This window comes from Zootoca vivipara, chromosome 2, assembly GCF_963506605.1.
Source record: "Zootoca vivipara chromosome 2, rZooViv1.1, whole genome shotgun sequence".
In the NCBI taxonomy this organism is placed as follows: domain Eukaryota; kingdom Metazoa; phylum Chordata; class Lepidosauria; order Squamata; family Lacertidae; genus Zootoca; species Zootoca vivipara.
Window position 1 is genome coordinate 53,036,233 of NC_083277.1, and position 144,179 is coordinate 53,180,411.

The 144,179-nt window shown below is 42.2% G+C and overlaps 2 protein-coding genes and 1 long non-coding RNA gene across 4 annotated transcripts in view; 1 reads left to right on the plus strand and 2 right to left on the minus strand.

The window, feature by feature from the left end:
• Nucleotides 1–44,144: 44,144 nt before the first annotated feature.
• MAPKAPK3 (MAPK activated protein kinase 3) lies at nucleotides 44,145–115,128 on the minus strand. Of its 2 annotated transcripts, none has more exons than XM_035106063.2 (11): nucleotides 114,947–115,128; nucleotides 110,504–110,880; nucleotides 64,777–64,916; nucleotides 61,289–61,353; nucleotides 59,982–60,061; nucleotides 59,439–59,565; nucleotides 58,673–58,748; nucleotides 58,239–58,363; nucleotides 55,358–55,443; nucleotides 49,412–49,492; nucleotides 44,145–46,579 (listed from the first exon to the last, which is right to left on the minus strand). In XM_035106063.2, the coding sequence occupies exons 2-11, from the start codon at nucleotides 110,726–110,728 to the stop codon at nucleotides 46,421–46,423; spliced, it is 1,164 nt and encodes a 387-aa protein (XP_034961954.1). In that variant the 5' UTR covers nucleotides 110,729–110,880; nucleotides 114,947–115,128; the 3' UTR covers nucleotides 44,145–46,420. The 2 variants fall into 2 exon arrangements, with proteins under 2 accessions (XP_034961954.1, XP_034961955.1); XM_035106064.2 differs by lacking the exon at nucleotides 114,947–115,128 and adding an exon at nucleotides 114,462–114,902.
• LOC132591712 (uncharacterized) lies at nucleotides 51,295–53,361 on the minus strand. The gene is made up of 2 exons (XR_009557114.1): nucleotides 52,694–53,361; nucleotides 51,295–52,248 (listed from the first exon to the last, which is right to left on the minus strand). It is a non-coding gene; the product is annotated as an uncharacterized LOC132591712 (long non-coding RNA).
• A 19,260-nt stretch (nucleotides 115,129–134,388) lies between the features above and the next one.
• The window catches only part of CISH (cytokine inducible SH2 containing protein), a 10,021-nt gene continuing 230 nt past the window's right edge, over nucleotides 134,389–144,179 (plus strand). Inside the window, exons 1-3 of the mRNA XM_035106062.2 lie at nucleotides 134,389–135,284; nucleotides 140,951–141,177; nucleotides 141,959–144,179. The exon at nucleotides 141,959–144,179 is cut by the window's right edge and continues 230 nt beyond it. Of these exons, the coding sequence (XP_034961953.1) occupies nucleotides 135,238–135,284; nucleotides 140,951–141,177; nucleotides 141,959–142,455 (771 nt within the window). The 5' untranslated portion in view covers nucleotides 134,389–135,237 and the 3' untranslated portion in view covers nucleotides 142,456–144,179. The remainder of the gene's footprint in view (nucleotides 135,285–140,950; nucleotides 141,178–141,958) is intronic.

Consider the following 144,179-nt stretch of genomic DNA (forward strand, 5'->3'; position numbering starts at 1 on the left):
CAATTTCACCAGCTCTCACAGAAATTATAGAAAAGAAAAGCAGCATAGAGCTCTTTGCAATCATTATTTTCAGGGCGAAAAGATAAGCCACAAGGAGCTGTCCCTGGTGCTGGCATGAACTAAGTTACGTACTAGTGACTTCACCAAATATGTAACAAACCAATGCTGCGTATTGTAATTCTGCTACTTTGATGGAAATGGAACAAACAAATAAATAAGAGCAACACATCATCTAATTGGGCAGAACCTTTAGGAAATTCTTATGTATTCCTGGGATCAGATATAGGCCTTCTGTCTTGCTCCATACAAATATTGATAAGACATTTTAAATGAGCAAAAACATATTTTCCTGCAATAGTAAAAAACCATGTTATTGTTATTTGAAAAAGGCATGTCTTTATATTATATGAAATGTGGCTGATTTTTTTTAAAGAAGCTTACCACTATCTTGATACAATAATTGGCTCCTTCAAAATTTATTGATTGGCTTGATTGGTCAAGAGCACTGATTTAAGCAGCATGTGGCCACCACTGAATCCAACCTTCCTTTTTGAATCCTGCACATAGTGATTAATAGGAATTAAAATATGTTTAAAGCATCCAAGGCCAAGATAAAGCCCATTCTGATTTCATGGAATATAATTAATGGCATTCAATTAACCCACCTACTTAGTCATGACTAACTTTAGTATTGATTTCTACTTTGATTAGGCCAGATGTGGAGGTTAAATGATTATGTCCATTTTAAAAAAATGGTAGTATTGTATTTAGTGGATGATGAAGAAAATGAGGTGGGGTTGTTGTTGTTTTTACATATTTTGTAAAATTCAAAATTAAGGGTTGTCCTGTTCCTGCAAGAAAGTTTGCTTGCACAACAGAACTTCCACTGCCTCTCTCCTCTTTCCCCATGCATCTGAAGTTTTTACTGGTGGATGCCAACCCCTTGGTTTCACGTGACGTAGCTATCTATATTTTACAGGCCCTTAAACTCAGGGCCGCTTTCCTGACCAACCAGCCAGGCCCTAGTCCTATGTAAATTCCTGTTATATTTTTAGCCAACACGCATTGCTTTTGCCTTTACCTAACCAGTTGCATTTACCTGGATTTTATATTTAATGTTCTAATTGTATTTGTTGTAGTTTTATTGCTGTGCGACAGTTGCCTGTCTGTTTGTACTTGTGCTATGGCCATACGGCTAATGCAATAAATGTTGTTGTCCCCATGCATCCCTTGAGCCCCCTCCCTAAACATGTTTTAGAAGGTTAGAGGAAACCCCAGAACAGATTTGGGGTGTGCCTGGGGGAGGAAAGGGAAGTTCAATTTCATCAGAGCAAATTATTGTGTGAAAAACAAAACCCAAAACTTCCACTGCTGCAGTAGTTTGTATTTGAGTGAAATCTTTATTATCAAAAATATCTACAATTTGATTCAGATGCATCAACAGAAGGAGATAGTATGTCACAACAGTGCAGCCTCAGCAGTAATTAGGCATCAAAACATTTAGATGACCCCTGAACTAAAAACTGGAAATTTGATATAGACCTATAATCAACTAATCTGTAGTCTTGAAATAAGAAAGTTCTGTAAGAATTGAAAACATTTCTGCTATAGAATAGCAAGAATTCCCAAACATTCTGAATCACTTGATGATGCTATTGAGGGAAAACAACCTGGATTGAAAATGACTACTACAGAATAATAATTCTGCACTTTGAAGTTGAAACAGATGTTGTGAATGAATGTAACAATACCTCCTGCAGGGCCATTTTACACTTACCGGTAGATCCCCCTATCTGAATGCAATGCGTTCTCTTATTTGTCCAATCTCTCCCCCTTCCCCCCTCCTCCTGCCATGGTTTCTGGACCAGCAAAATGCTAAAAGGTAATGCTTGTTTAAAGTTGCTTGTTTACAGTATTACACACAGGTCCAGCTGTTTGGATATTTCAATCTGCAGAGTGTGCAGATTCCTTGTGTTTAAATATGTGAATTTTCTTATAATGAGTGTTTAGATAGTGGGATCCACGCATATGAATTTCTCTTACTCAGGGATGGCCCACTCAAGGACATTTTCAGTAGAGGTAATGCTGGGTGAGAGTTCCTTTGGGATAGGCAAATAAAGTAAATTGCACTGGGATAATTGGGAGGGTTGTGGAATAGATAGGAAAGAAGAAATGGGCACTAGAGCTTCTGGGGAGTCCACAAAGGCCTGTCGTCATACTCACAGGGGACCCCCCCCCAACACCTTTACTGAAATTAAGCTTGAAAGAAGCATTCTATTATAGTCAATAGAATGGGTTGTGTTTGGCTGTAGGATGTGTGTGGTGCCCACAACAGTTTATCGGGTTTGCAGGTGTGCCTATGGGTCCAAAAAGAATTCCAACCCCAGGTCTAGGATGTTGAAAGAAATTCAAATAAGGAAAGGATGCATTCATTTTTTGCATGGTAATTCAAGATGGTAGAATTAGTTTGATAATTTTTGAGCACCATTGTTTTACCTCTAGTGTTAAAACTTGGCAGAAAACTATAACACTGGAAGCTGACTTACAGAAGGTCAGACTATTTGGACATCTAGCCCAGTACTGTCTACTCTAACTAACAGTAACTAATTTATAGATTGGGTGAGGAACCATAGGTGTGAAATAATTGAATTTAAGAACTTATTAATGTATCATATCATGTAATTATATCATGCCCTTATGCCAGTGAGTGCAATGTAGTATACATAGTTCCACACATGCTATTTTGACCTTATAACAAGCTGTGAGGTAGGTTAGGCTGAAAGATAGTGACAAGCCCAAAGTAACCAAGAGTGCTTTTTGGCCAAATGGGGATTTTGGAGAAAGGTGTAACTGGAGGGCACCAAACACAAAGGAAGAAAGGAGCAGACCTCCAGTTACACTCAAGTGAGTTTGACTGAGCCCAGATCATTTCAAATAGAACTCTCATTTGAAGGCCTTCTTAGACCCACTTAGTTGTATTCTCCAAATTTTGTTGCACAAGAAACAGATGACAACACTAGATTTAAATCTAAATTCAAAGCTATATACACCATGTAGCCCCAGACTAATGGTAATTTCCAAAGCAATTGGTGATATTTTAAGTGGAATGTAACAAAATTCCACTGAGCTGTGCAAGCTTCCCGTGTGAGCCTAAGTAGTTATTTGGATTCTGGCCAAAATTTCTAGTAATAATTCCCTGCACATTTATTAAAACCTTTAAGTACAAATTAATTCCAATATTCAACACTTCTTGGGACACAAGAACAATGTTTTAAGTCTTATGCAGAGTAGCTCTCTCAATATGATTTCCTTGATTATTCACAACTGTCATTGATAGCTCTTTTAGCTATCGATTATTCCCAGTATGTGAAATGGAAGTCACACCTATCTAGCAGGATGGAATCCGAAAGGAATATTCTGTTTCAGAGTGCAAGGTAACTTGAACTGAGCCAGGGTGGTGGAAGTGGATAGTTCTCTGTTTCTGAAACTGATGATAGAGCCAGGTTCAGGGAAACTCCTGTTGGCTTGGGCTGGTGGTACTTCTTTGCCTACACTGCCTGCCTGTGTGCCTTCTTGCTTTCTTCTTGCTTAACCAGTGTCATATATATAAACGTGTGGGGTGGATTTAAATTTAAACAGTTATAACAAAAGTGACAAACGTTTTGCATACTCTCTGCTCCAAATGAAAATCCCCCTTAAATGCATATGCAGAAGTCATGCTGCTTTCAACTGTGAATTATTTTTGCATAACTGTATATTGGATTGCAGTCTAGAAATACTATATAAATTGTTGATTACAACAAAAGGAACAAGAACAAAACTGAAAATAAACAGTTCTCTTTTACACTTTTGACCCTTTCAATTTGTATTACATCTGAGAAACATCATAAAGAATTTAGAGAAACATGACATACCAGCACATATTTATTGCTTAGAAAGATTTTCTTGTTAATGTATGGGTTTTATTTCCATCTAAAGTTGATTTTCCCTTGGAGCAAGGTCAATATGTCAATTTGCTGTGAGATTGCTTGACCTTATTAGCTTGAGTTCACTCATAACAGCTGTTCCTTGTTACCTTCTAGAGAATACCATCTACAATTACAGTGGTACCTCTGGTTAAGAACTTAATTCGTTCTGAAGGTCCGTTCTTAACCTGAAACTGTTCTTAACCTGAAGCACCACTCTAGCTAATGGGCCTCCTGCTGCTGCTGTGCCACCGGAGCACGATTTCTGTTCTCATCCTGAAGCAAAGTTCTTAACCTGAGGTACTATTTCTGGGTTAGCGGCGTTTGTAACCTGAAGCGTTTGTAACCCGAGGTACCACTGTACAGCATTAAAGGAAAATATAAGGATTGAAACTCATGTAGGGGCTGATTGGGAGCAGTTGCAAAGAGTATTTTAGTTAATAGGTAATCTTTTACTATCCTTAACCATATTTCAACCTGTCAAACTCTTAATTTCCTTCAAGAGAATCTGCTTGTCCTTAGGGAATAGTTTAGCATATGTGCCACTTGTCATATTTGCAGGTAATAGTGGCTGTGCACTTTTTCTGCAGTGAAGAAACAGAGTGTAGTAAATAGTTCCTTTGAAGATGGAGTAATTGGCCTTTGCAAAACTGAGACAAATAAACCTATAGTAATTCCATTATTTAAATCTGGTCATCACTTATGGACTTGAATGACTTCTTTATATGGGAAGTTATCCTAAGGTAGCAGTTCCTTAATTTTTTTTAGGTATAAAGGCAATTATAGCTAGTGGCTAGAGAATTCAACCTGAGGAACCTGAGTTCACATTATGCCTCTGCTGTCGAAATTGGTGAAACGAGCTGTAGCTCAGTGATAGAACATCTGCATTGCATGCAGAGGGTCCCAGCTTCAACCCCAGACATCTCCAAGTAGGGCTAAGAGAAAGCGCCTGTCTGAAACCCTGATGATAAGTGTAGACAGTTTTGAGCTAGATAGGCCAATGGTCTGACTTGGTATAAGGCAGCTTCTTATGTTCCAGTGTATGGTTTCAGGTCTATTACTATTTCACTGCCTCAGTGGTTCTCCATCTGTAAAATGGGAATAAAAGCCACCTGAAATGTATTTGCTTTTTTCATGGGAGAATAAAGTGAATTACAGGATAAAGCTAGCTGGAATTAAGAACCAGGGCCCTTTATTCATTAGGCAAAGCAAAGTGTCACCAAATGTCCAAAAGTACATGGCAGAAATGGAAGCTGATGGCATTTTAAGCCCACAGTGGCCTTCTGACTACTGGAGTTCTGGCTTGACTACTAAAATAGAGAAATAGTAGGTTTGTTTTCTGGATGAAATGCCATCTATTCCCTTCCACTCACACAGCACTATGAGTTGTACGGTATTCATGGAAGGGCACTCCATATGAAGTGCACTGAGCTCTTTCCCTTAACCCTCAGGTGGGTACATGGGTGTCAGGTTAAATGTAATCCACTTTGCCATCACCATGAAGGGATGTGTCCTAGAGGCCTGGAAAGGAGCGGAACCCCTGAATATGTCTATGTGAGGCCTGGAAAGGGCTTGCATTGCATACACCGCAATGGGTGCACAGTGGAGGGAAGTGGAAAGGGAAGTAAATAATTGTACACAAAGTTTGAAGTGGAATGAACAGAGATATTAAATTGATTTTTGTGTGAGTGTAGATATATGAAATATGTCTAAGAGGTTGACAGCATTAGAGTGACATACTTTACTACTAAATTACGACTTTATGTTTGAGAAGGCATACATTGGATTGGTCTCTTAGAGATTTGTGTTCATTTCTGAGGGAAACTTTCTGTGGCACAACTCTCCAGTCAAATATGGGGTGGGGAAATACTTAATTAAACTATTTCACTGTTGCTCATTTGCCTATGTCTGTGTGTGTGTGTGTGTGTGTGTGTGTGTGTGTGTGTGTGTGTTTTCACCACTTTTTGGCCCATAGGTCCCCAAAGCAGGAAGTGACAGATTATTGCATTTAGTGATGTTAAATTCTCGAGAATAATCTTTTGCAGAATATTCTTGAGAATATTCTTGATTAATGAGAATATTAGAGAATTTTCATTTAAAATAGGAGAATATTCATTTTTAATGCATTGAAAATGATATAATTAGTTAATATACATGTTTATTCATGGGTAAACGTGTTCGGATGGCAAGCAAAAACTGTACAGATGCTTTTATTCAATGGAGCAATGCAGTTATTCACATTCTTTGATTTTTTGCACCAAACATGAAATTGAAAATTCTACGTCAGTAAGCCTGCCACTAACCATATATTTACCATCAACTTTGAATTATAATTATGTTGTGTATGCATGAAATGTAGCTTTAAAAGTAAAAGGAATATTAAAAAAACCTCAGGTCCGCTACATGAGTACGTTCTTTAATAAGCATATCTACATGGTACAGTATTTTCAGTGCAACACTAATAAAATCAATATAAAGTTTAAAATAAATGCTATTATTTCCAGAAAATAAAACTCAAATAATCAGTAATGACAAGTTCCATAACATCGGAAATGCAAATTACTATCTGCTTAGACAAGTAAGGCAACACACAACATATTTATCATTATAACTGATAAATTGTCACAGAAAAGAAATTTATTAAAATAAAATAGGCTTTAAGGCCACTTCACATGATGTTACACATAACTGTATAGGCCTAGGCACTTTAAGTGTATAAAGCATTAAAGCAATTTTCTGTATTAAAAAAAATCACACTGTATGGCCAAGGGTATAGAATTGCTAAGAATAAGGTCACACCAAAATAGAAAAAAAGGCTATTACATATAGTTGAAATACATACAAATTCAAATGTTCATCAAATTAAATGAATAGCATTATAAAATAATAATAATAATAATAATAATAATAATAATAATAATCCCAAGAATGTGAATGTGAAATTATTTATCTGCATTAGGTTGTGGCATAATACTAATTGACTGGTGTATTTAGCACACAACACAAAACAGATAGGTAATTTGTAATTAGATCAAAATCAGGTTAGAGATAAAAATATCATGCTAATTGGCATGCTGAATGGCGCATAGCAGGAGGGCCCTGTAGGATACCTAGAGCACTGTCTTCCTGTGGATTTGCTGGTTGACAGTGAGCAAGTCATTTATATGAAATATAGCACTTGGGATTCTGATACAAAATAGGGAGTAGAGATAAAGAAAGCAATCAAGAAAAGAAAGCAATTTGATCTTTACAGCAAATGGCAATATAAGAATTACTCTCCTTTTTGATTTTTTTTAAAAAAGAATCCTCCACAAATAATAAACAATACTTTTTAAACTAAGAAACAATTGAACAATGCGGACACATGTTTTCAGTTATATATAGACTGAAATCAAAAGACTAATAATTAAGTGCTCACTTGCCTCTAGCTACTTATTATTCTTTTTTAAAAAAATTATTAAATATATTTTTAATTTCAAGTAACAAAATACCTATACAAGGAAAACAGAGCTTAGTAGTTGTATAGAAAAGAAAGAAAAATAGCGGCTGATAGTACATTCCGAGATAGGCATTCAATTTAAAGTGCCTCTTCATAAGGTGCAATGAATTGGTGGAGAGTGAAAGCCATGTACCAAGTTTACCACTGCACATCAATATTCCTTTTGTGAAATGGTTAGTTTGTCCATAAGCACAATGTCCCATACTTGTGAAATCTAGGCTTCAAAAAGATTTGCATTTAAAATTTCCTAATTTTTGCAATCACTAATCTAGTTGCAGTTAATAAATGAGGATGAGGTTATGTTCTTAATCTGAAGAGTAAAATAAGATAGTAGGGCTAATTTTGGGTCTGGTTGTGGTGAGTGTTCCATCATTAAGTGCTTGAAAACTTTTTCTGAAAAGGGTATAATTTGGGGGCAAAACTAGCACATGTGTACTAGATAGCTAGGTAAACTGCATTCCCACCAGCAAAGGTTGGATGTGTTATGATGAATTATATGTACCGTAGTCTGGCTGGGCACATGTACCAGCAAAGTGCTATCTTTAAAGTATTCAGCACAAAATAAAGATGCTCTGAATTCCAAAAGGGGTTAACTTCAACATTCAAACTCCCTGCTCCCTTATCCCTCCCCCCAACCTTCCCAGCGGATAGCTTACACCTATGGTTGAGAGCGGAATAGTCTGTATTTTCCTTTATGAGCCAAATGCTCATGAGCTAAGGTTAAATTGGGGGACATTAACCCCCCACCCCCCCAGAAACAGAAAATGTTCTACATGATTATATTGCAAACAAAAATAATAGAATAATAGCCTGATTCCTGTCCGTTTTGGTTATAGAGCTCATTGTTCTTGGTCAAATTTAGTGTTGGTAATTTCAGTAGGACCCCAGGCAGAGAAAAAAAGCTATCTGTGTGTTGTTTTTGCTGTTGTTGGGTTTTTTGCAGGTGTCTTTGTCGCCTTATTTTTCTTTTGTTTGCTGCCAGTTTCCTTCTTCGAGTTCTGTCTCTTCCTCTCTCCCATGCCTACCTGTACTTCTCTCAGATATTTGTCTTCATTTGGTTGCAGTCTGTTGATTTAATAATTTTTTAGCATCCAATTGTGTGGAGGCAGCTTTAGTTACTCCTTCATAAGTTATTAGGATTTTGAATGGGTAACCCCATTGGTAAATTTTGCCTGTTTCATAGTGTGCTGCTGTGTAATTTAAAGTTCACATCTGCATTGCAGCCTTCCTACACAGAGATCCTGGTGGATTGAATTTTCCATTATTATTTTTTCCAGTGTTCTGAACTTGTGAAATAAGTCATGTTTAATTATGAAGGAGCTAAAACTCACAGTTTATTTGCTTTGGTCAGAGTGCATCCTGTTGATACAGCCTTCTTGTGTAATGGCACCATGAAGTATTTCCTTTATCCAGGACATAAAAGCTTCAGATGTCTCCAAAGCTCTCTGGAGCCTCTCAAGAGCATAGATTCTGGCAGCGGTCCCAATTTTGCACATTCTTGATCTGCAATCTGATGTCAGATTGTGTTTTATAACAATTAGTCTTATGACTAGAAAGTAGTGGGAATTACTTGAGCAATGGTTTGCATTTCTATATACCACCTTCATGGCGCACACACCAAAGTACTGGGAAGAAGTTCCTACAAAACAAATCATTTCTGTAGACTTTAGCTTTGTGCTAAGTTAAGATATAGAAGGTTATAGAAAAGTAAGAGCCCAAATAGAAAAGCAAGGGCACTAGAATTTTCTTCACATCTAGAGATGGATGCGCCTGGCTGAGTATTTGAATGTTTTGACATCTAACCTCAACTGCATTAAAATGTCAAAATTGCTCTCTTTTTCATATGTTAAAACTATTTAAAATCGCATTGTTTTGCTGCTGTTGAATTTTAAATTGTGGTTGTGAACACATTGCAGGCAGATATTTCAGGCATCATTCTCTCCTAATGATGTATATGTGGTGTAGTGATTAAAGACCTGGGAGACCAGAGTTCAAATCCCCACTCAGCCACAAGGCTCTCTGTGTGACGTTGGACCAGTCAGTGCCTCTCAGCCTAAACTACCTCATAGAGTCCTTGTGAGGATTAAATGACGAAGGGGAGAACCATATACGCCACCTTGAGCGCCTTGGAGAAAAGGTGGAATATAAATGCAATGCAATAAATAAGAATTATAAGAATTTTCCAAGCATGATTGTGCATGTGCACATCATGTAGTTTCCTTTTTCCAGTAACTTTGAAGGGGGAGTGCCATGCACCTAGGGATAATAGAGCCTTATTAACTGTATTTCAATCTGCCGCAGTTGGGGCAGATTTTTTTTTAAAAAAAAGAATGAACCATAGTAAATAACAACTGTCCAATACTCAGTTTTGCAGTGCTAGGAGTCCGAATGCTTTGAAATATTAGGCAATCACCCAAGCATTATTAATGTGCATCCTTGATTCATCCTCAGTGGGCTTGTGCAGGAGCAGCACTTGATGGATTGCACCTATAATATACTGAACTCATGGAATAGTTGTATGGAACTGTTAAAATGGAAATGATATTTAACCAACTTGGTGAGGGTAAAAGAAGGAAGACAGCAATTCGACACGTCTGTCAGCTCTTAGTCTCTTTTCATTAGAAACTGAGAAAATATAGTATTTGACACTAATTAATTTATGTTTATATTTTTAAGACTTATATACTTGTAAATTGTTGATAAAAATTTTTTGCTAGAAAAATGAAATAAATTATAATAGAAATATTAACTATGGGAAATATGTTCCAGATGAAGGAATAATTTTCCACCCATTGAACTTAAAAGGACTTCTGTATAGACACACACAGAATTGCTCTGTAGGAAGGGACAGGAGGTTATCAAATCTGCCAGTTGCATAGAAAGTAGATAAAAAGAAATGATTATTTAGGGTTCAAAAAGTAATTCACACAATACATAACTACTATATGGGATTCAGTTCAACAGACAAATACCCTGTTTCTCATATTTTAAGACATACCCATAAAATAAGCCATAGCAGGATTTTTAAGCATTCAAGGAATATAAGCCATACCCCGAAAATAAGACATAGTGATAGGCGCAGCAGCAATGCCGGCCGCGGCAGGAGGAGGAGGGAAAAAATAAGACATCCCTTGAAAATAAGCCATAGTGTGTTTTTTTGAGGAAAAAATAAATATAAGACGTGTCTTATAATATGAGAAACACGGTAGAACAAGTTTTGATATTGCATACCATAGGAAAAAGTGCTTGTGTTAAACATGTATATTGTTGCCTGTACCCTAATACCCAGCAGTAAGACATTCCGGGGTGCCAGCTGCCTATTTCAGTTCACACTAAAACAAAACCTAGCTCTGTGGCGTCTTGAGCTCCTTCCTACAATATTACAGGAAACCTTCTGATGGAGACTTAAAATGTTTTGTAATATTTGAATTTATTTACAAGTATCACCTGTAGAACACAGGTGGAAGCAAGGAAGATAACACTTCTACAAGCAGCAGATCCACATACCCTAATCAGATGACCTAATCTGCACTCCCAAAGGTGCCTTCCAGAGCTCAAAATGCACCCATCCACTCTCTGTCTCATACTGCAGTTCCTTTTTGTGTCTCTACTAAAAACCTTCTCATTGTTCACTTTATACAAATATCTATCTTGCATTATCAGTAGCTGGGAGAGGGGGAAGTATGAGACACTTTCTCCAAAAGTATCTCACATTCCAGGGGAATCTCCATTTATTTTCTAGTCTATTTCCCCACTAAAAAATATGGCTGAAACAATTTGGCCACAGACTACTGTATTAAGGAATACCTTGAAGTCATTGCCAAACAGTTTGCCTGACCAAAGGTATGGTCAGGCCAACATCCATAACAGTATGGCAGACCCGGAAATGCTGCAGACAAGATTATAAGATGTCAGAACACCTTTTCTTTTGACAAGGAAAGGAAAGGTTTTGGGAACTTTTAGTTAAAAAAAAGTCTAAAGTTGCACACTTTATTTATTTCCTCGGGACATAGCATAGAATTGTAGAGTTGGAAGGAATCCTAAGGATCATCTAGTCCTAACCACTGGGTGGGCTTGAACCAAGGTTCACAGCCAAACACAGCGACCCATTATGCTGCCTGAAGTGCTTTCTAGCCCACTTTTCCTTAAAAAATAATTCCAGAGTGGATTCATGGTATCTTTGACATTCCTTCACATGCAGAATTTTCTGGCATTAAAAACTGGACACACAATTAAAATGTATAGGTCACCGTTTCTCAGTGCAACCTGGTAGTAATAAAGCAGACTTCTATTACTAGATATGATTATGCAGCAGGATCTTGTGTTATAGCTTCCTTCCTTTCTCTTTCCTTAATAGCTCTGGACAGAAGCCTCACTATACTAGACACAACTAAACCTTGACAAATTACTCCCTTGAACTGCCAGCTACTCTGGATTCATCTTCACAGGCTGCAAGTGCACAGAGATTACTGAGCTGCTGCAGTACAAAAATGTGTTCCATTGGCCTTTTAGTGATCTAATTTAATCTGTCTGAAGCTTCAATTGAAATGAGGATAATCTTTGCAAATAGCCCAGAGACCCCAGAATACCCTACAGTGTTTGAAAACAAACTGTCTGTCATCTTCCCCTTGAAACTATAACTTCAGTGTTCCAGATTAGCACTCCTTTTAGAGCCTCTCGTTTATTTCAGTTGCTGACACCTTGTAAAAATGACTAAATGCACAGCAGAACGACAATGTTTCATTTTATTTCCTCTTCCCTGTGAAAGCCAGAGGAATATTTTCTATCCCTTGCGTACGTTGTCCCTATACCATAGAGATGTCATGCAGTCCACTCAAGGGCTTCTCAAATTGCATGTTCCTGTATCAGAACAAAGCTTGGTTTAGGTTCAAAAGCAGAAGCAGGAGGATTATTCCCTCCTCATAGCTGATATAGCAGGGACAGAATATTTCAGTTGCTGCTGGAGTTTGGAATAGTGCAATCAGATACTAGCTCTGATAACAGCAAATTAAATCCACTTTTTATTTATTGATACTTGAGTAATTTATTAGTTGCTGTTTAGTAAGGTTCTCAAAGCAGCATATAAAATGAAACAATAAGACAATAAAGTAGTACACAATAAAATCAAAGTTAACAAGCAGAATAAAATGCATGCATAAAACAACCCATAGATTAAAAACAACAACTAAAAGGCTGGACAAATAAATAGATTTTCAAGAAAATGAAAACAAAAATAGTACCAGACAAGCACCCTGGGAGGTGAATTCCAGAGCTCACAACTGTGAAGACTTGTCTTTGGCCACTATCTACCTTACTTCAGAAAGCTGAGGGATCAGAGCAGGGCTGCAAAAACTTATCCCAATATTTGAGCAGTGTCAATGTGGGAAAAGGTGGCTCTTCAGATTCACTGGTCCCAAGCTATTTAGGGCTTTATAAACCAATTCTGCATTTTGAATTGTGCTTAGGAATGGACCAGAAGCCAGTGTAGCTGGCAATGTATTCTCCATAGATTATTTACCTTTTAATTAGTGTACTGCTATACTTTGCAATAGTTGTCATTTCTGAACAGTCTTCTACAAGAGTCAAATGTGCTGCCCTTCATATCTCCAGCAATAGATACATGTACCCGCAGAGGGAATTCAGGGTCTCAAAACTTTCTCATCTCTGTGTCAAACTCCCAAATAAATCCAGAACAGGTTGATCACCACCCCCTGGTCCAGACAAACCACCAGCCTACAGCACCTCCATCTTATCTGGACTAAGCTTCTATTTGCTGGCTGCTATCCAGTCCATTACTGATTGAATAATTCAGTACCTCCACAGCTTCACCTCAGTTTAATGAAAAAGAGAAACAAAGCTGTGCAATGACAGCTCACTCCAGTTGACATAACTCATTGAATTCATGTAGATGTTAAATGGCGAGGGGCACAAAATAGCCAGGGCAGAAGGTTATAGCATAATTGCTGTGGAGCAGAGTAATAGTCCTCCAGCACAACTCTCAGAAACAGATATCTAGGTAGGACAGCTCCAGATAGTCCAGAAGGATACCATGCTCGATAGTATCAAAGACCACTGAAAGATTTAGGTGACTCAACAGGATTGCGTTCCTTCAGGATACAATCCATGCCAAATCCCAGCCAGAAAGTGGATAGAAGTCAATGTCAGAGTAAACCAGTGTCATCCAAGGGTCTCTGAAGTTGTCCAGCCATGACCTTGCCCCCAAAGTGCATCTGGATGACTGGCAATTAAGTTGTAAATCCAGAGTGTTCAATGTGGATTTCTTCAAATTAAAGAAAATGTTGAAATGCAAGATTATAAAAAAACCAGAAATGTTCCTATTAAATATAATACCAGAAGAAATAAAAAGTGCAAATAGAATATTACTTATGTATGGTATTGTAGCTGCGAGGGTCCTAATCGCTAGAAACTGGAAAAACAAGAACACACCCAACATATCAGATTGGCAAATTTTAATGAAGGAGTATTCACAGCTAGCCAGGGTCACTGGGAGAATTAGAGGACAATCAAAACAAAAAATAAAGGAGGAATGGAGGATTTTTGATGATTATATATCAATGAGTAAAGTAACATGATCATGAAAGCAGATTGGAACTGAACCTATTGGAAAATAAAAGGAAAAGTAGAGGTGAACCTTTTGTATATAATAAGATGGATTAATGTAAATTGTATAGGACATGATTGGAAGACCGCTGTTTTTTTGTTGTTGTTTTTTTCTATTTATGTATTTCTTATTCATTTTTTGTGTATGTTTTTTGTTTTTCCATATTCAGGTTGTTTAGAGAAGATAACTTGTGTATAGACTAGGACATGGTATGCTCAATACAACCACTTTTTCTTTTTCTTAATTTCTTAATTTCTCCTCCTTTTTCTTTTTCTTTTCTTTTCTTCATTGTTTGATAAACGAAGATTCATTCTTTTGTATGGTTTTAAAGATTGAAATAAATAAATAAAAAACAAACAAAAACAAAAAAACAATGTGGATTTCTTCAGAGTGGCTTGACAACTTCAGAGTGGCTTGACAGAGTGGCTTGACAATCTGAGTTGAGCCAGGATCACTACTACCCCATGTCACTTACACTTTGGAACTCCCTGCCTATTGATATCAAGCAGATGCCTTCACTTTACTATTTTCGGCACCTGCTTAAAGTATTCTTGAAAGTGCTCTGGCTACTACAAAGGAGTAAAGAAAAACTTCCCCACCTCTGAATCACCATTCTTCTGCCCAACTGTAAATACTAAGTTAAGAGTGTGGCCTGCCACTTGACTTTGAGACACCCCCATGTTTGACGTGGTGGTCATGAGGTCCCAAACCCTGTTGAGGCAACCTAGCCAAGCATGTTGACGTTTCCCAGGATTAGTTCAGTTTGTTTTGGAGGAAGCTAAAGAGGTGTTGTTGCACAAATGAAAACCTGCGTAAAGATTGTTGGGCCTTTTATGTAAGTAAGTTCATTAAGCACAGTGGGCTTTCTGGTGATTATTTATTCCCACAGGTAAATCAAACAAGACAACTGAGTATGGAGAAAATGAATACATTTAAGAAATAAATCTTGGCAAAAAATTTACCCTGTATTCATTCTCTTCCATCTGTCAAAACTGTTTTAGTGCCTTTTCTCATTTCTATGCTTTGATTATCCCTGCAAAACCTACAGTTCCATCAATATCTACATTTAATTCTTCTTCATGAATGCTGTTTGCCCTGCTTCCAAGGGATCTGTGGCTGCTACATCAAAGTATTATCCAACATGCTGTATAAGCCAATCACATTCAAGTGGGTGAGCTGATGAATAATATAATAATAATGCATAGTGACATCATTGCTTAATGATGGCACACCATCTCTTTCGAATACTGTAAAATAACCATCAAATAGAATGATGAATAGAATATGAAACAAACAAAAAACAATTACAGTTTTGGTATGGTGGCAAACCTAAAGCAAAGTGTTGGGGACAATTTCTAAGATGGGATCTGATTAAATCCACAGGCATTGAGCAAGCTCTAGCCAATCTCTTTTGTATTACTAACTTAACAGGTGAACCAAGATTTCCAGGATGCCCAAAAGAATTACGTTTTTAATCCAACAGAAATACACAAAACATGCCTACCGGTAAATTATAGAAATCCACAGAAGTCTCACCCTTAATTAAAGAAAGCTTATGTGAACAGAAGCATGAACTAACCTTCTGTTTTGAAGAACTCCCCTTTTGATTTTGGTCTGCATTTGCTAGTTGAATACAAGATAGAACTAAACCACAAAGGGAAGAATATTGAACAAAATATACCTGGTAGGCCAAAACCAGCCCCAATGATCACTATATGGAAATCCTCAATTGAAAAGTTAATCAATGTAACTTTTCCATTAGATATTGAAATTTGGTATTGATGTACATCAGAAACAGGCTTGCTTGGAACGTTAGCATTGGAATGTTTTTGGAATCACTCTGTTTATTCAAAAGTGTTTCTGGAATTATATTTGTTCCATTACTATAGTCTACAAACCTGAGATTGCACAGTGATTGAAATTTATCCATATTTGACCATTATGGGGATGCCATATAATAAATGCACAACTGACAGGAAGAGGATAGAAAAGTACGAAGAACAAGCACTTTAAAGCCCAGAACAGAGAGATCAATGTTCCTTAAGAGCAGGATTAGGTATTTAATGCAGCAGCATAAAAGGCAAAATGGCATATTACTGAATCTGATTCTGAATATTTAATGGCAATTATTTCAGCTAATTCTTTTTATAGACCTGCATCTTTTATGGTCCTGACTAATGAATAACATTTAGTTATTACTTACATTTGTTATCACCATTTAAAAAAACCAGCTATTGAGTTTTTATAAGATACCCTCAGTGTTTGTTAAAATATTTATAGTTTTGTAATTTTAAACAGATTCCCAATATAGATATTGAAAAACTGTATCTGATGCTCATTTATGAAAAATCAGAGAAATTGTTCATTAAATTACATTAATGGAAGAAAGTTTTTTTTAATAAACAAGAAACTAAAGCACACATACATATTAAATGACACTAATATAATTAAGGCAATAAGTTTCATTTTATTATAAAAGCTCATTGCAACCGTATAGAGAAAACCATAAATACATAGTGGGAGTTGGTTTATACACAGGCAGTTTATCTATCACATTTAACTTCTGTGTTCCCTGCGAATGTATAGCAGAATTGCAGGAATGCCAGATTCGGGGGTGGGGAATGTTTTAATTGGGATGCATGCACACCTGAAAAATGAAGAGGCCAGTAAGGAAGGAAGCAAATCTCATATTGATTGAATGTTGTTGTTGTTGTTGTTGTTGCTGCTGCTGCTGCTGTTCATTTCACTTCTATACCGCATTATATTTTTAAGAAAAATTGTTTGGCACACGTTTAGATGGGTGCAAGCCTCAGTTGGTAGAATAAAATTTAATTAGGTTTCAACTGTTGCAACTTAATCCTAAAAATGTAAATATGCTTTATATTCTATTTCAAAGTGATGGAGCTGAGCCCTTCTCTTTGTGTTCAATTCCCTCCATGCTTAAACCCTACCCTGCTGAACTGCAAACATCAGCACCAAGCTGCTGGGTTTTTACTGATCCTTCGATGGGGGGCTGAAACACTTATTAGGGAAAACATGCATTGTTTAATGTCTCACTGTGACCACTTTTTATTGTTACAGTTTATAATTTGAGAATGCAATTAGCAAGTGATAAACTGTCACTTTTACACTATGACCGTAACTATTTAGGCTGGTGTACCATCTTGTCACATCATCACAACATGTTTTCCATGCTAACATAGAGCAATGACAGGTGGCACTGCACTCAAGCACCACTTTATATGCTTTTGTTTATTTTCTGGCATAACAAGTATTAATACTACACTGCTAGTCCCCCCCCCCAAAAAAAACCCATGTACAGTGGTGCCTCCGCTTAACGAAATTTTCGCTTAAGGAAAGGATTTTTCTAGCGGAGGTTGCCTCGCTAGACGAATTCATTTTACGAAAAATTCATCTAGCGAATCACGGTTTCCCATAGGAATGCATTGAAGTTCAATTAATGGGTTCCTATGGGCAAAAAAAATTCAAAAAAATCCAATGCATTCCTATGGGATTCGCTAGACGAATTTTCCGTTATAAGAATAGACCCGTGGAATGAATTAAATTCGTCTAGCGAGGCACCACTGTACTAGATATAGCACCCCAACATTTTCCACAAAGAAAACAGAAACATAGAATTCATTCTGCTTCACATGAGTCTCCTTATCCCAATGACTCAACTGTCTCCATAGCTCGTTTACTTGCTCTGTTGCATTTAAATAATTGTTTTATTATTTGTCTTAATGTTTTAAGCAACATGTTCCTCATTTTTGCATCCCTCATTGTTCTCTTGCATTTTTCTTGTGTGTTCCTGATATGAGCAAGAGTTCTACTTTCTGAATGAATACTGCTTCCCTCTGACAGTTTCCTTGATTCTTCTAATTACCCATGTTCAAATCCTCTTGGACAAGATGGCACATTTCCTATTCCGTATACATTCTAGCTGAATTTTCACTATTGTGGCTTTGAATAACTCCCAAAAGTTCAACAGAAATGTGGTGCTCTTAATTTTTCCTTTCCTTTTTACCAGTCCCTTCATTGTTAAGGAATTTCTTCTTTTGAAGTCAAATGTTGGTGGAATCAGGGTGTTTTTACATGAGTAGAATGTGTGCTTTTATTTAAAATGTATCTCTGGGTTATTTGTGGGGCATAGGAATTCGTTCATCCCCCCCCCCAAAAAAATTATAGTCTGGCCCCTGACATGGTCTGAGGGACAGTGGACCCAGACCCCTGCTGAAAAAGTTTGCTGACCCCTGGTGTAGAAGATGTGGTGTAACAAAATGACCACTAGAGTATTTGCATATACATAGTACCATTCACATGTTCAATAGCATAAGGAATGATGGAAAGTCTAGACTTAACACATTATGTGGCAGGTCCCTGGCATAGTGGGTAGGAGCAGACGGGCTGCCTCATTGGTCATTGCTGCACAGTGGGCTTGGTTGGCTCCCTGGGGGATAGACCTGCAGCACAGACAAGATGGTAAACTCGCTCCTGTGGTCCATACCTGGGTTATACATTCAAGCCAGGTCCATGGCTTTGACATTCAATATATAAAAGCCATTAAGTATATAAAATCCATCTGTCTCCTGAGAAATCTCTATGTGGGACAAGAAGCTACAGTACAGTTAGAACTGGATATGGAATCATTGATTGGTTCAAAATTGGGAAAGGAGTATGACAAGGCTGTATATTTTCTCCCTACTTATTTAATTTATATGCAGAATTCATCATGCGAAAGGCTGGACTGGATGAATCCCAAACCGGAATTAAGATTGCCGGAAGAAATATCAACAACCTCAGATATGCTGATGACAACCTTGATGGCAGAAAGTGAGGAGGAATTAAAGAACATTTTAATGAGAGTGAAAGAGGAGAGCACAAAATATGGCCTGACGCTCAACATCAAAAAACCTAAGATCATGGCCGCTGGTTCCATCCCTCCTGACAAATAGAAGGGGAAGAAATGGAGGCAGTGAGAGATTTTACTTTCTTGGGTTACATGATCACTGCAGATGGTGACAGCAGTCACAAAATTAAAAGACGCCTGCTTCTTGGGAGAAAAGCAATGACAAACCTAGACAGCATCTAAAAAAGCAGAGACATCACCTTTCCGACAAAGGTCCGTATAGTTAAAGCTATGGTTTTCCCAGTAGTGATGTATGGAAGTGGGAGCTGGACCATAAAGAAGGCTGATCGCCGAATAATTTGTGCTTTTGAATTATGGTGCTGGAGGAGACTCTTGAGAGTCCCATGGACTGCAAGAAGATCAAACCTATCAATTCTGAAGGAAATCAGTCCTGAGTGCTCACTGGAAGGACAGATCCTGAAGCTGAGGCTCCAATACTTTGGCCACCTCATGAAAAGAGAAGACTCCCTGGAAAAGACCCTGATGTTGGGAAAGATTGAGGGCACAAGGAGAAGGGGATGACAGAGGACAAGATGGTTGGACAGTGTTCTTGAAGCTACGAACATGAGTTTGACCAAACTGCGGGAGGCAGTGGAAGACAGGAGTGCCTGGCGTGCTCTGGTCCATAGGGTCACAAAGACTAAACAACAACAACAAGTATTGGAAATTGGTAGAGGAATTAAACAGCCTATGGGGAGTATCCTGGCTCACCGTGCCTCTCTCATTTTATTATTACATTTACATCCCATCTTTCCTCCAAGGAGTTAAAGTTCTCTTCTCTCCATTTTATCCTCACAACAACTCTGTGAATTAGCTCAGCTAAGAGACTATGACTGACCCCAGTGAACTTGATGCCTGAATGGGGAAAACTTAGTCTAATGCACCACACTGGTTCTCTTTCAGATCTTCATTTGGACCTGCTGCCATCTAGAATAAATAGTGCAGCTGAGTCAGCCCTTAAGAAGCCCACTGCCATGCTAAGGAATTTTTGGGAGAGCAGGAGTCAGGCCTCATATATTCTCCAAGGTGTGCCCCCCATCTAATTGGCAGCTACAAGTTCCAAGCTGTGTGTGTGTACTTCACCTCACACTGAGATTGGGCTAGCCTTGTCCCATGTAAAAACTGGTTCCTTGTCCTTGTAACTAGAGAAATTAAAACCTAGGCATTCTTTTCCCTCCAGAAGAAGAGGGAAGTAGTTTCACAATACTTTTAAGTCTGTTATAGATGTACCGGTAGTTCTCAAAAATTGGCAAGAGCATGGCATGTCATTATTAATCTTAAACTATTCCCTAGTGGTCCTTGACCTGAAGATGCATGTCCCTACTAACTTTAATAGGGACATGTAGCATATGAACAAGGTTCGTTTTTGTTTTGTTTTGGATTTTTTTGTAAAATGCAGGTGTTTGTAATAAAACAGAGATAGGAAAATTAATTTTAAAATGTGCATTTCTTCTTTTTTTCATTTCACCCCTCTCTGGATATGTCTTTTGAGTTTGTTTTTCCTTTACATAACTATTCCATAACTATTCCAAAAGGCTGGTTAAAGGACCATGAATCTTTCATTTCCTTCTTGGCTGCTGCTACTAGACCTTTATCCAATTGGTTTTCTAGATTCACAATGCAGCTTCATTTTTCAGAGGAATCTTCAACCCTTTTATCTCTGCTGGATAAGAGCTAATGATACCTAACTATTTTGGTTTCAACAGTGACTTAAACAGACTCAGAATATATTTGTACTTCTGCTTTTACTTTGATTAGGATTTTCCGAAAGAATGAAAACCATTCAGAGAAAAGAGGGAGATATTTAACTCAATATATACGTTGGGAAGTATCACTTTTCTTTGATCAATTTCCGTAGATAAGAGTTAAGAAGATTTTACACCTCAAATGTCTTTAAGGAAAATGAGAAACTAAAATAGTTCCTCATTTCACATACAGTATAGCAAGATTGGTTAGCTATGCTTGTTATATAGTATTTATAACCTGTTCTTGCCCTGAAGAGGTCATAAAAGCCTTAATATGATTTCCAGGTGGTCTCCCACCTCTCTGCTACTGCTTCTGGCTATTTAGGCATTGCAAATACCATCAGTATGCTGGGTATTTATTTAAAGGCATTTGTATACCACCCTATAACCAAGTTCTCAGGTTTTCTTAAAACAATATAAATGGCATCAGCTAAATGGTATCCTAAGGGACAGTCAATGACACTGCACACTTATTTCAAGTTAATTAACCTAGAATATTAACACAAGTCTTTTCCTCTCTCACACTAACTTAAATTTATCACACTATTCCACAAACAAATATGCACTTAATATGAGAAACATCTATCTTTCTGTCATACTGGTTATGCAGTATTAAGTATTTTAACTCCAGCAGAGTTATACATTTTAGTCCCAAGTAAGTATTTTCGATAAACTGACAGATGAAATAGTCATATTGCACTCACTTGCTAGTGATTGATTATTCTCATCAACAATGATTCCTCCTTGCAGTTCAATTCACAGTACTGTACTTTAGATATTGTTATGAGGGTCATTATATGGCAGTTATAGAATACTAATCTATCTCTCAATATTCTTTTCCAGCATTTGTATACTTAGGGAACTGTTCTGAATGTGCTATATGGTTTTACCACTGATAGCCTTATTAATATGAGAAAACATGGTCAATAGCCAAAAGCTACCAATCGGCATTTCGCTATTTCCCAAGAGAATTTCCCAGTCCTAAGAAGTACTTAATAGCATCATTAATGCTGCAGTGCTATGCACCCTTACCTGGAAGTAAGTCCTGTTGAACTTGCTGAAATTTACTTCCAGTTTGACAGGTTTCAGCTGCACCTCTGTGGGCACATCCAGACAGCACTTACAGAATACATCTAATTTCCTGCACTTATTTCCTGACAACCCATATAAGACAAGCAAGTGAACATGATTTAGCAGTGAACACAAACTGGATAGACCAACAATAGGGAAAGGAAGAGATAGGACATACAGCCTGATTCTGTGCATCTCAGGCATTTAAGACACATCCACTCCAAGAATCCTGGAAACTGTATTTTCCTGTTTCCAGTCCAGGAAACTTCACAAACTACAGTTCCCAGGATTTCTTGGGAGAGGGAGCAAAGGCATGCAATTGGGGCATGACAGGTGTGCCCAGGTACACCTTGGTGTTTTGTTGTTGTTGTTGTTGTTGTTGTTGTTGTTGAAAAACAGGGATCATAGAGAGAAGGTGAGAGTGTGGAGTGGGAACCTGGTTCCTTCAGTTGTCACAACATGTGGAGAAGTAGCGGTGGGGGAGAGACAAAGGTGGAAAGGAGAAGGAGGACGGAAGCAGACAGAGAGAGGTACAGGCAAAAGAAAAAGGCTGGAATGGATTTGCTCTGCAGCCTCTGCCTCTGCCTGTGTCTATCTCTGGAAGCGATGGTTGCGTGATGGACTCCCATAGAGGCAGTGAGGGTTCCCTGGGACATTCCCTGGGAAGAGGAATTGACTGTTAAGCCACTCAGAGAATTTTATTTCCATGAGGGGAATAAGGGTCTTCCAACAACTCTCTGTACCCTTAACAAAATACAGTTCATAGGATTCCCAGTTTTGTGACTTTCTTCAGAGGGAGCAGCAAGTCAAATTACCATATTTGAGCAATGGAGGCAATGCTAGGTTTAGGGACCTTATCCTGACAAGGGAATTCTGCCAGTTTGAGGTTTCCTCTTCTTCTCAAAAATATAAACTTTAAACATGTTTAACATACTTGGTAAATTAATTTAAGCCTATAATACATTTAATACAATTAGGCTAGAAAATTACATTTAGAAAAGAGAACATTAGAGGTATACTTTACAAAAATGAAGACACAGTAAACATAATTAAAACCTCTTTAAAACATTACTCATCATTCTACAGAAAGCCTTAAAGCAAACATGGAAGGCATTTGTGGCTTCTGCTGGTGGCTCTGGTAGCATGGTGACCTGGCAGTTCTACAGGGGCCAAGAAGCTGTGTGGCGGAACTCAATTTGATATACTGGTTTGAATTAAACAATTAATTTACTGGTTGTAGGCTTGTACTTCAGCAACAAAGGAAGATGAAGGGGGAGAGATCCTAAGAAAGATTATATGGATGATATTTTATCATTATTAATGAAAATGGGAGATGGTAGAAGAAGAGTGGGAAGCAAAAGAGGAAGCAGTGTTTTATTTCAAAGTCTGAAGATCAGATATATTTGATTTCAGTTCTAATCCGTGGCTCTCACATCAGTTTTTCTGCTGAGGCAAACACTTTGATTTCCTCTTACATATTATTTTCTATGGGCCTGTTAAACACTGAGCTTTTGTGAAGGACTTTGGAAGGAAGATGTTTTTGTAAAGTGCTCTATCAATATAAATGGAAGACTAATGCTCTGCCTTCGCGGTCAGAGGCAGCAATGCTTCTGAATACCAGTTGCTCAAAACTACTGGAGGGGGATGTATTTTTCTAATCATATCCTGCTTGCAGGTTTCCCACAGGCATATATGGTTGGCCACTTTAAGAACAGGATTCTGGCTGAGATGAGCCTGCTGGATCAGGCCAATGACCCATCTTAAATTCTCACATTCATAAGAAAAGGAAAAGACTTAGTAACTGAACAGATTTGTGAGTTATGAAGCAATAAGAATAATAAACTGCCAGGGAGTTGTAATCCACATCTGGAGGGCACCATGTTAACTCCTCCTCTAGTTGTTGGTGCAGCTATCACCAGAAGTGTGATTCATGCAGCATGGGCTCTTACTTTGCTGAGATGAGTTCATATAGTATTGATTTGTCTTATACAAAATCCTTCCACAGATTTTAGTGGGTACAGTATACTTGCTGAACAAATTCCAGAATTTGATTAAGCCCTCTAAAAGCTCAATAAATAGTTCTGTGTAAAAAGTATTTTTAAAATTACACTCCTGGTTGTCTCACTAAACAGTGAAAGACTGTGCCTTGAGGGTGGTGGGGAGTCAAAGCATTGGAGAGCATCTGCTGTGGCTGTAGAGACTGACATGGGAGAGACATGTTTTGTTGCAGCTGGGGCAGATGAAGGGGTCCAGTGTGCTGATGCAGGTGCACCATGACATTTCTTCTTTCTGTGCTCTTCCCAGAAGTCATTCCTCCTCTGGTCACTGATGTTGATACATGACCTGACTGATTGTCTCTAAGCACTGCAGTCGTCTGCAAGGGATTCCCACACAGTGGAGTGTCATGTTTACAGATGTCTTTGTAACCCAGAGTTGGTCTACCAGCAGGCCTGGTGACTGAAGTCAGCTCCCAGTGGATCACATCCTTGAGATTCTGCCATTTCCGTAGACAGGACCAAGCTGGTATAGACATCACTGAGGGAGGACTGCAAACATGCTGGGGATGTGGGCTTGGAAGAGCACATCTTTGTTTGAGACTCTGCCTGCCATGTGATGCTCAAAATCTTCCTGACGCAGAACCTGTGGAAGGTGTTGAGGCATCACTCCTGGCAGGTGTAAGTTGCCCACAACTCACTTCAATGCAAGCCTGGTGGGCTTTCATCTTGGTATTCATCAAAAGTATTTTAAAAATTGCACTTCAGTATCCTAGAATTTCAGTGATGTTACTACCAAACAAATTTATATATATAAAGATAGTGGCTTTGTTTCAGAGTAAAGGAAATCAAGTATCAGTGTTTAGAATGGCCTTCCTCAAGGGGGTTTATAATCATTATATATAAACCATTAATTTTGGTTGAAAGCTCTCTGGATATGGTTGATGCTCAATACGGCAGAACTGTACTATTTCTAATCAAGCACTTACAAACAAGTGTCAAGACACAGGAGGAAAAAGGTATTAGGTGTACATGAGCAAAACATCACTTCCTTTCTTGAGTGAATTCATATTGAAGATTAATTATTGTGATTGTTTCGGAGATCCATGTTAACACACAAGTAATGGTTCTTGACTACTTCAAATCTTTTGCATCATTAACTAAACGTACCATTAGCAAAGGATTTACAGCTTGCCTTACAGAAAAAAGGAGTGTCAGTGTATTCATAAAAATTTATTGTGTATTTTATTAGTATCACCTCTAAAAACAAATCTGTAACAAGTGCGTGACATTAGTAACCTGAGAGACTGCAGAACCACTACATACTGTGAGCAGTTTATTTCTGAACTGACCCAACTGTGATAAATGCTAACTTGACAGTAATTGGTGTTCTTTCCCCTTGTGCAATTGGATTGCAGTGTTGATACCAGAACAGATTCTTAAGTATGTTTATGTTGGATACTGACTTCATGTGCTTTTTAGGACCATGGTTTACGAAGAAACATCTTACTTACTTACTTACTTACTTACTTACAGAAGCAATGCTTTTTATTTATTGTGTTTTATTTTTCTGTTGGAAGCCGCCCAGAGTGGCTGGGGAGACCCGGCCAGATGGGTGGGGTATAAATAATAAATTATTATTATTATTATTATTTTCAAAGAAGTAAATTTATACTTTCAGGTTCAAGTCATATTGTGTCAATAATGGATGACATGGGTCTTCTCCTGTGCCCCTGGTTTAGATAAACCTTAGGGATTTGAGACACCTGTCTCAAAATGGGAGCCAAATCTTCTAGCCTTGTGTTTCCTTTTCATATTTGAATTAAAATAGTAGCACTTTGAAAGTAAATTCTGCACCGCTGCCTATTTGTGCCACCCTTCTGCCCCTCCACCCAAAAATCAGCTGCACTATTCCAGTTCCCTAAACCATTCCCCCTCCCTTTCCCTTGTTTCTGCAGGGGGACAGGAGCAACAAACAGCATTAGTGTTGGAAGGGAGGAAGGTTTTTTTTTATCCCCTTCTACTGCTCTTTCCCCCTACAATCCATCATCCTAAGTGAAAGAACATGGTAAAAATGTGTTTCAAATATGTGTAAACTCTACTCAAATTTATTTTTAGCACATCAGGGTCTCTCTGGTTACATACTCCGCTAACCTGGAAGAGTTACCTCGAGTTGAGAACTTTGCCCCAGGATGAGAACAGAAATTGTGTGCCAGCAGTGCAGCAGCAGCAAGAGGCCCCATTAGCGAAAGCACGCCTTTAGTTAAGAACGGTTTCAGATTAAGAACAGACCTCCGGAACGAATTAAGTTTGTAACTAGAGGTATCACTGTACAAAGAGACAGAAAGAGAGAGAGAAAACAGGTGGGCACTGACCATAGTGTATTCTTCAGATCTGTATCTGCCTGTTCAAGAAGCAGTCCAATCTGTTCTGAGTTGTTGCATCTGATTCAACTTGTCTTTTGGTTCTGAAGCACCTTTGTTAAAACCAAAGCTCTGTTTCATATCGTTCACTTTTATGGGGAATCGAAAAGATCTGTTTTCTTTTTTGATCAACGTGGATGAAATTTGCAGGCATAAAGTGGATTAAGCTTGCCAACTCACAGAAAATACATCAAGGGATTTGGGAGCTCGATATGTTGACTTTTTAGAGGGCAGAATCATCTCTAACTTTTTAAATCTTTATTTTGGGGAAGAAATGGAACTGAAACCCACAGCCATAGACTCCTCTTCTGAGGGCAAGAACACTACCAAGTTTCAGAAAGATAGCTGCATTGGCTTCCTGCCTCAAGGGCAGCCATTACAGTTTTGGACATGTAAAAAATGAATAATTTAACCTTCCATTGTGTTTTATGGGCTATTGGTCTGAAAATTGCTGATATGGGAGAAATACGACTGGGTAACTTGTTGGTATCCATCTGTCTTGAGAGACAATGGAATGTACCTCAGGGTATGTCAACCCACTGCATTAGGAGCACCAAAATGAGCTGCCTGGGACACAAGACCCCACTCTTGGCAGTTGGAGACAGAGGAACACATCTGCTTTATGCTGGACCCAAGGCTGTGAGCTTGGGGCTTCCCTGGAAACCTATTGGAGAAGCAAAATTTGCTGGTGTGTTAATGCTGTGAGTTTCCCCATCCTACACTTAAGCTGTATATATGTGTAAACAAACCCATATATCCTAAAGACACCGCAGTATCCATTGACCTTCATTCCAAGAAAGCTGAACCCTGAGTAAATGCAGGAACCCCCGGAACTCACTACTCGGAGGCTGGGGTTGTGCAACAACATAGTTATTAATACACTTAGAGGTTCTTCATCATTTGCTATCATAGGCATCAGGTTCTGCCCAACTTTGGGAGTTCCTGGTGTGTGGGTGTGTGATGTCATGTGCTCGATACACACGTGATGCCACATGGCGGGAGTAGGTCATGGAGCCCACCGCAGCTGCAGGGAGGCCTAACGGGGCACATCACAGCCGCAGGGAGGCCCAATTGAGCCCGCTACAATTGCAGAGAGGCCTGAGGGGTTCACTACAGCTGCAGAAAGGCCCAGTGCAGGCAAAAGAATATTGAGGGGTCCCCTCCTTAAATTTTTAGGGGATCCCTCAGCCCCCTCCCGCTGATGCCTCTGCTTACTGTGTAAACTCGGGATACCACAAATACTCTCATGTTGGGCCTGTGTCTGCTGCTGTAAATATGTAAAGTATGAAGGGGCACCATGCATTTTCAAACACTCATAGACACAACAGACATGTTCCAGAGGTGTTTTGAGATGTTTCTCTTTCATACATGTCAAATTGTGCCTGCTATGTCACACGAACTTGCCCTTAGTTTAGGGTTTCATCGTTTTATCAGTTTTTCTCTGCTATCCAGCAGAAATGCACCTTGTACTTAAGTATTAGGAAGATGTAAGGAAATTACCTTTTGTGTACTGCTGTCTAGTGGGAAATGGAAGGGGAGATTTTTCAGGAAGAGGAAACAAGCACCTATCCTTAACAGGAAAAAGATGGTCTTGTATTATTCATATGCAGTCATAAACATGATACACAGGGGTATGCAATATTTTTTTCCTCTGTAGGGTTTGCTATTTGTTTTGTTTGAGCTTATTGGTGCTATCACAGTGTAATTACTTAACTCAGGGGTAGGCAACCTAAGGCCCAGGAGCCGGATGCAGCCCAATCGCCTTCTCAATCCGGCCCATAGATGGTCTGGGAATCAGCGTGTTTTTACATGAGTAGAATGTGTCCTTTTACTTGAAATGCATTTCTGGGTTATTTGTGGGTCACAGGAATTTGTTCATATATTTTTTTCAAAATATAGTCCGGCTCACCACATGGTCTGAGGGACGGTGGACTGGCCCACGGCTGAAAAAGGTTACTGACCCCTGACTTAGATGGTTCCCAGACCGAACCAGAAGACATCATGAGCATCAAAGAAAAGGCTGCTGAATTCCATAATAATCACCTTGAGGAAAAGTTGCCATGGGCTGATTTCCTGCATCAAGTTAGGCTGCTTCAGTCTCATTTAAGACAACTAAGGGAGCCCAACTAAATGTGACATTTGTCACGTAGTTTTCCCTTTCATGTTGGATTTTTCTTTAATAAGTAGCTGACACAGGAAAGCCCAAGCTGGACTGGACCTATGGCATGGTAGTGGGGGTTTAACCCTTTGTCCCCAGTTTAGTCCCAGTTGGAATTTGCCCCACCTACATCTTCTGTTCACAATGAGATGAATGCTCCCAAGGGAAACTTCTCACTGGAACCAATGGGGTTTTTCCTCATAGCTATTAACAGGTACTGGGGGTGATTCCAATTGGAACTGCAGTGGGGGCCAGAGGGTTATAGCCCCCCCCACTGCACTACAGTCTTGATTCAGCTCCCTGCACAAGTTATTTTTTTATTTTAAAAATCAAACACGTGAGAGCAAATTGACAAATGGCGCATTTACTTTGCTCTTGAACCCACATATTAACTGTGTGCAGGTTTGCCGTTTAAGTAATCATTGGACTCTGCTGTCTGTTTAAGATGGATATTTGTGTCCTACACTCATTATTTCATTCATTATTTCAATTATTTGTTTAATTTAGTTTGAGGTTTTAATAACCTGATCTCTTTTACTTAGGCTTATTTTTCTGTTCCTAGAAATGCATTTAGATTAAAAATATTGCATTCACAAAAGCTCAGGGTTGGTAATGACCTTATAAAACAAGAACCAATTGACATTCACAAATATTGATGGTAAAACAAAGAGATTTGGAAGACTAAATATGTAAGTAAAGCCTATTACTTTTCTCAATAAAATAATCACTTGGTTATCTGGCAATTTAATGTTTGCCGAAATAAAAATGAAATAAAATTCTACATCTCCTCTGCAAGATGATTTTTGAAACTGTCCTGAAAATATTACCTACCTAGTGAATTAAAATTCAATAAGTCTCTGTCAGGAGAATGAAAAGTAATTTAAAACCTGCTGGATTTGCATTTAGACTGACAGTTCAAATACAGTACTGTTAGAAATTGGTCATTATGTGATATTGTCTGATAACAGTGATGCATGTGGGAAATAGTTTGTCTTTGTTCACTACCCAGCATCAGCCATCAACCCCATTAGCACCTTTTGGGAAAGATGGTAAAAGATTTAATGGAGTACTGAGACTGTACTTTATTCTTGGCTTTCCCCCTTCGTTATTTTGATTATTAACAATGCAATCCTGTGTCTGCCTGCTCAAGAGTAAACTCCACTGAATTAGATGGGACTTCCAGGAAAGTATGTATAGGAATGCAGCCTAATTTATCAACATAGCCACCCTGAGCTAGTGCTTATTTGCTTGTGTGGCAGGAGCCAAAACAGATCTTTTGCACATTCAGACAATGTAATGTTGAATAAAGATGGGGAGAGGGGGGATTCATTCTCATTTTATGCAGATAATGTTGTGGTTACCATGGTGGGTCCTTTATATTCTATGAGAAGGTTGTTTCAATTAATTGCTGAAGTAGTGAGTGGTGCATCTTATGGTTGGCACACAATCAGCTTTGACAGCACACATGGCCCTGTATGCATTTTGCATATACTGTAGAGCCAGGACTCCTGGGGCCACAGACAACTAGTGGTGTTAATAAAGGCCTGTGCAAAAAGCATGCATAGCAGAATGAAACACATATTCATGTAATTGCTTTGCCAGTCTATATGGTCAGTGTCTCTTGTAAATTGAGCTTTAGGTGTTACATTGTAGGTTTCTTGAGTGACAACAAAACATCTAGTTCTAAACATCTTATTTTCTAACTGTATCAGTTTTTGGACTCTGTACCCCTTGACCTCTTCTGTTATTACTTTTACCAAACAGGAAATGACTGACTAGGGTGGAACCAACACACATATAAAAACGTTCTGGAAATACTTTTTTTTTTAAAGCATTTTAAAAAATACATTGAATTTTCCATAAGGTTCACCATCACCATCTACTTAAAACACACTTAAAACATTTTATTTGCAGCTGTATAGCTGAGTCCCAGGTGCTATACAATACCAATTTTGTTATTGCCAGTTATTGCAACTACTCTTAAAAAGAAACATCAGTTAAAAAACCAGCAGTTAAAAAACCAGCAGCTTCCTGTCTTTTCCACTACAGTGTTTGTAGGGCAGTACTAACAAATGCTCCACTCCGTAAGCTTCTGGGATCCTGGTTTATTATTTGCAGCATTTTATTTCAGATCTTACTTTGTGATTGGGATACATCCGTGGCTAATTTTAGAATCTGTCATTTGGTCTATTGATTTGAAAAGATAACATTGCATTATTCAGGCCCATACCTCTATAATGTCAAATTTTGATATGTCTGTTTATACTTCTGAATAACTTATGAATCAGCCCCAATGTTTTTCTGGCAGCATTTTAGATCACCGTTGTTTCCTGTAATTTTCCTGTTCGTTTACCATTTCACCATTAATTTAACTCCTCCTTCTCTTTCTGGGCACTTCTGTTCTCCAAATACCCTCAAAATCGATGTGTATCCACAAGTCATTAATTTTGTTTTGTGCAGTCAAAATAGTAAACACACTCAGGTAAATAGTAAAGCACACGCTCAAATCTTATAGGGTTTCAAAATCACTGCACTGGTAGAATGGTTTCTATGAATGCAACAGATCTCCTGCCTGTTCTCTCCTTTTGTGCCTCCCCTCAGGAAGGAGGAGAGGGAGGGGAACTTTAGTTGTGATTCCTGCATTGCTGGGAGTTGGACTAGATCAGGCATCCCCAAACCCGGCCCTCCAGATGTTTTGGGACAACAATTCCCATCATCCCTGACCACTGGTCCCCTTAGCTAGGGATGATGGGAGTTGTAGTCCCAAAACATCTGGAGGGCCGAGTTTGGGGGTGCCTGGACTAGATGATCCTTGAGGTCCCTTCCAGCTCTACAATTCTATTATTCTTTTGTGCTCACAGAAGTCATTCCACATGCACAATTTAGGTGGATACAACTGGTGGGTTTTTGTGATAATACATGCCAGAATGGAGTACCGTCACCTCTTCTTTTTGTTGCCGATATCAGACATTTTGCATTGTTCATTAAAAACCTCCTTATAATTGCAAAAACCCCGTATTTTTGGCCACAATCCTACAGAACAGGAAAGTATGCCTCCCCTCCACCAAATAAATCTGTGTGTATCTGAATACACCACTGATTACACAGAGCTCCCAAGAACAGCTCTTACAGAAATCCTCCAGGTTGAATAGAGCCTGATTTTGAAGTAAAAAAGCACAGAAACAAGAACACTCTGGAATCCAGGAATAGTCTACTATGCCACGGGACATAGAAAATGAGAAAAACATCACTTGTTGTCACTTACAGTTGCCAACTAAAACCAGTAAAATGTATCATATCATCACTGAGCCTGGACAGTTACTCTTCCCTCTCACAGTATCATGCAAGTATAAAGAATTTTTAAATGAACACTACATTTCTTCCAGTATTCTAAGTCACACAGGGAGCTTCCATGAGTATGGGAGACTCCCTACTTCAGGAGATTTCCCCCCAACTCATGTTCTTGCTTACAAATAGGCCCAAACTAAAGCAACTACTCACCAGGTAGGATTGCCATACTTTGAGGAGCAAAAAGGAGAACAGATTTGCCAACTTCTACTTCTATGGATCGCTATGACAACTCTACCCATGAAAAAGAGGACGTGCCCTGGAAAAAGAGGACATATTGGCAACCCTACCATAGCAAGCCACATAACAGAGATTACACAGGGACCAGAAGAGAGTCAGATTTAGGGCAGCACAACCAGGTTGCAGGGGCCAAGGGGACACTTCCCTCCACCTTCCCAAAGCCTAATTTCTGCTTGCCCAGCTTTGAGAAGGAGGTAGGAGGGCTCTAGGACCTTGCCAAAGCCTCACACGTCCTTCCCTATGCCCTGTGCTTCCCTTACCCAGCTTTGGGAAGGCAGCTTTGGGCGGGGGGGGGGGGGCATCCACCACCAGATGCCAACTTTGTCATCTTATCTACTTGGGCAAGAAGGACCCATCAGAGGACCCAATGACATCATTCATATTATGTGTTTATTCACCTGCTCACTTTTCAATGACATATATGCCATTGTATGCCAGCAAAGCCCTTCTGCATTTTGCACTGACTAAATCATTCAGTATCTGGGCAGGAGGGCGGGAATAAATGGGCAAAAATATAATATTAGAAATTAGAATATCCAGAAACCATCAGGGGAACTTTTCAGCCTACCAGGCCTTGGCGAAAATGATCTTAAGGTTGCCATTCTTGAACAAAGGAACTTCATAGGGAGACTGCAGTGGGAACCTGCTGAAGTGCATTTTTCTCAAGAAATTCAAATCTATGATCTGTGACTTGAATCCAGATTGCAAATTTTTATCATGCTCCATATGTTAGTATTGCCAGAATGTTTGTGTTGTCGCCAGCTAGCTGCCACCCTAGTTTGCTTTTACATAATTATCACTTCTGATCTTTTTGCATTTTGTTTTCCTCTGACCTCATGCTTCATCCACCTCCCCCTCAGCCATGTGTGTATGTAATGCCTGCCAATTTGGGATTATACTTCATGGATCTGATGAAGTGGACTGTAGCCCACAAAAGCTTATACTATAATAAACTCTGTTGTTTTACTGCAATAGACTAACACAGCTAGCACTCTGAAAATCTAACCTCCTGCATTTACTGTTACAAGTAACAGTCACATCATGTGTGGATGTGATTGGAAGCAGAGAGGGAGGTTATTTTGGCAAAAACAATGCCTTCAATATGTGTCCCACCTCCAGCTTTTTGCATCTCATAATTATGCAGATGAGTCATTTCATTAATCCAGAAAGGAGAAAAAAGAACTCCCTATTTCACAGCATTCTGTCTGCAGCAAAGTTGTCCCCACTGCCAGTTCCCCTGCTAATTTTTTAAAACAAACCAACCAGATGGAATTTATCAACCACCACTGCCTCAAATGGACTTCAATAACTGACTCAAAGGTCATCAAGTTCAACCTGCTGCCAATGCAGGAAGCCCGCTACTACAGAACCCCTGACAGGTGTCCAGCCTCTCCTTAAAAGCAGGGCTAGAGAGTCAGATGTTGTTGGACTCCAATTTCTGTCAGCCTTAGCCAGCATGGCCAATGGACAGTGATAATGGGAGCTGTCATTCAGCAGCATCTGGAGGGTCCCAGATCCCCTAGGCCTGCTTAAAAACTTCTAGCAAAGTCCTTGAGGCAAAAGGTAAAGTAAAGGAGCCCTGGACGGCTAAGTCCAGTCAAAGAGACTGATCCATTGTCAAGCACCTTGCACTTCCCTAATTTTTAGCCTAATTCTTCTTTCTTGTAATTCAAATCCATTGACTTGCCTTCTACCCTCTGGAGCAAAAGAAAATAAATTTGGGCCACCACCTAGGTGACAGCTCTTCGAATGTTTGAAGATGACCATCAAATTGTCAATATTCACTATTGCCAGTAATACACTAAAAAGGCAATGGAAAGGAGAAAGTACTAGGAGAGAAATCATCCTCATCAGGAGAACAATGCAACTATGGAACATCTTCCTCCAGTAATAATAACTGCAGGACTGGAAATGATTACAAAAGTCACCCTAATCCTTTGCCCAGAAAGCTGCTAACATTTTAAAATGGGACACTCACATGGGTCACTCCCTGGGTCTGAAATTATCTTCTCAGAATAGTTAAGTAAATTAATCGGCTTAGCAAACAGGAATGCATATGGGTTTACAAACTGAATAGTGACATAGATATGATTCCTAGGTTGTTTTTAGCACCTTTAATGATGACTATTGTCATAATAAACATTTGTACAGTATAGCGCTTTCAGTTGTTCAAAGTTATTCACATGTAATCCTTGTAATCTTTACCAAAACCCTCATAATGCAGAATTAAGTCTGAAGCTCAGAGAGAGAGGGCAGCTTGTCTAAGGCCAACCAGTAAGTTCATGGCAGAGGTGAAATTTGAACTTCCTGATCCCAGCTCAGTCTCTTAGACTTCCCATTCCCATCCAGATGAAGTATATTGCACACATCTATCATTTCATATAAGAAAAAGACACAATCCCTCTGCTAGCCCGGTACTGAACTGTGGTAATCAAACTACACAGTAAGTGGAACTTACTGTGGGAAAAGCATGGAAAATATTGCAGTAGTCTAAAACCAGCTGTAATATATAAATAACGCAATGATATGTAAGAGAGCATTTCAGCTTTGGAATCTATTGATGTCTTTTTTTAAAAAGTAATGAGTTTCTTTGCTAAAAGTGTCTGAAAGAAAAATAAAAGATTAAGCACTAAAATATGTAAGAAGGGCTCACATTTTAAATGCTTTTTGCTTATAACTTAATTAAAAGATTTACTTGAAATTTCATTCTGCACTCAGAGAAAATGCTTTAAGCCTGGATAGCAGACAGACACTATACATAACAAGTGGTTTAATCCCTGCTTAAAGTGCAAATCTTGCCATTAGCTTTGGAGCTGCTATGGCACCTCTAGAATGCATGCAGAGCTGACTAAATCTACTTCTCCAATGAAGTTGGGTTCAGTACAGCTTTAGCAGCAATGCAGTACCTGAACCCTGGTTATCAGGGCAGCTCTTGTAGAAGCCACCCTGTCCAACAACTGAGAGTTTTGTATTGGCTCTGTTTGCAGTATTAATATCCCACCTTTCTATTAAAACTCTGATTACCGTGGCTGATAAAGACCTCATTGGTTAATATTTATATGATAAAATCACGGCTTTTTTCAGCTGGAACTCACCAGAACTTAGTTCCGGCACCTCTCAGGTGGATGCCATTGTCATTATAAGAGTACAAGAGTACAAGAGTTCATGGTTAGTTCCAGCGTCTCTTTTTCTAGAAAAATAGCACTGGGTAAAATGATAAAACATACTGCAGACACCAAGGGATGAACATGCACATGTGACATACTCCACAGCATTGGTTACCTCTAGCCAATTCTTTTTGTGTTCTGTATCTGTCAGTTACATTTGCCTAGTAACCAATCACAATGTACTGCTAGGAAAATCAACTCCTTTCCGAAATAAATTAAGCAACAAATGATTCAAAGCATGTGAAGACAAATATCATTTAGTTTACTGCAGCCTTTGTTCAATAGCAAATAGATGAATGAATCCATTTGTCATTCAAGAGTGCTTCACATCCAGTGAAAATGATGATAATGGTGATGATTATACACTAATAAAGCATCTAATATTTTAAAGTGCTGAACAGATATTAAAGTATAAGGCCCACAGGCTCACAATCTACTAGACACAATATGAAAGGGAAAAAGAAGGGGGAAGGAAGAGAAAAGTAAGCATTGGAGCAGCTGTTCCTTATTTAGCCAATGGATGGAGTCAGACTCGTCTTTACCATGCCATTACATTCTTTCTGGGTCTGTTTGTACTTGTTTCATTTGTGTGCACAACTCTGTGACAGCAAGGTGAAAGGTATATAATATATAAATATTTCTGGGAGGTGTGGCTGCCCAGTGGTCTTGATCCCCTGACCAATGGATGGGTCTGTGGTGTGCCTTACCATGTGGTTGGCTGCACTGCAAAGCACAGTGCCATCTTAATTTGCCCAGAGGCAAATTCGCGTCATGGGTATGTGCCCCAGTACTCTTAAGAATGACCTCTCAGAAGGGAGAAGCAAATATGTGTCAGCTTTTGCTTTTATGTGTGTCATTATGAGATTCTCTCTCGCTATTTTCAGTCACTTCTAAAAATATTCTGAAATCAGAATTTTTACATATTGCAGGACACAGAAATTAAAATAAGAACAGACTGTAAGGCAATTGATATAATAGCCTGTGCCCAGTTCCCGTTATATGTAATAAGGGGAAAGCCTGAATGATGGAAATCAGGACACATTTATGGAATGGTGCATGGGAACCTTTAAAACTAAGCATATTTTTATCTCATAAGTGTGCATATTTACACTTCCTGAGGAATTCATTCCAAGTCACCACATTGTAACCTTGATATGGTAAAAAATAAATTAAAAAAAAGCAGCACAGTGGCTTCAGTTATCCTGGCGTCATTCTGTCAGAGCCACTGTGCAGGCCAGAAGCACATTGGAAATCTGCCTCAGCACTGAACAGCACATGTTTGCACAAGAGGCTGTTTAGCATGCCAAAACAAAGCCTGCAATTCAGCTGCCTGGATGGAGTAACAGATTTTGCCACATTTCTTTTCCATCATGTTTAATCAAGTGTTGCGTGCAAATCAAATTTCTACGTAACCACAAGGAGGGGAATTTTCTTTTATCATATGGCTGAAGAAATGCTGTTATAAATGCTTTCAGCAAGAGAGCTGCACAAACAGGGGAAGTGGGGGTGGGTGGGTTAGTTGTGTTGTTACAGAGGATTTGCTTCGTAATCGTCAGTAACAACTTGGTCCTCCAGGAATTTATTTGAATGTGGGAAGAAGAGTCCAAATCAATGAAATGCCATGCCGTGCAGTACTGCAACAGCTTCCTATGATTACCCTGACACTCCTGTCAGTTTAACACATATTTGTTCCACAATGTGAGAGGCGGCAGGTCTCCAGATGCCTCGTGACATGAAGGCATTTGCCTAGAGTGCATCAGCTCTGTGAGGTAGTTGTGTCCTCTTGAGAGGGAGGTTTAGGAATTGAGAGTGAGCAAGAATGACAAATTAATGACAGTGGGTCTCTGAAGAAGAGCCAGCTAAGGGTGCACGGAGGGGGGGGGTGGAGAGTGTGTATTATATAACAAGGGTATAGGTGCAGCTGTGACTATTTAAATCCAGAAATCAAAGTCCCTGACTCCTATTTCCAATGTACATAAATATTTTAGGTCAGCCTTTCTCCCTCTCTTCTTAAAAACCTTCTTTTTTCTTAAAAAAAAACATGAGCCCTGAAAGAGAAAACAAGTGTAATTATTTCTGACGTACAGATCTTTATTTAGTAAAGTAATGCTTAGGGGCTTCATTCAAACTGGGATACATTTTAAACACACACACACACACACACACACACACACACACACACACACACACAATCTCTGCCTGTATGCTGGTCTAAAAATTGGTGGTTTAATGTCTTGATTCTTCCTCAGATGCAATGCAGCAAATGTGAAGATCTAATTAGGTAAAAGCATAGCAGGGTTAGATGAAATGGGCCCAAGAGGATGATGAGAAACTAAGAGGAAAAATGAAAAAACCTAGTGAGAAAAATAAATGCATTTCCTTTCTATTGCACCAACCGTTCTCCTATTATGGAATGGGGTCAAGATGCAGATTCATCATACAGCCTTCTTGCTCTGCTTTCAGTTGCCTCTTCTTCCACAGGAAATCTGTGATGGTGAAAGAAATGGGTTCTGTGCATGTCATAGGTAGGACATAAAATTTAGAGTGTTAACAGTGCTGATTTTCAATTCGCCTTTCAATTTATTTTATTTTTTAGGTAAGTCATCATCTAACAGTCATAATCAAACAAGGCAGCAAATGATCACCTAAAGATTGTTTCCAAATAAAAGGTTGTCTTTTAAATCAAAATTAGAGTTACTATCAGATTTTACCTGAAGCTATTTGGTTGATGTGAATTTGAACAGTCACACAAGGCATTCATAGGAATTTTCAGCAACACATTTTTTTTGATGAGATTAGTAATATTTCTCGCACGTGTGTTCACATACCTCACCTTAGAATTCATGTTTATTTTGTACTAGAATGATGAAGTCCCCTTAGGACCAGTACATTAGCTTGAAAAAGTGAGCTTTCTTCAGCTTTATTTTCCCACCAACACATTCTGGTCTAATTTTAGCCTCAGAAGAAGCTTCTCTCCCAGGTCTACCCACCCCTTTTCACATTTAAATTATGTTCCAGGTTTTAAGAATGCAGGCATTTTGGTCGCTAAGCAATAAAGAGCAATACCCCCTCCGAGAACAGTCTCCCAAGCCTCCCAGAGGCGTAAGAAAGGGAATTTCAGGAGAGCTGTTGTGAACTAAATACTCATTGCATTTAATTGCATGGACCTGAATAAAACTGATCAGCCAGAGAAACAACTGGGGAGCACTGATGACCTGTATTAAGATATATAAAGAGATGGCTTCCACGTAGTTTGTGATGGAAATTATTTTAACAGAAATAACTTTTTAGAACTCTCATTAGTCTTAACATAGTGAAATTCAGCAGAAATCCATTTCACAGCCACTCAGGTTACAAGATAGCTTTTTGAGCTGCTATTGATTTTTACTTTTTCCCCCAACTCCGGCTGCTCCCCCTCTGATTTTCAGTCCTTGGACAAGTTCCACAAGAGAAGAGTGAAAAGGAGATGCCTTGACTCCACCAAATACATTACCAAACATTAAGCAGAGTTCAGCTGGACTTGGCTGCCAGCCTAGGGAGAGAAAGGCCCTGCTTGTTATGCTATAATTTAATTTTCCTTCCCACATGGGATCAATTAGGTGCAATTCTTGGCCCTTAGAGTGTTTTGCAGCCATTCACAATTGTACCTAAAGCTCTAGGGGACCCCTGAAAGAGAAAGTGAAGGTGTCCTTCTTCGACATCATCAGTACTATTTCAATGTGAGGTACCTCAGAAGGCAAATACTGTACCACCAATGCAGCCCTCTTGTCATGCAGGGATCCCACATTTTGAGGGCAAAAGGCCTAGCCAGCTGCTTAAACTGGGTTTATGGCATCTTTGTACCAGGTGAGCGATCAAATCAGATTAATATGCAAGACTGCAGCCTGGATGCTTTTCTTCTGTTTGCCCCCTTTCCAATGCCTAGCCCAAATATTTTGTCATGAAAATGCTGCTTCTCTTGGTCATTTTGGGCAACTGCTAGTCAATATTTCCATGGAATTTAAAGTGCTTGATACTGTAATCCTTTCTTATTTTGTAACTACTTTACTTAAGGGCTGGAAACAGATCTAGGTAATAGCATCTGCTCCTTTTTATATTTAAAGTTACACAGGGCAGAATTCCTGAAGGGGCAGAAAAGCTCTCTCTCTCTCTCTCTCTCTCTCTCTCTCTCTCTCTCTCTCTCTCACACACACACACACACACACACACACACACACACACAGAGAGAGAGAGAGAGAGAGAGAGAGAGAGAGAGAGAGAGAGAGAGAGAGAGAGAGAAAGAGAGAGAATCCTCCCCTTTTCAAAAGGTAACATATGGAGTTCAAATTTCCTTTGGGACTCTTAGCCAAAAAGGTGTGGGAACCGGGATTTAGTGTCAACTGCAAAACTGGAACTAACCAAACTGGCCTTCCAGTGTGTCGTCAGTGATTAAAAGGCAAATGATGCAGAACAAGATTGTCTATGTAGGTGATTTGCAGCAGAGCTACAAGGGTTTCCAACTCCCCATTGTTTAATAATAGCCATTTCAGGGTCTAAATCGGACGGTTAGAATCTCTGATCTGTAGTAACTCAGATGCAGATTTGTATTTGTGTCTGCAGGTCATCCCAGTGTAATGCTCATGGAGAAATGTAGGTAATTGGTTCCATTCCCCGCACAGCCATTTTGCAGCCAGCTTCAGCTGGCGGACCTCAGGCTTCTACTTGAATACAAAGTAAATATCGCATGCCTAAAGTTTGCCCACACCTCCCTCAAGATTACCATTAAGCTATAACTTATATTTCCAGAAAAAAAGCATATCGTGATTTAAGGCACAGTGGATGTGAGACAGCTCTCAGGCAAGTCAGGCCACTGGTGTTTCCTATAAGGTGACTCATCTGCCTAGTCTCATGGAAATGTCAGGTCTATTTTGTTTTTTATTTAAAGATATCCAAGGTCTGACAGTGTAACCACAAGGGGGGTCTTTTCATCACAGCATATGGAAATTTGATAAAAGAGCTTGCTCAACTTACAAATGACAAGTTTCTTCCCAGATATATAAAAGTAGGTCCCACAAAGGCTAACATTATTATTGGTAAATCACTAATGGGCAAAATCTAAATAGGCTACCTACCCACCCTCCATGAACTTGACACATTCCATAGATATGTTTCAATCAAAGGTCAGTTGTATCTCTAGATTTAAAAAGAAAGGGAAAATTGTTCTGAAATGAGGACAGGATGTTAACCTAACAGAGAACAGGCAGGATGATCATCCTATTATTTCAGTCTCTGGGCAAATCAGGAGCTGCTCTTTAATTGGACAGCCGACCCTGGGGCAATAAGGAGTTAAGAGAAATCCAGTCCCAGGACTGCATGCTGTGCTTCCTCAATTAGGAAATGAAGCAGCAAGACAGAGGTTTATAATTAAAAGTAGGTTTGAAGTGTAGCATGTCAAGAGAAAGGTTTGTCACACTGTATTTTTCACAGAAGTGAGGTATGGAAAGAAAATTGGGGAAGGAACTGTGACCATGCTAGAGGCCTCACATAAGTGCGATGGGTGTGTGTGTGTGTGTGTGCAGAGCAGCTTAGGAGGGGCATAAGTTGCCTCTAAGCAACAATTAAATAAGACAGTAGAAAGAGAGGCATGTAAGCAGTTGTACTTTCCTGCTGCTAAGAAAAATAAGAATCCCAATGGAATGCTTACATGTTTTGATACTGAGTCATTGACCACAAAATTGCTCTTCAACTGTGGGAATTTTGAACCCGAAACAGATGACAGGGTAGACATACCTGGCGTTAACGTGCTAAGGGCCAACTACAAGGTGACATGATTCAAGGCATTTGGTGTAACTAAACTGGCACTCTGAAGCAGGGGTGGCCAACATGGGGTGCTCCAGCTGTTGCTGGACCACAACTCCCATCAACTTTCATCATTGTAGGCAAATGCTTTCCATTTAAAAGGTAGTGCCTTACGTACCTTGGATAGAAGAACGTTCAAGGAAAGGGTAGACACGACATGGCAGTTCCCAGTGTTCAGACGCTAGAAATAATCCCACGTAGCCTATCTTTACAGAATCAAGATGAAAGGAACAAACCTCATTCAGTTAATTATGGTGTATGTTGCTGCTTACTCATTCCGAGATCCTTTACCACTTTCTTTAGTTGATATCCCCTGTGATCACCCAAGATGCATGCGTACATCAAGCAGTCTTAGCTTTCCCAAGCATTCTGTGCTTTGCATATTCAGTCCTTTCTAGGGTGGTTACATTCTGCTCTACTGTGTTAACAGTTAACTTTTGTCATAATATCTTCAAACCACTGTAGATTTAAATAAAGAGCAGTGAGATCTCCTGGTTTTGCTGCTGTTATTTCCAATTTACAATCTTTATTGTATTCAGTGAAGATTTCCCAATTCAAAGCAGGGGAATAGAGATCAGGGACTGCGTGTCTCGAGTCCTGGGACTAGGATGAGCGGTTGGAGGAGTTGTCCATTGACAACCCCAGGGAGGAGCCCAGAGGATTGGGACGGGAGGTGTCCAGGCTTCAAGAGATAGAGGATTCGCTTTGGATTCACAGATGAGGAGTCAGGTATTGGGAAGGGTTCCAGCAGTGTTTCACCCCAGCATTCTGTCTCATCCCCTCTCACTTCAGCCAAACACTCTGTGTCCCCAGCGCTCTCAGTTCTCATGCCAGCCTCGCCTCCAATCCTGGTACCACCTCCAGCACTAACTGAGATCGCCCCAAGCCATTCTCTCAGGAGTCTACTGCTCAGCCTGCTTCGGAGCTGATGCTTATGCCTCTTCCATTGCCTAGGTCACAGAGGCACCAGTGTAGCTGAGAGCATATAGCATATAATGGGACACAAAGTAGTGTGTTGCTCGTTGGATCAACTTCTTAGCTTACTCAGCCGTGCATAGCACTTGTACCTTTGAACTCTACTTTGCCTATGCACAGAGCATTAAAGATTTTGGCAGAAATCATACAATTGAGTTCTTCATTCTCTAGTGGGACCTAGTACATAGAGGCCACATATAATGATCTGATAACAGAAACTAGGTCTTCCAAGAGCAAATCTTTGTCCACTATACACAGAATTTCCCTTTTGTAATTAATTCCTCCAACACAGCTAATTTTAGGCTTGAAGAAATATAATATGTCCCCTTCTTTCTCAAAGGCGGTAGTTGTACAATTTCTCCCAACTGTTTAATTTCTTCCTGTCCTTTAATAAAATCGTTGGGTGCTTCATTAGATGTTCCCAGATGTCTCTGTATAGTGTATGACAGTTCAACATGATTTGCATAGCATCAGTTCTGTAGTCTAATGTCTACAGATGCAGCTTCTAACAAAAAAGATTAATGCACATGTGTGTCCTTCAGACTAAATTGCTCAGGCTTTTAGTTTTAATGCAGAGGGTGGCATAATCTGATCCAGAAGAGTTCTAGTGTTTCTGTTGCATAAGGCATCAGCAGACTATTGCAATGACATCATGCAAATTATGGCACATATTGCTCAACCAGTGAATTCCAAAGACTTTCAGTGGAAAAGGATATTCATTTATTTGCAGAATTGTCTGAATGGCAACAACCATCAAAAGCTCAGAAAAAATGTGGAATTTCGGCGGCAGAGAGGAGCAAACATGTATCTTTGCATGGGGAAAAAACACAGCTCAAAAGTAGGGAAGAGGAGAAAGCAAGAAAAGGAGAAGTGAGTGGTAAGCTTTGTATGGCCAGAGCTACAGTGGTGTAATGTAGTGCAGTGTTGCATTTGGCTTTTAGGGACCTGGTTTCAAATCCCTGCTCAGTCATGAACATCACTGGCTGACCATGGCATTACCTACCTGCAGGATTTGGGGAGGATAAAATGAGCTAACCACACACAGATTGCCCTGAGCTCCTTGGAAGTGGGAAGGCATACCAATGGGATAAATAAACAGGTTCTCTTACCACCCTGGTTTTACATCATCTCTCTGACCCTTATGGCAATGTGCGAAGAGAGAGCCTGGCAGTGATAGGAAAATACAAATACAGGTAAATTAGACATTTCCCTTTCCAATCTGACCTCACACCCCAGGCTTAAGGAAAACTGAATCAATGCCAAAAACAATGCCGTAATTGTTTTGCTGCAGCTGGATGCTTTGAGAGGGACACGTTGGGCACTGCGATAAAAAACTGAACAGGACATGTTCTCCCTCCTTCCCTAGCATGTCCAGCATTTGTGCTGCTCAAGGGTAAAAGCCTTTTTACTTTGTGGCAGGATTTATCCATTGGTGACTATGTCCCAGAGGACTGAAAAATTCTACCAGTAATCAGGATTGACCCAATAAACCCCCAATCCGATTGGGAACTTCTGAATACCAAATAAGAGGCATAAGTGATTCTGAATACCAATTGCTTGGAAGCACAAGTAGGGAGACTGTTGTATTTGGGTCCTTTCAGGCTTCCCATGGGCATCTGGTTGGCCACTGTGAGAATAGGATGTTGAACTAGATGGGCTTTTGGCCTGGCCCAGCAGGTTCTTCTTGTTTTCAGATCTTTTTTCTGCGTAGCTTAATAGTGTTTTTACTGGCAGTGACTCTCCTGGGGTTTTCATATCGTACCTGGAGATACGGAGTTGTTCCTTGAACATTCTGCATGCAAAATACATCTTCTACCACTAAGCTATTGCCCTTCCACAAATCTTGGGAAATTTGTACCTTCACATTTATGGAGTCTGTCTGACATACAAACCAGTTAGAAAGTAATTATTTTATGCCTTTTGGTTTGGGCTCATTCTTGTTCAGTTACTACTACTAACATGCTGCTTCTAAAGTTTAGTTAATTAGTAGATGGAAATAGCATGCTTATCTATATAGAAGTCCTACTGGGCAGAAACAATTCCTTCAGAAGTCAAATTACATTTCTGTTCTCTTCTTAAATGCAGCTTCTTTTATGGCGTGGCAGAGGTGAACATTTACTTCCTATGGCTGAAGCTGGTGCAGGGAGGGCCCCAATAGAAATATAGATTAATCACAGTGAGGAAGCAGCATCCACTTAAAAAAAATGGTAAAGCACCATTTATTAACATATGCAAAATGTTAATATTTCACAAAGCGTCAAGAGTTCATAAGTTTATCCAGTGTGTCTTAATAACAGTTTAATGTCTACCTGTACATCAAAGAGAGGCACAGAGTGAGGAATAGAGAGGTTGTGCACTGCAGATTCACAAAACCAGTAATCCTTGTAATTCTGGAATGAAATCATTATATGGAGATCTACAAATATTGGCCTGGCTTGCCTTAATAGCCACAAATCCTCTCCTCTCAAGTCTTCTAGCATGCGGAGAGGGCTTAGGGGAGATGGTAGGTTTTATCTCATTTGTGCTGCAGTTTGCAAAAGGAACAGTAGGAGTCACCTGCCACTGTTTTTACCTTTCCCAAATTGCATTAGAAGCGGAAGAAAACTCTGCTTCTGTCAATGGGCTCAAGGAAGAGGTAGAGGCCTTGAGGCAGATAGGGGATCTCCCTCCCCTGTGCTAAGGTTTGGAAAAGTTAACAGCAACATGTGAAAATCCTTTATATTTATTACCCTCTCCAAACCACATAGCACATCTGAGAGTTCAAGCAAAGGGCTGGAGGTGGAGATAGATGGGCTTGCATTTGTAGGCATCTGCACCCTGTTTTTTGGAAATAGCAGATGAATGATGGAATGGTTGAATAAGGATAGATGGCATGTGACCAGCATATTATATGACCAGTCTATCATGAGATATTGTATGAAACCAATATTCCTTGGTTTGAGACACTGAGGAGTGTTTTGCACAACTGCTATTCCAGATGGATTTTGCTACCATCTTGTAATAAGTGTTTACTCAAATAACTTGAGTGGCTTTAAAAAAAAGAAGAAGAACACATTTCACCATGTCCACTCTAACCCAAAACATACTGAAAAAGAAAGTGGTTGATCATAAATTCATCAGTCAAGTAAACCTCATACAGTATATACGTTGAAAATTTGTGATAATGTGCAGTGATTATGAGTAGTTATTTGTAGTTTGGAGCATTCTTACCAACTTTGTTAACTTTTACACTGCTTACAGGATGCTCGTAAGGTCTAACATGTGGTTGCTATTAATTCAATGCGTAGAATGGTAGAAGTTAGAAATCAGCACTCTACATTAAGCTTAAAGCCCCACCTGTAACAATGGAACTGGAAGGCTTCTTTCTGGACTATGTAGGATCCTCTTTGAACTGAAATCTTGTCTGTTATTCATGCAAGTGTGTGCACTTTGGATTTCAACCCTGCAGAAGTTTCAATAATGACTGCTGCAGTCTAATATTTGATCCTTAATTTTTTTTAATCAGTCTTATTAAACACTGATTGAGAGAATTATGTACCCAGAACAATTGTAGCATACAGACAAAATAAGAAAAGGGAGCAACTGAGTGATACAGTGTAACAACTGCACATGTACAGTCCCCGAAGGAAGCGATGGTCAGTTGCAGCTTCCCAGTGTACATGGCTCTAGTGAAACAGAAATGGATGTTTACCAACACCTATGAAACCCCCATGTTTCAGTGATAGTGGAAACACGACTAAAGAAATTATTAAGATGTAAACATTTTTCTCTTAAAGTCAAGAGCATTGCTTCCTTGCTCAGGTGGGCATTGTGCGAGTTGACAGCATGAACCCTAGAAGTAAAATAAAATACAGCAAAAGTATCAAGACCAAGCAGGAATACACACATGAAAAGCTTACATGCCTAATTCCTTTCCGTGTGCTTCCTAACCGGACTCTTGAACTTTTTGTCCATGAGGCTTATGCCACAGGAGATGGCACAAATTCATTTCTCTTAGAAACGCTAGACATACGGTAATCCAGCCAAATTTAAGCAGCTTTATGTCCCATTGAATCCAACTGGAGAAAATTGAGCACAGGTTTAAATATATTTTTGGCTGAAATCAAGGGGACTTAAACATCCTTAAATTTGGCTGGATTGTGCTCATTGTGAATAAGTATGGAACCTGCACTGCCTCTAGTCGGTAGACTATACATCTTAAGCTTCCACTGGAATTCTAGGGTTTTCTGGAACTCTAGGGGGGGGGGGGACAATGCTAAAAACAAAACAAAAAATCCCTTAGAAAAACCCTCAGAGCTCGCATAAAAAGTTCCAGAACGTTGCATTTTGGATGCCACAGTGCAGCTTCTCTGTAGGTCAACTCACTTAAAGCTTCAGTGATGACACCTTTTGTTCTTGGTGTAAAAGCTGAGCTGAACCCATTTGAATTAATAGTTCCTTTTGATATTTATCTTCCTCTCTTCTCTTTATTGGTTGTTACATCCTGGAGATGCTGAAGAGGTGCCTCCTTGCTTTAGTTTCTTGCGCCTTTTGTTGAGGAGACGGTTGTTGGATGTTTTCAAATCTTTAATCTTTACCTGGTCGTAGTCCACCCTCATGGTCGCTAAAGCACTAGTCATCTCCTCCTAAAAACCACATGAGGCAATAGTCAGGTCTTAAGAAGTGGAGGCCACTTTCCTACCATGTTCAGATGAAAACAGAGCCCTCTGGTCACAGATCTCCATTGATCTCCCCCAGCCAAGACTAAGAGTTGTGCCCTTCCCCACAAGAGAGCTCATATTCTACCCATGTGGACTGTGCAGCTGAATGACAAGGAACACATATGCAGAATTATACTGAACATTTCTTACAAAGAGATTAGAAGGACCAAGGTGAAATAAGTAACACAACACTACATGAATCCTTCCTGAAAGCACTATATTTTAATGCTAACAATATTTTAATAGTTTAGAACAGGGTTTCCGAACTGGGGGCCATATTCCATCCCTGGGGGCAGGATATTCCAAAGGGGTCACAGATGAAAAATGTATAAATGGGGAGCCAGAGCATGAGGCTAGGGGGCCGTATAGGGAAGTGAGAAGTCAAGGGAAAAAGTCATTTTAAAAAAAACCCTGATTGGCCAATTGCAAGCGGATCAGGGGGCGGCCCACCAGGGCCTAGTGCTCCTTTTTGCCATGTGCATTTTCTTGGAGCAGTCTTAGTTTGTTTCCGGCAGGAGGGGGCAATCACTGAGGCTCCTGTTTTGACCAGTAGAGCCCGCAATCCAGAACCCCCCAGGTCAGGTAAGCATGATGGTGGGATGGCAATGGATAGGGCTGGATGAGCAGGAGCTGCTTTGTTCCCGTCGCCAGTGTTGGGCCTGGTGGCAGCCTGGGCCTGACTCTGCAAGGTGCAGGTTGCAATCCACCCCAGCACCTAGTGGATCAGGGCCTTTGGATGTTGCTGAGGGGCACAGGGCCAGTCAGCAGCACTGGCCCAGCTCTGCAAGGTGTAGGGTGAAATCCACCCCAGTGCCTAGCTGAGCAGGGGCGTCTGGTGCTGTTGACTTGCATCTAGTAAATAACTAAGTGTCTACTCAGAAGAAAGGATCACTGAGTTCAGTGGGCTTTACTCCCAGGTAAGCGTGTGTTTTATCCAGGCAGCCAGGGCTCCTCCTGATGACAATCTTTTTGCACAGGGTCAGTGAGGACCACTTGCTTTTTAAAATTCTCCCATATATACAGAACTCCCTGTGCGCCTTTGGGACTATATTTGAAGGTTTCTCACTCTCTGTCAAATAACTTGGGTCAAATAAGTGTTTACTTTTTATAATACATGGAAGATGGATCTCCCTCGGGTGGTTCTGGACTCTCCTTCCTTGGAGGTTTCTAAGCAGAAGTTGGATGGCTTTCTATCATGGATGCTTAGCTGAGTTTCCTATGTTGCAGGGGATTGACTAGAAAGATGACCCTCGGGATCCCTTCCAGCTCCATGATTCTATGTTTTCCTGCTTTAACAATATTTCATTATGCTCCTATCATTTTGTGTAATTGTATTTTGGATAAATTATATTAAAAAATTATGAATGAAACATGTTCTGTTTGAAAACAAAACATTTAAATAGCTACCTATCTACTGATTGGAGTGGGGGGGGCATGGACATAGCCAGAATTTTTGTTGGGGGGTGTAGTGGAAAATGCACAAGAAAAATAGAGGAGGTGTAGGTTTGGCCTTACGCAGCCAACCCTTCCTGTGAGTCCTTTCGACTACTGCCCTTGGGGGTGGCCCAACTGGGGCTTGATTGCCCTGATTAGGAGCCCTCATTGCCACAGGTGGTGGCTGTGGAGATATCTAGCCCCACCTGGTTGAGGCAGGTACAAATAGTGCAGGGCGATGTGGTCAGGAGGAAGAGGATGATGGACCAAAAACTACTGAAACTTCCCACAGTTGGATCTGGTGTATGTGGGTAAAGGTCTGGTGGGGGGAATTGTTAACTTTGAAATGGTTCCTTGGGGTTATTTATTGGTAGTAGAGAGTTTTGTATTGCTGTATAAGGAGGTTTAAGGAGGTTTATTGCTGTGTAAGAAGGTTTAAGGATATTTACTGTTTGAGGTTTTGGTTTTGTTATTGTCTAAGGACTTTGTCCTATTCTGTTGAAATAAAAAATATCTTTCCCCTCATATCTTGATGACCTACAAAGTTAATTATCAAATCAAGGGGGCAGGTTTTTGTTAGTGGGGGCAGAACCTCAAATTTGTATTTATTTTTACTTATTGGGGGTGGCTGCCCCCCCACCCCTAGGCTACACCTATTGGGGGCCACAGGAAGGAAGCAATGTCAGAAGGGGGCTATGGTTGGGAAAAGGTTGGGAAACGCTGCTTTAGAACATACTGTTTTGATATGCACAGGGCTGGAAACTGTTTTGCCTCTGGGGCTGAATGCCAATAAAGCATAGTCAGGCTAAAAGTGGCATGGCCTGTGTGTGCATGTGCATTACACTCAATGGCTCTCCCTACGGATCAGAAAAGGACAGACTGCTGTCCACCCCACCAGGCAGAGATGATGCTTCTAACTTGCCTGCCAAATAGTTGTTTGGTAAGTTGGAGAACCACTGTGCTCCCCAAGACCAGCAAACAGCTATTGGCATGTTGGAAGGAGTGTGGTTTGCATGGAAGTTGCACAGAGATTGCTCTTTCTGTGCACCTTCCTCCCCATCACTGTGCAAAATTCAGTATTGAGAAGGTAGACTGGGCATCCATGTGGAGGGGATGGGCAACATGCAACCCGCTGACATGTGTGCTAGAGTCTGCCCTTGATTGAATATAGACAACATCTTAATCAGTTAATTATGTATAGTTGGGCAATCATCATGAAAATGCTGGTAATGAACTGGTAAAAGATATTCAGAAAGAAAAGCAAGCAAACTATCTCTGACTGGATTTGCCAATGCCCAGCCTACTAACATATGTGATCATTACCTTCACTTCATCCCAGTGATCTTTATCCTCTTGCAGAACCCGGGCAGTATGAAGAGGGGTAGGTGGCACCACCATGGATTGCTAAGGAAACCAAAGAAGCAGCTATTCAGAAAAAGTAATTCTGACAATAACACACACACACACAACCACTCATCGTCCTTGCTGATGAGGTAATTACAAGTCTTGAGAAAATTGTATAAATATGTCTCCTAAGCAACAGGAGGGAGAGAGAAAAATGTACTTAGCTGCATTGCTAAGCACAGTTGCGTTTTCAGTATGACTGAAATATGTATTATTTCCATAGGATTGCAGCTATGGAATAAGACTGAGGGGAGAAAACACATTTGAAACCCCAGAGTGAAAAGCTGCCAGGGAAGAGTAAATATGGAGCAGGAAAATAGCAGGAGGGGAAAGGGTCCTTCCAGTCCTTCTCAAATTGCACTCCTCTCCAACTCAGTAATTGGGCTCTAATAAATGTATTTCTACATAATGTGAAAATGATTAACCCCGTGCTTCAGCACATAAGCATGGAGGTCATGACTTCTAGGCCCCCTTGCTTTCATATCAGCTTGTGCCAGTGACAGCCAATACACATTGCTGAATAATAATATTTTTCTAAAGAATGATGCAAAAATGGCTTGCACGGGAAGAAAAATAAGAAAATGGCAGGGGAGGGGGAGAGGGGGTGGGAGAGCAGGAAAACTATTAAAGTCATAAAGCACACAAATGATCTGATTGGAGAGTTTGACCCCGCCATGCAACACAGCCTCAAGACCATCGGTGGGATTACAGACACTTTGAGACTTTACAAGGAAATGTTTGATGAGCTCAAGAAACAGCTGCAGCTGCCAATCACAATGTTTCTGACAAATAAACCATCGCCATCAGCGGATGTGCACAGGCAACCCTCCTCTGGATCTTAACCCTCACTGTCAATCTGGCTACCTGTCAATCCCCACCTCCCACCCTGGGAGCAAGTATCCAGTGAGGGAGAGAAGGAAGAAAACTAAGAGGAAGACTGAGGGCTGCATTTGCCCCTCACTGGTAAGTGCAGCGGTTTTTAAAAATGGTTTTTTTTCCTGCTTTAGTAGGGGGTGTTCTGGCTTTAAGCGATTTTGCTTATACACACGATGGCCAGGAACCTATACTGTACTGCCTCTTTGTTTATTAGTATCACTGCCACAAAGTGCTTTCAAATCAGATTCTGCTGCCATGGATTCTACTCTGCAGCCAGAACACTGGGAACCGCAGCTTAATGTGGCTGCTGAGAACAGTATGTTCAGCAATCCCTAGCTCCTTTGCAGTTCCCAGCTTCCCTTGAGGGAAGGACTAACAGGTAAACCACTGGACATACTTCTGCAGTAAGTTGTACCCTTGGCATCCTACTTATGGATCCTTCCAGGAAATCCACAAAGATGGCCCATTTTGACTCCGTTTCTTCATGAGATACCTCATGAGAATCCTTCCACAAGCAGAGACCTGGAGGGAAATGTTACATCCAGTGGCCCCTATACCGGAGATGCGCCAACAAAGTGAATGGGCAATATATAAAGGTAATTAGTTAGGTAACACAAATGTGTCTAAATGAATGTGGTTGGGAATTATCAGCAAGAAACATGAGACAATCCCTTTTGTGTTTTATCCTGAGCCTTGCCAACTGTATGGAATGTTGGTCAAATCAGTATTCTACTTTCTTCCTAGGTTATTTAAGTATAGAAAAAGAAAGAAATGTTTCAGGGAGGACTGCAAAGATAAATTAGTGTTTATAAAGTGCTTTTAAAAAATAATGACAGATGGATCGTATGCATGTACATTGATTGCCCCTGCAACTTCATTCGTTCTTTCCATTGCAAGATAGCTCCTAATAGCAGTGCCTGCTTAACTACTGTTGCATTTGTTATCTGCCAAGGGAAAAGGGAAAGGAGAGAGACTAAAACTTCATTGGTGGGATGGAAAGAGCCCCTGCCAGGCACTGTGCTGCTAAGTGTTCCCTTTATGTTTTGCCATTCCTTTCTATGTAAACTTTAACAAAGGGGCATGCTCTGCCACTTCTTTGATATTAAGTTCTGGATGCAATCTAGCTCATCTGAGATTTGGAAGCACCAGGTCTCTGAGCTGAACAATATTTAGGGCTGAATTGTTTATTTTATTAGATTGTATGGTGGGGGAACCTGACTTCTCCCAACAGCTTACCAGAATCTGTTAACCTCATTTGCAATGTGTTCAGCCTTGTTTGCAGCCATAACACATGATTGTCATGCAAGGAAGGTGGTGAATAATACACTTCAATATTGTTGTATTATATTTAACAGCCTCACCTGTGTTCTATATTGTGATGGCTTATGGTTATAAGCAATAAATCTGAATTGATTAAAGACCAACAGATGGATAATCTTTTGGTTTAAGCGGAGCCCATCCCTTTATACGGATCTGGCTTTGTTCTGCAGAATGCTCCGTAACAAATCTATGTCCTCTTCCTGATAGCACCATTTCATCTATGCATGGAAACCCTTCAGCTCTGCCTATTTAGGTAGCCCTGAACATGGGATGAATAGCATTTCAGGTAAAGCTACTTTGGATGACCAGGATTTCAACTTCTTATTGTGCTCATTCACAACTTCACTTATTTATACTCCTGGCTAATTTTCTCCAACTTCAACCAATTAGTTAACTGGCATCCCCAAACTTCGGCCCTCCAGATGTTTTGGACTACAATTCCCATCATCCCTGACCACTGGTCCTGTTAGCTAGGGATCATGGGAGTTGTAGGCCAAAACATCTGGAGGGCCGCAGTTTGGGGATGCCTGGTTTAGAAGAACATTTTTGCCAGATGGTACCTGTAAGGGGGAAAGAGTATAGAGAACCTCCCCCTCTCATCAGGAGTAGCTCCTCCCCAAGCAGTGATGGAAGCACGGGCTCTGAAGAGGCTAGTCAGGAAGCAGAGAGAGAGTGCCAGATCTCTGGCAGCATGGGAGAGCCCCGGCTCCACAGGCGGGGAGAGAGAGAGGAGGAAAGGGGGGAAAGGGAAAGCACGGAGTGTAGACCTTTTCCTCTGGTTCCGGAATTACGCAGTAGGAGAAAGGGGAGGAGATTCACTGTCCCGAGGCTATTATGTTGGAGGAAATTGCACAAGGGGGCAGTGCCGCATTCTGGATCGGAATGAGCAGACATGTTTCCAACACCCTGTTACACTGTAAATGGAGTGCACCAATAAAGACTGTTAAAAGACAAGCATGTGGAGAGTCGTTACTCTGGAGTAGTTGCAACAACCCCTGACAGTACCTAACACAAGAAAACTAGCGCTAATATGCCCAGGATCCTCACCAAAATGCTGGAGAGGGTGCTCGTCCACAGGCACATACCTCCACATGTGGTGGGAGTGCCCCAAAATTCAACTATTCTGGACAACAGCCATACGAGAAATATGTAAAATAACTAAGCAAGTATTAGAAATCAACCGAGAATTGGCCCTACTAAACATCTTCCAAGACAATGCCCATTTATAACCCAAAGAACTCATAACCCACCTACTTTCAGCAGCCAGAAACATCAAAACTGAGTCCTGTCAGGAGTAAGCATGGACCAATGGTACCAAATAGTATGGGAAACAAACTAGAAAAAACTAACCAATAAACTGAAACGGGGACAAATAGAAGAAGATGCCTTCACCCCGGTATGGCTCCCCTTTATCACATACTGTACACAGCCCAACAAGACAATGACAAAAATCTACCAACAGCATACAAATCAATATGGCTAACCTGATCAAAAACACCCACCCACCCCACTCACACAGGAAAACAAAGATCAACACAGCCAATCACAAAACAAACAACCACACCCTAGCCTGGGCCAACCCCTACCTCTCTCACCACCAAAGGAACACAAGTAAATAGCAGAGAACCTGCTCAAGCGACCCTGACCCAAAACCCCACATATATTAAGTAAAATAGAAACATCGCCACCTGACCCCACCCCCACTCACCTTTCCCCCCTCCACCTCTTTCCACTTTTCTTCCTAATGTCTCAACAAATGAAACTGATCTGTAAAAAAATGTTACTTGAAAAAAGAGACAATGCACATACTTTTGTAAACCAAGAAAATCTTTAATTTAAAGAACATTTTTGCATGTATACTTAACTTGTCCTCCTGCTTAACTATTTACCTTGACACATTGTCACTGAGGCTGAGATGATGCATCAACTGGGACTTTACTTGTTCTCATAGAGATGGCATCTAGATGTCTATTTAACCACTGTCTCTATGTAGCACACAATCCCAGGAGCTTTCAAGGCATTTCTCTTTTCAACCACATTTTTGTTTAGATGTCAGCACATGGTAGAGTTGATTCTCACTTACTTTAAACACCTCCTTTTCACTTTAGATTTGCATCAAGTAAAGCATCCAATCTGTGTGACCCAATCAAGCTATTTACATTTATTACTGCTTCATTTTCCAGACCAGTTACGAATGACTTTTTGTAAGGCCAACATCTTTCGCATTTAATAAATTTTGGGATCTATGAATGAAGGCAAGTGCAGTGTAGGTTAATTAACTCTTCTGACTTTAGCATAGTCATGCATGAAGTAAAAGCAGTCCGTACAACAGCAGCAACGAGTTTGCCTTGAATTTGGGGCTGGGGGCAGTGTCATGAGAGGAATTACTTTAGTGTGGAGGTTTGCCTGGTCCACTAAGTGGCCAAATGACCAACAGCTGGTAGGAGGTTGCACGCTATCGCTTAGAGCAGCGGTTGCCAGTGTGGCACTGCGGGTGAAGTGGTACCCTTGAGGTCTTCCCCTGGCACCCTCAAACTCTTTCGGCACATCCAGTCACTGTGCCTCGGTCAAATTTGAAGGAGGGAGAGTGATGCTCTTCCTCACTTCCTCTTGCACCTCTATGCTTTTCCCTGCACAGATTAATAATCTTTTTCCTAGAACCCTGAGAAAAGTGGTGTGTGTGTGCATGCATGTGTGCTTCCTCTCTTTCTGCCCCTCTGTGGTGGAAATGGATGATCTGGGGAATGAGAAGGGATCAGAGCAGGTGGTGCCCACATCAAAAATCCAAATCTCCCCACAGGCCTAAAAATGTTAGCCACCCCCAACAACAGCATGCCAGCTGCCCTTTGGGGCGATACATGGATTATTTAGGAACATTTAATTTCTTTGTGTTCTTTCTCTTCCTTTTTATTGGTTTTTTAATTTTTATATAGACACATATATAGAGGGATATAACCTTAATGGCAGAAGGGAATAGAAATCTAATAAAGAAACAATAAATGCACAAAACTCCAGTAAGTCCTGCATAGCAATAGACAAAACAGCTGCCCCGAAACTGCTCAGATTTGTAGCCCTAGAAGCAGTTTGTTTCTTGCCGGAGGCAAAGAATTCTGTGTATGACATGAGAGCCTGCCATGGCCTTTTAGTTAGCATCACCCATTAAAAGCAGCTTCTGGTGTTGCTTTCTTAGAGTGCTGCACATAAACCTCCACTATCGCCCCACTCAATAACCCCAACATTTCCAGATCTGTGCCAAAGACCAAGAACGCCTCAAAGCAGGAGGCTCTCTATTCATATCAATAGAGAGCAGTTCAGCACGACGGTGCCTTGAATGTCTAATAATAGTCCTCCATAAATCCTACACTGATGAGGTAACATGGCTTTTTTTACAAGTGAGGGAAGGAGGGCGTGTGCATGGCACACTGAACAGAAAATGCTAGCCGGGAGCAGTTGGGATGGGGGTGTAGTGTCCTTGACTGCCACTGACAGGGAAATTTTACCCCACCCCCAAGAGTTCCCTCACACTGCAGAGGGGAAATTATATCCCTTTTATACAGGGCAGACTCCTGGTTAAATGGGTTATACTCCCTCTTACCACAGCAGGCAGCCTCATGTCCAAATTAAAACAACACCAACACACACACACACAAGTGTTTGTGCAGCACTTACATTAATCCAGGGGTGATTCATAAACTGAGAAATTGTCATCCTCTCCGTTGGGTCTGTCTTCAGCAGCAGACGAATTAGCTGTTTAACTGAGAAGCAAAAAGACAACCATCGATGACAAGATCCTACAAAATTCAAACTATTAAGAACCCTTGAACTCTTGTCACTCTTCCTCTGCTATCGAGTCAGAAAAAAGTCTGACACTTACAGATGATGGTATAAAACATGGGAAACTGCCTTATACCAAGTCCATCCATCTGGATTCTCCCATCCAGCTCCGAATTGTCTACAATGATTGGCAGCAGCTCTCCGGGGTTTGAGACAGAGGCATTCCCAGCCTTACCTGGAATCATCAGGGATCAAACCTGGAGCCTTCTGTATGCAAAGTGTATGCTCTACCACTTATATACTATTTATTTAATAATAGGCCAGGTGAAGAAGTTACCCCTGCCTGCTCCAGCTGCCCACCATAAGACCAACTACCAGTTACCCCATGGGAAGGATTCCCAGAGAGCGTGATTGCCTGATCCTGTGCTGAGAGGAGCCTGGACTGGCTCCTCTCTGCACAAAGCCATCTGTCACCAGCTGAAAGTGAGAAGGATCCTCATGATGTGCTAAATGTTGTAATTCCTTACAGTGTGTTTTTAAATTGCATTGATGTTACTTGGAAGGATTTGTATCCTGAAACATGGGATAGGAATAATCGCAATAAATGTATAGCTGCAAAGAGAGAGCAAAAGAGATGAAAGGTGTGAAGCGGGAGAAATAACAAAATTACAGAGTTTCACAAGCTGAGCTGTAAAAATACTCTTTGCTGCAGGTGATTAGATCCACATTTGACTGCCCAACCCTAATCAGATTTATACAGAAGTTCCACCAAGTTAAAAAGAACTTGCTTCCTAACTTGCATGGTTAGGACTGCAGGCAAAACATTTGTACCATCTTATATAAAGTTTCTACAGTTCGTTTAGTCCCATGATATGTACCGGTAGGCATTGGTCACATGTTCATCCTTGTGGAAATAAACATGTGAAGAAGAAGCAGGCCCCTCCCTCTACACTTTCACCCAAACCTGTGAACACAGCCTGCCTGCACAACTGTTGTAAACACATAGGCTCCATTCACAGGTCCAGCTGGAAGTGCATGTGTGTGTGTGTCCACAGATTCACTTTTCACATGGGGCCATGATCTTATGATATGTCCAGAAAAAGGTTAGAATTCATGACATTTTCCAAGCCTGGAGCACAGTGAAGTCTGATTTTGACATAACAGATCAGCAGAATTTTAAATGCAGGAATGGCTTATGCTTCTAAATTTCTGCTAAATAAATAACATGTGAAGTACTGATCCATGCTTTTGAAATAAATCCTTGGAGCACATAGGTCTGACTTTGGATACCTCTCATCTGCACCCCGACTAATGCGTACCTAAATCAGCCCTTCAGTTCTGACTTAGGAACACTGGTAAAGTGAGATTCATTCCTAACAATGACTGTAGTAACCAACAACTTAGGTTTGGGGTTCTGATTGATCACAGGTGTCTCAGGGTGGCAGAAGGGGGAGGCATTTCCCACACATTCCCCCCCTCCCTCAACTCACTCTCTTAATGAGGTGCTCATGTCCAAGATTACACAGGAGTCCTGTAAACCTCCTTCTGCTGGCCAAGCAGAACACAACATTTCCCTGCAGCTATCCCTAGGACAGCTCAGAAAGGAGCTGGTGTTTCTAACAGGAAACAGGATTTGGGGGTATGCAGGATTTCTTAGATGGATGGATGACAGGGCCTTCTTCTATTACTGATAAACATAGTTGTGACAGTACAGTGTGACCTGTATTTGCTGCAGCTTCTCTGTGAACTAAGGATGGTTCACCCATTATGTACATCAGCTGCAACTATCAGATGCCTATGATTGTACCAACAAAGCTGGCCCGGAGGTGGAAAAATGACTCTACTATGGTGTATCAGTAAGCTACTCACGACACCACACACATGCTGCCTCATCCCTCTGCTACAAAATCTGCTTAGGGAGCATCATGCCTGCAAGCAGTAGATGTTACTGAAGTTGTAGCACATGTCAACAAGGCACTACAACAGCCAGTTCAATAGACAAAGAAAATGCCACAGAAGTAATGATGGTGCCCTGGAACAACACTTGTTACTGGGATCCCATTCCTGCCCACTTTTTTTTTTTGCTGGTGCAGCACTTTTCTTCATCCCCACTCTAATGTAAGTGTTGGGTTTGAAGGAATGGTATTTGAGAAACAGAGTTAATTTAGTAGTATTTTGCGTTTCTGAAACTTCTTTACATCGTGTGTAAGAGGCAGGTGTTTACTTTTCATAAACTCTAGGAGGTTTAACAAAATCTTGTAGGAAGTTACCATCTAGCAAGTTAGTTCATTGGCACATCTAGTTCAGTACTATCTACAACAGGATTTCCCAAAGTGTGGCCCATGGACCATTGGTGGTTCATAAGCATCATTTCGGTGGTCCGCAATAGCAACATTTGCATCTAGCACACAAATTACAATTGCTAGACAACAGGCAGAAGTGGTCCGCCAAGATCCTCAGCAATCTTCAAGTGGTTCAGGGGTAAAAAAAAGTTTGGGAACCACTGGTCTACAGTATGATCCACGGGCAGCAGCAGCTCCACAAAATTTCAGACTGAGTTCTCTCCCAGCCCTATGTGGAGTTGCCTGGGATTGTATCTGGGACCTTCTGCATGCATGCAAGGTGGACACTCTACCAATGAGCTACATTCCTTTTATTGTAGAGATCTCCAAGTAGCCTATATGCTGGGCCAGTCTCACCACAGAATATTTAGAACATTAAGCACACACACCATTGATACACAAGTACCAGAAAGTACACAGGGGAATCCATTTACCTTCATCAGATACCTCTGACCATTCAGGATTTGGAAATCCATACTGCCCCATCCGAATTCTTCTCTTCATTCCAGGAGAAATGGCCTGACCAGTGTTGGAGTAGAAAGGAGGGAATCCACACAAGCTGCAAAAGAGTGGGATGTAGAGAAGAAATTGTACTGTCTGGGAAATGACCACATCTTTGTCTCCTCCCTGACCTTCCCCACAACTTCAGCAGTCCCATGCACAATCCCAGATGTCTGTTGATTCTTCTGATGGAATGAGTAATATCCCAGTGACTAATTATCTGAGTGTAGCATAAAAGGAAACATCATTTTAAAATACCATTGATTGCGGCTGGGTGTAGTTTGGGATAGAAGGGAAGTGTTTATTCATACTTGACATGTAAAGGGCTCTACTTCATTACTCTATTCCTCCCCCACTTTACACTTACAGAATGTACATGATGACACCAAGAGACCACATATCGCAGGATTTGTCATACTTCTCAGGACCAAGGACTTCTGGGGCTGAGTGGGATGGGGAAGAGAACCAAAAGAACTGTGAATGTCAGTTTCTCTTATTTTGATCACAAACTACAAATATTTGCATTTTTAAAATTAAAAAAGCTGTTACTGGTTGAAAGAATACTTTCAGTATTTGTACATGAACCCCACGAGTGCTGGTGAAGCTTGACAAATATTTCATGGTATTTTACACCTTGTGCAAGTGTGTTTGTTCTGAACTGGTGTTCCTTGTGTTCAGGCTTTGGCTCCTCACTTCCTGAGCCATCAGTGCTCTCATCCCATGCTGGAAAGGCTGAGCACTGTGCTTTGATGGTGCCATCTAAGATGCAGTATCAGCCCATCTGAGTCATCAGACACCTGGGTCAATTTCTGCTCACTAGGCCCTGCAAAGCCTAGCCTCAGAGCATGTTCCTCAGCCTGTTCAACTTGTTACTTGGGTTTCTTGGACACTGGCTGCCTAAGCTCCAGCCCGCTATCCTACTTGTTTTGAACCATGCACCAGATCTGGTCCACTTGAACTGGCAAGCAAGATCCTAACCCTGGTTCTGGTACCTGACAGCCTGGAGCCTGACCTTTGCAGAGATCTGAAAGTGGGAGGTGGGGAGGTTTTTTTTTCTTCTAAAGCACAATTATGTTCTCCCCCTGGACTTAACAACTAAAGAGAAAAGTGGGGGGACGGACATGCAGACTCACCTACGTAATAGGGAGTATAACAGGGAGTCTGCAGCGCATTCTGCACCGTTGTCTCTTTGGCAAATCCAAAGTCTGTAAGCTTCAGTACTGCATCCTTCGCTTTAGATGTATAAAGCAGGTTTTCTGGCTGTGATGGTGTCAAGAGAGAAACATAAAATGAGGCTGAACAGGAGAGGTTTTTGGGGGGAAGCTCTATTCAACTGTAGGCTTTGTTCTGTTCCTCTAGGCTGATAGGTGGTGTAGTGCCCAGCATCAAGTTTGTATTTTATTATCAGCAGATTGCAATGTGGTGATGCAGATTTTAAATAAACATCAGGCCTTCTTCAATAAGTCTTTTAAAAATGCACTGAGCTTCTGGACAACTGTATACTTAGAAGATACTTGGGATCCTGACCAAGATGGTTCTTCTTCGCACAATTAAAAACTGGGACACACTAGTTCCTCTCAATGTAGTAACATGGCCTGTGTCAAGTCACCACTGTCCATTTTCTTGTTATAGTTTAGGCATTTCTCTTCTCTGCCAAGGCACTTTTCAAGCCTCACCTTGACATCTCTGTGGGCGATGTTCATCCCATGTAGATACTGAATGGCTGTTCCAATGTCTCTCATTATTTCAGAGGCCTCTAGAAATAAAAATTCATGAGAAAGGTCACATTAACATTCCCTCCATACTTCAAAGATATGCAGCTAGGCAATGCTTCTGACTAGCAACTAGCTTGTTTGTTTGCAGGGCTAGTGTCAAGACAGGGGGAAAACTAAAATTAGCCCCAACAGCTGTGTTTTGGGTTTTGCAAATGACTATGCCTCCACGCATCTTAAACTCTCCTGCTCTGCAGCACCCTTCCTAGAAGGCAACATAAAAATGACCAGAAAGTCATGGATGGTGCAGACGTACAGTATACACAACTTGTTCCTGTGATATGACTAACCAGTTCACACCTAAACTGATAGCAGGGTTTTGAATGCCTTTTGAGCCCTCAGACTTGAGCAGAGAGACGTAAAATGCAAAGCTGAAAGGATAAACACCTACCATCTACTACTCAGTGATCTAAAGATCTCATTGCACTTTCTATGTTTGAACGTATAGTTTATAATCGCCAGTCTGGTTTGGATACCTGTTTGGACCTATGAGGCATACGTCACCTAAAGCCTGTTGGCAGAAGCCATGCATGAGGGCTTCTGCTTGTGCAATGGGGCTTCCTCTCTCAGAATTGGCTCTGGGAGATCAGATTGGCAGGCCTCCAACAGTGCATAGGAGAGGGGGTGGGGAATCATTGTTCTATGGCTAGCTGACATGCATATGCAGACAGAATGTTCAACAGAATTCAGCACAGTGTGATGCTGAATTCTACCCATGGACAGCCTATATTAAATTACAGTATGTGTTTAAGTCAGGATCAGAGGAATATTCTCATTGTTACTGTCAACTGACAACATTCCCCCCCCCGTTACGTTATATTTCCAATGATACTTTAAAAAAATGTTTAAAAAAATGGTGAAGTTTTAAGCTCCTTCACCTGGTTCCACAAAGTGCCTGGGGAAGAAGCAGCTGCTGAGAGTTCCTGGGCAAAACACAGTAGGGCCTCCCTTTCATCTGAATGACCTGGCTCCACACTATCATAGCCATTGCAGCTTGACAGAGGAGGGAGTTGTACACCTCCATTCCAAATTATGATCCAGACTGATTTGGGTTTTCTTTCTGACAAAAAGCCACTAGCTCCCCACGTGAGATTCCACAAGCTCTTTACACACACACACACACACACACACACACACACACAGAGAGAGAGAGAGAGAGAGAGAGAGAGAGAGAGAGAGAGTGAGTTTTGTTTTTGTTTTAAATGCTGTACCTTTTTCTGTGAAAGCTTGGTCGCCTCGTTCCTGGATCCTGCTGAACAGCTCCCCTCCCTCCATGCTGTGAACAAAGTGCAAACACACAGAGGATTCAGAATGCAATCACAAAGGGGGTCCCATCTCAGTAGCTTGTTTTTTTTATGAATACTGCTAGGTTTCCACTTCCTATCTGCTGTGTGCATTTCTAGTATTAGCTTTATTATCCTTGGTCAAGACGTTGTTACTATAGCCTTATGACATAGATGAAGGCCTTAGTAACTATTTTGCCTCACAGTTGTTCAAATGCCTAAAACAGCCCTGATATAAAGAAACTATGATGCTTGTTCTGTAGCTGTTGCTGATTGGATTCAAAGTGTCCTGCTCACAGAGTTTTAGAGCTTTGGGGTGCTTTCTAGGAGCATTCAGATACAGTGGTACCTCAGTTTTAAGTACACAATTGGTTCCAGAAGTCTGTACTTAACCTGAAGCGTACTTAACCTGAAGCGAACTTTCCCATTGAAAGTAATGGAAAGTGGATTAATCCGTCCCAGACGGGTGTGTGGAGTACTTAAACTGATAGTACTCAAAGTAAAGCATACTTAAATCGAGGTATGACTGTACTTGGAAAGCAAGGCTGCAAAAGTACATGGGAGAGAAGGCAGCAATCTTCCCCTTGCCTACCCCTCAGATACAGGCATAGCAATATCTCTGTAAACTTCAGTTCTGCCACTTGTTACGTTATATTTCATATATACAGTGTTGTTGTTTTAAAAAAATGTTTAGGGGTACTCTCATTTTCCTACTCATATTGGAATGCTGCCCCTCAATGAGGCCAAACTTAGATTCACAAAATGTTTAGGGGTATGTGTCCCCCAAGAAAAAATGCACCGCATAAATATTTTCTACCACATTGCTTCTTGACCAGGTTGCAATCTTGCACACAAGCTACTTTAATCACACTAACTTCTATAGGATTTAATCTACTTTAAAGCACACAGGATCACAGCTTAAATCCTATTGAAATTAATGGGCTTTAAAGTAGCCCGTGTGCAGAATGGAACCTACATATGAATGAGCAGGAAGAAAACAAACAAAAAAGCCCAGAAAAGCTTTAATGCCTGCGGTTTTAATATAGAGGCAGGCTCTTCAGAGAAAGCTGAATCACTGCTCTTTGTTGACCCTACTGGAAATGAGCACATCAGACAGTACTGCAGGAAGGCAAAGAGTAATCCCTGTTGTTCTGATGCCATCAAAATTCTGAAAAGTACAAGAAAAACAACAGAGGCAGCAAAAGGAGGGGAAGATAACACACAAATGAAAGATAGAATCAAAGCCGGCCCTATCAAAACTCTGCATAAGAAACCACATAGTGATAAAGAGAAAAAATGTGATCTGAGCAAACATTTGTAGGCCCATTATGTGAAATGGAAGCCTTAAAACCAAGATGTGGGAAGCTAGGCTTGCCTATATCTCCATTGACTTTGATGCAAGTCAGACAGTTTCCTATGTACCTACTCAGTGTTCAGCTTACAAATTTGGCTCTGAACAATATATTGCAGGGCGGTGGGGGTTTTCAACACACCAGCACTGACTCCACCCTCTGCATCTCCTCCAGGTTTTTGAGAGCTTGCCAAAACAGCATTTCAACTACATTCATTTATTCACCATCTCAGATCATGTCTGCACAGGATCATCATGTCTTTACAGGAGCATTCACAAACATACAACCCCGAAAAGCCTGTCCTGGCAACAAAGGGAATATTAACATTATTTATTCAGGAAGTTGTCGGTGTGCTTCAAAACAGAGTTCTTTGTTAACAGCAGAATTGTCAGCCTCCTAGGATGTCTGGAGAAAGTTGGTCCAAACAAACAAGAGCCAGAGTGTGGCCTAGTGGTTGGGGTGTTGGTTTGATCCCCGTACACCAAGGTTCAATCTCCATATGGGGCAGCTGCATATTCCTGCATTGCAAAGGGTTGGACTAGATGATCCTTGGAGCCTCTTCCAACTCTACAATTCTATGCTATCCTGTCTCCAGCACAGCTAAGACCTTCTCACCTTCTATTTTCTCTGGCAATTTTGTTGCTTCTCTGACCTATGGCAACAGGGCATTGTTGGTTGTTGTTTAGTCGTTTAGTCGTGTCTGACTTTGTGACCCCATGGACCAGAGCACGCCAGGCACTCCTGTCTTCCACTGCCTCCTGCAGTTTGGTCAGACTCATGTTGGTGGCTTCGAGAACACTGTCCAACCATCTTGTCCTCTGTCGTCCCCTTCTCCCAGTGCCCTCCATCTTTCCCAACATCAGGGTCTTTTCCAGGGAGTCTTCTCATGAGGTGGCCAAAGTATTGGAGCCTCAGCTTCCCGATCTGTCCTTCCAGTGAGCACTCACAGGGCATTAGTGTCTTCTTTAAGCTTAACTCCTCTCCTCTCTCCTCTTGCAAGCCTGAATAACCACCCTGGAAATGTATGAACTGAATGGCAATATGCAGTTCAATCAGACATCAGCATCAACCACAGAGCAGGGAGGGATATGCTCTTCAAATTTTGCCTTGTTGGGTTTCTTACGAACTTCTGGTTGGCCACTGTAGGAAAGCAGATGCTGAACTAGACAAGCCTTTGGTCTGATCCTACAGCAATGTTCTTGTAATCTGCTTCCCACTACGTTAGGCATGGTTGAGCTCAATGCAAACTTCTGAAAGGGAGTGGATCACCACAAGGTGCTGCTATTGTTTCTTCAGGGCCAGAATGGACTCTGCTCTCACGCAAACATGTGCCGTCACTGATCAAAGTCAAAGCAGTGAATGGTTTGAACTGGACTAGCCTTCTGTGTGTGGAACAATAGTCACTCACAGAGAATAATGAAAGAAAAGACAAACGAAGAATGGTGCACATACACAGCACAGCACATTGCCTTCCCCAAGGTTCTGTGTTGCTGTTGTTCTAAAGATTTTGCCCCCCATCCCCCATAATTCCAGAAAACTTTGTAAAGCCACATTCTGCTGGAGAACCACTTATGTCCATGTGGATATGGCAGTATGAATCATACTGCCAACAATAGCTCATGTACTGCTAGAATGCACACTTTATAAAGATTTGAGGAGTGAGGTTATTACCCCTCTACTACTATCCATACCAGTTCGCTCAACTATTGCTACCCTGTCTTTTCTTCAGCATAGCTGCCATGTTTTCCCTTTTCTCACGAGGAAGCCTATTCAGCATAAGGGAATTTCCCTTAAAAAAAGGGATAACTTGGCAGCTATGTTCTTCAGGCAGATCAAGATAACTAGGTGACAGCAAAAACTGCAAATTTTTTAGCAGGGGCAATTAGAACAAGATTTGAATAATTTTCTAGCATTCTTCAGCTTTAAAAAAAACCAAAAAAGAAAGCCTATTGGCTCACATGTTTATTTGTGGCTAAATTTACCGTAGTCAATTTTGTCATTTGTATTGATGTAAATCTCCAGAATGTATTTTGTATAGCTAACTATTTAGCTCTATCCCCATACCATTCCATGATGATCAGGATGCACCTCTTCCCATGATGTATGTTCTCATAAACATCCAGGACGTGGACGATGTGTGGACAGCCCGAAGCCCGCCAATGATGATCCACTTCCTGCCGTGCTTTTGGGCTATCATACAAGAGCTGCAAAGGGAAAAGAAACAGGAATAATGGTAACATTTGCCTTCCTGGACCACCATACTCAGAATTCTGATGGACATGGAGCAAATATCTCACTGGGCTGGACAACTGCTAGAGGGGGCAGCCACATCCCCCCCCCCAGAACAAACACGGGGACCTGACTGTGAAGTTGCTCTGTGCCTGGGAAAAAGCAATTTCACAAAATAGTGCCTACCCTGTTGGACTAGAGAAACATTAAAGCTACTAGCTCTATGATATCAATCCTGACCCAAATGCACTGGCTATCAATTAGTTTCTAGGCCCAGTTCAAAGTGCTGGTTTTGACCTATAAAGCCTTAAACAGCTCAGGACCACAGTACCTCAAGGACTGCCTCTCCCCATATGAACCAACCTGGCCCCTGCAATCATCATCTGAGGCCCTTTTTTGTGCGCCTTCTCCATGAGAGATCTGGAGGGTGGCAACACGAGAACAGGCCTTTGGTGGCTCCCTGCTTGTGGAATGCTCTCCCTAGGGATGCTTGCCTGGTGCCTTCGTTGCAGATCTTTAGGCACCAGTCAAAATTTAGCCTAGGCCTTGGGCAAATTTAATCAATTAATTAAAAAGGAATTAGCCTAGGCCTTTGGCTAATTAAACAATATATGGCCTTTTCAACTGCGTATGGGGGTATTATTTTTGTTTGTTACTATGGTATGCATTTTTCTGTATTCATATTGGAAACCACCCTGTGATCTTTGGATGGGTAGGCATAGAAATTTTAAGAACAACAATAAATGTTAACCAGACAGACCACCTCGGGGACTCTCAGCCACCCTAGCTCATCCTGGAAGGGCTGAATTCTGCTGACACCTCTCTGTAGTCAGGTGCCTATTGCATAGAGGCCAACAAGCTTGCCTGCAAAAGTAGATTAGTGCGGGGATGTGGAGCAGAGCAGGAAAAGCAAAGGTTTTAATCTCTTCTTTCCCACTCAGGAAGGCACAAAATAACCCTTTCCCAGTAGCACACTCAGACTGTGAAATGTAAGCACTAGCAAGGAAGAATGGGGGGAGAGAGAGAGAGGACTTCTTCCTGACAGCAGCAACACCTAGTTTGAATGGAGTTAGATGTTTCAGCTCTTCAGACAAAGTAGGGATGGTTTGCTTCCCTTTCTCTCTACTCCAGTCAGCACAGAAACGGGCTATTGCAAAAAGCACTTGGGGGCCTTCCAGCAACCAAGGATTGTTAAATACACTGTGACTGTATGAATATGCTTCCTGAATGTTAAACCAACCTCATGCATTCCAAGGGTCACTGACTGTGTTCTTATGCTTCAGTCCCTGCTATAAGCTGAAACAACTTTATTTTGAAGCATCCACTAACACTCCCCCATTAGGGCAGAGATTTGCTTCAACCCTCACAACAGATTTATATCTTAAGTATCTATCCCCAAAGATCACACTGGAAAATACTCCAAGCAGCACCGGCTTTCCCCCCTAATGTGACTGTCTGGCTTCTCACGCCTCAAGATCTGGCCAGAGAAATCCGAACTCTGTGTCGAGAAAAGCAGGGTTCTGAAACATGTATGCACATTAGACCAACATCTAGAAATGTTTATAACTGGTCATGGGGTGGAGCAAAGATATGAAGCACATGAAATTTGACCCCTTTGAAATACAATATGTCTTATTCAGCAGTCCCTCTGTGTTCTGAAATTTCATGATGCATTATCTCACACACACTGCAGTTGCAGAGATGTTGCTTTTTTTTTAAAAAAATGAAAGTTAAAGTTCCCATGACATCCAATACTCCTGTTCATGTTTATTCTCCACTTGTGAGGTTTACCCCAGAGTAAAAGGTAAAGGGACCCCTGACCATTAGGTCCAGTCGTGACCGACTCTGGGGTTGCGGCGCTCATCTCGCGTTATTGGCCAAGGGAGCCGGTGTACAGCTTCCAGGTCATGTGGCCAGCATGACAAAGCCGCTTCTGGCGAACCAGAGCAGTGCACAGAAACACCATTTACCTTCCCGCTGTAGCGGTACCTATTTGCCTACTTGCACTTTGACGTGCTTTCGAACTGCTAGGTTGGCAGGAGCTGGGACCGAGCAACGGGAGCTCACCCCGTCGCGGGGATTCGAACCGCCGAACTTCTGATCGGGAAGCCCTAGGCTCTGTGGTTTAACCCACAGCGCCACCTGCATCCCTACTCAAGAGTAGGCCTATTGAAATTAATGGACTCTAAATAAAACTGAGCTGAATAACACTCCTGGAATTCTTATACCCCTAAAGTTTAGACATAACTGCTGAAGCAGAATCCCAGGGAGGCATCATAACAGCTTCTTTTCCTACACAGAGGTAATGCCCAGGTAAGGAAAGGCAAACACATACACAGTCACCTATTCAGTTCTTGGCTTGAGCTTATTTTGCTATGAATACCTCTTATTGATTGTTGACATAAATAAGGCACATTCATCTACTGAAGTAATATATTTATTTAACTTACTGTAAAACATATTGTTTTTGTTATCTGAGAGTAATGCAGTATGTGGTATGGCCATCTTACATGTTTTTCCTAGTACTGGGCAACGCTCCCTGTTGTTATTAGACAGCAACAGCATCCTATCATGGGTGGGTGGGTGTTTGTGTGCATAATCTTCACAATCAGAACCAGCTGGATACACCTGACTTCCCATGGTAGCCATGAGGTGGTGTAGGGTGGGTGGGTGGGTGGAAGCAGCAATGACTGTACTCCCTAATCTTTTATGTGATTCTTCCCATGGCAGCCATTTTTTATTTTTGGCATTCTTTTTTTAATTTTATTGATTTGTTAGCAACAAGCACAAACATGACAACAACAAAAATAATACAAAATTTAAAAAGGAATGGAGCTATTAGACTTACAAATTTTCCCGCTCCTGACACAGAGCATACAAACCACACATGTACATAGCACCCACACAAGAAATGCACACACCATAATAATAATAATAATAATAATAATAATAATAATAATAAGTTTTTATTTATACCCCGCCCTCCCCAGTGAGAGCCAGGCTCAGGGCAGCTGACATCAATAAAATTACAATAAAACATAAAAGAAAGAAAAACAATTGATTAAAATGCAGATTAAAATACAATTTAGATTTAAAAATTGTTTTAAAATGCAGCCTCATTTTAAAATGGCCCAAATCAAAACCCAAAGGCCAGGCGGAACAGTAGAGGGTGTGATAGGCACAGGGCATGCCCTGCTCTCTGCAAGCCGCCTTCTCTGTGGTGCACCACCTTTTAGTGATCTTCCTGGGGAGGCTTGCTTAGTTCCTATGCTCTCCTCAGGCTTTTAAACTTTTAAACCTTTAACCGTACCTATTTTATTTGCTTTCCCTTGGAAGTTTCCATTTGTCATGTTTTTACCTGCAGTTCCCTTCTTGTGATTGTATTGTTTTTTTATTTTGTATTGGTTTTTTTATTCCTTTTCTTAGCCCCACCAGGGAGCACTTGTGTGCTGGTGGTGCAGGGAAAAAATATGGTTAAATAAAACAAATGAATGCCTGAAAAGAAAACAGGAACCTGCATAATTCCTTGGTCAGACTCGTGCAGTGCCAGGGGGCCTTGGTCCCTCACAAAGGGAGGTGGCAACATCATCTGTTTGCTGCCTTTGCATCATGGTAAAGTGGACAGAGGGAAGCCACTGAACAAGGCTACAAGCCACACAAACAAAGAGCTCTACATGCTTAGTTATTGTGTTACAAGCCTGGAAGGAGCACTAGCACCAAGACCGATGACACTTGGGAGATGTTCCTCAGCTGCATTGTTCTCTAATTCTCCCAAAGCAGGTATAGCCTGGTAAATGGTACAGAGTTCCAGACCTTCTCGGAGCAGGTTGCTCACAGCAGGCTCCTTCTTCAGATCAAAACAAGACACCTACTCAGCATACTCTACCAACCTGATGTCAACAACTTTGCTGTGCCTAGCTTTCCCCCATTCCCACTGCAATGTGACCAAGAAACAAGAGTTATGCAGGGATAGAACTGCTTCTCAGTGGCCGGGTTCACCAGAGAGAGGAAACGGGCTTCACCTCCCCCATAATGGTGTCCCTGAGAATACTGCTTTACTATGTCCTATACTTGAATGATCCCGTTCATCCCTATGGGGGGAAAGAAAATTCAGCGCTGAGGGATTAACACTGTTGTAGGGAGAAAACCTGCTTGCAACAGGGGCACAACAGCAATCCTCTTCTCCTTTCTGAGGGAATGTCCAGGATTGCAGGGAAGGTGGCAATAGGCCTGTTCAGGCATTTGTCTGAAAGCAGAGAACAGAGTGGGATTATGCCCATTAATGCTGCTGGCCCCTCTCCTGCCTCCTACCAGATTCCCCAGCCCCCATGAGAATTCGGGAGGGGGGGGTTGAACAGGTGATCTATTACCTTTCCAAAGTGTCTTGCACCTCTGAAATGCAGCATATTATTTCTGGGGGGTATATTTTGTGAGAAGTTGCCCTCGGATTCCCTTCTTATGAGGAAAAAGCCACATTCGAAACACACACAAACACACCCTTTATAACAATGCTATTATATCTGCACCAATGTACAAAATATTTCCTAAGATATCTACCCTGTCAAAGTGCAGCTGGGAGGAAATTGCTGTTTCTGTCATCACAGGATTTGGCTGTTTCTGCAGTATCTAGTGACAACAACAGAAGTTATTGGATTTAATGGCCACCTCCAACGAGAGAGCTTCGGGCGGTCTTGTTTGGCTGCACATTACTTAAGAACAGCAGCAGCATGTAAGTGGCTTGTATTCTCTGCACTCTTCGCCACAAGGCCTCTGCAGCGCTGCGTCTTCAGGCTGAAGTAGGACAGTATGCCTTAATCTAAATTCTCCAGGTATACCAAATCTGAACTAGAGCAGATTAATGATGGATTTCAGTAATGCAGTTTGAGCTTCCCAGCAGTATCTGCCTGCCTTCCTGCAGGGGAGACACAGTAACACACACACACACACACACACACACACACACACACACACCTATATTTATACATTATTTTACAGCAGCTTCACTGGTTCTTTGTGTCTACCAAATGCAATTCAGTTTGTTAATGAACCGGGATCCAAATATTTGAAAGAGCCCCCCCCTATATCAGCCAACCTATACACCAATATCAACAGAGAAGGCCCTGCTTACTTTCCTGTCCAGTGAGCAATAGTGACACAAGACAGGGACTTCTCTGTGGTGGTACTCAATCTACAGAACTCCCGCTCCTCAGATATGTGGCTGGTGTCAACATTAACTTTTCAATGCAAACAAAAAAATTGCCTTTTTATCAATACATGTGGTGATGACTGAACCATTAAGCTTAGCAATATTGTGGATTGTCTGCCAGCCAGTAGCCCAGTTTGCACGTAATGCTAAGTTAAACCATGGCTTAGCATGAATGTGCGGCTTCCCAAGAGAGGATTGTGGCTGCTTTGCTCTTCCTAAACTGCAGCACTGCTGTGAACTAAGCCAAGGTTTGGCTTAGCATGTACCAGTAGTCTGAACTAAGCTGCATTGTTTTTTGTATGATATTTTTAATACTATTAAAAATCTGCAGTGTGAATCTTGTTTTAATATAGAGATTTCAGTTTGTAAGCTGTCTTGGGATCATTAGATAAAGGCTGGTTTAGAAACTAATTAATGCAATAACATATGTTAGGGGTGATGTAAATTGAGCTGTTAATGTGCATAACAACCGGCCATCGTGCACATTCATCAGGCCTCATACAGAATGTGCACATAATTTGCCCACAAAGTGAGAAAAAGTTTATTTTTATATGGAGCCCCACCACTTCTTCATGCTGCTCAGATGCCCAGCCCATGGGTACGTTGGAGACTACATAAGATAAGAAGCAGCCCAGAGGGTGCAGATTTCACATTTTTAAACCAGAGATAGAAAACAAGAACATGCTTCTTGCAGACTATGCATACTGACAAACAAAATGCAGCTGAGATATGCACATTCTCCAAAGCTTACTGGGGGTTATGCACACTGGCCAGAGAGTTTACAATATGCAGTTGAGATATATACATTCCCTAAGTCCTGCTGGAGGTTGGATTGTTCTCCTGCACAGTGACTGGAGAATGTTCAAAATCCAGTTTATATATGACTATTCCCCAACGCCTGTTGAATATTATGTATATTAGCCAGGAAATATGTGAAATTCCCTCTTCACCGATAGATTACAGTACATGCACATTCTTCATGTGGCCTGGTTAATGTGCACAATGGCTGGTTAATGCACATTAACAACTCAATTAACATTACTGCTACCTCACACATATATCAAAATCCCACTCCTCCCTCTTGCTTACCTCCCTTTTCCAGAAGGGAACTTTTGAGGGCATTTCCTTCAATGGCAAAGTGTCCAAGTAACATGCTAAGCATTCATGTAACAACTCACCCACTCCAAAACAGCCAAGAATGAAACCAGAGGTTACCTAGAAACCACAATGTACTACCTACAAGGAGCAGCTAGCATTGACTCCAGACCAGCCAGGAGTGTTTTGCTGCTGTCTTTGTACACACACATTTGATCTAATAAATAAGGAGATCAAGAGGCACTCCTTCATCCTGCTATCTGTTCTGCCACAAGCAGCTAGTGTGGGTCTACAAGATTAATGAAGTTTGGGTCTTGACCTTTCATTTTCCCACTGTTCCCACAAACAAAGCTTTAAATACCACCTATTTTGATACACATTCTGATTTTTCTGTTGTGCCCTTTAAACTCCAAGCTACCTCTGCAAAGCTGTAATTCCTTTGATGGCACAACCAATACACACTTGCTGACAAAAACAAACTGTGTGCCACTGAAAAACAAAGAATACTTGGGATGAGCTGAACCAGTGGAAGAACTATAGCACCACCATCATGCTTTTTGACATGTTCCCATCAATAACTAAGCTGCATTATATTTTGCTTACTCTAGGGGGGCTTGATTGTGAACTGAGATTTGGTGACTTCAGCTGCACAAAAAATTAAGGAAAGAAGAAGAGCTTGTCGATTTATTCTCAAAGTGCTGCAATTCCCAATAGGGGATCCTGTTTAGTATTTCTGCTTGCTTTGAACATTATAAATCTTTTGACCTTGAAAATAGGATCATCTGCTGAGAAGCTCGGGTATCAGATATATGATATTTCAATCATTCTGTTCTCAGGACTCTTCTCAAATGGGAGAGCAGAACAACATACACAGTTACTGTATGTGAAAGATCTCATTTGCCTTGTACCTTCTTCCTGCAGATATGGAAACAGGATAGAGGGCAGGATAGAGATTTAGGGAAACACATCAACATGGATTGGGAAGAAATCTACAGCTGCCAGATACTTTGTGCACATATACCCCTTCTAAAAAAAACTTCTGCTGATGGTTAATACACTCCTACATAGATGAGTAATCAATTATAACATTTCAAAAGAAACTGCAAGTAATAGTCCAGATCTAAACACATTTACCTGCAAGCGAATCTCACTTGAGTTCAAATGGACTTCCTGTGCTAACGGCCACAACCTTAAAAAAATAATCATTAGCAATGCTGATGCACACGGGAGGGGGGAATAATTCTAGTAGTGAAATTCATTAACTAATCACACTACAACATAAAGCAGATCAGGACAGACATGCAAGCTTTCAGGATTAAAGGATCACATCTTCAGGCAGGAAGTCAACTACGAGGTAATAAAGAAAAAGAAGAGAGTTCACATTATCCAAGTCCCCACCCAAACCAGGATGCTTAAAAGTCAACAATTATGAATAAAGTAAGCCTGGATGAAAGCTAAAATGCTTTTGCTCCCAGGTTCCCAATTGATTTTTAATGAGGGGATATTTGGACCTCATAATTTTTGCTGTCTGCTAATGGAAAAGGAGCTCATGCTCTGTTCCTGTTGTGGAGACATCCTTTGTAGTAAAGCAATCATCTTAATCTGCAAAGAAATCAAAAGGGCTAAGAAGGGATTTAGCAAGGTTAGTAATGAAGCATTCCAACTACACTTGCCCCTAAACTGTGTGCCCTGTACTTTTGGGAAAGAGGGCTCTGCCTCCCAGGATGATAGTGACAACAACACCTTTAGTAAACACTGCCTTTAGTTAACAGGAAGAGGGAGATTAAAACTAAATTCAAGGTGTTTCCCGACAGGCAACAGCAACATTAAGATGTATGCTCTCATAACATCCTAAAGCTGTTTATCAACAATGCATAAATGGGAAAGCCTTCCCACTTACTATATTATGTGGACACTTCCTTTGACCTCTAATAGGGTTAATCTCCTTAAAATACAAAAAGCAATTTTGCTATCTCGAGCCAGCAACTGGGCTCCCAGGGTAGACCCATTGAAATTAATGGGCCTAACTTATAATCATAGAATTGTAGAGTTGGAAGGGACCCCAAGGGTCATCTAGTCCAACCCCCTCCCCGCAATACAGGAATCTCTGCTAAAGCATCTATGCCAGATGGCCATCCTTGTTGTTGTTGTTGTTGTTGTTTAGTCGTGTCCGACTCTTCGTGACCCCATGGACCATAGCACACCATCCTACCTCTGCTTAAAAACCTCAAAGGAAGCAGAGTCCACAACCACCTGAGGGAGCCCGTTCCACTGTTGAACAGCTCTTAACGTCAGAACGTTATTCCTGATGGTTACTCAGAATCTCCTTTCTTGTAACTTGAAGCCATTTGTTCAAGTCCTACCCTCCAGAGCAGCAGAAAACCAGCTTGTTCTCTCTTCCATATGGCAGCCCTTGAGATATTTGAAGATGGCTATCATATATCCTCTCAGTCTCCCCTTTTCCAGGCTAAACATACCCAACTACCTCAACCATTCCAGACCCTTGGTCATCTTGGGTGCCCTCCTCTACACACGTTCCAGCTTGTCAACATCCTTTTCAAATTGTGGTGTCCAGAATTAGACACAGTATTCCAGGTGTGGTCTGACCCAGACAGAATAGAGCAGTATTATTACTTCCCTTGATCTGGGGACTAGACTTCTGTTGAGGCAACCTAGAATAGCATTAGCTTTTTTTGCTGCTGCATCACTCTGTAGACTCATGCTAAGACCCATAGATCCTTTTCACATGTAATGCTAGTAAGCCACTTAGTTGTGCCCATTAATTTCAATGAGTTTACTCTGAGTAGATCCAGTATTGGATGCAACCCCATTTTAACCACTGAAACTGTTAACAGAATGATTGATTCAAACTTTGATAAATGAGAATACAATAATAAAGTCCAACCAGACCAGCACCCTACTTAATAAATGAAAGCATCAAGGTAAAGCAACTTACATACTCCAAGTGGTAGGGACATGTAAAATTGACCAAGCAGTTCCTGCCTTCAGTTGCCAATATGAGAACCTTAATTGTCACTGTGACATGAAAGATTGAAAATCAGGCCTCTATAAATACTCTTGCCAGAGACAGGTGCCCTGACAATCTGGTAAGGAGCTCACAGACACCTTCCCCCAACTCAGGAGAAGTCTCTTACATTGCAAGTGTTGGATTTCTGCAGGCTGCAGAGCTCAGCATAAGAGATTGCGCTCTGCATGTGCCAAAGGGCTTGAGAAAAAAATGTTGGGGGATGGGATATGTGCGTTGTACTGCACTGAGCTTCGGCAGGAGGAAGCCCAGTATGATGAGAGTATGGAGAGGGAACCAACCATCTGGAATGTGTGAGGGTGGGTGGGGGAGACCCGCTATGGAGCCCTCTAGTGGGAGGGAGGGAAGGTTCAGCACAGTTGTTCCTGAGCACCAGGGCAGAAAGCATCATGCTTGCAACAACAAGCAAAGCTGCAGGCTCCAGCGATATCTGATGATGGTTGCAAAAGGCTTTGGCATGTGGAGAGCAAATAAGCTGGTGAGGGATGCTCTCTCATGTTCCTGAGAGACCAGGAGGTCTTGAAAGACGAGGCAATAAGCAGGTGCAGCCTGGAGGTTGCTTTGAAAAGCTCTGTCCAGTTAACTGTTCCCCGGCAGCTGAGGTTTGATTCTGGGGCTGCTTCCCACTGTGCAGCAGTGAACTAAATTCAGCATAGAAGAATGGAAAACTCATTCTTCGGTCTCAGTTCCTGTGGCACACACAGAGGGCTTTGTAGGAAGGAGAAGGGCTGACCATTGAGTTGAACCAAGATTTGTGATTCCTGATCAAGTAACAGAGGGCTCCACTCAATGGAGAAGGTTCCTCTGTTGTGGCCCAGAGTTTCTGACATGAGCTTTGTGGCACAGGAGCCACCACAAAGCATCCCCCTCCAATGAAAGTGAGATGGGGTCCTTGAAAGGAAAATAGGAAGTTATGTAACAAATGGCTGAAGGGGGGGGGCAGGGAGACTAATCTACTTCCAAGCTGAAGGAGCAGCATGGAAATGGACACATCAACCCAATGAGTGGCAGCTGTGAAAATAGAGAATTCCATACTGGAAAACATTAGGACAGGGTCTGAAAATAAAACTGTCGATATCATCATGCTTTTATACAAAGCTCCATGGTGCTATCACACTTGGAATACTGTTCATCACTGAGTCACTACATCTTATAAAGGAAATCATGGAACTGGAAAAGGTACAGGAAAGGGAAACCAAAATTATCAGGAAGCTGGAACAACTCAGCTGTGAGGAAAGGTCACAGTGTTTTGGGGCTTCTTAATTTAGGAAGGAGACACAGGTGGCACTGTGGTGTAAACCACTGAGCCTTGGGCTTGCCGATCGGAAGGTCAGGGGTTCGAATCCCCACAACAGGGTGAGCTCCAGTTGTTCAGTCCCAGCTCCTGCCAACCTAGCAGTTCGAAAGCACGCCAAGTGCAAGTAGATAAATAGGTACAGCTCCAGCGGGAAGGTAATTGGCATTTCCGTGCGCTGCTCTGGTTTCACCAGAAGCTGCTTAGTCATGCTGGCCACATGACCCGGAAGCTGTCTGTGGACAAAAGCCGGCTCCCTCGGCCAGTAAAGTGATATGAGCGCCGCAACCCCAGAGTCGTCTGCAACTGGACTTAACGGTCAGGAGTCCTTTACCTTTTTTAATTTAGGGAAGATGCAAGTAAGCAGGGACATGATCCAGTGTCATAAAATGATACACAGTGTGAAGAACATGTACGTTTTTCTCCCTCTCTCATAATATTAGAACCTGGGGCTACCCAGTGAATCTGAATGGAGGGAGCTTCAGAACAGACAAAATCAAGTACTTCTTCACACACTGCGTGGTTAAAATTATGGCATTCATATCCATGAAATGCAGCAATGGTCAACCACTCAAGGCAGCTTCAAAAGGGGGCTGGACAAATTCATGGAGAAAAAGACAAACAATAGCTACTAGTCAAGATGGCTATGAGCTACCTAAGCCTTCTGCAACCTAGTGCCCTCCAAATGATTTGGACTACAATTTCCCCTAGTTCCATCTAGCATGGTCAGTGCTCAGGGATGATGGGAGTTGTAGTCTAAAACTACAGTTGGGGGATGTCTCTGAATACCAGTCTCAGCAGGAGATGACTATTGCTCTTGAGTGCTGTTTGCTGGCTTCCCAGATCATACTAGGAGAAACAACATGGCAAACCAATTAAGTTTTTCAGTCTAATCTAGCAAGGCTCTTATGTGCTAACGACAGAGAGCCATTTCAGAGGCTGGAGATGGGTGAGACAATACTGACTAAAGTAGAAATACAAGTTCAGCAGGGGAGTTTCCAACAAACTGCAAAAGGAAAACATAGGAGTACGGAAAAGCCATCAATGAGAAGAATTCAGTAGGTTAGAAAAACACACAGGCACTGTGCTGACAAAGTAGTTAAGAAAGCTGTGCAAAACATATTAGATATATATAAAGCACCATTTTCAAAACCCATTTATTTCCCTCTAAACTCTAGGCAAGATGTAAACATTATTGGACCCCATCTTAGATTCATAATTTTGTTTTCCAAGGAGACAGAACGGGTCAAAAATTTTCAGCTTTCATAACAGAGGAGTTACCGTATGATACATTTTTTGTAAATAATATTTTGCATACCTTTGGGGCTAGCTGCAAAATCTATTTTGTTCTCAACTATTTGGGTATGAGACAGATATTAATGAGAAAACTACTAGCAAGATATTCCTGCTACTGCATCTTGTGTAACTTCAGAATGGTGTTGGGGGGGGGGGTTGTCTGCTTTTTCTTGTGCATACGATCTACCCTCTCCTGTATTAGAGCTTCACTAGGTTTCTGGTCTAAGTGTGTGGGCAGGATTTGTTTATCATGCTTCTGAACAGACTTATTAAAATGAAAGAAATGCTTTCACAAGAGATGTTTTATGAGACGCTCACACAACACCGGAAATGCACAATCAAGCAACCAACAAGCAAGATGAAAACAAAAGCTATGAACTAGGCAAGGGAGAGCATAAGGACATGATAGGCTCTGCCTACGCATATGAAAGGCAATGGTGGTGGATATTATGCGTGATTACTATGTATTATTTTGGAGTATTCTATTCTAGGCACGTCACACACTTTATTTCATCAGCCTAGTTCAGCCTGCTCCTCTGTTCCCATCAGTATTATAACATGTTAGGACAGAACTATCAGTATCAAGAGAACATATCGCAAATGGATCACACATTATTATTATTGTCAGTAATGAGCTGCCATCAAAATCAGGCTGAAACAGGAGAGTTTTTTAAATTCACCATTACTGGGGAAAGAGAAAGGTCAACACACCAAAAGTTCACCTTAAAGGCTGAGGAAATGCAAACATGTAGATAACATGCAAAATTAGCACCAACTCAATTAAAGACCAAACTGAAATCAGCTGCAATTTTCACGCAGGTTAGCGCACACCCTTGAAGATGTCCATATGCCCTGTAATACTGCACCTGCTATAGGTAGTCTGTCATCTGTTTCCTAGGAGATATTATCTGACAGTCTTTCTTCCCCATGGCCACATGCCATTTGGAGTAGACTGTTCAAAACATGGTATTACTACTAAAACTGGTGCCTCTCTCAGTTGCTAAAAATACCAAGACTGGTCCAAACTACAATGTACTACAATAACTTCTTATTCATATTCCACAGCTCTTGATGGACCAAATACTGTTAAGATTTCAAAATGAACTATTCTGTCACCTCTGACATATCCTTGGCTGGCTTCCCTCACATTTTTAGCTCACAGAAAGAAGCTGAGAAATGATCTGAGTTCTACTAACTGCAAATGACATTTAGCATTTACTGTAACTGATAGCACCTGAGAGCAAATAGCAGGAATCATTTAGGACAAGGTGGCTTTCTTTAGACTTACTCTGCGGTTTTCCTTCATTCATCGACATTAATGTGACTTAGTAGTGCAAAACTTGTGTTAGATCATGTCCACTTAAACTGCATCCTGAAGAGGGTAGAGAAAATATAGATCCGCAACACACTGCATTGGTCTCTTCAGCTGTTCAGGGATATATAAACACACACACACACTCTCTCTTCTACAATCACTGTATGGACCACTTGGAATGTGAACATTTACAAAGAGTGGTGGCATCCCAAACAGGAAAGCGGCATATTTCAGAAGCTTTTCCTCTTTTCTCCAGAATGTGGCAACGACGAACAGGAAAATATGGGAAATTGAAACTAATCCATGAAAACATATTCTCTAAGAATGAAGAGCAGAAGTTAAAAACGGAAGTAGCTGCCATTAAGAAAGTTGTTTCAAAGCATGTAGTACAGAGTATCAGAAGCAGTTTGTGTGATTACACAAGGAAAAGAGGATAGACGAATTCAGGGAGAAGAAAACTATCAATGGCTACTAGCCCCATGATGGCTATGCTCTACCTCCAAAGTTGGAAGCAGCAGTGCTTCCGAATACTGTACCAGTTAATGGAAACCACGGGAGAGGGAAATGCTCTTATGCTCTGTTCTGCTCCCTGGTTTGCCACAAGCGTCTGGATGGCCACTGTGAGAACAGGATGCTGGATGCCATTGGCCTGATGATACAGCATGCTATTCTTATGTTCTTATTACAGGTAGGTAGCCGTGTTGGTCTGAGTCGAAGCAAAATAAAAAAAATTCCTTCAGTAGCACCTTAAAGACCAACTAAGTTTATAAGCTCATACCAAAATATAAACTTAGTTGGTCTTTAAGGTGCTACTGAAGGAATTTTCTTATGTTCTTATGTCTCCCTAGAACAAGGGATAAATACCTGAGCCTCCTTAAGTGTAACAGCAACAAAACAGGGGGACTGAGCAGGTAGAGCTCTCCCTTCTGCTAAGGTTTGGAGTAGACGGGAGAGAAAAATGAACAATCCAAGACATGTGGCCTCCTAAGAGGTACAATACAGAAGCAAAAGGTACTGCAAGCCAAAATAGAGGGTCGCCTTAAAGAGAACGTGAAAGATCAAGAGAGGAGGTGGAAGCCTTTGATCCCCAGTTCCAGGAAGATCCCCTAAAGGAGTCCAGACCCACATCTGAAAGGGGGTTGGTGCACAGCAATGATCAAGAACAACGCTCTCCTTAAAGGCTTCGTGCCTTTGGGACCCACTATACTTCAGAATTGTACACAGAAAAGAAAACAGCAGAACAGCTTTTCACATAATTCAATTAAAAAATTCTGAATGGAGAATTATGTAACCCAAGATTTTATTTTTAATTTTCTTCCAGTACTTTTGACACACCCTATTCCTATCACATATTGGGGGGGGGGGAATCACCTCTCCCTTTTCAGCATTTCCAGCGTGTGATTGAATAATTTTTATTAACCTTCTGTATCTGGTCTGGAGTGATATATCTTGGAACCTTTCCCCCTTATTCTCATATTTAAGCTCTTGCAAAAACTTTCCCCAGATATCTAATTGTATGTCTTCTCTAATACTTTGAACTCATTTTATCATGTAACCTTTCATTTGTTCTGGCTCTATATCATACCTATTAAGCAGATGATATATTTCTGTCATCATGTGTTTCATAGTTCTCATAATAAGCTGTCCAAGATCTGTCATATCTCCTACTTGCCGATTTAATCTTAAATACCACTGTACACAAGCTTTAATCTGGAAATACACAAACCAAGGGGGATTTCTTCCCAGTAATCAATTCTGTATTGCAGTGCAAAAAATCATGGCACCGTGTCAGATCTTCAATCTTGAAAAGATGATTATTAATCTACAGCTGAAGAACAGGAGTTATGTCTCCTTTTATCTTATCCTGCATAGACTCCAAGGGAGAACAATCTGGACTGTTGGTTTATAAAGCCCTGAACAGCTTGGGACCAGCCAAATTAAAGGACTACCTTTCTCTATCCATTCCTATCCATTCTTGGAGATCTGATGGAGATGCATTGCTAACTTCCTCTTCTGACATCTGTCCAGTAGCCACAAAGAATGGGACGTTTAGCATAACAGCACATGGAATTTATTGCCTTTGTATATTAGGCAAGCATCCTCCATGTTTAGTTTTATACACCAGCCGAAAACATTTTCATTTCCACAAGCTTATCTAGCCATGCAACCCAGTTTTATGTTCTTCTGATCTTTGCCTTTTTATATTTTTACTTTTGATTTTATAGAGCTTTTTATGTATAGCGTTTTGAGGAGATTTCTTTTCTTGATTTAGCGGTATAGAAATTTATGGCTGTACGTATAAATATTGGTCCTATATATATCACAGTACAATAGTTCCAGGTGGGGTGACGACCATGTTACTCTTTGCTGCAAAAGTACCTTAAGAGCCTTGTAGAATCTTAACACTAAAGAGCCTTGTAGAATCTTAACACTAAAGACATCTTAAAGAATTACTAATTTATTATGAAAATAAAAAAAAATCCTTCCAATAGCTCCTTAGAGACCAACTAAGTTTGTCATTGGTATGAGCTTTCGTGTGCATGCACACTTCTTCAGATACAGATATTATCTGATATCAGATACTGATATTATCTGAAGATATCAGATACTGATATTAGTTACAGGTAGGTAGCCGTGTTGGTCTGAGTCGAAGCAAAATAAAAAAATTTCCTTCAGTAGCACCTTAAAGACCAACTAAGTTTATATTTTGGTATGAGCTTTCGTGTGCATGCACACTTCTTCAGATACACTATTATTTTGTGCATGCACACGAAAGCTCATACCAATGACAAACTCAGTTGGTCTCTAAGGTTCTACTGGAAGGATTTTTTTATTTTATTTTGACTATGGCAGACCAACAAGGCTACCTACCTGTAACTAATTTATTATGGCACAAGCTTTTGTGGACTATAGGAATGAAAGTACAGTGGTACCCCGGTTTAAGAACAGTCTGGTTTAAGAACGATTTGGTTTACAAACTCTGCAAAACTGGAAATGTCTTAGTTTAAGAACTTTACCTTGGTCTAGGAACGGAATCCGAACGGTGGAAGGGCACCAGCGGTGGGAGGCCTCATTAGGGAAAGTGCGCCTCGATTTAAGAACAGACTTCCAGAACGGATTAAGTTTGTACCACTGTATGTTCTACAGGAAACAGGGATTAGGAAACTGGCCTGTATCACTCTACTTCAAGGACAGTCAATGTGGTGTCCTCTAGATGTTGTTGAATTGCCACAGGGATGGCTAACCTCTGAAGGGCCACAAGTTAGCTGTTCCTAGACTACAACTCACATAATCCCTGACAACTGGATATGGTCAGCAACATCTGAAGAGCAACACATTGGTTACCTCTGCTTTTGAGATTAGACTCATAAACTGTCTATCCAACTATCCACCATTCTAAATACAGTAAGCCCGCAGCTTTACTTACAAGACCACAAACTTACATGATTGGGGGTGGGGGGCATAACTAAATGGAGAGCCAGGGAAACCCACCACTCTGCTCTCCATTTATTTATTTCCCCACCCCACCCGTGTACCCAGCAGGTTTCCCTTACTTACCAGGCTTTAAGAAAGTACAGTGGTGCCTCACTAGACGAATTTAATTCGTTCCACGGGTCTATTCTTATAACGAAAAATTTGTCTAGCGAATCCCATAGGAATACATTGAATTTTTTTGATATATTTTTTTGCCCATAGGAACGCATTAATTGAATTTCAATGCGTTCCTATGGGAAACCGTGATTCACTAGACGAATTTTTCATAAAACGAATTCGTCTAGCGAGGCAACCTCCGCTCGAAAAATCCTTTCTTTAAGCGAAAATTTTGTCTTACGGGGCGTTTGTTAAGCGAGGCACCACTGTAGTGGGAGGGTTCCGAAAGCATCCCAGAGCCCTTGCAAGGCCTTCCCAAAGCCAAGGAAGCATGGCATCTTCCTTGCCAGCCTCTGAGAAAGAGGTGTGAGGGCTCCGGGAGCATGCCAAGGGCTTGTAAGGAAGGAGTCTCCTTGCCTAACTGGGCCTTGGAAGGTCACAGGAGGGCACTGGGAATATCTAACACAGCCATTCCTCTGGAAAATATTTAAGGAACACTCTCATGGATCATTTTAGAGATTGTGATGGCCTGTAGTACCAAGGTATTTCAAGGGAGGATAGAAATGTGTTAAATGTCTCAACATCTCAGCCTGCTGAGCATCGCCCATAAACCAGCAAAGTCAACAGCAAGGATTCAGGAATCTTCATTATCTATTTTCTCTGAGCACCCACCCACCCTGTTAAGAATTTTAAACCTACCATCATTGTGACCTTGATAAGATGTCTCTTTTCCTCCCCCATTCCATTCAATGTTTTTCCATTTATGTGGAGGAGGAAAAAGACAAAAGCCATTTCCGCTTCTTCCAGGAGTCACAATTGATCCAATTTTCCAAGCATTAGTGGCAAGGCAATCTGCTTCCTTCCTCATGTCTATTGGATTACAGGGGTACCGAAGGGCATGCACAGCATGTGGGAGGAAAGGATCAAAGCTTTTGTACAGGTGGAACAGTCCTTGTTCTGCATAAGAGAAAGCATACTATAACCAAGCATTTCTTTAACAGGTAAAATATTGGAGAAAACCTACTTATGTGAGGGATATGCATGCACAGGAGAAGCAGGTGCTTGCTTAAATATTGACTGAGAAACATCTGATTGAAAGCTGTCACTAAAGTCAATGTTTAAGATCAGTGGGTTTTTATTAGAATGCAGATATTTTCAGCCTTCTTTTTATATATATATAAAAAACCCTGAACCTTAACGGCTCTTTAACCTTAATGGTTAAAGAGAAAAGCAAAGGGAAAATTACATCTCTTATATTCCCACTATTCCTAATGAGAATGCACACTTTTCACTGTATATTATGTAAAATATACATACAGTTATGAGTTTGAGGGTCTCAGACATACAACCCCCCCTCTAAACAGTACTTTTGCAGAAGATATCCCTAAACTTTAGGCTTCCAAAGCTAGCAGCATTAAATGGGAATGTGCTGTTAGCACCCTTATGCTGTTCTCCATTTCAGCTAAAGTCCCCAAACATGGACATGAGCTTATCAGGAAAAAGATACTGGTCTAGCCAACTCCTGATGTGATTCAGCAAATATATTCTTCAAAGTCTTGGAAAGCAAGGAGAACATATTTGCCTTCATCATTCCTAAGTATTTCCTGCCACTGAAAGGCTGACTCATCAGTTTTTCCAGCATTAGGGGCCCATCAGTAAAAGAGCTTTCAGTTATGCCAGCAGGCTGGAATTCTCAACTGATGGAAGACTTTTATTTCAGAAAAATGCCAGCACTTTCCATGCTAAAAATGAAATGCCACAGAAGCCACAGAATCATATAGCCTTTAAGGAGAAAAAGCTACCCGAACGCTGATCATCCCCCAACATCCCACTGAGAATCGAATTGTGCCAATTTGATTCAAATGGTGTTAATTAAATAAAAATGAAAAGTAGCTGCAGGTCTCAGGCTCATGAGCTCAAAACCCATGTGAAATTTAGCACATCACAAAACTAAAACTGATGCAACAATGCAAGGGTAGCTAACAGGCAGCCATCCAGATGTTGGATTACAACTGGCTGTTAATTAGCTACCAGGCTAGGTTCAAGGTGCTGGCTTTGGTGGATAAAGCCCTATACAGCTTGGGATTAGAATTCCTGAAACATCACTGTGCTCTGCAGGTGAGGGCCTCCTGCAGTTACCATCTTATCAGGAGGTCTGTACCCTTTGAAATTCTCTCCCCTTGAATAGTAAACAGAGGCCACCTCTGTTATCTTTTGAGTGCCTACTGATGATGACCTTCCTCTTTCAACAAACCCTTTAAGTAGATATCTTCCACAGTCACAAGTGTCCATGGTAATCGAGAAATTGTGAAGTTTCCCACTGGTCGAATCCTGAAAGAGAATTACAGCTGCATGGCTTGGAGAAGCTCCTTTTGGGTAAATATGAGTTAACATGGGAATGTTTCATAATATGCTATCTGTATTTTTAGGTCAACAGCAACCACTTTAAAAATACGTTTCTGAATCTGCAAACTTCCACAGCCTCAGAGTGACATACCATGCCACTTTTCGTCATTGTTCAGAACATGATGTGCTACAGAACTGGTAAACATGTTTCAATGGTAACTTGTGCTTATACAAAGGAAGCTTGACCAAGCCATGCAGCTGCAGTTCTCTAGAAGGGTTCAGCTACCGTTGCAGTGACAATAGTGAAGGAGAAATGAAGTCCATGACATTATATTCTGTAACTGTGTAGAGAAGCGGTAGCCCATACGGTGCCCTCAAATTATTGAGGACATCAACTATTACTTACTACTTAGCAACCCACATCCTACCGAAGTCACTGCTGGGTTATGCTCATGCTACGAGTAAAACAAAAGCTTACCAAAGGGTATGATTGTGTGAAATCAGTACCTCCCAGCACACTGCAGAATAAAGACTCAATAGCAGAAGCAAGATATGGCTATGCAGCCTATGTTCCAGCATTCTACTGTTATCTGTGTGAAAATAATTTTTTTATTCAAGTAAGTATCAACAGCTGAATCTAAAAGGGACCAACTACAATCTTAGATGGGGGCAGCTTCTCTTCCAGCTCTGTGGAGAGTACAAGGTTCATATTCCTCCTCTCCAGTCTCTGCCTTTTATTGCCTTTTAAATTAAATTTATACTCCCTGTAGTGACTATGCCCAGCTACAGACTTCCATAAATATTAAGAACACACAGTGCCAATGTTAACAGTACCATCATTATTACCTTTCCACCATCTCATCACTACCAAACACACCTGTATTCAGGGTCTCTCTGAAACAAGCTTTGCTTTTTTGGAGTACGGGAAGTACGCATGCTATTATAGTTCTTTTGTTTTTTTAATTAGACTTTGAACTCCAGTTTACCCACTGCTAGGAAACATCTCTAGTAACTCAGGAGTGGAAAGGCCAAAGCTAATTTAATTTCAAAATAAGAAAAAAAACCACCATAATTAATTCCTCAAAAATATCCTGAAAGAAGTCTGTCACAGAATAAAACACATACTTTAAACCCCAGCTTTTGGTTAAATATTCCTCTGAAGTGGTAGAACTACAAAATTATTTTTCGCTCTGCTCATTTCGTGGATTTGTATGGATATATAGCAATTATTTTACAGACAAACACACACTTTCCTTTATGTCTCTTGGTTTTTTTTTTGTTTTTGTTTTTTTAAATACTCTGGTCATGCTTTCTCTTCAAAGGGCCATCCCATATCTTTGTTGTCTGACTGTTCTATATACAAAATGGTTCCCATAGTAGAAGTTAAAATGTAAGTATAAGCATCCTAGGGCTGATTAGCTCCAGTGAAAAATTGCATACAAACTCAACTAAGGCAGCAGTAGCGTATCAAGCTTATTACGGTAAGTTAAGTTTTTAACCCTGATTTGTCTAACCATTCAGTGATTCCTACCACTGAATACATCATTAAAAACAAACAACAACAACAACAACAACCTTGTTCTAAATTTTATAACAAATACAAAATGTGGTTTCAGCAAGGTCATGACATTTCACCAATGGCTGCACCACAATCCTGTATGTGTTTATTCAGAAGTATGTCTCATTGAATTGAATGGGATTTCCTCCCTGTTAAAAGTGTATCACAGCCCGAGTCTATGTATGTTAAAGATGTAAGAGCATAGGAACAGCCCAATCACCATCTACTAGCCCAGCATCTTCTTCCTGGTGTGGCCAACCAAATGGAGTTGGAAGGGATGATGGGAATTGTAGTCCAACAACTCCTGGAGGGTTACAGATTCCTCATCCCAAATGGTGGAGGTTCTAACTAGGCAGGAATTAAAGTTTTTAAAAAATCAAATATAATTTTAAAATGCTGCTAGTTTTGCCTGCCATAATTAATATTTGCAAGACTTATTTTATCTGATGCTGTAATATTGCTACTTATAGTCTTTATTTTCCAAACAGGTTTAAAGTTTAAGTTTATAATAAGCTTAAAAGATATGATGTACAGTGGACGCTCGGGTTGCGAACGTGATCCGTGCGGGAGGCACGTTCGCAACCCACAGCACCGCGTCTACGCACACGCGGCTCGCAATTCGGCGCTTCTGCACATGCGCAAAGCACGATTTAGCGCTTCCGCACATGCACCGCAACCCAGAAGTAACCCGTTCAGGTACATCCGGGTTCACGTGGTACACAACCTGAAAAGATGCAACCTGAAGCGTCTGTAACCTGAGGTATGACTGTACTAGATTTCTGTGGCATAATTTTATAAGCATTAATAGATAAGTATTTTTTATGTTTATGATTATCTGTTTATGTCAGCGTTTCTTTAGGAAACTTGAAGTATATGCCTATAGTAGTATATGTATAATGATCCAAATTTACATAAGAAAACCAGCAAGGAAAAAAAGCTTGCTTCTCATCGAGATCAATTAGACACAAACTAAAAATAATCTGTGGAAATAAGTTTGATGACACTGATGTTTTCAGAAAATCCTGCCTAGAATTCCTAACTCTGAATACTAACTGCTGGAAACTGCAGGAAGGAAGGATGCTATTGTGCTCGGGTCTTGCTTGAGGATTTCCCACAGACATTTAGTTGGCCACTGTGACAATAGGAATGCTGGAGTAGATGGAGCCATTGGCCCAATCCAGCAGGCTTATGGTATGCATACTTAGGGATAGACATTGAACTAGAAGTTGTGGCAGCCTCTGAAAATGGCGGCCATGTGTCTAGTTTCTCTTCCCCCATCATGCCAAGCACAAGTAACCTCATGCTTGCATTTAGTGTATGTTTGGCCCTTATTTGAGAATATGTTCCACTCCAGGTAGGGCTTCCTGCAAAATAGACGCACATGGAGTTAAGCTGTTAACTTGCTTCCACTTCAATAAAGGAAGGTTCAGTATCTAAAACTGGGGCTTTTGTTTTCTTCCTCTATCTAGTACTTGAAATGAAAGAAATTTGAACTCTCCAAAAGGCTGAAGAAAAATAAGACAGATTTTGGGAAAACAAGCAAATCAAGAGAAGTACAAATGATGGTTCAGATGACTTGAAGCTGCTTCTTCCAAGCAATGATGAGTGGTGCTTACAGTACATGCAGTTATAAACATGGGGTGAAATACAATGTGAACTCTAATAACCTATGTTTTTTGAAATACTGGGATGCTGTAGTACACATTTGCTGTAACTATTATGTCAGTTTACATCAGCAGCACCATGTCTTGAGTTGTATTCACTTTCAAAAAATTATACTTTCTAGAACATCACTTTTTATTTTTAGAAGTCCAGTTATCCTACTCCTGTAGGATTGCTGATTCAAGACTTTTTCTTGTCTATTAATCATACATTTAATAAATTAAACAAATTTCTGTATCACCAAAAGCACATGTGCCTTTTTGAAGATGGTGGACTAAAGTCTATGTTGACATACAGCATTTTCTTTTCAGTTTCCTATCACAGTCTGACGCTAGAGCCAAAATACGTAGTTTAAACAAAATATGCTTCTTTTCAATCTCCTCCCCATCTCCAGATTTACAATTGTCTGAACTGATGAATCAACCCAAACATTGGTTGATTAATCTACTGATCCATTGAAGAGTTCAGCCTTAAATCATTACTAAATATGGTTGTTCCACCAAACGTGCTTCAGCTTCTTATAATGTGGAAACAGAGATGGCTAAGGAGCTCTGACTTCCAGGTATACTCCTCTACAACTGTTTCCCCATGATAAAGAAACAGTCTGACATATAGGGCTGGCAATTCACAAAGACCGGGCACAGTATTGCACAGGAGCGAGCTTCAGGCTTATGTAGTACCCTCTGCGGCCATACCTTAATTCTGGAATGAGAACCAGAGCCTAGGCAGATTTCAATTGGTCCTACTCACATTATGTGTGTACACACACAGAGGACTAAATATAATCCTTTTCTTGGCCATAAGAACCACTTTGATATTGATTTCTAAATGTTCATTTTCCTTTTGGTATGAATCTGTAGCAATACCCTCAGTGCATAATTTCCATTGCTTTGCATTTGCCCCAAACAATTTTATTTCTCAGCACTAAAAAATATCCCCCTCATTGAATACATCCCTCTATTTCTGTCCCCCCCACCCCGGCGCGCACTTCTGTACAACAACTGCACTTCTGTACAACAACGGCGCGCAGTATTCTGTACAACAACTGCAGTGAACAGTTACAGATACCAGTCAGTTATCTGTACTGTATTGAAACTTGGAATTGTTTCCATGTATGCGTATTTTTTTAAACTTGTTATATATGTAACTGTTCAAATTGCTTTTATATATGCAATTGTGTTACCTAAGTTTTGAGATTTTTGCAAAGGTGCTTCCTAGGAAGTGTTTCATAAATAAATAAACCTTTCAAAGAATGTATACTTTTTTCAAATATATACATGTTGTCAACATATAATTCTAAGGCATAAAGTTGAGTATGAGCAAAAAAAGAGGATTGCTACTAAAATACATTAAAAAATAGAATTAAGCTTTAATCTTCTCACATATACAACCATACATAAAGCATATAAATGATATTTCTAAAATGTCTTCATTGTGAACACAACAATGCAAGCTCATGTGACCAACAATTAGAAAATGGATGCTGAAGACCAGACGCATTTCAACCCACCCATGGTCTTCCTGGGAGGTCAATGAATCATGAAGTTGTTACCAGAATTAAACAGTATGGCCAATAAATATAGATAGGGTAAGCTAACCAATCATATCCATACCATTACTGGGCGCATATGGTAAGCCTGGATATGTATAAGTTAATATAGAAAGTGGTATTTTTCTAAGGCATTCTCCAGGTTTCTGGTTCACATATATCAACCACCCCCCTGGAGATGTGCTAAGTTTTGAATACAGGCAGCAACCATTTTGCACGTGTCAAATTGACACACGACCACCAACATGCAGGTCGTTTTGGATCCAGAAGAGGGCGGAACAGGGGAAGAATGGGATGGGACGGGCTTATGCGCGCTCCACCAACATGCATGAATGCCCAGAACGCAACCCTCGTGCAACAGAGAGTTGTTGTCTGTACTTGAAATGTCCTAATTAAAACAAGCCACACTGAGACAGATTTAAGTTACTTAGGGGATGTGAAGAACAAGAGTTGCACATTTGCTTATAAGGCTTTAATCAATAAAATCAGTTTATAATACTGAACTTTTTTCCCCATTGGTGACAAGTCAGTTTTGCTTCTCAGATATTCAACACAAAATGTTTTTAATAGTAATAGGCAGGTAGCTTCAGGAGCATCTGTCAAATTCTGAAGCATAGCTGTCTTTCAGGCTACTCCAAATCTTTTCCTTGCTCATCCCACTCCTTTCACACTCAGTAAGCCACTGAGCACCTTAGCAACAAGAAGAAGATAATACAGCATTGAGACTGGAGGAAATTTCCACTCCATATCAATCCATCATAATTGCAGCAGTTTCTAAATGAATTGACCTTCTCATCAATCCTTTTCTATCTATCCGTCTTTTCTCAGGCTGCTTTTGGAAATCCTGTGGGATGACATTTTGTCACTTTCCAAATTTAGCAAGCTTTCACTGAAACCCAACCCAGTTAATCCTTCAACAAGCTTACCTGGTACAATAAATTTCAGAAGTACAGGCAGCTAACAGTTTTGTCCCTTTGTGCTTCACTAATTATTTGTGTACTGTAAATAATTGGAGGGCTCTGACAGAATGTAATGCGCCTGTCTGAAGTGATTAACCAATACGCAGATAAATCCAACTTCAGAAGTGGCTGCCGTTCCAGAATCTGAAGCTCTTACGGCTGTGTATATTACTATGAAAAACTAAATGGGGATTATTTTTTATTGTGTGTACATCTGACAATGTTTTATGCCTCCAAAACAAATGATATAAAAAAGAGTGAACTGTTTCTCACAACAAAATAAAAAAATTCCTTCAGTAGCACCTTAAAGACCAACTAAGTTTATATTTTGGTATGAGCTTTCGTGTGCATCTGAAGAAGTGTGCATGCACACGAAAGCTCATACCAAAATATAAACTTAGTTGGTCTTTAAGGTGCTACTGAAGGAATTTTTTTATTTTGTTTCTCACAAGTTTAGAACTAGGATTGTTGAGTTAGGGGGAAAAACATAGCAGGAACTGTATGCAAGTACTGTAGCTTCTTCTAAAAGCTCAGATCAATTGCACAAAGTGCTCCAATATCAAGATTTTCAATTAACAAGAGCAATTAGTACTATGGTGTGCCTGTCTTCAGAATAGATACTGGAACAGGAATGCACCAATACTGGTAAGTCTTACATGGGAGAATCTTTTCTAAAAGGAACAAAGAATCACACAATTGTAGAGTTGAAAGGGACTTGTTACCTATTACAGATAATCTATTAGATCAAGAGTCCATTACCATGCACATGGACACTGATGCCTAGACAACACTGCTGGAAACCTGAATAGAAGTCTTGTTGCTACCATGGAGTGACCTTGAGAGAGCCTAAATCTCCAATCTGTAAGAAGAGAGCAACAGTACCGTAATCTTTCTCCCAAGGCTGAGTCAACACATTCATGTTTGTACAGCTCTTGGAAATTAAAGCAAATACATTAAGTACTGCAGTACTCTATCCTACAACTGGAAAAGGCGTTCAACCAAAACGTGAAATTATCTATCATCATGAATTTCTAGATTTAAAGTATACTTGAAAGACATTATCCCAGACTTTCTGAAGAGCTCAGGAAGAAAAGGTGATTCCATACACCTGGGTCATACTAACCTCAACTCAAACCTGTTTTAATGAAATTAAACTCTGAACCCATTGCTCTATTTTCTACCAGCAAACAGCTGTCTTCCCTCTTGTTTCTGATAGCTTTTTATGTACTATTAATGCTGTGATATTCTTCTGTGCTGCTTCTTTTAAATATGGTTAGTCTTTTTAATTTTCTTCCATGCGTCATCTTTACTAAATTTCTACCTGTTTTCTATACACATTGGGTGTAGATGCGATCTACTTTGCATTTTGTGAAATTTCCATTACTAAGACTCTGGTGCACAACACAAAACTATTAAAACCAAAAACCTTTAACAATGAAAACTTAAACAAGAAAGGGAAGCTGATGTTTGATTTGCAGGACTTCAGTCCATCCACATTTTTGACATGGGGCAAAGCTGAAGCAGGAACAGAACCCACCTTGAAGTCTAGGAAGGTTGAAGTCTTGAAGTCTACAGAGAGGATTGCATCAAAAATGGCACAGGTGCAATAGAGATAGCATGGCAAGACAAATTTACCCTGGAATTCAAAATGTTATGTGGGAAACAGCTAGCAAGCAAGCATCCAATGGCCTCCTCTTTGAGCTTTCCTGTAAAATCCATATGGGTTATTTATTCTAGAAATTCTCCCCTCTAGAAGTAGGGTTTGTTTTTTGGAAAGACGTGCAAATTTTAAATACCCAATTTTCCCTAATACTTCTTCCTGTACTTGTAGAACAATTTCTAATTGTAATGCCTTTGGCGTGTGTGCATGTGTTTGCATGTCATAGAGAGATATTCATGGAATTCCTTATGCTTCTATAGCAATGTGTCCTCCATCCTAATAATTTACATTCTCTCTTGTGTTTCCTAAACATTGCATCAAGTCACATGACTACTACATAAATTTGGAACATGACAGATGGATGGATGTCCCATGAATATAATAGACTCCAAGTTTTTTCCTTCCTTAAGCAAGTTAATTAAAGTGTAGCACATATATGCCTTAGACCACAGTCCTATTAGGGATGGGCAAATCTGTCAGTTTCAGTTTCTTATTTTTCTAATCTTCAGTTCAGTTTGCCCAGTTTCTGCATCCATTTTATTTGGGGGCGAAAGTGTCACAAAACTCATATTCATACTTGTACACATTTCTCCTAATGTACACATTATTGCGAGCAGTTTTTCCTAAGATAATGCATTTGTATATGCTTTTTTCTTTCAAATACATGATTTTTGTGTGAACTTCTCCTAATATATGGTTTCTTCATATGCATTCCCCCCCCCCCCGGTTTGGCCAGGAATGTGCACATTTCAAAAGACAGTTTGCATTTTGGTTTGCCTAATGCAAATTAAATAGCTTCACATTAAAATGCAAGCCAAATTTCTGTCACGTCATAAATTGTATACACAGTGACCTGTGAGTAAATACAACTGATCTCAATGGAACTTATGTCTCAGTATATATTTATATAGGGCTGCACTATTAGACAATTGTGATCTCTTGTGACAGATGCACAATTGCAGCCAGTCTTCCTGGTTATGAAAACTAGGAACTCCGATATGGAAAGAGAAATAAAAATTCATTCCTGAGTAAGTCTCAATACCGACATTATTACTGCAAGCTATGGCAAATGCAGAACATAACTCTTAATAGTTTCAAAATATCAAACCTGCAGAATTTAATATGCTTCCAGAGGTGCATATTTATTATCTCTCATAAAATAATCCTTGCTATGTAAAAATTCGTTGTATTTTCCAGGAGTGAACACTACAGGTTTCCTATAAATTAGGTTTGTAGCTTAACATGTATTTTAAGACTGAAATCTTTAAAAAGATCTCTTTAAGGGATCTGTCTGCACAGCAGTTTGTCCTGTATAACTGGGAGAGGTTAGGAAAAGATCACTTTGTTTTACCCTGCTGTGATACCCCTGTGACTTAATCAGAAATGAAGACCAAGTTCCTCATATGAATGACAATGAGGCCCTGCCAAAGAGGGACAGGAATCACTATATATGTGATGAAAGCCATTTGGTCTCTTTAAGAATATTTTGAATTATATTTGTTATATATTAAAATATATTATGCTAAAAATTGTATCTGAACTGTTATTAACACACACATTTCTCTAATTAAAAAAACACAACCTCCTCAAATTTTATTTCACAGGTTTTTGAAATTTGAACTTCCTTTCTTTTCAGCAATACTCTTCATTCCTAATACTCTTTATTCCGAATGTTTCCCCATTTTAGTAAGTTTCTTGAAACCTTATACTAACTTTACAAAGATAATAATCCAATTTTCAAAAATATTACTCAAAGTGGTTCGTTCGGCCTTCTTCCTGACAATATGCATGGAACTGTAATGTAAATAGATGTAAAATAATACACTATATATCCACAACAAACACACTATTGCTTCGTTCATCTTCAGAATACACGCACAAAGAGCACCAGTCTAGATGGGCTCTTCTTCTGCCCCATTTTCTGCTGGATGTATGTGCCCAACAGGACAATCTTAACAATGTTTCCTCAAAAGTAAGTCCTATTTAATTCAATGGGGCTTACTCTCAGGTAAGTAGGGTTACAGTTACAGCTGGTGCCCCTCCAGATGTTGTTAGACTCCAGTTTCCATGAGCCCTGGCCACCATGGCCAATGGTATGGGGTGATGAGATTTGTAGTACAAGAACATCAGGAGGACCTCAGTTCAGCTATATCTTCCCTTGCTCCCACAATAAACCATTTGCTAACAAACTCTGAACAGGACTGGATTGCTCAACAATACAGCTGCAATCCAAAACATAGCTTCCTTGAAAACTGTCCCAGTAGAATACGTGTAATTGACTGCAGTTTAACCATAGTTAGGATTGTGCTTTGACTGAAGTCCTATATAATACATGTGAGAGTAAGCGTCCAATAGACCCACAGAATTGCAGAGTAGGAGGGGACACCCCAAAGGCCATCTAGTCCAACCCCCTGAAACAAGAATCTCAACTAGTGTATCCATGACAGAAGGCCATCCAGCCACTGCTGAAAAACTTCTAAGGAAGTAGAGTCGACAACCTCTGGTCCACTGTTAAAATATCTGTTCTAGGACATTTCCTGGTATTGATGACAAGCTCACCATGGGTAGTTAGTTGCCCATAGGACTTAAAATAAATATTCACAGGAATGGGCTGAAATTTTAAATAATAAATTTATAACCCCCCCAATAATTCCTAAATATCACAGGTACGTCTATATTTAATATCCCAGTTACAAATACAACAACTTTCCTAAAAGGCTATATGCTCTGATTTTGGGGAGTTTTCAAATATTACTTTAACACGATTTATATTTTCTCTGAGCCCTTCCTCCCGATGAATACCTTCATAGTATTCTCTTTTAGACTGTAATTAATTGCTGTAGACTTAAATCGAACATGCTCTAATCCTTCCCCATGGTTTACTGCCATCATTTATCTTGTGCACATATCTTCAGCATGCCAAATACCGTCAACTTTATTTATCCCTCTATGCAAATTAAGAAATGTGCACATGTAAGGTCATGAGTCCTTCCACCCCTCTTTCCTTTTTAAAAACCAACAAAGGATTTAGAAAATGTTGATCAATTATAATCCATATAAGCTCGGGCTGCAATTCCTGGGGATGCTTTTCCTCTTGTCCTGCATCTGCGCTCCTTGTGCCTGCCCACTGCTTTCAACTGCTGCTGCTTATTGTTCAGAATTCCCAAAGTGCAGTTGAAGCCCCTCTTCTGTTGGAGGGGGCACAGGTGGTTGGGAGAAACAGCTTCCCCCTCACCCCCACCCCACAAATCAAGAGGGGTTGCTCAAGGTTCTTCCAATTGTCCCATCACCACAAGCCTTTCAGCTTGTCAGGCAGAACAATCCCCCTTCTCTTTCCCCAGTGTGCTGTTCTGAAGGCTCTCCTGGTCCCTCCAGAGCCAACTTGGTGGGTGGCAGGGCAAGCGCAAATCCTTCTGCTGACAGGTGAATTCTGCCCAAGGTTTTCCTGCATATTCCTCCCCTGTCTCTGCACCCATTTTCCTACTCAACACATTGCCTTCCTCCCCATACAGCATACTTACTGGTAGTTAACTACGGTATCAGAAGGAAGTGGTCATTTGACACCATACCTATTTTGGCACATCCTTCTCATGCAGAAGGTCCCAGCTTCAATCCCTGGCAGCATCTCCAGCTAAAAGGAACAGGTAGCAGTTGATGGGAAGGACTTCTGCCTGAGGCTACGAAGAACTGCTTCCAAGCAGAGCAGACAATAGTGGGCTAGATGGACAGATAGTCTGGCCTGGTACAAAACAGCCTTGTATGTTCCTAAACTAGAAAGTATTCAACAAGTTCATCTAAGTAATAAGCCTGGTTTGCCAGGACCTTTGGCAGTCCCTCCTTGGCATTGACAGGTGGTTGTGGCAGCAGCAGCAGCAGCAACAACAACAGGAACTTGCCCAAGTGGCAGTGCTAGAAATAGAGGAATGAGCAAATTTGCCCCAAGGCAGCAGCTCTCATTCAGCTCCCCTTACCTTGAGGCAGGTGGCACCAGCCCAACAGCTGTTTTTAAAAGGGTGGCAATCTTTTAAGGTGCCACAAAATGCTCTGTTGTTTGGATTATTACCTGGTGAATTCATGGGTCAGGTAAACTCTGAACCAGGGACTCTCAGATTCACAGATCATTTTCCTGGTCACTATTCTAGTGTAATGCAGCAAGGTGGAATCATGACCAATGACATTTGAGGTTATACTCTACACACTACAAAGATTGCCAAGACAAACCCGCTGGCGGCAGGTCAAGGCATTTGATTGTGGTCTGCTTTATACACACACACACACCCAATTTGGTCAGAAAGCAGGCCTGGCAAAGAGAATAGGGAGCTTCTCCAGATCAAGCACCTCCCCAAGTGTCAAAGTGTGACTGTATCTAGATCTAAAAGGGAAAGAGGAGGAGGAGGAACATTATAAAAAGACTTTTGCTCATCAGACACAATAGGGCCCTTGTACTCTAATGTGGCTGCAATAGGGGTTTCTGCTGTAGAGACACAGCTGAGCCAGAGAAACCCATCCCCCCTTCTCCCTACCTTCAAGCAATGACATCTTTAGTGTTAACAGCTCTGTTGCTGTGGCAACCAGACTGCTTTTGACAAAGCCACATTGACTGAAAGCAACATGTGGGAAACTGGAATCGCTAAAGCCCTGTGAGAAATGGATTCTAAAAGAAAAATTAGAATTGAATTTTTGGGGGTGGTTAAAACAGAAACAGGGACGCGGGTGGCGCTGTGGTCTAAACCACAGAGCCTAGGGCTTGCCGACCAGAAGGTCGGCAGTTCGAATCCCCACAATGGGGTGAGCTCCTGTTGCTCAGTCTCTGCGCCTGCCCACATAGCAGTTCAAAAGCACGTCAAAGTGCAAGTAGATAAATAGGTACCGCTCCGGCGGGAAGGTAAACGGCGTTTCCGTGAGCTGCTCTGGTTTGCCAGAAGCGGTTTAGTCATGCTGGCCACATGACCCAGAAGCTGTCTGCGGACAAACGCTGGCTCCCTTGACCTATAGAGCAAGATGAGCATGCAACCCCAGAGTCATCCACGACTGGACCTAACGGTCAGGGGTATTTTTACCTTTACTAAAACACAAACACACAACAGCTCAGTCAGTAGAGCATGAGGCTCTTAATCTCAGGGTCATAGGTTCGAGCCCCAACATTGGGCAAAAGACTTCTGCATTGCAGGGGGTTGGACTAGATGGCCCTTGCGGTCTCTTCCAACTCTATGATTCTTTGCAACATGCATGAGAGGGGACCATCTGTGCACCATCCAGAAGACAGAATCAATTCTAGTAATATTTCGAACAGGTTCAGAACAGGCCTCACAGTGTCAGCACTAAGATGATCTCTTGCATCTTCTGGGTCTGTGTAGGTAGCACAGCACAAGTGTTTATCACTAGCTGTTTACTCCAAAACATCTTCTTTTGTCTGCTATGTCTGGGGGGGAAAGCGTCACCTAGGAACTGGTGAGCTGGGATCATAATTCCACTTGCCAATAATAGCCAACCCACTGCTTTCCAGTGTTTTAATGTGTCATTCGTTTCATTCATGCCGCTCCTAATTTCACCATAATATGGGTTAAGACTCATTGGGATGATACAAGAACATTAGCTGGTCAGCTGGATTTTAATTCCAAAATATTGGATGTCCAATATTTAATATTCTTATTCCAAATATAAGAAATTACCTACAAGAATATGATCAGCCACAAAGTGATTTGTTTTGAGCCACTTTCCTTTTCATATTATTTTGGTAAAGAGCAATGAATTCAGAGGCGCACAGCATCATAGGTGCAAAGAAAAGGCTTGACTCACAATTCAACTGCGAGCAAAAATATATATATCAGGAGCTTTTTAAAGCTCCTCCAAGGGTAGTGTCCGTTCTTTTTTTGTTATTTTAAACAGTACACACTAATGATCATCTTTATCCCTGGATAAATGTAAACCAAAGATTAAAAATGACTCAAATGTCAAGCCCTGCATTCTCTGTCAAGAATATCTTGAAATATGGACTCAGAATAAATCATATTTCTGGGGGGGAAGCTTGAAACTATCAGGCAGAGTTTAAAGGTGATGACTATGAACTTGCTCCAGCTATCCTGGATTTCAATCAGCTCTCTGGAAGTTAGGAACCCCCAACCCTTCTATTTCTGAACTATAGATATATTCTGCGGATTAGTCAGACAATGAACAAGAGAGGCCCTCTTTAATTAGATATTCTTGCCTTGCTTCCATTCCAAGGTAACTTAATTGTGTAAATTATAGCAAAGGTTTCATCTTGAATATGTAAGGTAGAAACTCATTGCAAGCAAACATCTTGGAAGTGACTGAGGTAGCAAGCATGTGCTATTTAAAATGCTCAAGTATTGCATATCCATTTAAACAAGGGCTGTTAATTCTGTATAATCAACAACTGCAGAGGGGAAATGTATCTGGTACGCCATATTTATGGAAAGGGATTCAGAGGAGATATAGCTAGCTCACATAACACTATTCATTGTTGCTTTAAATGTAACACTTTCAAATTGCTTTGTGGGCATTCTGCCACAACAGTTTTTAAAAACAAAATATTACATATATATTTGCCACTTCTTGTTATCTCTCCCTAAGAATAATTTGTTTAACATCCCTGCATGAGCTGCCACATTGTAAAGAGTCATATTATAGGAAGTGCAGAGCTAATTTGCATGCTGAACTACACTTCTTTCACTCTGCATTTACAATGTATTAAAATGCAAGAGAGTTATAGCTTAATCTCATTGAGAAAGCTTTGAATCATCTTAAACACTTAGGGTGTCTTGTATAAAATACCACCAGCCAGATAATTTGTGTGCTTCCATAGAGAAAGGCAGCACCCCAGCATTCTACTGATTGCAAAAAGGAAGGAGTTCTCATTATTTTCCAACTCATTAAAGAGGCCATCTACTCTATTCCATCTTCATTGGATGGAACACAGCTTGCAGTAGATCTAGAACCAGGAAATGTAGCCAGTAAGGGCTGGTTGAAACATCTCATCCCAACACATCATTGCCAGTGTTCCATGCATAATGCTTAAAATGATATTATCTGATATACCCATATCCTATGTGTGAGCAGTGTCATTTTACAACCCTGGCGGTGGTTTCTTTGGTGTTCAGACAAAGCACATATAGAGGCTCTTTCAATGGTGGAGAGCATTCTACCACACTGAGATAGTTCATTCGGTAGACGTAATCTCAGAGTTGTGGGTTTGAGCCCCATCCCGCGCAGAAGATTTCTGCATTGCAGGGGCATTGAACTAGATGACCCTCATGGTTCCTTCCAACTCTACAATTCTTTGATTCATAAAACTATAACCTGTGGCCATTCAATGACACTGAATGGTACAAAATTCAGGGCAGACGAAAGGAAGCAGCTTTTGAAACAGCACATAATTGCTATGGAATTTGCTCCCATAGGAGGTAGTGACAGCCACCAGTTTGGATGCCTTTTAAGGGGATTAGACAAATTCATGGAATATAAAGCCATAAATGGCTACTAGGCATGCTGCCACAGGCTTTCCACATGCAACTGGTTGGCCACTATGAAAACAGGATGCTGGACTAGATGTTATTATAGTAGAGATCTAACTGTAGATACCCTCCTCATAGACGTTTGGCTGGTGTCAGCATAAAACTAGCCCCCCCCCCCAAGCATTGAAGCATTGGCAGTTTATGGAAGTATCCACAGGATTGTTGGTTCTCCAACCTTATCTACACTTCCCATGTATTACTATGATTTAATGCACTGAACATGGTGTTTTAATTCATTTGTAAACCATCCCGGGGCCAAGGAAGATGATGGACGGAATAAAATGTTCCTTTAAAAATGCCCCATTTGGCTTCTTTTCCACTGTTAAGTATAATCCTCTATAATGATATCCAAGTGTCTCTGTGTCCAGTCCCTGTGTCTGTGGGATTGCGCTACTGCGCATGTGCCCCATGTTGGGATTTGGAGCGCAGAGAGTTTGGCCGGCCAGGCAGAACTCCTTCCAGCGCAACCACCCTCTCTCCTCCTGAATCCTGCAACATGGAGGAGGAGCAGTCGGGGGAGCAGATGAGACCGCTACTCACAACGGTAACTGAAACTGAGCGATGGGAAGAGGCGGGATGGAAGTTCGCGCGCGGTGGCGGCGGTTGTGCGCGGGTGAGAGGGAGAGAGGGAGGGGCGTGGAGGGAGGTGCTCATGCCCCTTTATCTCTCCCGCCTTTCCCCTGGGCTGAGGGCTCTGGCAGCCGTTGCCGCCGCCGCTGCGGCTCTTTGTGGGGGCGGAGTCCCGCCGGGCGCCTCTCTGGGCTCCCTCACTCCGTGACGGGGAAGTGGCGCTGCCGCCGCCAGTGGCAGGGGATTAATGCCCGAGGAGGCGACACAAAGCCAGGCCCTCTTTTCTTTCCGGTCTTGAGTCTCCCCCTCACACACACGCACAAACCGACAGGTGTCAGTCCTCTCTTTCTCTCTCTCGCCTCCCCTCAGCCCTCCCTTCCACTTCACACTTCCTCCCCCCCTTCATCTCCGCAGCCAAACACTACGAACAACAACAACAGGAGCAATAATGTTGTGACACGTGGATGGAATTAAAAAGGTTTACAGTACTGTACATGTAATAGCGGACTTGTAGTGGTAAAAGCATTTAACAAGTCTGTTTTTACAAATGTTTCAGCACATATGTTCTAGCACCCTTTAATTTAACGGGCTAAATGATACTAGTCATAAATAATTACAGCAAAACAAACATAATCTAAGCCAGGCATCCCCAAACTCCGGCCCTCCAGATGTTTTGGACTACAATTCCCATCATCCCTGACCACTGGTCCTCTTAGGTAGGGATCATGGGAGTTGTTTGGGGATGCCTGATCTATGCAGACAAGGAATCTTCTGTTGCTTTTTGCAATAGATATGGTTGGACAGTGTTCTCGAAGCTACGAACATGAGTTTGACCAAACTGCAGGAGGCAGTGCAAGACAGGAGTGCCTGGCGTGCTCTGGTCCATGGGGTCATTAAGAGTCGGACACAACTAAACGACTAAACAAAGGTGCTACTGGAAGGAATTTTTTTTATTTTTTGCGGGAGGCAGTGGAAGACAGGAGTGCCTGGCACGCTCTGGTCCATGGGGTCATGAAGAGTCGGACACGACTAAACAACAGCATGCCAACATGAACTCCTGTTTTCTGAGTGAAGGTTCTTATGTAGCTAAAAGGGCACCATCTACAAACAAGAGGGAGGAATGGGCAGGTTCGGGGTATCCCCAAGGTTTGCAGAAGAACAGAAAGTCTTTATGGAAAACACACTAAAGGGGTGGGATGAGGGAGAAGCAAAGTGAGCATGTTCTGTGGACACAAAATATTGGGAATGGAATGGAAAAATCTGAACAAGAACACTCCACATTGCAACACTTTATTGCAAGTTCCACTTGTAACTTGCTCAAAAGTTGGTTGCCAACACCCAGTTATCAGTGATGATAATTTCAGGATTCCAGCTTGTGCAAGTTACAGAAGAAGTATGATTCACTCAGGTTTCCTTTGCTGTTACTTGTCTACAATGTGTGAAGCCGCCTAAAGTCACCTTCTAAAAGTCATAGGTGGCCTGCTAGTTTGATAAGGGAAGTGGGGAAAGGGTTGAGGGTGTTCACTGGTGACTGGTTGCCACTGGGACTCATAGGCAAGGGAAGCAACAGGTGGTCAATGAGAGGTAGAGCCAACCAATCCTAGTTTTCTCCACATCCTCTCCCCTGCTGCATTCTAGATAGGCAACACTGAGACCAAGAAGGAGGAAGCTAACAATTACTACCTCCCTTGGGTTTCTTGTAAGTAAGAAGGCAGGTAAGTGAGGCTGGACTGCCAGCAGACAAAAGTTAGTGGGGCAGTGACCAAATGGGCCAACCTCCATAGGCCTGGTCTTTAACCTTCCCCACATACCATACCAAGGAAAACCACAAACATAAGGGGGCAGGGAGAATTAAAACACACCAGCTCCTGCAATTCTTCCCTGAATGAATTACCTTGGGTCTAACACATGAATGAACGATGCACACCCAACACACACATAGTGTGGTGCGATAGTTCAACATCCTATGACAGATCTTCAAATGTGCTGAAGCTGTAGAAAGGTACCTTGATCTTCCTAAGGCTCCAGCTAAGCTGTAAATCTGGGTGAACTTGTTTGAGTTTGTTGGCAGATTGGAAAATAACATAATAAAGGGAGCAGCCGCATGGCATGTTTTACAAAGACACCTTATGGTTTATACAGATTCTCCACCTCCCCCAATTCCTGCATTTCCACTTTGATGAGTTAGCATCAACTTGCTTGAACTCTCTTAAGCAATTCTTTTTTTACAAGGCAGCCAACGTCATAACTTTAAACATTTAACAATGCAAAACAGTTAATCAGTTAACTTGGGGTTATATCACTCACAGTAAACCCACTGAAATTAATGACCATGACCAAATTAGGTCCATTATTTTCAGTGTGTCTACTCTGTGTAGGACAAGCACTGGGCACAATCCTTCGATTAGAGCACGGTTCTGAGACCACCAAGGTTGCAGGTTCGATCTCCATATGGGACAGCTGCATATTCCTGTATTGCAGGGGGTTGTGCTAGATGATCCTTAGGGTTCCTTCCAACTCTACAATTCTATGATTCTAAGGTAATTTAACCCTCACACAACCATCTGCAAGCACCCACAGCACCACCAGAATATAGCATAATTAATAACATATCAAAGCCACAGGTTTAGGTGCTGCGCCAAAATCATAATGAACTGAAATAAGAAATACACTTTTACAGAAATGTATGTTGTCAGCCTTTGTAAGATACATTTTTAAAATACACCTAGGTAACTCCCCTGGAAGCCTTGTAAAGACTGGGATTTACTCCATTAGTCTCTCTATGGGAATTATCACCTAGCTGTAAGATACGTGTTTAGCATAATGGGAAGTGAGGAGTGTTTTGCAAATCATACACTATAGGAAACATGCATTTCTTACACATATATTATTTCCTTGCAGCCAAACGCTAATATGCATTTGTAGCCTTTAGTAAATTGCCAGGGATCTTGGACAGGGCACAGAAGAGTTCAGTCAATCATGGTTAGTCACACTACACTTCCTCCGCCATTTAAACTGGATTTCACCATGTTCATACCCATATGAAAGCTGTGGGAAGTTTTGTACTTTTAAGCATTTGAAATGTTTCACTCTTGATTTGACTCTATTATTCCTCTGGCAGGAGAGGCCATGCTGATCAGTATCAGACCAGCTATAACAAAATTTCTTGTTCTGCAACAAGTCATTAGCTCACAATATATTAGCTCCCTGAAAGGAAGAGTTTTGATCCCTCGCAATCAAAGGAGACTTCAAATATTCCATGAAACTACTGCTGAACTCATTATCGAGGGGCTGACTTCACTTGTCCTAATCATTATTAGTGCCAAAATACGACCTTTAAAAAAAATGCTTATCCATATTTTATTTCTTAGGTGTCTAACCACCAATTACATATTGAGCAAAGCTAAATAAAAACATATGAATACATTCTTCAAAGGAGCTATTTCAAGATCTGTAATATACAGTAAAAAGGTAAAGGTAAACGGACCCCTGACCGTTACATCGTGTCGCAGACGACTCTGGGGTTGCGGCGCTCATCTCGCTTTACTGGCCGAGGGAGCCAGTGTTTGTCCACAGACAGTTCTGATGTGGCCAGCATGACTAAGCCGCTTCTGGTGAACCAGAGCAGTGCATGGAAAACGCTGTTTACCCTCCCACCGGAGCAGTACCTATTTATCTACTTGCACTTTGACGTGCTTTCGAACTGCTAGGTTGGCAGGAGCAGGGACCGAGCAATGGGAGCTCACCCCAAACTGCCGACCTTCTGATCGGCAAGCCCTAGGCTCTGTGGTTTAGACCACAGCACCACCCGTGTTTCCTGCAATACAGTAGCTTCCTGTAATACATATTGCTGAGTCTGTAACCTCTTCAATATGCTACTTTCATGTGTCCTGGAGTAATAGGGGATTGCCTATTATGTGTATGATCCAGTTTAATGATTTGTTTTGTTTCCTGCAAATCAAATCCTTTAATATTGCCTCAGGGAACCACTGGCAGGGCTAAAAATGCAACTGTTCACTTGGTCCCAACAAATAATGTCATTTGAAGCAATAGAAAGACCCACTGCCCCAGCTTGCTAAATCTGATTAATATGTCCCTTTTATTATTTATATTATTTTATCAGAACCAATAAGTGGGACCCCCTGCACACCACGCAATGAAACACACCTTACTCTAATGCACCTCTCACCCAGTCATTAAATACTGTGAATTATAATTCAGTGTATTCAATATCTGATAGACATTGTATTTTCCAAATAAGGAGAGAGTGGGGAAAGGAGATTTTATATGCACATGAAAGTGCTAACCACACAAAAGCAGCCTGCTCTGAGCTCCCACCGAGTCATGTTAAAGAGACCAAGGTAACAGGAAGAGGCGACATAAGAAGCAGTATGATCCCTTGAACATCATGTTGGCCTGGATGGCATGAACTAGCCATGCTTATCCTCCTGTCCTTTTAATTACATGCATTCCTTCCACTTGGAAATGCTGCCTTTAAGTAGTTTGGCTTACGAGCAAGAAAACCAGTTTGGGTTTTCTAGATTAAGCCAGCAGTGTGTGTGGCATTTCAATCGAATGGAAACAAAGTTGACAGCACTTCTAAGAAGTGCATAGATAATTGCTATGCCAAGCGGGGCAAATCAAACCACTTAACACTTTAGGAAAATAACCAAAGCCACAGTTAAAGCTCCTGCAATGTTTTTGGGGAAGCCACATTTTATATTCCCAGACTAAAATTATTAGTGAGCATTTTAAAGCGGTTCCTCTAACAGGAACTATACAAAACAACATGGACCTCCCAATTACAATGTGCAGTGGTTGAGTGACGTGTGGCTCTGTGGTTGTGTGTTTCAGTCCATTAAAAACCTTTTGCATCAAGTACTTAAGTAAAAAAAGAAAAAAATCTTTCTATTGAGCAGTCTGTCCAGATACAGACTGTTCTGATTTGGTTCCCACAGTGAAGGAAAGCTTTTTGGCAAAGAGAAGCCATCTGCCAAGTCCAGAAAAGCCTTGATGGGGAGAGTTTGGTGATGTTGGAAGCCTACTGTGAAACAGAATTCCCAGAAACAGAAACCACCTTGGACCTCAGAGCATCGGTGCAGATTATCTGAGTTGTGAGTGCCCATGCATCTTTCGCAAATAAATGGATTTTCCCCACCTCTACTTTCTGAATACAAAGAGGAAAACACAAAATGAAAGCCTTTATATTTTATTGTGTATTGAGTGTTCCTTCCTACTTATAACTATCTGGGATTGTTAAGATTAGCTCAAATGATAGTGCTGGGACTATTTTAAAGTTGTGATTGTTTTTAAAAATAAAATCATTGCATATATAATCCTTTCAAGAGGGTATGAATAAGACATTGAGAAAGGCTACTTGCTCTCTCAGCAATGCCCTGACAATTATGAACATTCTTCTTGGCTTCTCTTTTTAGTCATTAAAGATTGAAATTTAGTAGGTCTAGACAAGTCATTTTGTGACCCTGGCCAGTATCCAAGGTCAGCAAGGTCCCACATCTACTAAGAGGTGTCACATCCCAGCAAGGGGACCACCGACAAGAGCCTGCCGCCCTTGCTTGTCCATCCACCTCTCACTCTGCTCCGGACAATAGTGGTGGTGATAAAGTGGAGCAGTAGATGCCACACTGCCTGCTTGCTGGTCTTTGCCTGGCGGGCAAGCAAGCAGATTCACCAAGGAAGTGGGGGAAGGGGTGTGTCTTATTTAGTTTAAAATATCTATCAAACACTCACATTATAAAGTATCAGACTAGTGCACAGAAAACCAAAGATAAGTGCAAAAAATATACAGTACACAAAAAGTAATAGTGCAACACCAGAAGATGGTCAGTGGACAACAATCTAATATTTCATTCAGAAAAGGTTTAGGTAAATAAAAAGGCCTGGAGCATGCGTCTGAAAGAGTAGATGGTTGGCACGTGCCTCATCTCAAATGGTAATGAATTCCACATTTAAGGGGCTACAATATTCAAAGCTCTACCAGTGGTGGACTGCAAGATGAACAGTAGGAACACTTGGTGCCACCAGGAAGTCCTCTACCATGGAACACATTGGCTAGGGAGAGATGTAAGGGGAGAGGTGGCTTCTTAAGTAGCCTGGACCCAAATTGTTCAGGGAGTTGAAAATAAGTAACAGCACCTTGAACCTGGCCTGGTAACATATAGGCAGCCAGTGCAGCTGGTTTGATAAAGGTGTACTGTGTTGATGATAGCATCCTTAAAACAACGTTTTGAGTAACTGCAGCTTCCAGACCAACTCAAGGGCAGTCACACAGAAACTGCATTGCAGTAGTCAAGCCTTGAGTAGACAAATGCATGGACCACTACGGCCAGATTGTCACTGTCCAAGAACGGCTACAGCTGGGGTTCCAGCTGGAACTAATGGAACCTTTAGTGACAGAGATGAAACTGATGAGATGGCCTTTAGTGACAGAGATGAAAACCCCACACTATGAACCTGTGTCTTCAAAGGGAGTGAAATACTGTCCGGACAAGGCAAGTGCCAAATTTCCCAGACCCAGGAACCACCCAGTGGGGTCTGCACCTTGCCAGGATTTAGCCTCGGTTTATTGGCCCTTACCCAGCCTCCCACCACATCCAGGCACCAGTTCAGGACTTATTCACAATTCAATTGTTACAGAGAAATAGCAGTGAGTGTCAGCAGCATACTGAATACATCATGCTCCAAATCTCGCAATGGCTTCATAGATGTTAAATAGCACTGGGAACAAAATAGTGCCCTGTGACATCTCACAACTTAACAGTCAGGGTGCTGACACAGAGTCACTCATGCTACTCTCTGCAACCAGCCCTACAGGTGAGAGCAGAACCACTGAAAAATGCTGCCTCCAACCCCCAACTCACAGAACTGATCCAGGAGAATACCATGGTCAACAGCATCTGAAGGGCCTTACAAAACCTGGAGTGAACACCGAATTTCAGCATTCTGTATGCTCACACGGGTCCAGAGGAAACAGCTGCAATTAGAATATGGATTAACTGGATCTCCCAACCCTGCCGCTAACTGTAGATGTCAACATTGAGTTGGAGTTAGTGCCACGGAAGCACATTTCTCTTCCAATATTATTGTTGATACACAATTAGAAACAATATCAATATGTATAGACAAGGCTCCCAGGTGTGGCAGAAATTGATCAGAAACAAGACCTTTGCTATGCCAAGACAGTTTTCAGAAATCATGAGCATCTTAAGTTTTGAATAGGCAAACTGAATGAAAAACCTACACTGACTAGAATACACATTTTGAAACAAATCTTCTTTTAACATAACCACTACTAACACACCTGTCAGAGACGCTGATGCGGCTACTCTAGAGTAACGACTCCTCGCAGCATAGTCCTTTTAGACTTTTATTAAGTGCTGATTATTTACAGTGCTCAGAGCGATCTATATACATGCTTTCGGTCAGGTGTCAGTACCTCCGAATGGAGGTTGGCGCGTTTTCTTCCAGCAAAGAAGCTTGGGGAGACCCAGCCTCTTCCCCCGACGTTTTTTGCGCAATTCCGGAGTCGGGGGGATTGGCCTTCCCCCCCCCGCCTTCCCCCTTCCTGTCCCACCTGGGTCAGTGGCTCCGCAACCTTGCCTGAGCCTCGGACACCACTTCCTGATTCTCTGCTGGAGGCAGAGCTCTCCCTGCTCTCCCCAGCGCTTGGGGATGGGCTGGACCTTACGATGGGAGGGACCTCTCGGTATCCCCTGTCCCTCACAACACCCAATTGACTTATTCCATGCTAAAGATGCTCTTAATTTCACTTGTGAAAAATGTCACCAAAATTCTAGTTTGTTTAATACAGTGAGGGATCTATAAGAACTAGTTAGGAGAATGAATGAATATGTGAACATTTATGGTTAACGGCAAATAAACTGAGGCCAGATAAGAGTATGGGCAATCAGCTTCTTGCTGTAATAAACATAAAGAAAGTAATTGATCAGCATTTCTCTGTGAAGAATAATGATACTATCACCATGTTGTATATTATATAAAATATGGGAAGGAAGGAGAGGGAGAGAGGGAAAGGATTGCACTACAAATCACTGAAGGGTACATGGCAGAAGGAATGTGCTTTGCTTAATACTTAACACACTGTGTGCAGGGAATTGCTTTGTGTGTAGCATCCCATTGTGTAAAACCCTCCCCTCCAGTTGACAGTATGACGTGGTACAGTTTAGGTACAGTGTTACCTCCTCAGCTGCTGTTTTGAGAACCAGGCTTCAGCCTCTCTGTAGAGATCCAGCTCAACAGTCTCTTAACACTGCAATCTTACTCTCAAGTTCCACTGAGCAACAGTACTTATTCCAAATAAGTTCATATGCTACATGGGATCGCAGCCTAGATGTTACAGTTGCACGCAGAGCCTTGAAACAGAGCAGCATTTCTAATTGTGAAATTGTGACTGAATGAGCTTGCAAAGAGCCCAAAAATAAATACAGGGCAGCAGGGGTAACCAACATGGTGCAAAAACATATTGATGGCCTCACACTGGCTATTCCTGATCTAGGGTATTCATTCAGGTGAAAATAATGCTTGTGTCACCCATGCTTGTGTATTCTTATGCATGCGCTTTCAGGAAAAAGCCCAGCTGAGCTCAGTTGGACATGCTTCCTGGTGAAGGTGTCTAAATGGCGATGTCAGTGAACAGACTCACCTTATACACGTTTCCTCAAAAGCAAGACCCTCTGTGTTCAAAAGGTCTTATTCCCAAGTATAAGATCGAAGCCTTAAATTTGCTTCTCTGGGTACAAAAGGGCAGATTATGTACTACAGATGTCTATACCAATCTGCAGTAGTATTTGTCTGAAGAATGAGGAGCTTTAAAAACATCAAGGAAACACATGTGAAAAGGTGCCTCAGCACGCATGGAGACTTGGTTAACATCTTTGCACATCAAGTCCAGCCTGCAGCATAATCAGGTAACACAATATTGATGTGACATTCAGTTGCATCAACTTGCACGTACAATGGGCTAAGCGCATATATATAAAAAGGCACATCCGCACTACTGCACTTGAGGCAGATCTTAAGGGACTTACCCTACAAACCTATACATGTCTACTGAGGAAAATGTTTCATTTTTTCAGTGGTGCTTCCTTCCAGGTAGGTGTGCAAAACAAACAAACAACCCAGCAGTTTCAGGCTGCAACCATATCCAAACCTACTAGGGAGTAAGCTTCATTGAACACAAAGGTAATTCTGAGTAAGGATAGCACTGTGAATATATCAGCTACTTACTCTTGATTTAGCAAAGACAAGGCAGTGTCAAGTATGATGGTGTCCTGGACAAGATGCCCTCCAATGCCCCCCTGGTGGCCACCTGAACCAAGCTTACCAGAGGATGGATGGGGAGAAATGACAAAAGAGATGGCAGCCAGCAGCAATGAGAGTAGCACAGCTCCTACCGCCTGACAATCCCTTAACCCAGTGCTGTAAAGAGAAGCACTAGGCAAAGCAACCCCAGGTGGTACTGCCACTGATACCATCTTCCTAACAGCCAACAGGCTTCTTCCCCACCACCTCATATCCTCCAAAACTTTGCTCATGGAATAATGGGGACACCTGCAGAGGAGTGTGCAATTTCATGCCTCCCCTCCAGGCCCAGCTAAAAATGTAAGAAGAGTCTTATTTGATCAGGCTGATGTCCTACCTAGCCCAGCATTCAGTTCTCACAGCAGCTAACCAGATGACAAGTGGAAGTCTACAAGCAAGACACAAGCACAACAGTTCTCTCCTATTCATGAGAGCTCTCCCACTCATGATCTGGTATTTAGAGGCATATCGCCTTGGATAAGGGAGATAACATACAGCTATCATGACTAGGAGCCATCCAGGCAAACCAGTATATTCCGCTGCAGTTACACTTCTTGCTTGCTTACATATATATGGCCACTTAGCCATATAATTTATTCAAGGTTATATTAGGCTAGAGTATTCGCCACCCTCTGATTTCATTCTCAGCATCCTTAACTGCCCGGAAGGTTCTGGCCTAGCTTGTTAGTCACGACCTTGTTTTGTCATTAGTGTCAGTTCCATAAGTATAATAAATGCAGCATATAATTGGATGTTTACTCTTTCAACAATTAATGCAACTTAATTATTCTAATCATCATCTGCTGAAAACATTTTTGGCATTTTTTTAAAAAACAAAACAACTCTGTTAAACATTCCATCAGTGCTCCCCCAAAAGTGCTTTAAAGTATAGCAGTGGATTAACACTCATCCCTGCAGTGGAAATTACCACAATATTAACTATGTATGAAATATATATGCAATCTTGAAGCAGCATTTGTTACACTGCACCAATGAAAATGACTGGAAGTTCTAATAGAATAAAAACGTAACATGTCGTTAAATAAAACAGGGTGCTAATGGACAGGGGTCGTTGAGTCTCGGTACTACTGGTCTTGTTGTCAAGTCCACATTAAAGTGTAGTTGGAAATGGATTTTTTGAGTTTCCATCTCAGATCTCTTGCACTGCTAAACTCAATAACTCAGGCAACATTTTCCTGGTTCACCACAGTGTAGCATCATCAGCATTCAAATCACTATCTGACTCACCGGCCGAGTGGGGTGGGGTGGGGGGGACTAGAGAGAGAAGAGAAGGAAGCATATTTCAGCCCACGCAAAGCAGCAAAAGAATTTCACAATTAGTAATTTAAAACACTAATTCAGGGACTACTTCAAAAAGCTTTAAAGGTTTGGAACAACTAGGCCCTCAATAAGGTTTCGCTCCATGCAATTTAGAGGTTTCTAATTCAGATTCTTCAGGAGCGTCTAGGCTGCCGCAGCACAGAGCACAACGCTTGTCTTTAGCCTCCTCCAAATAAGGAGAAACAACAGCTACTTACCTTTAAAGCACATTTCCGCCCTGTCGCCTTGTGAAAGCACTCCATTACTTTGCCATTAATGCCAAGGCCCAGCACCCGCTTAGAGATTTTGTAGTCATCTGTGACTGCATGTTTCTTTATTTCCCCCTTGACAGGGACAGCTCCAGCAGGCAAAGGTCTTGTGTTGCTTTTGCTGTCCTCCTGCCCCTCGGGTGGGGGTCCCTGCTGACTCTCGCCTTGTTCCATGGTAGGCAGAAGTAACAAATTCAGAAAAAGAAGTGGCCAGCCCAGCCCAGCCTCACATTCACCGTCTTCCGCAAGGTACCTCCATCAAGTACGCCAGGACAAATATTTCAAGGAGCCTGGATCCATTTCCTAGGATTCCACTAAAGGATCACCTAAAAAAAATAAAAAAAAGTGAACAGGCATTTTTGTTGATTATAAAAAGCATAAGAACATAAGCCCTGCTTTGTTAGATCAAAGTCCCTTTTAGTCCAGCATCCTGTTTCTCAGAGTGGCCAGCCAGATGTTTATGGGAAGCCCTCAGGGAGGACATGAGTACAGCAATACTCTCTCACTGTTATTCTCCACCAGCTGGTATCCAGAAACAAGTTGCCTCCAATCAAGAGTGGCCAGGTGCAGACAAGGATAGGGTTCCTGCACCTTCAATTGTTGTATAAAAGAGTGTGTGGCTTACTAGACGTAGCCTCTACTAACCAAATAAACTGCACTAACTGTAATCCTGGCGTGGCTTACTAGGGGTAGCTTCTACTTACCAAATACACTGCAGTAACCCTGCCCTCTTTTTCACCTTATCACCCTACACTGATCCTGGCGGTAGTTTGTATCAGGACTAGTAACCATCAATAGGAGAATGATGGGCAGTTTTTCATACCAATTCCTCGCCAGGTTCTGTAGTAGTAGGCCATGTGGCTTATGGAAAGCAAGCAAAACAATTCACATAGTAACTTCATGGCACAACATGACTGCAGCAATTAGTTTGACCTGAAGCTGCCAACGTTTTACACTGGAAGGATGTGTGTGCTTTTAACAGTTGTACAACACACAAATTCAGCATGTGAAGTCCTAGCTTTCACTATGTTCCATGCAAGAAACAGTGCTATTGTTGAATTCCTAACTACTGTGCATTTGCTAAACTTTTGTAAAATAAAAAGTAACATTAGCAAGGTATGACTGCATTCCTTAACTTGCATTTAAAGCATAATAAATAGATAGATAGTTAGATAGATAGATAGATAGATAGATAGATAGATAGACACATAGCTTTCAAACTTATAGAAAGGCTCATCTCAGACCCCCTGAATGTTGGGATATTTGAGTGGGCCAACACTAAAAACTGGTGAATTTTCTCCATGAGGATAGAAAAACAAGGGAAGAACCCACATGATACTGTTTTTAGACAGTGGTGCTTTGCAGGCGACATATTTTGTTTTATTTTACTTATATGCCATTGTTGTTAGTTACCATGGGTGTCTAAGGCAGGACATATACTTAGTAAACAGGACATTTACTTAGTAAACATTATATCTGCAAGTTAGATCAGAGTAATGTCCCACAGAGTAGCAAAATAATGGCATAACCAATCCAGCCACCATAGTACCAAATTAACATTTAAATACTTCCTGTTCAGCTTCCAATGTTGGTGCTATTCTGATTGGAGAAGATATTACCTGAGAATGTCCCAAGATCCCAGCAGGCATGGGAAAACTGGGTTGGGAAACTGAAGGAGATTCTTAAATCTTGTGGAAATATCCACATACTCTTACTTTTAACACATATCTTCCATTTAATTTTGGCTACAAGTATTCTGAAGGGACGTGGGTGGCGCTGTGGGTTAAACCACAGAGCCTAGGGCTTGCCAATCAAAAGGTCAGCAGTTCGAATCCCTACGACGGGGTGAGCTCCCGTTGCTCGGTCCCTGCTCCTGCCAACCCAGCAGTTCAAAAGCACATCAAAGTGCAAGTAGATAAATAGGTACCGCTCCGGCGGGAAGGTAAGCGACGTTTCCGTGCGCTGCTCTGGTTTGCCAAAAGTGGCTTTGTCATGCTGGCCATATGACCCGGAAGCTGTACGCTGGCTCCCTCTGCCAGTAAAGTGAGATGAGCGCCACAACCCCAGGGTCGTCCGCAACTGGACCTAATGGTCAGGGGTCCCTTTACAAGTATTCTGCATGAAGAAACTGAAGGGCCATGGAAAGGACTGGGCTTTAGTATTAAAGGTGAATGAACCCTCTCCTTTCTTTCACTGGGGCCACCCCAAACAGCTGTCTTTAAATACATGGGTGGGGAACCTTGGGACTTCCATATGTTGTTGTGACTCCCAACTCCCATCAGCCAAAGCCAGCTTGGCCATTAGCCAGGAGTAGTGAGAGTTGTAGTCCAACAACCTCTGGAGGGCCATAAGTTCCCCACACCTGGGCTAGACAACCCCAAGTTATGGGGAGAAATCCACTCACTCTCTGAAAACAAACGAGGCAGAAGGTTACCTGTTTGTCTAAGTAAGCAAATGTGTAGGCGGCTTCAATAAGTTGCCAGGTTGAAAGCTGGTAAACTCTCTTCATCTCTTTTCTGAGATGTGTAGTGGAGAGTTCCCCCAATTGCTGCTTTCCATCATCTCAGATCACACGGATGGAAAAAGCTTCACTTGATTAATTTTTTTGTTTTTTTGTTTTTTTTGTTTCTAGGCAGCTCCCGTTTAAAGAAATGGAAACCCCTTCAATGTCTAAACTGACAACACTCAACTTCACAGCTACACAGTAGGTGAATAATTCCAGTACAGGAATGGTACCATGCCAAGCAGCTCACCTGTGCGCGAAGGAAGGTCAGGGAACAGTGCTGGCTCAACAACGAGATGAGGGGAACCATCTGGATTACTTAACACAGGCACTCCCAAACTGCGGCCCTCCAGATGTTTTGGCCTACAACTCCCTAGCTAAGAGGACCAGTGGTCAGGGATGATGGGAATTGAGGGCCGAAGTTTGGGGATGCCTGACTTAACACATTGAAAGAGTGGTGGGACAGGCAATAGCTTTCCTCGCCTATCCTCCTTCAAAGACAGAGCCAGGAAAGCTCATCACTGTGGCTGTGCTAGGGAGGTAGCACTGATGACAGTAGCAGCACAGCATGCACACACATGTGACACATATCCAGAGGAGGGCAACATGTTTGGGATCTGACTGTTCATTCATCCGCATGTCTTGGCTGGGTAAGCTATTGGCAGCTGCTGAGATATCTATCTGCCTGCCCACCCCAGTATGCCAGCCACCTAGGGTGCCCACCCACCAGGAGGCAGCAGCAGAATAATAATGTGATCCCTAATCCAAATTGTTCCCCACATCTGATGATGAGGCCAGCATTGCTCTTTGACCTGTCTCTACTCACAGGTGAGCTACTTGGTATGGTACCCTTTCCAGAGAGGCAGTGTTGAGGACTGCAACCCCACTGGGTCACCTTGGGGCAGTCATCCACGGTCTCTCAGCCTAACCTACTTCACAAGGGGATTAAATGGGAAGGGGGAAAGCCACGGATGCTGCCATATGCTCCTTGGGGGAAAGGTGAGTTCGTTCTGTGCCTTGAAGCTACCGGCACCTGAAGGAAGGCAGAAAGAAAAGTGGGGAGGGGGAAGAGATTAAGGCTGCAAGCCTGACTCCACCTACCTGGGAGCAAGCACTTCTGATTAGTCATTGTTAGGACTGCAGCCTTAAATAGTAAAGTTTCTAGGACTAGATGATTAAAGTATATGAGAAGTTGTTGTTTTAAAATTTTAGTATGAGTTGTTGGGAGTTGAGACTGTGTTCAAGATTCTGCTCCTTCCTTGGGATTTCTAAATTAAATCTCTAGTGTGCGTGTATGTAAATGGGTGCAAACAGTTCAGGCACCATGCAATAAACAGGTGGCCATTTTACATCCTTACTTTGAGCTGCTTATAAACATAGTACCATTTGTTCCTAGGGCCTTACATTTATTCCACCACGAAACCCAAGGCAGTACACACGTGTCTTCCATCTGGGCACCGACCAGACCGAGCAAAGTTGTGTCCTCCTCATGTGCCCGGAGACCATACAGGAGAAAAAAAAACGGTGGTGGTGGACGACATCTCCAACAATTTTATTTCTCCCAATATCCACACGAGGTTAGGTTAGAGACTGAGAGGAGGCGACCGGTGGAGAAAGCGGGAGGGGAGGGGTAGCACCATCTACTGGGAAGCCCCAGGTACAAATATGTCCTGGCCTGCCTGGCACTGTCACGGAGAAAAGTAGTTCTCAAGGCAAAGAGTCCTCCAACCCACCGAAGTCGCAAAGCCCGAGGAAAGGAGGTTTCCTCAGGTGAGCGGCCAAGGTGGGGGCGGAGGAAGAGAGAACAAAAGCGTGGGAGCGGAGCAGTTGGAGAAGCGCAAGGCGAGAGATGCCGGTGGCGGGGGGGGGGGGGGGTGTTGTTGTATTACCTGCGTTAAGCGCATGCTCCTCACAGGTGGTCGCTCTGTTGCTGCTCCATCAAACGAGCGGCGCGGAAGGAGGGGCGGGGATGGGGACCAGCAGCCGCGCAGCGCCTCGCCACCTCCGCGGCCCAGCCGAGGCTTTTCCTCGAGCCGCGTAGGGCAGACTTGGGCGGCCGCTCATGTGACTCCCCGGCCCAACCCGGTCCCGGCAGAGGCACCCGCCGGGGAGGAAGGAGGGAGGGGCATGCGGGAGTGGTGCGGAGAGGGGTGGGGGGGTGGGGGAGAAGAGCACGTGCTGCGGGACACCTGGCGGGGGCGCCGCTGGTGGCGGCGGTGGCAGGTGGGCGGGAGGACGGAGCCCGGGCAGCGCGAGCCGGGGCAAGACCAATGTGGAAGGCAAGGAGCGGAGGAGCTCAACCTCGGCTCGGCTGCCGCTTCGCTTACTGCAAAAAGGGCAGCCAAGGAAACGGCGGCTCGGCCGGAAGCAAAGAACCAGGAGTTCCCCGTTGACCCAAATGTGCGGGGGGGGGGAGCTGCGTTCAAAAGAAGGCGCGCGAAATGGGGCCGAAGCTCCCCCCCTTTTTTCTTCTTCTTCCTTTAAGCACATGTCTGAAAAGGGCCTGGCCTAGGGAGAAAGCTCCCCTTTGCTCTTCACGCTGTCGTGGTGAATCTCGCTACTGTCTCCGGCTGCTTTGTTTCGCGGTGACGCTCCTTCTCCGTGGCGGAGTTTGCGCTGAGAACAAAGAGCCTCGCGGGAGGGAGAAGGAGCAGCGGCACCCTCGAGAGCAAAGTCTGCAACTGCACCCACACGCTCCGAGGGCTTATCTTTTTATTCGTTTTAAAGGGGACAACTGGAAAGTGGGGTGGGGGCAGGAGGAGAGAGAAGGGAACCGCGAAGCGATTTCATGGGCCACGCTCAGCGAAGAAGTAGGGGGCGGCCTATTTACAACAACCCTCTTATTATTCTGTAGCTTTGGGTTCACGCAAACAACACGATTGTCTACAGCGCGCTGCGCCGATGGTAGCAGGGCGACACCTGCTGGTGGGAAGCGGGCCCGGCCAGTAATATGCCGGAAGGCAAGCAAGCAAGATGGTGACACTTTCACATTTCAAAGCTGTGTCGACGGCGCGTCTTTCTCCTCCGTTATTTTGAAAAGCGAGGAAAGAGCGGTGTGCTCCGGACACAATAGTTGACACCCAACGGACGTCCTAGGAGCCAAGGCTGGCTTTCCTTGGGGTTGGGGGTGAGGTGGGCAGGATGGTCATTTGCTCCCTGCTGCTTCAAATTCAAAGAGAGCCCCCAAACCAGGCACTTGTTAATGTTTCGGCGTTTGACAAGTTTCTCAACTAGTTTTGACGTGCATGGAACTGAATTGTGAAAGACTCAGGCGGGGGCTTCCTGGCCTGGTTCATTGCCTGTGGTGAAATGGGAAAGCGATGCTTCACCCTGCAGCCGCACCTCCAACACTCCTTCCCCACCAGAGAAGCAGAGGCAGTATTTACTTCCAGGTTCCAGCAAGATCAAACTGGAAGCTGCTTTCTCCCATAGAGGGGGTGGGTGGGACTGCCACTTCTCACATCTCTGGGAGCTGGGTGGGGGGGGCACCTGTGGTGTGGTGCCAGAGAGCATCTACAGCAGCACTGCGGGTGCCCCTCATTGCCAGAGAAGTGGGAAGAGATGGCAGCACTGACTTTTGGGTTCTGTTGAGATGTCGCTGGAAGCTGCTTTTCTGGTGGTGGCGGCGGCCTTGATGGCTTTGCTTCTCTAGCAATGCAGGGCGGCGGCGGGGGGGGGGGGGCATCCACAGTGGTGCCAGAGAAGTGGTGGCAGCAGCGAGAGCTCCCCAGGACCCCCTGCCACTGCTGCTTCTCTGGCCACAATGCCGATGAGTGGAGCATCCATGGGGAGCTGCCCCAGTGGGGTTTCGCTGCCTGAGTTATGGGTTTGCTGGCCCTGCAATCAGAGTGGCAAAGTCAACAATATATATACAGTATTGTTGTTATTAACTAATAAAGGCTTTGTCTTAATAGGCTTAATCAACTGTGACATTCTCCCTCAAGAATTCATACATTTGATAACTAAATTAATAATCCCATTATGTCTCTATCTTTTCAGCAGGCAAATATAGACATGATTCACCTTCATGTCCAAACTCATGTTCAAACTTCACCTCCAAACTTTGTAGTTCTGAATGTCCTGGTTATGAATGTCCTATATTTTTTCACGATTTCAAACCTGCTCCCCTAATCCCTTAATTCAAAATTTGGGGCAAGCAGGTTTAGTGACTGGCCCAAGACCACACAGAATGCATAATGGCAGATTAGGGCTATAATCCTCAATCTCCCAGCTCCTGGTATATTTTCATTTTATCCACATTCTGGAAAGAAGGCATGGAAGTGAATAAACTGAGAAGGAAATAAATCTTTTCACATAGGTCTGGAAGTGTAGGGAGTGTTTGTTAACAGTCCTGTGTGACAAGACTAACCAATTCAGACTACAATTCTGTACACATCAGGGAACAATCCTTGTGGAATTCAGTGGGACTTGCTTCTGAGTTATTTATGGTTACAGTGGCATGAGCCCACACTAGAAATTGTGACAGCAAGGACTCCTTAAGTATTAATAAAACTGCAATGTTAAAAGTTCCCACTACAGTCGTACCTCTGGATACGTAAACTTCGGGATGCGAACGCGGCAAACCTGGAAGTATTTTTCCGGGTTTTGCCATGCGCAGAAGTGCTAAACCGCGCCACGCACATGTGCAGAAGTGCTCCTCCGGTTGCAAATTCCTCAGGATGCAGCCGGAACTCCGGAATGGATCCCTTTCTCAACTGGAGGTACCACTGTATTTTTTTGTAAAGGAAGAGGATGGGGAGAAAACCAGAAAAGGTGGAGACCACACAATTTTTCTCCCAGCAGAAAAGCAGCTTTAACAGCAGGGACCACTTTTGAACCAAAGTGACACACTTCAAATGCAGAACAACTTGGTCAGGTTCCTGTGACCTCATTGGCTATATCCCTGTGAACACCACGGGCTAGGGGCCTTAAAAGCTGCAAGTGGCCTGGGCCTCTGAGAAGGCCTGAGCACAACAGCTCTTTGCATTTCCAATACAGGATACAAATTTTGCCAAGCCCCAGATTGTTTTGTATTGTGTTAGGGTACAAAATGTTTGTATCCTTGTACTGTTCTTTAAAAGCAAAACCTCATCCGTTTAACTGACTTTTGAACCAGCTTGGCATGCTACTTGGTTAATGGAAAGGGACAGAGAGATTTGAGATAATAAACTCTGCTCTGTCAGTCAACCAATTGATCAATCTAGTCAGGGCCATCTTAGGGATATCCAGCGCCGTGGTACAAAATCCCTCCAGCGCCCCCCCACTTGCTAGGCGCCGTTGGAACGGCGGCTAGCAAGCCTACTGTTGCGAGGGGATGTGGCGGGAACCGCGCACCGAAAGGAGCCCTTTCGGGCGCTGCTCCCACCGCGTCCCCTCACCTGGGTGGGCTTGCTAGGTGCCGTTGGAACGGCGGCTAGCAAGCCTACTGTTGCGAGGGGATGTGGCGGGAACCGCGCACCGAAAGGCGCCCTTTCGGGTGCTGCTGCCACCGTGTCCCCTCGCCTGGGTGGGCTTGCTAGGTGCCGTTGGAACGGCGGCTAGCAAGCCTACTGTTGCGAGGGGATGTGGCGGGAACCGCGCACCGAAAGGAGCTCTTTCGGGCGCTGCTGCCACCGCGTCCCCTCGCCTGGGTGGGCTTGCTAGGTGCCGTTGGAATGGCGGCTAGCAAGCCTGCTGTTGCGAGGGGACGTGGCAGGAACCGCACCGAAAGGAGCCCTTTCGGGGGCTGCTCCCGCCACCCCGAACATGAGCAGCGTGCGGGGCTGCTGGGCGCCCCAGCCCAGTGCCCCTGATGGGGAGGCGCCCTGGCGCACCGCACCACTAAGCCAAATGGAAAGGACAGCCCTGAATCTAGTAACTGATCCTAAAAGCCACAGTTGCAGAATATCGAATATCGATACATCCCCAGAGAGCCTTTCTGTGCCTCCCCTACCCCAGCGGAATCCTCTCTGCTTGTCTAGACCTGCTGGTAACCTCTGCCCTCCCTCTGTTCCTCCCTAGATGCAGAAAAGGCCACTGGAGATTAATTGGAGTGTTGTTTTTCATCTCTAACGAAGCCATTAACCAGTTAGTTATACTGATTAATCAAGACATGCTTTCAGTTTGAGGCAAAAATAATGTGCAGAAATTTGTTGGGGTGTGTGTTAAATGCTCAGTGAAGACATAAAAGTTACCGTTTCCACAGCAACTGTCCATCAGCGCTGATAAGATTTTTACATGGTAGTAAAATGTTCAGCTTCTAATGTTCAGCATGTTAACTTCACAAGCGAACAAATGATGCTACATTTTTATCAGAACAAGGAGGGCCAACGAAGATGTTATATGTTGTCTCATGCACATGAATGTATGTTAATATTAGGGCATTTCCCCAGTACTCATAATTCCACTTCAATGGGGAGGAGATGAGAGGAAAAGCAAACTGTGTGTGACAGATGTTAATGTTGCTTAATGCACTAATGGGAGAGGCACTAAGACACTGATAATGAGAGCAGCATAAAACCCCATTGGGAATTCAATTAAATGCCTTGGGGATCAAACCGGATTTTACATTCTGCACATCAGCAGCTATATGGGTTAGGGCAGAAGTTACAAGTACTAATGAATCCTCTTTCCTTAAAATACAAGATGAGCACTCGCTTAGGTTACTAGAATCATTCTGTTAGAACTGGGGGGGGAAATGAAAACCCTGTACAGATGAAGGAAAATTTGGTATGTCCAAGCTGTGAGAGGATCCCTATTATATCTGTAATCTTTGCACAAAAAGAAGAAAGTGTGATGTGTCCTTTTCTGTTGGAATGCTGCAGCAGTAGGAGAAACTGGGGAAACCCAGCCGGATGGGTGGAGTACAAATAATAAATTTATTATTATTATTGTTGTTGTTGTTGTTGTTGTTGTTGTTGTTATCTATTTCAAGGCAACTCTTAATACTAGAGCCTTCTCACATCATTTGTGAATGTGAGGTGTTAATACTTAGGTCAGTGATTTACCTTGATAATTCACAATTATTATTAATAGCTTCATTTTTATACTGCTTTATATTTTTAAGGGGGGAAAAATCTCAGTGGTTTACAACACATTAAAACATCAAATAAAAAGATCCAGAATAAAACATTACTAAAGGAAATCAAATACAAAGTATACATTGAAAGCAACGTAATTAATAGGAAATTAACATACGATCTTAAAGATTTCAAAACATTACAAAGGATGTAAACCACAGAATGCACATTTATCACATGATGATGAGGAACCATTAGTGAGCACTGTTTGGGTTTGATCAACCAGCTACAAATCCACCTAACTAGCCTCATCCAGGCCATATTTTACCAGTTTCTCCACATAAATATGGAGTACTTAAAAAAAACAACCTGATTGAAATCAAGATACACTGCACCCACAGCATTCCCCTGATCCACCAAGCTTGTAACTCGTATCAAAAAAAGAAACAAGATTCATCTGGCATGACTTGTTTTTGAGAAACTCATTCTGGGTCTTAGTAGTCACAGCATCCTTTTCTAAGTGCTCACAGATCAACTTTAATTATCTGTTCCAATACCTTTCTTGGTACTGTATTAACATCAAGTTGACTGGTCAGTAGTTCTCTGGGTTTTCTCCCCCCCCCTTTGTAGATGGAGACAACATTTGTCAAGCTCCAGTCTGCAGGGACCTCACCTGTTCTTCAATAATTCTCAAGGATTTTAGACAGAGGTTTAGTACCCTTGGGTGCAGCTCATCAGACCCTGGAGATTTGAATTCATTTAAAGTAGCTAGGTGTTCCCTTACCACCTCTTTTCCTATCTATGATCACTAGGTTGGGCACATCTTTCCTTTTGGGTGAAGACACAGGCAAAGAAAGTGTCAAGCAGTTCTGCCTTCTGTCTGTCACCCAACAGCATTTCTCTGCCTTCTCCATGCGGGTTTTCATGGGGAAAGCTCAGACATGGAGCTTGAAAGCATGGGCCTGTAACTGGGAAAAGCAAGGCAAAAGGCAAGAATGGATAAGCCTTTAGTTAAACTATGGAATTCACTTCCACCAGATGTGATGGCCTCCAGCTTAGACAGCTTTAGAAGAGGATTAGACAAATTCATGGAGAACAAGGTTCTCCATTCCTAGTCAAGATAGCTGTATATTCCACAATCAGAAGAACCATGTCTCTGAATACCAGTTGCTGGAGAGCAATAGGAGCAAAGAGCAATTGAACTGGTGTCCTGCTTGTGGTCTTCCCAAAGGCACCTGGTTAGCCACTGTGAGGAACAAGTTGTTGGACTAAATAAGTCTTTGTTCTGATCCAGCAGGACTCTATTTATGTTAATATATTCATTTTAACATGGGATGAAGCCCAGATATTCCTGCTGTTGGTTTTGTACCAGAGAACTCACAGAAAAACCCTTGAGATAAATGTGAGATTGAAGTCAATTCTTCTCAGTAAAATATATTCCTCAGATGAGCACAAAGTCCTTACAGCATATTGCAAGGCTAGTACATTTTTCTTATCTCTATTAAGGTCAAAGATCCAGTTTCTAATACTTCACCTATTACTACTGCCTTTTTATACTGGTGAATAATATTGTACATTTAGTATATAATAAATAGGAGGTATACAAATGTAAATGAGTATTCACAGTTGCTTGTATAATTTTGGTCTGCTCATATGAAGTCCTACCCCTTAAAACTGATGCTGTTAATTTTCTTTCCCCTGCCGTATTGAATTCAAACTTGCTTCTTATATGTCCCTTACTGACTTCTTGGATTTTCCCATTATGCGGGGGGTAGTAGGGTGGGGAGTTCAATCTGCACATCAGGTTTCAATTGCAAGAGCATATAACAGGATCAGCTAACATGTGACTTGCTAGATTTTGTTGGATTCTAGCCCCAATGATCAGGCAAGATGGGGCTGTAGTCCATTCTGGGATAATACCTGGATGTTCTCAGTAGCTGAGTTGCATACGTGCTTGTTAAGCCCCCCCAAAAAAACTGCAGGGGGGAACTGCTGCAAAATCTTACCAGGAAATGGATAAACAGTGCTAACTTTGATTGCAACCAGGGGAAGTTTCTTTGGTGGCATGGCCAACCTTCAGCCCTCCCCCTGCATCATAGGAACCAATTCCTAGGGGCCAAAGTCCCTTCATCCCCCCTTAAAATCTTTGAGGGGCAAAGATGATAGGCATTGCCATTCAAATGGTGTGTATGTGCCACGTATTGTGATCGACTATGGGGGGTGGGGCTTACCTGGTTTCCCCAATATTTTATTCAAGTTGGCACCTGCATCCCCAATCCATCTATCCATTGTTTTCTTTTGTGTAGATGCTCTATTCTCTGAGCCAGTTAACTTTCCTGCCCTGCTTGTTCTTGCAGTAACAAAAGTCCTAGGTCAGAAATTCCTTTGAGTTAGCAATTAACCATTGCCACTTGGGAACAGAGAGAAGACTAGTCTGGTTCCTTCGGCTGTATTTGCTTGCACCTCATAGGAGTATTCCCCAAATAGTGATGTGACCTCAATTCCAGATCTCAGATCTTCCTTTAGATATATGTTTATTGTGATAAAAATCAAACCCTTTGTAATTTCCTTTGTGCTCATAGTGATTCAAAGAGCTAAGGATTCCTGTGAGACAGGGATGAAGGATATGTTGATGGACTCGTAGGAGTTGTGAGTGCCATAGGATCTTTTCACTCATTTGAATTATATTTATTGATGTTCGCTTTTTTATTTTATTTTTTTGAAGTTTTGGAAAGTAGAAGTGCCCAGAAGGCGAAAGTTCCCTTTCTTCTTTAATCTTTCATGAGTCTGGAAATTAAATATTAATTTAAAGTTTATTTTGCTAAAGGCCCTTATTTGACAACTTCCAAACTTTAAATCAGTTCCCCTTAACTGTGTTAGTAGCTTATCACATTCTAGCTTTTGTGGCATACAGTAGTTCTTTGAGTCTTGATTCACAGGTAACCATGATATGTAATCTGTTTGTTTGAATGTCTGGCCCTAGCTCAGCAGCCCATGGGTTGTCCTCTGGCAGCAAACCATGTTGAGAAGCCTTGGTTTGCTGTTGGCTAATGAACATAGGCTTGTGTGAACTATTGTTTGATACTATGTCTGAATCCAACAGCCTTGTGTATCGCTGGTTTGTTTAGCCATCCCACTCCAGACACTTGCCAAGCTTCAAAGTCATGAAGCAAGATCAAGCTTTGGAGGAACAAGCAGAAGACAGAATCAGGATTCAAGATGACCTTAACAGATTGGAGAACTGGGCCCATACTAACAAAATGAATTTCAGTAGGGACAAATGTAAGGTTCTACTCTTAGGCACTCTGAGTGCTCACTGGAAGGACAGATCGTGAAGCTGAAGCTCCAATACTTTGGCCACCTTATGAGAAAAGAAGACTACCTGGAAAAGACCCTGATGTTGGGAAAGATTGAGGGCACAAGGAGAAGGGGACGATAGAGGATGAGATGGTTGGACAGTGTTTTCGAAGCTACGAACATGAGTCTGACGAAACTGCGGGAGGCAGTGGAAGACAGGCGTGCCTGGCGTGCTCTGGTCCATGGGGTCACAAAGAGTCGGACATGACTACACGACTAAACGACTAAACAACAACAACAACTCTTAGGCAGGAAGAATCAGCTGTACAAATATAAGATGGGGGAGGACACTTGGCTTGCTAGTAGTACATGTGAAAAAGATCTAGGGGTCTTAGTAGACCGCAAACTTAAAATGAGTGAACAGTGCAATGCAGCAACAAGAAAAGGTTAAGAAGAGAAGGTTAAGGGGTGATATGATAGCCATGTTCAAATATATAAAAGGATGTCATATAGAGGAGGGAGAAAGGTTGTTTTCTGCTGCTCCAGAGAAGCGGACACGGAGCAATGGATTCAAGCTACAAGAATGGATTCAAGCTACTGTTAGGAAGCACTTCCTGACAGTAAGAGCTGTTCAACAGTGGAATTTGCTGCCAAGAAGTGTGGTGGAGTCTCCTTCTTTGGAGGTCTTTAAGCAGAGGCTTGGCAGCCATATGTCAAGAATGCTTTGATGGTGTTTCCTGCTTGGCAGGGGGTTGGACTGGATGGCCCTTGTGGTCTCTTCCAACTCTATGATTCTATTCTATGATTCTATGAAAAAGCTAATGCTATTATAGGCTGCACCAACAGAGGTACTATTACTTCAAGAGAAGTAATAGTACCACTCTATTATGCCTTGGTTAGACCATACCTATAGTACTGTGTCCACTTCTGGGCACTACAATTTAAAAAGGGTATCGCCAAGCTGGTATATGTGCAGAGGAGGGGAACCAATATGATAAAGGGGCTGGAAACCAAGCCTTATGAGGAATGGTTGAGGGATCTGGGTATGTTTAGCCTGGATAAGAGAGGAGATATGATAGCCATTTTCAAATATCTAAAGGGCCCTCATATGGAAGATGGAGCAAGCTTGTTTTCTCCTATTTTGGAGAATAGGACTTCTCCTATTCTGGAGAAAACAATTGTTTAGAATGCTGGACTCCTTAGAACAGAAGCACACCTTCATGGGTGCCTGGCCTGTTGCAAAGTCTCTGCAGTTGCCACTTCCTCGCTTGTAAGATGTGCAGCTTAAGGGATGGAGTGTCACTTCCTCACTTCATGTATGTGGCCTGGCGGGTGGGCTGACTTGTATGCTGCAGTTGCCTTGCTTCTGTTGAGGCACAGAGTAGTGGATGGTTCATCACCTTGCTTCCTTGTTCAGGGAGTGCAGGGGGATGGATTGTGAGGAGTAACAAGTAACCGAAGGGGTTAACTGTGTACTGTGTAGCACCTGACCACTGAGGAAGATATCATGTTACAGAATGTGCTAGAAGTGTTTCTGTGTGTATCAGTTGGTTTCGTTTTTGCCTGGGAGACGGTCACAAGATGTCTGCGCTCTCACCAGGTTGTTTGTTATTTTCTCTGTAGAATAAACTCCAGTAGTTATTAGAACACTTTGGACTCTGTGTGTTCTTAAGAGGATTTTTATCCAACGGCTATACAAGCTTCCGCTGTGTGTGAGAAGAAGAAGAACTCTGCTGTGTGTGTTTTACTGCCAGCCCGGGTCTACGGAGCAGAGGCGCTAGAGAAAGCGTGCCGGGCGGTAATTAGTGGCTCCTAATTGAGTCATAAACAACTCAAAGGAGTCCTATATTCGTCACATGGATGGCTGTCAGGGGCTGGGTAGAGGCGGAGGAATGGTGGAGACCGCCTCCCCATCCTGACCCTTCCAGGGAGGAGGAAAAGGAAAACAGTAGAGATTTACAGCAGGGGTTTGCAGGAGGTCACAGCTCAGAGACAGATGAGGGTGAAAGTTGGGAAATAATGGGAGAGGAGGAGGAGGCAGAGCTGGAGCAGCTGGCTGACACGTTGTCACTAGAAAGCATTCCAGACCCACCATCACCCAGAACCCGTGAGCTTTAAAAGTAGGAGAGCAAAGAGCTCAAAGACAGAGGGCACTTAGCAGCACCCATAGAGGAGGTGATGATGTTGACAAATGAGGAAGTGGGAGAGAAGGGGGGTGGAGATTCACTCAGGACAATGCCATTATTCAAGAGGCTGGGTTCTATAGCCACTCTCTCAGGGCAGTCTTGAGCAGGTCACGTGCCCTGGCGCTGAGGGGCGGAGATCGCTCCGGCACCCCCCGCTCTCGCAGGGCACAGCGCCCTGCCTACCAGTCCTGCACCACCGGGACTCTACCTAGAGCTGGCCCTGCACTCTCTGTAAAGTCTGAAATAAAGAAGGACTGTAATAAACTTTTCTTTGTCTTTATACTTTCCTGGGAGCTGGTGACAGCATCCTGACAATGACATGCACAATGCAGCAGCAGCCACTGATATACCTGAAGCCCTGCAACTATTGGAGAACCTCGGACTTAACCCTCCACCAGAATGGCAACCATCAGACCCACCGAACGACAACCAAGACGAAAATACAGCGAACGATTGGACGACAGTCAACAAGGGAAAGAAGAAACAACATGGCAATGCAAACCAAGACAGTCAAGTACCGCTCACAGAACAGCCCTGCCAAACTCACAACACAAGACTATGAACCAACCTCAGCTAAAGCCACACACCACAGATTGACAACCCTGCAAGATCAACTACTGCCAAACGAAGCACTCAGAAACTACCTCAAAACTCCCCCTTGCTATCCACAGAGACCCCTCCCACACCAATACCAACCCAGATGACACTCACCATTGCCACCTCTCCCACCCCATGCCTCCATAGACCAACCCAAATGACACTCATCCATTCTCTCCAACTCCACCCACCTCAACAACCCATCCCCCCAACCACACGCACCCCTCGCTCCAATGACTATACACAAAAAATTAGCACACAGACAAAAATAGAGCCCACCTCCGCCCACAACCTCTCCGTCTCCTTCCTCACACATGAAAAAAAGCAAAATATGCAGGTAAAAGAAAAGGAAAACAGAAAAAGGTGAACCTATACTAACTAAAACAACACCCCAACCCCAATTAAACAACCAGCAAACGGGCTAAAATCTGACAAATAACTAACATAATGGTGGTGCCAGAGTGTGCCCATACTAACATCTCTGCCCTAATACCCCAGCAAACCAATAATGTTGTTAACAATACTGACATTGTTTATAAACTTTATACCCAACACAAGCGCCACAAAGGCGCTTGGCACTGTCTCACTGATCCAGCCCTATCACAAGCGAAAGGGAGGATAGCCTGTTCTCAAACAAGGCCATCCATGTCAGCTGAGACACAGGACCAACCAGCTGGGAGCCAAATGGTCCAAGCTACCCCAAACAAATAACTACCTATAGGCTACTCTATAACAGGGATCACCTTCTAAATCCAGCCCAGGAATCAGCATGTTTTTACATAAGTAGAATGTGTCCCTTTATTTAAAATGCATCTCTGGGTTATTTGTGGGGCATAGGAATTTGTTCATTTTTTCCCCTTCAAAATATAGACCAGTCCACCACATGGTCTGAGGGACAGTGTATCGGCCCACGTCTGAAAAAGGTTGCTGATCCCTGCTCTATAACCTACCCCCAATCTTTAGCCCATCCCTAACTTTTAACCCCCCCTTTCCCCACTATATGTCAGCACAACATACTAGGTTCGATAGACAATATAAGGTGAGAAACACAGGACAACCCAGACGGGTTGGCAGGAAATCACCCTATAAAATAGACATACAAAAGGCTAGCTTGAAAGCAATTACACTAAATGTGAGGGGATTGATAAACCAAGACTACAAGATATTCACATCAATCCTTGCTCACTGGCTAAAAATCTTCCTACACAAACTAATCACCCCAGACCAGGCAGGCTTTGACCCTGGTCACAACATAACAGACCCCATTAGGGGAAAAAATTCCTTCCAGTAGCACCTTAGAGACCAACTAAGTTTGTCATTGGTATGAGCTTTCGTGTGCATGCACACTTCTTCAGATAGGAAACTACTGAATCTGAGAGAACACAGCAAAACGACCAAACTCCCTCTGATGATCATGTCCCTAGACATCCTTAAAGCCTTTGATTGTTTAGGATGGAAATATCTATTAGGAGTATTACCTAACATGAAATTTGGCCCCAACTTCCTACAAATCCTCAAATTTACTCCCAAGCCTTGACAAAATGCAGAATTAACAATATGGACTCCAGTACCATAGCAATCCAAAGAGGCACAAAACAAGGATGCCCACTGTCTCTCTTCCTATTAATCTTAGCCCTGGAACTCGTAGCAATCCGACACCAAGCAGCCCCAGATATCAAGGGTGTGGAAATAAAAGGTAAAACCTACAAACTAGGGCTCTTTGCAGATGACCTGATGGTCACAAGACGCCATAACCACAGTAACCACCCTAACTAAAGAACTCAACACATTTGCAATGGTGTCAGGCCTACAAGTAAACTTTGCAAAATCTGAGGCGGTGTGCTTCAACATGCCCCCCTGCATACCCAAAAGGAATTCCCCAACATCACAAAGATAAAACTCTGTTGCACCAAATTCAGGTACCTAGCGGTTCAAATTGTCAGAAACCTCAACAAACTATACTTCCATAATTACAAGCCCCTGTGACGACAAATCAACAGAGACTTGAGGAAACGGAACAACACCAACTTCACCACCTCAGACAAAATAGTCATGATCAAAATGATTACCCTCCCAAAACCAACCTGTTTATTCTAAACCCTCCCAATCTGGATTCCCTCAATCCAACTCCAGAAGTGGCAGATGGTATCAAATTGTATGGGAAACACCCTTACTAGAAAAGCTAACCAATAAACTGAAACTGACATGGGGACAAATTAAAGAGGACACCTTCAACCCAGTATGGCTCCCCTTTATCACATACACAGCTCAACAAGACAACAACAAGAACCCACTGACAGCATACAAATCAATATGGCTTCCCTGATCCAACAAATTCTTCCCGCCCCCCACAAATGCAAACAAACCCCACTGCAGTCAACCACAGACAACCAGCCATACCCTGCCCCCAATACCTCCCACTATCAAGGAAATGTAACAAACAAATAGAAAGAGATCCTAGCCAGCTGACGCTGAAATAAAACCCCACACATACTCTATACAAAAGAAGATAAGCCTCACCACCCCACCTCTCGTCTCCCCCCTCTTCTTCCCCAACCTTATCCTGTACTCAACACTAATGCCGCACAACAAATATAACTGATTTGTAAGAAAGACTGTACAACCTGAAAAAAAGAGACAAGGCATGCAGTTTTGTAAACCAATAAAATCTTTAATAAAAAATAATTTTTTTAAAAAAAATAGTTATTGTGGAGCTGGAAAATGTCAACCAAGAAGAGTCAACCAAAATGATCAAGGGGCTGGAACAACTCCCTTACGAGGACAGGTTATATAGCATTTGGTGCTTTAGAGAAAAGGCAAGTAAGGGGTGGAACATACAACAAGAGATGTATAAAATTTGGTGTGTAGAAAGTGGGTAGATGATCATTAGTCTCCCTCTCTCATAACACTACAAGCTGTGGTCATCCCATGAAGCTGAATGTTGGGAGATTCAGGGCAGACGAAAGAAAATACTTCACACAGTGCATAGTGAAACTATGGCATTCGCACCCACAGGATGTAGTAATGGCCACCAACTTGGATAGCTTTACAAGGTAATTAGAAAAATTCATGGAGGGTATCAATGGTTACTAGTATTGATCCCTGCTGGGGATCACAAGGGGGGAAGGTGCTTTTGCACTCATCTCCAACAGGAGGCTTTCTGCAGGCATCTGGTTGGCCACTATGAAAATAGAATACTGGATTAGAAGAGACTTTGGTGTTAGCCAGTAGGGCTGTTCTTATTGTTTTTTCCGGCTAGATGCCTGATATTCTTAGACATCCATGCGCTTTGGTGCCTCGGAACAAAACAATCTTAAATGTTGCTTTTAACCTAGGGTTGAAACATGCTCACCAATCAAAGCCTGCTCCAACAGAATTAGTTGGATGTTTCTTATTGACATCAATAGATGCCCACTAAATATCCTGCACTACACACATAAGTACTGCAAATATAAATGAAAGTTGACCATGCCATATATATTATCCATATGCACTCACGCCCCAACTGGTGTTCTAGTTCCCTAATACATACGGTATGTCCTATTTGTTTTCACATTGAGATACTTTTACCAGCAGATGGTAGTATTGTAGTGTTGAAACCTAGAATGCAATGTGCAGGAATTATTTTTAGCTCTCTCTTTTTGGAACTTTCCAGTAATGTTGCTCCAAGATTTTCTCAGAATGTTTGTAATAGAGTTCTTTCTAAGTGTGTTTATCTGGCGAATCAACACGTCTTTCATTCACGACCTTGGATTGTTCACCGATCATCTATGATGTCAGGAGCAATATACCAGCAGACATTTAACCTGGAGGTAATTTGCAGAGATTAGAAGCCTGATGCATTAAACATACATGTGGTACAAACAATATGACTGCAAGTAATTCCTAGAGAATAGTTTTTGAGGCATGAACTGTAGTTAAACATAATAGATACTGGACAAAAAAACTAGAATCATGAAAATATGACCAGACAATCCTTTCATTATGTCTGACAAATGCAAAAGCTTTCATACTTTCCTCCCACCAACAGGCAGAGAAATAACATGTATTTCTGAACCAATTAGAGAACTAGTCTGTAAAACATTCAAGCTACCCAACTTGAGTGTACACACACACACACACACACACACACACACACATTTCACTCCCTTAAAAGGTTAATCAAAGCTACTGAGCTATTAACTACCGGTATATTCTCAAAGAGAATGAGCATGAACCCTCACCATGCACAGCTGGAAGTCATTTGTCCGATTCTGACTACTAGATTGCGCTTCGCTAACAAGCCTAGGAAGTTTGCAGACACCAATAGAAAGCACCTCTGCTATACTTTTAGGTTCATAATCAGCTGGAGTGATCGTAGCATTTATGTGTCTATAATTTCAAAGAACTCCACTTTGAAATGGGAACAGTATGACTTTATGAAAGGTTAATTGGGGCTGCGGGAAACAACAGCCTTCACACAGCTCATTTCAAAATGTGATCTGGCTAATTGGCTGCTTTTCTTTCACTGAAATGAGACCTATTTATGAAATGTGACCCACGACACGAGACACTGGAAGCCAGGTCTCAAACCGGCTCCCACAGCAGCAAGGCTCTCCTGTGTTACTAGGGCCTAATTCCTGACACAGGAATTGCAGACTAAGCTCTGTTTCTCAAGGGTGCCATCTAGGCTTCAATAGCAAGCTGGCAAGGATCAGTCTGGCTCAACCAACCAGCCTCAGAATGTGATTTTCAGTCACAGCAGGGCCTTGCCCTCCTCTCTTACGCTAAGCCTACCTATCTTGAACAATGTTGTCCACTAGACCTGGATTGTGCCACTGGTCCCATTAGACTGACTGCTACTTCCCACCCCCTAACCCTGAAACCTGATTACTTGGGGCCTGAGACCTCTTGAAGAGTACCATCATACACACACACACACCCTCCACAAGGGTTTCTGCACACAGGCTGTTAAGCTGATGCTGTTACATTACTGACACATTTGCAAACGGCTGCTGTCTTGGAGTCAAGAAACTTGATTTCCCAAAGGCCTTTGATGGTATCCTCCTGGACCAACTTAGTGGGATGGATATTGGAGGCACTGTATTATAGTGGTTCCGGTCATAAATTCAGGGTTGTGTCCAGATAGTAGCACTGGATGAGCGTTCCTCGGGCCCCTGGCACTTCTGCTATGGGGTTCCGCAGAGTGCTATTCTCCCTCAGTGCTATTTAATATTTTTGATGCTATTGGGCGCAGTCATTAGGAGTTTTGGAGCAAGGTGTCTTCAGTACACTGATGGTACACAGCTCTACTTCTCCGTAACATCGGAATCAGGGGCAATTCAGTTCTTTTGTTGCCAATTCTGAAAGATCCAGGTAGCTATCAGCCTGGATATATAGCAGATAATTCCTTCCTATAGCAAAATCAGACTGAGTGCCAACAGGAATGTAAGTGGAAAGCACAGAGGAAACACACACACACACAAAACCCACCATATTCAGGTGAACCTCATAGTATACAGAAATACAAAACATTTTCTTTTCTTTCGAATAAAAGGCAATGTCGAACGAACTCCATTGTGGAACAGGCGAACAAACATGTTCAGTGGATTCCAGGAGCTATGGAGCGTTGAGTGACAGTCAGAAAAGAAAACCGATGGCAAGGGAATGAATTTGTCTGTTTGCAACGCACAATTTTGCTACAGAGTGACGATACACTTGACCTTGTGAAAACTAAATATGAAAGAGATGTTTTAAACTACTCTTCTCTGAACATGCTCCACATGTCGTCTGCAGCAGTACGCCGTGCAACTCTGGTTATTTTCACTACTCCACTGCAAGCCACACAACAATGAAAACATGGACTTCAAGATGGGAGGGATTCAACTAGCAAGCCTCGCCAGCAGAAGCCAGCACAACGGCTTTTGCTAGTGCAGCGAGGCCTATCTCGCCTCATGGCTCCAAACAGTTAACTCGGGGGAGGGGGGGAATCAGGAACAGTGCATAGTGAGAGGAGTAGACAGATAATATCATCAGGCTAGCAGAGATGCTTGTGCTGATGGAGTGATCTGCCTAGTGCTATACTGAATTTCTTCCCCTACATCTGAAACTTGTGCTTTGACACTGGACTATGACCCTGCCCTTTAATAAAATGAGCAAACCTTGCTAGATATGCACTCTTGAAAATACACCATTGTAGCCCAGTGTTGCCTGTTCTGAGTAGTAATGAATCCAGTTTATGGTCTCAGGAATGGGTGTTCTTCCTGCTTTGCCACTGAGATCTTTTAAGTGGAAAGTCTAGGAATTCAGCTTAAGGAAAGTCTAAGCTCCCTCTCAGCCAGGAGGGTTTGAAACCACAACCCCCATAGACAACAAGAAAACAAGCGTGCCACAATTAGTCCAGTGAGTCATAGGTGGAATAGCCTCCACATTATGGCATTTCAAGCAGCCAGCACATGGCTGCTTATTCTTTGAACTGGGCCCGGGATGACATTCTCATTCAACTCTCAAGAAAGCATGTGAAGAATCACGGCCTCTGGCATTGACTCTCAAAGCAGCATCATGGTGCAAGTCTCATGGGCTGCCAGCAGAGTGCTTTGGGGGAAATACTGTAATAGACCTTTTACTGCCTGGAAGTAGGCAAGGCAGTTTATTATTTTATGGGTGACTATCAGGGCCGGCTCTAAGGCAAGGCTGGGTGGCGCAACGCACCAGGGCGCCGGGCCGCCAGGGGGGCGCCGCGTTGCTGTGCCTGTGGTAGCTGTGCTGCGCCCGCCAGACTGTCACACTGGGAAATTGGGCGGGGGGGGGGGGCGCCGCTGGAAGGATCTTCGCACCACGGCGCCAGGGCGCCAGATACGCTTAAGACGGCCCTGGTGACTCTACTATATACCCATGACTCACTCTCATTCAGAAGTGACAGGGTGGGACGCTCCGTGCCGAGTAGTTGCTATCAAGGGCAACTTAAGGTGTGATCTTCTGGGCTTATTACCATCTGGTTCTTTGTGGAGCACCATACTGGATATTTAGGATGTCTTGAAAATAAGGATTTCAGGCTGTTAAATAAAATAAAATAAAATAAAATAATAAATCAGCTCATGGTTGGGAATGGATTAATAATAAAATTGTGAGCCTCCCCCCCTTAAAAAAAATGTATACCCTGACAATTAAGTCCAGTCGCGAACGACTCTGGGGTTGTGGCACTCATCTCGCTTTACCCCCCTTTGTTGTTGTTGTTTAGTCGTTTAGTTCTGTCCGACTCTTCATGACCCCATGGACCAGAGCATGCCAGGCACCCCTGTCTTCCACTGCCTCCCGCAAAAAATTAAAAAAATTCCTTCCAGTAGCACCTTAGAGACCAACTAAGTTTGTCATTGGTATGAGCTTTTGTGTGCATGCACACTTCTTCAGATACCTCCCGCCTCCCGCAGTTTGGTCAGACTCATGTTGGTTCACCCCCCTTAGGCATCTCAAATACACCACACAATTATTGTTCTTTTTGGGGTAGCTTGTAACCGTTTCAGGTATGACATTTGTTGCGGTGTGTTCGATTCACTCCCAAGCTTTATGAAGTTGAACTCGAAAGGGGGGAAATCACGAAAGTATCTTTTTTTTTTTTTAGTGGGATGAGAGTTTGTTTTTTTTAGTGGGATCTGTGATTCTGATCTACTCTTGAATTAAACAAAGAGCGAAATTCCGGGAAGAAGACGTGCCTTATCTTTCAGCAGCAATGACTCATTTTTGCAGAGCGTTTTAAAATTGCTTTCGTGCAGCTATATTATTTATTTCCCAATGCAACGCCAGGAAGAAACGTGGGGTGTAAATCATAGGCTTTTTCAAAACTTCGGCGGAAGGAAACCACCAGCCTAATAAAAGAGGCGGCCGGCAGTTGCCCCACTACTCCAGGCAGGGAAACGTGCTGCCGCCGCTGCTGCTGCTCCTCGCCCTGACTGAGCTGAGCTGTCTGGGAGCCTCCAGAGAGAAGCGGCGGGCGCTTGGCCCCTCTTGCCAAATGGCTACTCGCAACGCCCGCCAGGCTTCCCGCTGCTGCTCCCAGCCTCTCCCGCCCTTCCTTTTCTGCCTCCGCGTTGGCGTGCGGGTTTCTCCGCGTGTCTACTGGGCTAGGATCATTGCAGCATCCGACGTCATCCGCCCCTGATTGGCAGGGCTCCGAGGCTCAGCCTTGCCCTCCTTCGCTCTGATTGGCAGAAAGACGCGGTCCGGCCCCGCTTTCCTGGAAAGTTCTTGGAAATCTATCAAAGGTATTTCCTTGAACGCAGAGAGCGGCGGCAGCCAATGCTGGATAAGGCTGAAAACAACCAGCAACTTTTTCAGCTGGATCACTTGAAAAACACAGACGGATCTGTTTTAACCCTCTCCCTTTCTAGCCGGGGGATATTTTGGTGATCTATTGGGGGGGATTATTTTAACGCCAGGAGAGCAAGCCTGACAGCAAGGTCTCTGCTACGGACGCATCTATTTATATATTTCTCTTTTTTTGTTGTTAATGTCGGCACAGTGATGTGAATACAATACAATTCCAGGAATCCACCACTTCCTGGAATAGATTAAAAGGGAGCAAACAAAAGATTACTTAGTAGTGGCTTCCCCCCTCCCAGAGCTTCAAGATTACTTCAAGAGCCAGCGTCGAGGCGAGCTGCAACTCTCTCTGCTCACTTCTTCCACGCGTTTAAGACTTGAGAGAGATTTATTTATTGAGACGTATTTATTGATTTTTTTCTTTCCAGTTTTTGCTGGTGATTTTATAAGCCGCCGGGAAGGAGATGTCTTTCCTTCTCTCATAGTCTTTTCTTTTCCCCGTGTAATTTTTCTAAAAAATATTTTTTCTCCTCGGCAAGAGTTCAATGGAAAACTGCTAAGGTTACGTACCTTTTCTTACTCGTAGCTTGCTGAGCAAAGACTTTCTGGATACCTCAAACTCTCTGCTTTTCAGCGAGTGATCTCCAAGGTGCTTTTGAGAAGGCTTCTGGGTCTTCATCCAGCCTTCTTTTTTCCGAGTGACTTACTGGCCGATTGTGGTACCTCCTGTTTGGGAACAAAAAACGACCATAAAGAAGACAACCAAAAGAGGGAGAGCTTTTCCCCCAGTTCCCCGAAGACTTGATGCTCTTTCCTTGGTCCTGGAGTGACATGATCCTCTGTGTTCAAGGGTAAGCTCTCTCAAAGACTTTACAATTTTCTTATCCCGCTTTAAAAAGTACTGAAAAGGTATTGTGGAACAAGTCTTCAAACCCCCCTTTCTTTAAATAAGGGATTTCAATTCAAATCTGTGTGTGTGTTTAAGTTACTTTATTTCAGTTGAAGGTCATCCTTTGTGTAGGTTCCCATTTTTAAAAAGGGAAAACATGCAGTACATCAAGTTATCTCAAAAGAGTTAACAAAATTCAATACGCTTTTAAAAGAAGTGGAAGGAAGAGAGTTGCTGTTTCTATTGTGCATGTTTGACTAAAGATGATGTCCACTCAGAAAAAAAAAATCCCACTGAGTTCAGTAGGCCTTACTGCTAGATAAGTGGCATGCAATTGCAGCAAAAAGGCTTTATAATCCTACTTAAACTGAGGAGCGGTGTGTGGGGATCAATGAAAGAGAATTCCAAACATACAGAAAATACTCTTGAGTTGGTACAGAACAGTTTGTTGTGAGTAGTAAGGAGCTAATGTTTTAACCATCTTCAGATAATTAAAAAAAAAAACACTGCAAAAATATACATAGATTGCTGTAACTGATAATAGCTTATCTATCCAAGACTGTGTGTGTGTGTATGTGTGTGTCATGTATACATGGCACACTGGTCACGCAACTATCTACATGATACTGCATATGTGAAACTTAAGGACAGCACAATTTTTCAGTTTGACTAGATCAGGGGTCAGCAAACTTTTTCAGCAGGGGGCCGGTTGACTGTCCCTCAGACCTTGTGGGGGGCCGGACTATATTTTGGAAAAAAATATGAACGAATTCCTATGCCCCACAAATAACCCAGAGATGCATTTCAAATAAAAGGACACATTCTACTCATGTAAAATCATGCTGATTCCCGGACCGTCCACGGGCCGGATTGAGAAGGTGATTGGGCCGCATCTGGCCCCTGGGCCTTAGTTTGGGGACCCCTGGACTAGATGTATCCCACTGTTCTTATTATCACAGCCATGAGTCCCAACTAGAACTCATACTGGTGCTGCCAGGCTAACATTTGCAGTTGCTTCAGACATCAAGGGGTGGTACCTGTACACGAAGACTGCATGTTGTGTGACATTCCACACTCAAGCAATGTAAAATACTTACCTAGTTGTAGTCATTAAGAGCTATGCCATTTAAAACTATTCCAAAAGAGAATCTAGAAGTTTTTGCCCCTTTCCACTCTGGCAAAGGTGGGGGTTTCCACTTCCTCTATTGCTTCTGTGTATCGCTGGCTAGACACCACAACGATTTTCCGATTTCTTTGTTTTCATTGCTAATATTTTCTGTTCGTGTGATGAGTCTCAAAACACATCTGCTCTAATTTAGTCTTTGTCCTCATTCACACCATACATTTAAAGCACTACGAGACCACTTCAGTCATGGCTTCCCCCCAAACATTCTGGGAGTTGTAGTTTGTTAAGGGTGCTGAGAACTGTTAGGACACCCCCCCCCCCCAGCAACAATTCTCTGAGTGATTTTACAATCAATCCTTCACAGGAACTCTGGGATAGGAGGGAAATAGGGGTCTCCTAACAACTCCCAGAATTCTTTAGAGGAAGCCATGACCGTTTAAAGTGGTATCATATTGCTTTAAATGTAAAGCATTTAAAATGTAACACATTTTAAAAATGCATGAAATGCTGTGAATGTGGCCAAAGTCTAATTTTATGTTTTAAATAAAGTGCCAGTAGCCTATCTGGTTCCTCTTCCTCTGTTGGTTCACAGTTCGTTTGCTTCCTGTGCTGGCTTTTAACCTGGGGCTCTCTTGTACTCTAGAATTTTGTGCAGGTTAGAAGCCACTTGTCTCCTGCTCACTTAAGCAGAATTCCCAAGGGAGAATAGAAAAGCACTCAATAAAGCACAGGGCTGGAGAATTTCCTGAATCTTCCTATCTTGCCATTTAACTTTGGTTTGCTGGGGAAGTAAGCAACTCCAGAACTTTCAGCTTTAGTTTTGGTGCGGCTAATTTATTTTTTATTCCCCAGAACTAATAATTCTTTGGAGAAGGTTTGCAAGCTTTCTTTAAAACTGTGGAATGCCTTTCACATTTTCCTAAGTAGGTCAGCTTGAGAAGTACACCGGTTGTTGTGCTAATTTCTGATTAAATCGTTGTGGCTATTTTGATAGGTTCACCATTCATTAATTTAGAACTAGCTAATGGACCACACAGCTCATAGTTCTTTAATCCTAGAAAGACTGACATTCCCCCAAGGGCCCCAGGTAGGGTTGCTAGACTCAATAGAGGACAGGACTTCTGTGCCTTTAATTGCCCTGCTCTCTTTTGAGTCTGGAAACCTTAAAGAGAAACCATCAGACCCATTGTTTAATTTCCAAGCAAAGGGCCTGCTGGTTTCTCTTTAAGGTTTCCAGACTCAAATGAGAGCAGGGCAATTAAAGGCACAGAAGTCCTGTCCTCTATTGAGTCTGGCAACCCTAGCCCCAGGTGATAGAGATGTGGTTCGTCCTCAGAACAAACCTGCAAAGTAGATAGATCCATTGGGCTTCATGGATATGAGTAGAGATGAGAACCAGCCCAGAATGATCAACTACAGCCCACTGTTCTCAGTCTGTGTCCTTCCTCTGAGCAATCACACTTTAATGATGTAGAAGCTTTTCTGATACTCCCTAACCTCTTTTTGCAGGGTGGGTACAATTTCATTTTTATTATTGTCCTGTCTGCCCTATGTTTATGCCCAGTCTGCTTCAGTTTATTTTCCTCTCAGATCATATTTAGAAAGCTACTACTTCATTTGGCATGGACATTTTAATCTTCTTATCTTCTTGAATACCTACTCAAAGGTATTCCCTGGCTTACTACTCACACCAGCCTTTCTCGTATTCCCAGTTGCACTGGCAGAGTAAGGCGGGTGCGGGGGGTGCTGTGCACACTGGGTGTCAGCCCTGAGGGCAGGTGACAACGCTGCGCCACGCTACACCCCATGCTCGCCGCGCGGGCCACTAGAAATGATGCTGCCCTGGGCAACATAGCTGCCAAGTTTTCCCTTTTCTCGCGAGGAAGCCTATTCAGCATAAGGGAATTTCCCTTAAAAAAAGGGAGAACTTGGCAGCTATGGTGAGCAGCTAGTGGCACCCCCCCCCCCGCTCGCCATGTGGGTGGCTAGCCCCACCCCCGCGATGTTCCAGGTGTCGGGACAGGTAGCTCCGCCCCTGCCCAGTTGGTGATGTTTTCAGTGACTCACCCACCCTCTCTCACACGTCTTCAATCTTCATCATTCCTTCTTTGCTGCAAATGCCTTTCTGTCACACCCTGGAGCCCTTCACTTGGTTGAAGCGCAAAATTTCACCCTTGTCTCCCTTTCATAGCCTAGTTAAGCAACCAGGATGCATGGACTGCAAGGAGTGTTTGTCCAAGGAGACCGAATGCAGGGAAAGACCTAGCAAAAAAATTGGTATTAACATCACAGAGCACAGCATCACTCCCCCTGCTGCAAAAACAAAACAAGGGGCAGACTAGAATGCTTTTAAAATGTTATTTTAAAGAAGGGACATGTGTTGTAAACTCCATGAATAAGATTTAAAGGAGTGGGATAGGGTTATTTATTTCTACAAACAATAGAGGCTTGGGGTCCCCTTCTTTGGTAGTTACAGAGGAGACCGTTTCCACCATGCCAGGCCCTTTGCCCTCTCTGCCTAGTATTTGTAATCCCAGCCAGCGGACCTATGGTTCAAAGAAGCCCATGCCAAGTATCCAGTTCGGAAAATAAGATGGGTTACAGGGCCTCATGCCCTCTTCTCCTTTTGGCCAAGAAACTCTGAGGCCTTTAGAGCCTGCCAGCTGGAGTGGCTGTTTTGTTAGCTACTATTTGGGGTTGCTGCGTAAGGCTAGCTCATTGTCCGTTTGCTCATATGAGTGGTAAACATCCATCTCTAGGCGGGCGAGAGGAAAGGACAATGACGTTACATCTTGTGCAAGAAAGATGAAACCACGCAGCAATAGCAGAAGCTGATATTAGATTTCCCTCCACCCTTACTATCATAAGCATATATACACCAGGTTATTAGGAACTGATTTGGCCATTCTGTTCCTATAATATATGGGACAGGGTTTCCTAAGAATCTCTGGATTTTTTTGTTTTGTTTTTTGATCTTTTAAATTATTTATTATTTACGTATGAGCCATTAAAATACATGTAGCTCTGCTGAGTTTCATAAGCAAAGCAATGCAAAAACAAAACCCAGACTGAGAGCTTACAGTCTAAAACAGGCCAGGAAGAAGACAGAGGAATGGATGGCAGAGACAAGGGCTGCAAGCATCTTATGGGCACAGATGCTTAAACTTGATTCCAGTTGGGAATGAGAATTAAAGGTTATGCCGAAGATTTAAATATTTAGATTCCTACGCATGCAGCAGAATTCCCAGGACTGCTCATCATTTCCCTCATGAACCAGATATTTCTGAAAACAGATGGGCACTTTCATTTGCCAGCACAAACCCTCCCACCTCATTATCTCTAATTCTGTGGGGCCCCAATTTCCTCCCCCCCCCACAGAAAAGTATTAAGAACAAAGCAGATTCAGGTAATTGTGACATTCAATGACATATCTCTCTTCCCCGTATGGGTGGAAGCAAAAATGAGTGCATCACAACAGAGAAAAGATCAGTCCAAAGTGTACAGTATTCCCTATTACAGGTAAACTTTATGGACTGCCCATTATAGTAACATTCAGGTCCAGCGATGGACCTGAACCAACTGAATTTGGAACGGAGAACTCCTTGTAACGAAGCCTTGCTGGCAATTACAGCTACTTCCTGCCTTTGCACTTTATTAGTCATTTACTACTATGCAAATTACTGATATGTTCAGATTTGCCGGTTGCTATCACACCCACTTTGGAGAGTAAAGTGGTTACACAAGGTACAAAGAAACTAAGAGCCCGGGCCAACATACGTAGGCGCTTTTGCGAAAGGCATCATTAGAAAAGCTACGGAGTGGAACTGAATTGAGACACGGAGTTGGCAAATGGTTCTTGGCCATGCTTTGCCTGAGAAGGGCTTTGTCTCATGGTTATGGAGGAAAGGTGTGGCCCACTGCAAAATTTCAGCACTGTGGATTTATAGCAATGTCTAAATTTAGCACACAAATCATATTTGTTACTGTACTGCCTGCCGCCTTGCAGTGGGTGTGTTCCAGATAAGGTTTTTGGCTTTTCATACATTTCCCCTTTGGGGTTTATGGGTTGCAATCAAAGAGAAAGGAAAAGGCTGGGTCTATAGGACTGAAAAGCCACAGGCATGGAAAGAGTGTTTGAGGCTGCAATCCTATATACAGTATACTGAACTCAATAGGACTCTTTCTGAATAGACATGCATAGGATTGTGGTGTCAGTTATCCTCTGTCTGGGGACAAGCCTTCACGACCCCATTTATGTTGACTCAAAAGCAGATCCCACTTGCTTCAGTGGGTCTTAGTCCTTTGTGTGCTTATTATCACAGTTAAGTGAGGTGCATTTCTTCCTTTTCTTCTTCCTCTGTTTATCTGCTTGTGCAGTGCAACAGGCTGTCACGTAGTGGGTAAGTACAGTAGGAAGCAATGCGGTGATGCAACCTGGTTGCCAGGCAAGGTAAAAAAACACACACACAAAAAAAACTAATTCTAAATGCCCTTCCTTTCAGATCCCATCCTTTGCTGGCAGAGGAGAAGATCAGGAGCCTATCGCTTGGGGGCCTTGCAGCGAATCTGTCAGAGCAAGTCATGCAGCCTCTGTCAGTCGCACCCTTCCAAGAAGAGCCTGCTCCGCCCTTTGTGGCGCCCACACCGGACAACAGCCCGCCTCAAGCACGAGACCCAGAAGAGGATCTGCTGTGCATTGCCAAAACATTTTCATATCTGCGGGAATCTGGTAAGAGCCCTCGGAGACTCTGTAGTGGAGTGTGCCATGTGTGCGAGAGTTGCAAATAACAAGGAAGTGGAAGCATTCGTGCGGTTGATTGGCAATGATGATGGTTGAAAGCTGCTTGCAGTGGAGAAATGGGTGACGCACCAATGGATGGCAATGGGGAATAAGGGTCACAGTTCAGAAGGGCATTAGGAGCCTTGAGAACTGGTTGGCTTCTTCATTAGATTTCAGTGCAGCCGGGCAAATGGCACCATGTTCTTTGAAAAAGCTGGCTTGGGGAGACTGGACCTACAGCACTACACCATGAACCCCTGCTTAGCTCATTGGGACTTACCTTTGAGTAGACATGTGGGCTAAGTGGGTAGAGAGTCCAGCTTGGGAAAATGGGATCTGGATTCAAATCCATATTCAGCCACAAGGCTGCCTTAGACTGTCAGCCTGGATAAGTTTGGAAATCCCATAGAAGCCACCCTGAACGTACTTCAGTGTGCAATAGTAAACAAATATATCTCCTTTCCCTGTATTACTTTCCATTATGATCGTAGTTCAGTGTTTTCTAAATTTGGGTCTCCAGCTGTTTTTGGACTACAATCCCCATCATCCCTGACGACTGGTCCTGCTACCTAGGGATGATGGGAGTTGTTGTCCAAAAGCAGCTGAAAATCCAAGTTTGGGAAACCCTGTTGTAGATCCTGCACTGAGCAAGTCCCTTCCAACCCTATTATTCTTTACTAGTTTGTACTTTTTCTTCGATGTGTTTCTTATCTCTCTGCCTCTCTTCTAGGCTGGTACTGGGGCTCTATCACAGCCAGCGAAGCCAAGCAGCAGCTCCAGAAGATGCCCGAGGGGACTTTCCTGGTACGGGACAGCACTCACCCCAGCTACTTGTTCACCCTCTCAGTCAAGACCAACCGAGGCCCCACCAATGTACGCATTGAATATGCCGACAGCAAGTTCCGGCTAGACTCAAACTGCCTCTCCAAGCCTCGCATTCTGACTTTTCCGGACGTGGTCAGCCTGATCCAGCATTATGTTCTTTCCTGCACCGTGGAGAGCAAGAGCGACGCGCCTTACCCACCTCCCATGACTTTGCCTCCTATGCAGAAGGAGGTCTCGGCCGTGCACCTGAAACTCATCCAGCCTCTCAAGCACAGGGACAGCCCTCCCAGCCTCCAACACCTCTGCAGGCTACGGATCAACCGGTCGACTGCCGAGACAGACCAGTTGCCTCTACCAAAGAGAATGAATGACTATTTGAAACAGTACCCTTTCCAGCTTTGAGGGTGCTGCTGGTTTGCCTCAAGAAAGACAATAGAAGCATTTTTTTTTTAAAAAAAACAACAACACACAAAACTTTATACATAAAATAAAAATTAAAAACCTGATGGGACAGCGATGGGGCTTTGTCCCACTGACATGGTGTGGTATTATTTTAAGTGGGCACAGTAAGTTAACGGCCAGCATAAGAGATGGCATCCATTATACCCTCCCCATATTTTCTCCGCAGCTATCCTAATTCCATTCCTGTGCCAAGGAAGTGGTGCTGGAATCGGGGCCATTCCAGTGCTCAAACCTCCGAGCTTCTCTTTATTTTCTGACTTTGCCTTGGAGGAAAACACACTTGGCATGTGCACACTACTTGAATTTCAGAGTCACCATCACACCGGGAATGTCGAAGCATTGTTACTGTCGTTATTTATATCCATGGTCACTTTTATTCTTTTTCACTACTACTAAGTATAATTTAGATTATTACTATTATTATTATTACTACTACTACTGCATTTGCTTCTTTTTCAAACAAACCTGTAGCTATCCATAGTAACCCTTGGGGGACTTTGAATATCGACCAGTTAGGTTGTCTTGCTGTAGTCTTCTCCTTAATCCAGATGCACTAGAAGCCCATGAAAGGTTGACCCTAGTCAGCTGTCAACATCTAGACTTCAGGTCCCATCATCATAGCACACAGAATACTTCCTTCCCTCCCAAACAAGCCCATTGGGCTCGGACAAATGAGCGTATTTTTGAAGAGGACACACCCATTCTGAAGTAGCCAGTTATATACTAATGATTTGCTTTTTTAAAAAAATAACACAGTGACGGCTCCTGAGTACCCTCCGCATGGGGCTGAAGCATTTGTCTTGGTGGGATGAGCCCATCTTCAGTACTGAGTTGCAGACATAGCAGATTTATATACATATATTTATATATTTATTTTTTTCCTTCCTTCCTTTTGGGGAAGGAACCCAGCAGAAAACAGGGCACCTTTCTTCCACCATCCCAATAGTGGAACAGCCAACCAGTTGGTTCTTAAGTTTTTATGTCACTGCTTTGTTTAGCACCATGTGGCTTCAGAAAGAGCTGGATTCTGTTGTTATTCACTACACCTCATTGTCTAGGGGGTAGCTTGACTCGTAGGTTGAAGCGGATAGTTGCTTTTTGAATAACATAGTGAAATCAAAAAAGTTTAAACTTCTTTAATGTACCTTTTTTTTGCTTTCCTACAGTTTGCCTGTGGACACTTAATCAATTTTTATTCTGATCCTTGTATATGGGGAAGGCAGGGTGAGAAAGAAGCAATCAAGTGTTACCCCAGCTTCCATCTGGGGTACCATATCCAGGCAGCTCTAGCACACTTTGTATTTCTTAAGGAGCTGGTGGTGCCCAAGACCCCAGAATTTGCTGCTCCTGGGCCAAGATAACAAGCTTGGCATTCATTCTGCCTTCCTCTGCTTTTTCAGGCTTGTGACCTGATCACTGGGGGCAGAGGACTTGTACATTCAAACTAGAACGGTTGGTCTCCCATTATATTTCTAAATCCTCAAGACAATGATGGACACACTTTCCCCATAAGTCTAGAGCTGAGCTGGAGACAAGAGATTTCTGCTGTGTCAAGAGACTGAGATTCAGGTAGGGCTAAGGCCCCTTTGCATCAGAGACAGAGAACCTGAAGCCCTCCATGTATTGTTCAACCACAGCTCCCATAATTCTTGACTGTCAGGCCA

What these genes read in the sequence shown, in the direction of transcription:
- MAPKAPK3 (XM_035106063.2), bottom strand. Translation starts at nt 110,728, where the DNA reads ATGGAACAAGGCGAGAGTCAGCAGGGACCCCCACCCGAGGGGCAGGAG. An exon ending in GGCGGAAATGTGCTTTAAAG is followed by an intron (nt 64,917 to 110,503) that starts GTAAGTAGCTGT and finishes TTCCCTTTGCAG; the next exon opens with CTCTTGTATGATAGCCCAAA. An exon ending in TGAATCACCCCTGGATTAAT is followed by an intron (nt 49,493 to 55,357) that starts GTAAGTGCTGCA and finishes TGGTTTCCTTAG; the next exon opens with CAATCCATGGTGGTGCCACC.